Source organism: Lolium rigidum, chromosome 3, assembly GCF_022539505.1.
Source record: "Lolium rigidum isolate FL_2022 chromosome 3, APGP_CSIRO_Lrig_0.1, whole genome shotgun sequence".
Taxonomy (NCBI): Eukaryota; Viridiplantae; Streptophyta; class Magnoliopsida; order Poales; family Poaceae; genus Lolium; species Lolium rigidum.
Window position 1 is genome coordinate 24,255,987 of NC_061510.1, and position 144,179 is coordinate 24,400,165.

Here is a 144,179-nt window from a genome sequence, read left to right on the forward strand (position 1 = left end):
TTTTACCCCTAGACCGCGCTGTGGAGGGTATCTGGAGCTTCGAAACTCCGATCGCCTCGATTTCATGCTAGTGTTAACCTAAAACCACCTATTTATACCCTGATATTTTATTTGGGACCGACAAGCGGCAGTGCGAGGATATATACAAAAAACAAAGAGACTGTACTTCGCTGCCAGATGAGAATTAGACGAGGGAACCGCAGCCAGGATCGCCTCTCCTCCGTCACATAGCCTCCTCGTTGTTTTCTAGCATGAACAAGGAGTAGTCCACCCCATGGACTATGGGTTCATGGTAGTAACTTGATCGAATCTCTCCATGTATTATCATTGTTTAGTTTGCATGAGCTGCCCTACATGGTATAGTTCTATAGATGCAATTCCCATGGTGGATCTTTGTTTATGGGATCATAAACTCGTTGTGTTATGTTATGAGATGTTTATAGATGCATGTTGTACTCTCGTTCTATTTGCAAATAGGATTGCACTACGGCTTGTCGGAGTAGATGCGAGTTTGATGAAGATGCCATAATCCTTGACCTGATTCTTTGGATGCATGTTGGAGGGGAACTATGGGGACCTCAAAACTTCATGTGGTGGTTGGCCTTAGTACTATAGGTGTAATTCCCATGGTGCATCTTTATTTATGAGATAACAAACTTGTTGTTATGTTATGAGATGTTTATAGGGAGGTGGCGTTTTGGCTCATAGGAGCAAATGCTTCCATCTATTATATACTAAAAGCACAATACAGAGGTCTAAAATAGAGACACCACGTTAATTCACATCATCAAAAGTATTTTAACTATTAGATCTATAATTTACGGCTATAATTTAACGAGAATTAAAAGTTATGTAAGTTACGTAACATGGGTCATGGGTCGTGTACAGGAGAAGTTATTGTTCACATCCCCTCGTATCTCTTAATCAGATACATGACCGCATCCAGGTATCAAGGTGTGTAGTCTAGGGACTCTTTAAACAAATATGTTCCACATGTAAACCACCTAAAGTCCCAGATCGTTATTCAGATTCAGATTGTTGAATTTCTATCTAAATGTTGAGATTTAAAGGAAGATGGGTCCACCACGGTTGTTCAAAAATCTGCACTAATACGGATAGAATGCATATCCAATAGGCCATGCGAATTCACTTTCAAACGAAGCAGTTTATGTTTAATTGGAGATTGACCAATGTATGTACACTACGACGGCATAGAAAACACACAACATTACAAATATCGATGAGCCCTGTACTATGAATTAGAGAGCAATAGTTCGTCGCATTCTGTTGATAGATCACCTTCACGCCAGTGGCTGGCTGCAAACGTTTGGTTCTCAGTGAAAAAATGACTATGAAACAGTATTTCCATTTATTCAGAAATTTTAAGAATACTTGCCAAAATATCGTCAAAATTGTCAAACCAATTCAGAAATTTGTCCAAAATTCGTTGAAAAGAAAGGAAATGTTGCCAAATTATGTACATACATGTAAATTCCCCCACTAATATTTTTTCTCGATAGTCTCTTGGCCGACGGGATGGCTGCTAGGGTTTTTTGATCTGTGGAGAAAATAACTGCATGCAACAGTATTTTAGGTTTTCGGAAATTTTGAAAATATTTCCCGAAATTTGTCGAAGAAATTTACAGATTAATCGAACATTCCTAAAAAAAATTGAGCAAATTATCTAAATATAGATCAATTTTTACTATAATATTTTCTCGGTTGATTAACCAGAAAAACCAGTTTTCGGCAAGATACTGGAAATACCAGTCGAAAAATCAAATCCCTGTCGGGTGCTCGCGATGCTAGGCTAAGCTTCAAGAGCTATAAAAAAATTAAGCAAATTATCTAACTATAGATTAATTGCTACTATAATATTTTCTCGGTTGGTTAACCAAAAAACCGGTTTCCGGCAAGATACCTGAAATACCAGTCAAAATAACAAATCCCCATCGGGTGCTTGCGATGCTAGGCTAAGCTTCAGGAGCTATGCGGGAAGGCCGACGAGCAGGATAGCCCGGTGGTACAGAAAACATTGTGGGATAGTATGCATATTACGTTCTAAACCTTTAGTAACAACAAATATTTTGAGAAAATAGCGTCCCAAGATCTTAGGCCATTGAGCTAATATCGACGATCTTTAAGGTTATTTGTAACCATTCACTAATGTAACACAACACACAAAATCTACATGCTAGCTCACGACATGGATTTAATCCTATAAAAAGGTATAATATCACCATGTACAAAACTTCGTATGTATTCTAACAAAGTTTATGGTTTTATCCTAACTGGTAAAGTAAAATTTCAACCAGAATTAAGGAATATAAAGAAGTAATTGCAGATGCAAGATATTATTACGGTGATTGTGGATTCAAAATGTTGCCAAATTATGTACATACATGTAAATTCCCCCACTAATAGTTTTTCTCGATGGTCTCTTGGCCGACGGGGCGGCTGCTAGGGTTTTTTGATCTGTGGAGAAAATAATATGCAACGGTATTTCAGGTTTTCGGAAATTTTGAAAATATTTCCTGAAATTTGTCAAAGAAATTTACAGATTAATCGAACATTCCTAAAAAAAAATGAGCAAATTATCTAAATATAGATCAATTTCTACTATAATATTTTCTCGGTTGATTCACCAGAAAAACCGGTTTCCGGCAAGATACCAGAAATACCAGTCGAAAAAACAAATCCCCGTCGGGTGCTCGCGATGCTAGGCTAAGCTTCAAGAGCTATAAAAAATTGAGCAAATTATCTAACTATAGATTAATTTCTACTATAATATTTTCTCAGGTGATTAACCAGAAAAAACGGTTTCCGGCAAATACCGTAAATACCAGTAAAAAAAACAAATTCCCGTCGGGCACTCGCGATGCCAGGCTAAGCTTCAGGAGCTATGTGAGAAGGCCGACGAGCGGGGTAGCCCGGTGGTACAGAAAACATCGTGGAACAGTATGCATATTACACATATTACGTTCTAAACCTTTAGTAACAACAAATATTTTGAGAAAACGGCGTCCCAAGATCTTAGGCCACTGAGCTAATATCGACGATATTTAAGGTTATTTGTAACCATTCACTAATGTAAGACAACACACAAAATCTACATGCTAACTCACGATATGGATTTAATCCTATAAAAAAGGTATAATATCACCATGTACAAAACATCATATGTACTCTAACGATATTTATGGTTTTATCCTAATTGGTAAAGTAAAATTTCAACTAGAATTAATAAATATAAAGAAGTTATTGCAGATGCAAGATATTATTAGGGTGACTGTGGATTCAAAAAAATCAACAATGATAATACATGGTATTATTGTTGATTCCATAATGTGAAATATAATATTCCTATCACTTTCGAGAAAATAAAGATAATGCCCTCGCATTTGCGAGGGCCACCTTGCTAGTTATATAAAATAATTAAAAATTAATTTTAAAAACGTTAAAAAAATTTGACATAAATTTTTTGGTATACATCGTGACATTCTTTGTTCGTACACAAGTTTTCGTGGAAAAACAACATTTTGTGTGGTGTGTACAAAAAAGGCAAAAAAATATGATGTATGTAGTCGTGTTACAACATCAAAATTTGTCTTTTTTACAGGAGCCACAGAATTTTTTTTCGTTTTTTCAAAATTTGTGTACCAACATAAAATGTTTAGATGTACATGTAAAAATTTAGTTTAGAATTTTTTGACACTTCAAAATGTGGATTCACATAATGAGAGCAAATGCTCCTATGAGCCAAAGTGCATTTCCCATGTTTATAGATGCATGTTTGTTAACGCGTGAAGCACACGTCCGTTGGGAACCCCAAGAGGAAGGTGTGATGCGTACAGCAGCAAGTTTTCCCTCAGTATGAAACCAAGGTTATCGAACCAGTAGGAGTCAAGGGCCACGTGAAGGTTGTTGGTGACGGAGTGTAGTGCGGCGCAACACCAGGGATTCCGGCGCCAACGTGAAACCTGCACAACACAATCACAGTACTTTGCCCCAACTTAACAGTGAGGTTGTCAATCTCACCGGCTTGCTGTAAACAAAGGATTAAACGTATGGTGTGGAAAACGATTCTTGTTTGCGAACAACAGTAAAGAACAGAGTTTGCAGTAGATTGTACTTCAGATGTAAAAGAATGGACCGGGGTCCACAGTTCACTAGTGGTGTCTCCAATAAGATAAATAGCATGTTGGGTGAACAAATTACAGTTGGGCAACTGACAAATAGAGAGGGCATAACAATGCACATCATATCACGATGACTACTATGAGATTTAATCAGGGCATTACGACAAAGTACATAGACCGCTATCCGAGCATGCATCTATGCCTAAAAAGTCCACTTTCAGGTTAGCATCCGCACCCCTTCCAGTATTAAGTTGCAAACAACAGATAATTGCATTAAGTATGGTGCGTAATGTAATCAACACAAATATCCTTAGACAAAGCATTGATGTTTTATCCCTAGTGGCAACAGTACATCCACAACCTTAGGGGTTGCTGTCACTCCCCCAGATTTAATGAAGACATGAACCCACTATCGAGCATAAATACCCCCTCTTGGAGTTACAAGTATCAACTTGGCCAGAGCCTCTACTAGCAACGGAGAGCATGCAAGAACATAAACAACACATATATGATAGATTGATAATCAACTTGACATAGTATTCCATATTCATCGGATCCCAACAAACACAACATGTAGCATTACAAATAGACGATCTTGATCATGATAGGCAGCTCACAAGATCTAACATGATAGCACAAGAGGAGAAGACAACCATCTAGCTACTGCTATGGACCCATAGTCCAAAGATGAACTACTCACACATCAGTCCGGAGGCGATCATGGTGATGAAGAGTCCTCCGGGAGATGATTCCCCTCTCCGGCAGGGTGCCGGAGGCGATCTCCTGAATCCCCCGAGATGGGATTGACGGCGGCGGCGTCTCTGGAACTATTTCCGTATCGTGGCTCTCGGTAATAGGGTTTTCGCGACGGAGAGTTTAAGTAGGCGGAAGGGCAGGGTCGGTGGAGGCACGAGGGCCCCACACCATAGGGCGGCGCGGGCCCCACCCTGGCCGCGCGGCCCTGTGGTTTGGGCGCCTCGTCGCCCCACCTCGTATGCTCTTCGGTCTTCTGGAAGCTCCGTGGAAAAATAAGACCCTGGGCGTTGATTTCGTCCAATTCCGAGAATATTTCCTTTGTAGGATTTCTGAAACCAAAAACAGCAGAAAACAACAACTGGCTCTTCGGCATCTCGTCAATAGGTTAGTGCCGGAAAATGCATATAAATGATGTAAAGTATGTATAAAACATGTGAGTATTGTCATAAAAGTAGCATGAAACAAAAGAAATTATGGATACGTTTGAGACGTATCAATGTTGTACTCTCGTTCTATTTGCATATAGATAGTATTGCAGTATGGCTTGTTGAAGTAGATGCGAGTTGGACGAATATGACATGATTCTTTGGATGCATGTTATAGGGGAATTATGGGGATCTCAAAACTTTATGCGGTGGTTGAACAATAGTCTTAATACATACCTTGCTGATGCACGAAAGTGGCCTTGGGATGAATCGTTAGGTGTGTAATTAGTTGTGCACGATTGATGACTGGATCACTAGTAGAAAAACCATTATAGGTAGAAATGGTATCTGTGGCGCACGTAGAAAATATGCTCCACAATTTTTTTTCTGTGGCGCACCAAAAATATGCTCCACAGAAATTTCTAATTTCTGTGGCGCATGTACGAGTGGTGCGCCACAGAACTTTACCTTTCTGTGGCGCATGTGGACGGATGCGCCACATAATCTCCATGGGCCCACACGGGGTCCAGCACTGCATACGGGCGAAGGGAATTCTGTGGCGCATCTACCACATGCGTCACAGAAAGTCAAAATTATGTGGCGCATATGTCCACATGCGCCACCGAATTCTTTCTGTGGCGCATATGGGCATATGTGCCACAGAAGTTCATCTTTCTGTGGCGCACTAGGCATATGCGCCACAGAAAGTTGACGTGATTTTTTCTCCCACGCAACTCCACCCCCCCTTGGATCGCCTTTTTAGCACTGTAAAATAAAAAAGAAATAGATAGAAAATTCAAAAAATCAAATCCTTCGAGGTGCCCATGTATTATGTCATCTAGCACCACTGAAAATTAACAAACATGAATTTTGACTTTTTTTGCAAAATTTTGTTGGAAAATTATCAAACTAGATTTCTGGTTGCATACGAATTCGAAAAAAAAACGCATAATATATCAAAATGTTCCCACGATTCGAAAAGAGTAAAAAGATACGGCAATTTAAAGATGTTTTGCTGCAAAATAGAAAATTCGAAAAAAAAAACTGTGGCGCATCATTTGGACATGCGCCACAGAATTCTTAGCCGAATTTTTGAATTTCCCCGGCGCCAATCTGCTTCTCCACTTCTCCTCCACCAGTTCTCCTCTCACTTATCCATCTCCTCACTTCTCTCTTTCTCCTCCACTTCTCCTCCCATGTCAACACCCGGATTTTTAAGTCCAGATGCCTATTATGCCATACATCGCAATCCCATGAAGATTGTTTTTGCGGGACATAATAAGTTCATATCACAACACATCATTCATTACATCACCATAATAGTCTTACATCAAAAGGATCACATGATCCAGTCTCATTACAACCGTTGATCTAAGGATCAAATACATAACACAATAGCGAGAATACGTAGTAGAGATCCATCTGCTCCACAGGCAACTTTTGACGTCAGGAGTAGTCCTAGTTATCGTAGACGTCCTGCTGTCCGTCTTCCTGGTAGTAGTGCTCTTCTTCATAGTCTGGCCATTTGAATAGCCAGGGACATAGCCGTGAGTACTTTAAAGTACTCGCAAACTAATAGTAGTGTAAGTACTAACAGTTTTAGTGAGAGGGTTCTAAGCTCTAGGTTTATTTGCATAAAGCCAGTTTTATTTCATAAACATTTAGTAAACAAAGACTCCTCATTTGCCTAACTTAACTCAAATGGGAACATTAGTGTCATTTCCATAACTCTGTTGTGATTCAAGTCAAAGTCACCTTTCAAGTTCAATTCACAAGTCACCCTTCACATGTCACTTTTTGGAAACGTTCCGATGACGGAACAGTATGGCCTTTCCAAATTTCCATGACCGCGGACGCGGCTATTCGAATAGGTTTACACTCTGCAGAGGTCGTACACTTGTGCCACAATAATTGCAGTAATCCGTCAGGGGTAACTGGCCCTGATTTATCACACTCAGTGCACGGACTACCAATCATAACCTTTCATTTACATACCCTAGTACAGGCACATCTCCCCATGAGCTTGGCCTCCCAGTGAGGGCAAACCGCCAACCTGGGAACTGCACAGGGCTTGGGTCGGACATTCACCTCATTTTACGTCATTTCACTTTCAACGGAGGAAGCCTCGGCATAACCCCCATGACGCTTGTCCAGAGGGAACCCATACTAAGATACATAAGTTTTCAGTTAAGCCTTACCCAGATTCAGGTATTGTGGGGGTACTCAAGAATTGGAATGGTATCGCATCCGAACCCAATTATCAGTTTTTATCAACATCACCATGTCATTCAAGTCACCTTCACCTTAAAAATCTTTCAATAGAATGACTCATCATTCCAAGGTTTTCAAAGTCAAGAATTTCACAAGTTCCCATCTAGAGTAGTCCATTTTAGTTTTAGCACTAGCAACTAGTCATGAGGGGTGCTAACTAGCTTGTAGCTTTTTAGGCTAACTTTGATGTTCTTGTACTACTCCATAACTAGACTCAAGTTAACTATAAAAGTAAACCTTGATAAATAAAGTAAAAGCTTGGTAAGATGAAAACTGGGATTTGGAAAGTAAACAAAGTAGTAAGGTATTGGTTCCTTGCTCAAGTTGAGCTTGCACTTGGGTAACTTTGCAAGAGTATAGCTTGCCTTGATGGGTACAGTTGTCAAAGTGTTCTTCTTCTTCCTCGTAGAAGACCTCCTCCTCCTAGTAGTCTTCGGTACTAGCGTCTATAAACGGATACGAGGTAACAAACACTAAATCAATACTTAAGTAGACTTGTTAGCCCTAATGGCCCACTCTAGATGATCTAGCATCATCCCAAATGTTATTCACATAACACTAGGGTTTTCTTCTTTAGTGTTTGGAAACTAAATTTCTCTTATTGAAATATGGATTAGGGTTTCTATTTATTTCCTTTGGAGAAATAATTTCCTCTCATTGAATCTTATTAAGATTTAATCTCCTCAATTAATAAGTGTGATATTATGTTGACCAAGGTCAACACTTCACAGTTATCATTTTGGAAAATGATTTAAATGAGATACTACACCTCCTGTACTTTAAACACTATTAGGGAAATTTAATATCACCAAGTAAGTCAATATGAGGTTCTCTATTACCAAAGTTATTCGCTCATATTGGATTACTTGAGACAAAGATTTAAATGTGGGGAGACCTCTCATACTATTTAATAACTAAATTTGGATAATTTAAATGGACTAGAAATGGCCACATAGCCATTATTTTGTTCTAGCCCATGATCATGCAAACAACTATGCTATGTTTTTACATAAACAACTAGGGTATTTGAAATGTGAATTATGAGAGGTGGAATCACCTCAAAATTCATTATGGTTGATTTTTAATAATTGTTTGAAATTGAAAAAGGCTCTGTTTTGTTATTTTTACTACAGGAGTTCTACTATGAATCTAAAGTTGAAACCAGTGGGGTTTGATAGAGAATTTTATAGGCTTTCCAACCATATAAAGTTCATTAAATTTGGCTTAGTGAATTTGGTTTTATGCTATTTTGAAATTGGCACCAGTATTGAAATTAACCTAAACTGCTAAATTCAAATTCAAATGGCTGGGCCTGTGCGGGAAAACTAACTGGGCCAGAGGGAGAAAAGCAAACGGGCCAGCCCATCTGCGCGTCTCGCACGCAGCGGGCCGTCTGGCAGTGGGACTCACTGTCAGCGACGTTTAAACCGCGAAACGGTAAGTTTCTATCTGGGACGTAGGATTAGAAGCCGATCCAACGATCCACGTGCATCGTCGTCTCCGGCGAGACACGAGCTCACTGGCGGCGCGGGTAGGGGGTCGGAGAGCTCACCGGTGGCCGGTGATCGCCGGATAGGGTGCGCAGCAACATTGTCGACGGCGGCGGAGCGTCTGGTACTGGTGGCGTCGCCTGAGGTGGCTCCAATCGGCGGCGCCCTTGCTGCGGTACTAGCGGTGCTCCGGCGTGCAATTGGCGAGCTACGGTGGACAATGTGGAGAGGGAGGTGGTCGAGGCGAGTCAGAGAGGAGAGGAGAGGTGAGTGGGGTGAGATTTGGAGGCTGGGGCGCTCTCCTTTTATAGCGGCGAGAGGGTGTTGCGGAGTGGGCTCGGGTTGTCCATGGCGACGTCGTTCTGGACGGTGAAGGGGCAAGGTAAGGGCGTAGGACTGTTCCTGAGGTCAGGGCGGTCAAGACGCGCGTGGTGGCGTTGGAAATGGTGGACGAGGGAGTGCTGGCGACGTCACGTACTGGCACGGGTACCGGCGGAGGTCGTCGATGATGGCGTCGTCTACAGGGCTCGCGTGGGCAGGTGAGCATGTCTGGGAGTCTCCTGGAGTCGTGGTGAAGCTGCTGGCACGAGGAGAGGGCGAGAGGTGGCCGGAGTCAGCGGGGCGACGTCACGCACTGGCACGTCCAGGGCGTGTCCTGGCGCGTTCTGGGCGTCACTAGGCGCGTGCGTTCTGGCCAGTGGCATGCTCTTCTTCGTCGATGGCTAGTGCTAGCATGCTCAGGAGGGTGAGAGGGAGGTCCAGGACATGCTGATGCATGCTGGATGGGAGAGGAGAGGTGAGTGGCATGGTGGAGGGCATGACATGCTCGGCATGGTCATGTCCTTGATGATCTCATGCAATACTGTGTGTCTCCAGGCCTGGCATCGTGCAATGAGTGAGAGAGAGGACTAATGGTGACATAGGGTTGATGGTTAGGGCAAAAATATGCTTGATAATAGAGTGTAGAGAGTTGGCAGCATTGTGCACACCAAGTGCTCGATCAAATGGCCGCAAGAAACATATTTTGGAATTTTGCAAATCTTTTTGGTGAAGTTGATTTAAATAATGTTTAGAACACAATGGTGGTGGTGGTGTGCAAAAACAAGTTGATTTGTGAAAAACCAAAATAGGCATAATCTTAAATCTGTTTTGGTGTTGCTACTTTGCTTGATGATATCTTGAAATCTAGAATGAATTGGCAGGGGTGGTCTTTACCAAAGTTGTTCATCTTGATGAGGTCTTGGATGAGGTGCAAAGAGTTGGGAGGTTTTAGTTTAGAAATCTCTTAATCCAGGGGCTCAAAGAGGGTAAGATGTTAAAATAGTCACATGTGACCATTATCACATGTCACTTGAATTTGATTTTTCTTTTAATTTGATTTGGGTTTCTTGATTCAAAAGTGATTCTTATTAGTTTGGTAACACTTCCAAACCACTGACACAATTCAAAATGGCCTAGGTTAAAGATTTGCAAATATGGCCATAGCCTCATATGAGGTGATATTCTTATTTTCTTTTTCTTCTATTTTGTTTCACTTGATTCTCTTAGGCATGGCTTATGGTCCATTTAGGGTTAGATTGGGTTTAGTAATGGTTTCAAACCATTTAGCTAAAGTATAATGGCATAGGTCAAGATTTGCCATTATGGCTATATGCCACATATGTCTTTTTCTTTTATTTTCCTTTCTTTTTTATTTGTTCCTCTTTGGTTTTGAGAAGGGTAGGGTTTAGGGTTTAGAGAGATGTTCACACTTCAAACAAACTAACATGGCAAGGACCACTACCTACTTGTATGAGCACTATGCACATCAAGTGTTTTAAATAAAGTTTTTGTTGGCTCCAAAATTTGAAATAAGTGAAAGTCATTTTCTTCTTTGTTTTAAAATTTGGGATGTTACAAATCCTTCCCCCTTAAACAAAATCTCGTCCCGAGATTTAAGAAAAGTTAGGAACCTAAGAGAGATTGGGCAATTGGGTTAACAGGAAGACATACTCGGCATGGCCTGGGGTGCTTCCTGGGCTTCTGTGGCACTCATGTGGTAGAGACGGCCGTTGCGGTTATTCGGGTTCCTTCTAGCTGCGAAGCGGCGTTGTTGCTGGGCAGGTGCAGCGGTATTGGGGCCAGTCTTGGCAAGCTTCTTGGGGCACTCATTGGAGTAGTGGCCCACAGTTCCACATTCATAACAAGTCACAGTTGACTTGTCCTTTGGGGTGACGGGGACGGCATTGCTTCCAGTCCTGGGTGCAGTGTTGGTGTTGTTGTTGTTGCCTCCGGGCTTCGGGGGTCCTCCATTATTGTGGGTGTAGTTTGGGCGGTACGTCTGAGCAGGTGGCTTGTTGTGTCTTGGGGCAAATCCTCTAGATGAATTGTTGCGGTACTTCTGTGCATTGTTGGGTCCATTCTGATGCATCATTCTTCGCTTGTGGTTCTCGTTGGCTTGGTGCAGCTTCCCTCCATCTGGATGGCAGAGTCCACAAGGGCTTCAAGGTCAGCAAACGGGATGTTCACTAACATAGTCTGCATCTCATCATGCAGTCCGTTCAGAAATCTCTCATTCCGCTTCTCGTTGGTGTCGGTTTCATCGGGGGCGTACCTTGACAGAGTGAGGAATCTGTCGCGGTATTCCACCACGGACATCCTTCCTTATTTGAGTTCGCGGAACTCGTCTCTCATCTTCGTGATCAGTCCCTGGGGCACATGGTACTTGCTGAACTTGAGTTTGAAGTCCTCCCAAGTCATCATTTGTCCCGCATTCATTGCACAGGCACTTGTCCACCAGGCTCTGGCAGGTCCTGACAGGTAGTGGGTGGCGAACAGTACTTTCTCTACGGCTTCTACTCCCGCAACTTCCAAGTTATTCTCCATTGTCTGGAGCCAGTCATCAGCATCTAGTGGCTCTTCGGTCTTGCTAAACATGGGTGGATTTGTGTTTTGAAAATTCTTCAGCTTGGATCCAGGGTGATCATGGTTTCCATGGCCTTGATTGTTCTGGGCTAGCTGTTGCAGTACGACAAGTTTGGCTTGTCTTTCAGCTCGTTCTACTTCTCGATTTGCCATCATCATCTGCAGCATTTGCTGCATTGCATCCTGGTTGGCGCTGCGGGTTGGAGGGGCCATCTGAACATTGAGGTAGATGATAAGATAAGAGGGAAATTTCTATGGTTTGTTTGGTTCAAAGTTCAAAAAGTTTCAAAACTTGAGTAGTGTTGAGGGGGTAAAAACCAACAACACTTTTTCATTCATTCCAAACAACACACATTACAAACTAACACACTAATGGTTTTAAGAACCATTTCCTCGTTCTATGAATACAAAGGGGATAGATACAAACTCATACCTACGAGAGTGCTCTAGTGATACTACTCTTCATCCGGAATGGTAGATTCTTCGTCTTCATGGGTAATGTGCTTGGCGAAAGGTGCGGGCGTTGTCCAACTCCTTGCGGGTCTTGTACAGCATGAAGTCCAGGTAGGCAACATAATGGTTCATCTCCGGGTGAGGTGGCATGGTTATTGGCCTTCCCATGGGATCATGTCTTGGGTAGGAAATGAAGCGAGTGTTCTTGAGCTTGATCACATTCTGTCCACACAGACGGGCAATTGCTTCTTGCATGGCTTTGGCTATTCCTTCCTTCCAAGTGTTTCCCCTTACAGAAAACCAGATGGTTTCCCAAATTGGGGCTCCTAGCTTTCCTCTCAGATCTGCAGTAACTTTCCACTGAGGTTGTCTTCTCGACTGATTATTGAGGGGCACTCCAAAGAACTCGGGATACGGGCGTCCTAAATATTCCACTAATTGCTTCAAATCCTTCTCGAACATTAGGTTTCCTCCGTGGCCAAGCTGATAGGACTCATAGTGGTACTCCATATGTGAGCAATTTGGATGAGTAAGTTAGAGAAGTGGTCAAGTGTGCAAAATTTTATGTAGGATTACAAGGAAGAGTAGAGCATGGATTTCTCATTTTGAAAAAATCTCAAAAGTACGAGTGAGAATAGGTTTTCATAAATATTCACTTCATTGGTTTTGAAACTAAGTTTTTCAGATGTCCATTCTAACTAGGGTCTCCTAAGGTCAAACAATGGCTCTGATACCAACTTGTCAACACCCGGATTTTTAAGTCCAGATGCCTATTATGCCATACATTGCAATCCCAGGAAGATTGTTTTTGTGAGACATAATAAGTTCATATCACAGCACATCATTCATTACATCACCATAATAGTCTTACATCAAAAGGATCACATGATCCAGTCTCATTACAACCGTTGATCTAAGGATCAAATACATAACACCATAGCGGGAATACGTAGTAGAGGTCCATCTGCTCCACATGCAACTTTTGACGTCAGGAGTAGTCCTAGTTATCGTAGACGTCCTGTTGTCCGTCTTCCTGGTAGTAGTGCTCTTCTTCATAGTCTGGCCATTTGAATAGCCAGGGACACAGCCGTGAGTACCTTAAAGTACTCGCAAACTAATACGAGTGTAAGTACTAACAGTTTTAGTGAGAGGGTTCTAAGCTCTAGGTTTATTTGCATAAAGCCAGTTTTATTTCATAAACATTTAGTAAACAAAGACTCCTCATTTGCCTAACTTAACTCAAATGGGAACATTAGCGTCATTTCCACAACTCTGTTGTGATTCAAGTCAAAGTCACCTTTCAAGTTCAATTCACAAGTCACCCTTCACATGTCACTTTTTGGAAACGTTCTGATGACGGAACAGTATGGCCTTTCCAACTGTCCATGACCGCGAACGCGGCTATTCGAATAGGTTTACACTCTGCAGAGGTCGTACACTTGTGCCACAATAATTGCAGTAATCCGTCAGGGGTAACTGGCCCTGATTTGTCACACTCAGTGCACGGACTACCAATCATAACCTTTCATTTACATACCCTAGTACATGCACCTCTCCCCATGAGCTTGGCCTCCCAGTGAGGGAAAACTGCCAACCTAGGAACTGCACAGGGCTTGGGTCGGACATTCACCTCATTTCACGTCATCTCACTTTCAACGGAGGCAGCCTCGGCATAACCCCTATGACGCTTGTTCAGAGGGAACCCATACTAAGATACATAAGTTTTCAGTTAAGCCTTACCCAGATTCAGGTATTGTGGGGGTACTCAAGAATTGGAATGGTATCGCATCCGAACCCAATCATCAGTTTTTATCAACATCACCATGTCATTCAAGTCACCTTCACCTTAAAAATCTTTCTATAGAATGACTCATCATTCCAAGGTTTTCAATGTCAAGAATTTCACAAGTTCCCATCTAGAGTAGTCAATTTTAGTTTTAGCACTACCAACTAGTCATGAGAGGTGCTAACTAGCTTGTAGCTTTCTAGGCTAACTTTGATGTTCTTGTACTACTCCATAACTAGACTCAAGTTAACTATAAAAGTAAACTTTGATAAATAAAGTAAAAGCTTGGTAAGATGAAAACTAGGATTTGGAAAGTAAACAAAGTAGTAAGGTATTGGTGCCTTGCTCAAGTTGAGCTTGCACTTGGGTAACTTTGCAAGAGTATAGCTTGCCTTGATTGGTACAGTTGTCAAAGTGTTCTTCTTCTTCCTCGTAGAAGACCTCCTCCTCCTGGTAGTCTTCGGTACTAGCGTCTATAAACGGATACGAGGTAACAAACACCAAATCAATACTTAAGTAGACTAGTTAGCCCTAATGGCCCACTCTAGATGATCTAGCATCATCCCAAATGTTATTCACATAACACTAGGATTTTCTTCTTTAGTGTTTGGAAACTAAATTCCTCTTATTGAAATATGGATTAGGGTTTCTATTTATTTCCTTTGGAGAAATAATTTCCCCTCATTGAATCTTATTAAGATTTAATCTCCTCAATTAATAAGTGTGAGATTATGTTGACCAAGGTCAACACTTCACATTTATCATTTGGGAAAATGATTTAAATGAGATACTACATCTCCTGTAATTTAAACACTATTAGGTAAATTTAATATCACCAAGTAAGTCAATATGAGGTTCTCTATTACCAAAGTTATTCCCTCATATTGGATTACTTGAGACAAAGATTTAAATGAGGGGAGACCTCTCATACTATTTAATAACTAAATTTGGATAATTTAAATGGACTAGAAATGGCCACATAGCCATTATTTTGTTCTAGCCCATGATCATGCAAACAACTATGCTATGTTTTTACATAAACAACTAGGGTAATTGAAATGTGAATTATGAGAGGTGGAATCACCTCAAAATTCATTATGGTTGATTTTTAATAATTGTTTGAAATTGAAAAAGGCTATGTTTGTTATTTTTACTACATGCGTTCTGCAATGAATCTGAAGTTGAAACCAGTGGGGTTTGATAGATAATTTTATAGGCTTTCCAACCATATAAAGTTCATCAAATTTGGCTCAGTGGATTTGGTTTTATGCTATTTTGAAATTGGCACCAGTATTGAAATTAACCTAAACTGCTAAATTCAAATTCAAATGGCTGGGCCTGCGCGGGAAAACTAACTGGGCCAGAGGGAGAAAAGCAAACGGGCCAGCCCATCTGCGCCTCTCGCACGCAGCGGGCCGCCTGACAGTGGGACCCACTGTTAGCGACGTTTAAACCGCGAAACGGTAAGTTTCTATCTGGGACGTAGGATTAGAAGCCGATCCAACGATCCACGTGCATCGTCGTCTCCGGCGAGACACGAGCTCACTGGCGGCGTGGGTAGTGGGTCGGAGAGATCACCGGTGGCCGGCGATCGTCGAATAGGGTGCGCAGCAACGTTGTCGACGGCGGCGGAGCGTCTGGTACTGGTGGCGTCGCCTGAGGTGGCTCCAATCGGCGGCGCCCTTGCTGCGGTACTGGCGGTGCTCCGGCATGCAATTGGCGAGCTACAGTGGACAATGTGGAGAGGGAGGTGGTCGAGGCGAGTCAGAGAGGAGAGGAGAGGTGAGTGGGTTGAGATTTGGAGGCTGGGGCGCTCTCCTTTTATAGCGGCGAGAGGGTGTTGCGGAGCGGGCTCGGGTTGTCCATGGCGACATCGTTCTGGACGGTGAAGGGGCAAGGTAGGGGCGCAGGACTGTTCCTGAGGTCAGGGCGGTCATGACGCGCGTGATGGCGTTGGAAATGGTGGACGAGGGAGTGCTGGCGACGTCACGTACCGGTGCGGGTACCGGCGGAGGTCGTCGACGATGGCGTCGTCTACAGGGCTCGCGTGGGTAGGTGAGCGTGTCTGGGAGTCTCCTGGAGTCGTGGCGAAGCTGCTGGCGCGAGGAGAGGGCGAGAGGTGGCCGGAGTCAGCGGGGCGACGTCACGCACTGGCGCGTCCAAGGCGTGTCCTGGCGCGTTCTGGGCGTCACTGGGCGCGTGCGTTATGGCCAGTGGCGTGCTCTTCTTCGTCGATGGCTAGTGCTAGCATGCTCAGGAGGGTGAGAGGGAGGTCCAGGACATGCTGATGCATGCTGGATGGGAGAGGAGAGGTGAGTGGCATGGTGGAGGGCATGACATGCTCGGCATGGTCATGCCCTTGATGATCTCATGCAATACTGTGTGTCTCCAGGCCTGGCATCGTGCAATGAGTGAGAGAGAGGACTAATGGTGACATAGGGTTGATGGTTACGGCAAAAATATGCTGGATAATAGAGTGTAGAGAGTTGGCAGGATTGTGCACGCCAAGTGCTCGACCAAATGGCCGCAAGAAACATATTTTGGAGTTTTGCAAATCTTTTTGGTGGAGTTGATTTAAATAATGTTTAGAACACAATGGTGGTGGTGGTGTGCAAAAAGAAGTTGATTTGTGAAAAACCAAAATAGGCATAATCTTAAATCTGTTTTGGTGTTGCTACTTTGCTTGATGATATCTTGAAATCTAGAAAGAATTTGCAGGGGGTGGTCTTTACCAAAGTTGTTCATATTGATGAGGTCTTGGATTAGGTGCAAAGAGTTGGGAGGTTTTAGTTTAGAAATCTCGTAATCCAGGGGCTCAAAGAGGGTAAGATGTTAAAATAGTCATATGTGACCATTATCACATGTCACTTGAATTTGATTTTTCTTGTAATTTTATTTGGGTTTTCTTGATTCAAAAGTAATTCTTATTAGTTTGGTAACACTTCCAAACCATTGACACAATTCAAAATGGCCTAGGTTAAAGATTTGCATATATGGCCATAGCCTCATATGAGGTGATATTCTTATTTCCTTTTTCTTCTATTTTGTTTCACTTGATTCTCTTAGGCATGGCTTAGGGTCCATTTAGGGTTCGATTGGGTTTAGTAATGGTTTCAAACCATTTAGCTAAAGTATAATGGCATAGGTCAAAATTTGCCATTATGGCTATATGCCACATATGTCTTTTTCTTTTCTTTTCTTTTCCTTTCTTTTTTATTTGTTCCTCTTTGGTTTTGAGAAGGGTAGGGTTTAGGGTTTAGAGAGATGTTCACACTTCAAACAAACTAACATGGCAAGGATCACTACCTACTTGTATGAGCACTATGCACATCAAGTGTTTTAAATAAAGTTTTTGTTGGCTCCAAAATTTGGGGAGTGGTGTTTTGGAACATGGGAGCATATGCTCCCGATATTTTAAAATGCATCACACATATTTTAAATTTCAAAAAAATTTAAACAAAAAATTCGCACGTACATCTTCATGTGCTACGCGCTCACAAAGTCGTTTCATAAAAAATGAACTTGTCATGTGAAGTGTGTAAAAAGACAAAATTCAGTGCTAAAAACAATGCTTTTCATAGGATAAGTTTTATCTTTTTTACATAGGCCACAAAAAATATTATTTTTTCCTGAAACTTGACGCACACACATATATTATGGATATGTACATGTAGAATTTTTTGTCAAATTTTTTTCACACTTTAAAATATGTTTTGTTGGTAGAGGGAGCATACGCACCCAGGAGCCGAATTGAATTTCCCCCAAAATTTGAAATAAGTGAAAGTCATTTTCTTCTTTGTTTTAAAATTTGGGATGTTACATCCCACCACCACCATCTCCTCCCTTCTTCTCCACCACCATGATGCGTGTAGTTGACACGTCCGTTGGGAACCCCAAGAAGAAGGTGTGATGCGCACAGCGGCAAGTTTCCCTCAGTAAGAAACCAAGGTTTAATCGAACCAGTAGGAGTCAAGAAGCACGTTGAAGGTTGATGGCGGCGGGATGTAGTGCGGCGCAACACCGAGATTCCGGCGCCAACGTGGAACCCGCACAACACAACCAAAGTACTTTGCCCCAACGAAACAAGTGAGGTTGTCAATCTCACCGGCTTGCTCGTAACAAAGGATTAACCGTATTGTGTGGAAGATGATTGTTTGCGAGAGAAAACAAGTAAAACAAGTATTGCAACTGATTTGTATTTCAGTATTAAAAGAATGGACCGGGGTCCACAGTTCACTAGAGGTGTCTCTCCCATAAGATAAAAGCATGTTGGGTGAATAAATTACAGTCGGGCAATTGACAAATAGAGAGGGCATAACAATGCACATACATGACATGATAAGTATAGTGAGATTTAATTGGGCATTACGACAAAGTACATAGACCGCCATCCAACCGCATCTATGCCTAAAAAGTCCACCTTCGAGGTTATCGTCCGAACCCCTTCCAGTATTAAGTTGCAAAGCAACGAGACAATTGCATTAAGTATGGTGCGTAATGTAATCAACAACTACATCCTCGGACATAGCGCCAATGTTTTATCCCTAGTGGCAACAGCACAACACAACCTTAGAACTTTTCATCACCGTCCCGAGTGTCAATGCGGGCATGAACCCACTATCGAGCATAAATACTCCCTCTTGGAGTTAAAAGCAAAAACTTGGCCGGAGCCTCTACTAGTAACGGAGAGCATGCAAGATCATAAACAACACATATGTAATAACTTGATAATTAACATAACATGGTATTCTCTATCCATCGGATCCCGACAAACACAACATAGAGTATTACGGATAGATGATCTTGATCATGTTAGGCAGCTCACAAGATCCAACAATGAAGCACAATGAGGAGAAGACAACCATCTAGCTACTGCTATGGACCCATAGTCCAGGGGTGAACTACTCACTCATCACTCCGGAGGCGACCATGGCGGTGTAGAGTCCTCCGGGAGATGAATCCCCTCTCCGGCAGGGTGCCGGAGGAGATCTCCGAGAATCCCCGAGATGGGATCGGCGGCGGCGGCGTCTCAGTAAGGTTTTCCGTATCGTGGTTTTTCGCCTCAGGGGTTTCGCGACGGAGCCTTTAAGTAGGCGGAAGGGCAGAGTCGGGGGGCTGACGAGGGGCCCAGACCACAGGGCGGCGCGGGCCCCCCCTTGGCCGCGCCGCCATGTGGTTTGGCCACCTCGTGGCCCCACTTCGTATGCTCTTCGGTCTTCTGGAAGGTTCGTGGCGAAATAGGCCCCTGGGTCTTTGTTTCGTCCAATTCCGAGAATATTTCGTTACTAGGATTTCGAAACCAAAAACAGCAGAAAACGAGAACCGGCACTTCGGCATCTTGTTAATAGGTTAGTTCCAGAAAATGCACGAATATGACATAAAGTGTGCATAAAACATGTAGGTATCATCAATAATATGGCATAGAACATAAGAAATTATCGATACGTCGGAGACGTATCAAGCATCCCCAAGCTTAGTTCTGCTCGTCCCGAGCAGGTAAAACGATAACAAAGATAATTTCTGAAGTGATATGCCATCATAACTTTGATCATACTATTTGTAAACATATGTAGTGGATGCAGCGATCAAAACAATGGTAATGTCATGAGTAAACAAGTGAATCATAAAGCAAAGACTTTTCATGAATAGTACTTCAAGACAAGTATTAATAAGTCTTGCATAAGAGTTAACTCATAATGCAATAAATCAAAGTAAAGGTATTGAAGCAACACAAAGGAAGATTAAGTTTCAGCGGTTGCTTTCAACTTGTAACATGTATATCTCATGGATAATTGTCAACATAGAGTAATATAACAAGTACAATATGCAAATATGTAGGAATCAATGCACAGTTCACACAAGTGTTTGCTTCTTGAGGTGGAGAGAAATAGGTGAACTGACTCAACATAAAAGTAAAAAGAATGGTCCTTCAAAGAGGAAAGCATCGATTGCTATATTTGTGCTAGAGCTTTTATTTTGAAAACATGAAACAATTTTATCAACGGTAGTAATAAAGCATATGAGTTATGTACATTATATCTTACAAGTTGCAAGTCTCATGCATAGTATACTAATAGTGCCCGCACCTTGTCCTAATTAGCTTGGACTACCGGATCTTTGCAATGCACATGTTTTAACCAAGTGTCACAATGGGGTACCTCCATGCCGCCTGTACAAAGGTCTAAGGAGAAAGCTCGCATTTTGGATTTCTCGCTTTTGATTATTCTCAACTTAGACATCCATACCGGGACAACATGGAAAACAGATAATGGACTCCTCTTTAATGCATAAGCATGTGGCAACAATTATTATTCTCATATGAGATTGAGGATATGTGTCCAAAACTGAAACTTTCACCATGAATCATGGCTTTAGTTAGCGGCCCAATGTTCTTCTCTAACAATATGCATGCTCCAACCATAAAGGTGGTAGATCTCTCTTACTTCAAACAAGACGGACATGCATAGCAACTCACATGACATTCAACAAAGAGTAGTTGATGGCGTCCCCAGAAGCATGGTTATCGCACAACAAGCAACTTAATAAGAGATAAAGTGCATAAGTACATATTCAATACCACAATAGTTTTTAAGCTATTTGTCCCATGAGCTATATATTGCAAAGGTGAATGATGGAATTTTAAAGGTAGCACTCAAGCAATTTACTTTGGAATGGCGGATAAATACCATGTAGTAGGTAGGTATGGTGGACACAAATGGCATAGTGGTTGGCTCAAGTATTTTGGATGCATGAGAAGTATTCCCTCTCGATACAAGGTTTAGGCTAGCAAGGTTGTTTGAAACAAACACAAGGATGAACGGTGCAGCAAAACTCACATAAAAGACATATTGTAAACATTATAAGATTCTACACCGTCTTCCTTGTTGTTCAAAACTCAATACTAGATGTTATCTAGACTCTAGAGAAACCAAATATGCAAACCAAATTAGCAAGCTCTAAGTATTTCTTCATTAATGGGTGCAAAGTATATGATGCAAGAGCTTAATCATGAGCACAACAATTGCCAAGTATCAAATTATCCAAGACATTTTAGAATTACTACATGTAGTATTTTCCAATTCCAACCATATAACAATTTAACGAAGAAGAAACTTCGCCATGAATACTATGAGTAGAGCCTAAGGACATATTTGTCCATATGCTACAGCGGAGCGTGTCTCTCTCCCATAAAGTGAATGCTAGGATCCATTTTATTCAAACAAAACAAAAAACAAAAACAAACCGACGCTCCAAGCAAAGTGCATAAGATGTGACGGAATAAAAATATAGTTTCAGGGGAGGAACCTGATAATGTTGTCGATGAAGAAGGGGATGCCTTGGGCATCCCCAAGCTTAGACGCTTGAGTCTTCGTAGAATATGCAGGGGTGAACCACCGGGGCATCCCCAAGCTTAGAGCTTTCACTCTCCTTGATCATATTGCATCATACTCCTCTCTTGATCCTTGAAAACTTCCTCCACACCAAACTCGAAACAACTCATTAGAGGGTTAGTGCATAATAAAAATTCACATGTTCGGAGGTGACACAATCATTCTTAACACTTCGGACATTGCATAAAGCTACTGGACATTAATGGATCAAAGAAATTCATCCAACATAGCGAAAGAGGCAATGCGAAATAAAAGGCAGAATCTGTCAAAACAGAACAGTCCGTAAAGATGGATTTTATTAAGCCACCAGACTTGCTCAAATGAAAACGTAAATTGGCTTAATTTTCTGAGCTACCTACAGGGAGGTAGACCCAGATTCGTGACAGCAAAGAAATCTGGAACTGCGCAGTAATCCAAATCTAGTACTTACTTTACTATCAAAGACTTTACTTGGCACAACAAAACTCAAAACTAAGATAAGGAGAGGTTGCTACAGTAGTAAACAACTTCCAAGACACAAATATAAAACAAAAATACTGTAGTAAAAACATGGGTTGTCTCCCATAAGCGCTTTTCTTTAACGCCTTTCAGCTAGGCGCGAAAGTGTAACTCAAGTGTTATCAAAGGGTGGTGCACCTACAGCGGGGTTTGGAGTTTTCTCAACCATGCATAGTATATTGGATACATAAGTTTCAGCGTCTCCCTTTTCATTAGTCTTGGGCTTGCTACTCTCATCATACAAATTTTCAGGAACAAGCCAAGCATAGTTATTTTCTAGTGCATCATTCATAGCTAGGAGTTTACATGGTATTGGTGCTTTGATCTCCCCACCATCATTAGCGTTATTAGTGTACCTTATCCTATCCATGTCCATTTTTTCAAGGAGACTAACAAAATTAGTATGAGAACCAAGCATATTAAATTTAGCGAAGACCTTTCTAGCCTCTCTTGCTAGACCACCAAATTCTCTAAGAAGGGTTTCTAAAACAAAATCTTTCTTTTCCCCTCTTCCAAATCACCAAGTGTAAGAAACATGTGTTGGATTATAGGATTGAGATTAACAAATTTAGTTTCCAACAAGCGAACTAAAGCAGACAGCAGCAATTTCATAAGTAGGAGCAAGTTCTACCAAGTGTCTATCTTCAAAATCTTCAACGGTACTAACATGGGTGAAAAATTCTTCTATATTGTTCCTCCCAATTATAGACCCTTGTCCTACCGGTATGTTCTTTGCGGTAAAATTAAAAGGAAACATGATGAAATAAGTAAAGTAAATGCAAGTAACTAAATTTTTTTGTGTTTTTGATATAGAGTGCAAGACAGTAAATAAAGTAAAACTAGCAACTAATTTTTTTGTGTTTTGATATAATGCAGCAAACAAAGTAGTAAATAAAATAAAGCAAGACAAAAACAAAGTAAAGAGATTGAGAAGTGGAGACTCCCCTTGCAGGCGTGTCTTGATCTCCCCGGCAACGGCGCCGGAAATTTGCTTGATGCGTGTAGTTGACACGTCCGTTGGGAACCCCAAGAGGAAGGTGTGATGCGCACAGCGGCAAGTTTCCCTCGATAAGAAACCAAGGTTTAATCGAACCGAGTAGAAGTCAAGAAGCACGTTGAAGGTTGATGGCGGCGGGATGTAGTGCGGCGCAACACCGGAGATTCCGGCGCCAACGTGGAACCTGCACAACACAACCAAAGTACTTTGCCCCAACGAAACAGTGAGGTTGTCAATCTCACCGGCTTGCTGTAACAAAGGATTAACCGTATTGTGTGGAAGATGATTGTTTGCAGAGAAAACAGTAAAACAAGTATTGCAGCAGATTTGTATTTCAGTATTAAAAGAATGGACCGGGGTCCACAGTTCACTAGAGGTGTCTCTCCCATAAGATAAAAGCATGTTGGGTGAACAAATTACAGTCGGGCAATTGACAAATAGAGAGGGCATAACAATGCACATACATGACATGATAAGTATAGTGAGATTTAATTGGGCATTACGACAAAGTACATAGACCGCCATCCAACTGCATCTATGCTTAAAAGTCCACCTTCGAGGTTATCGTCCGAACCCCTTCCAGTATTAAGTTGCAAAGCAACAGACAATTGCATTAAGTATGGTGCGTAATGTAATCAACAACTACATCCTCGGACATAGCGCCAATGTTTTATCCCTAGTGGCAACAACACAACACAACCTTAGAACTTTTTGTCACTGGTCCCGAGTGTCAATGCAGGCATGAACCCACTATCAAGCATAAATACTCCCTCTTGGAGTTAAAAGCAAAAACTTGGCCAAAGCCTCTACTAGTAACGGAGAGCATGCAAGATCATAAACAACACATATGTAATAACTTGATAATTAACATAACATGGTATTCTCTATCCATCGGATCCCGACAAACACAACATAGAGTATTACGGATAGATGATCTTGATCATGTTAGGCAGCTCACAAGATCCAACAATGAAGCACAATGAGGAGAAGACAACCATCTAGCTACTGCTATGGACCCATAGTCCGGGGGTGAACTACTCACTCATCACTCCGGAGGCGACCATGGCGGTGTAGAGTCCTCCGGGAGATGAATCCCCTCTCCGGCGGGGTGCGCGGAGGAGATCTCCGAGAATCCCCGAGATGGGATCGGCGGCGGCGGCGTCTCGGTGAGGTTTTCCGTATCGTGGTTTTTCGCCTCGGGGGTTTCGCGACGGAGGCTTTAAGTAGGCGAAGGGCAGAGTCGGGGGCCGACGAGGGGCCCACACCACGGGCGGCGCGGGCCCCCCTTGGCCGCGCCGCCATGTGGTTTGGCCACCTCGTGGCCCCACTTCGTATGCTCTTCGGTCTTCCGGAAGGTTCGTGGCGAAATAGGCCCCTGGGTCTTTGTTTCGTCCAATTCCGAGAATATTTCGTTACTAGGATTCCGAAACCAAAAACGAGCAGAAAACGAGAAGCGGCACTTCGGCATCTTGTTAATAGGTTAGTTCCAGAAAATGCACGAATATGACATAAAGTGTGCATAAAACATGTAGGTATCATCAATAATATGGCATAGAACATAAGAAATTATCGATACGTCGGAGACGTATCACACCACCACCTCCTCCTCCCTTCTTCTCCGGCGAACACCACCACCACCTTCTCCTCCTCCTCCGGCGACCACCACCACCACCTTCTCCTCCTCCTCCGGCGACCACCGCCACCACCTCCTCCGGCAACCAACACCACCACCTCCTCCTCCTCCTCCGGCCACCACCACCACAACCACCTCCTCCTCCTCCTCCTCCTCCACCACCACCACCACCTCCTCCTCCTCCTCCTCCTCCTCCACCACCACCACCACTTCCTCCTCCGCCCAGCCTCCTCCTCCTCCTCCACCCACCCACCCTACCCCACCCCACCCCACCCACCCCACCCAACCACTCACCTTCCGGCGTTATTCCAAAATAAACCGGTGAAATTCCGGCGGCCACTTTTTAAAAAAATTCAAAAGAACAATTCTTTGGCGCATATTGGCATGGTGCGCCACAGAAGTTTTCAAGAAAATTCTGTGGCGCATATTGACCTAGTGCGCCACAGAAGTTTCAAAAATTCTGTGGCGCATGTACATATGCACCACAGAATTTAAATACTAGTCGCGTGGCAACTGTGGCGACCTGGATATGCGCCACAGAATTGAAATTTGGTGCGCCACAGATAGCCTATTTTTCACTAGTGGATTTTATATAGTGTTTGAACCATACTGGTTGATTATAAAATCACTAATCTCATGCTATATCAGTCAATTATTATGTCTATAATGCATGATTACTTGTTTCCATTCATTTTCACGTGGGTGTTCCACAACAAGTACTATTTATTAGGATCTTCCTTGTCTTTGATGTGTCTATAGGTATTCTACACATTTATAAATAAAGCATGGTGAAAGGAGGTAGGAGGAGGCTTATTCAAATGGAGGGTAGAAAAGTGATATTTTCCAGCATCATATAATGAAGATCCAAGATGATTGTTTTGTATCCCTTCGTTCGTATGAATCTAAAGAGCCGAAGAACATCCCAATTGGAGTTCATTTGAAAATGAAGTTGAAAATCTGGAAGGCATCTCTGCACTTAACGGACAACCGTATGACCGGGAGGGTCGTAATGCACTCTCGTACCATCCTCCATTGACTCCGTAGCGTCAAACTGAAGCTCCTTTGTGAAGGGAGTGCGGGCGGATCTAGCCAGAACTCCCCAGGTCTGCTGAATCAACTTCTAGGAGGCGGGTATTTAAGAAGGGAACCCTAGCTGCATCCACCGTGGAGCCTGGGTGCCACACCGCTTTCATCACCACCATCTTCAACAACATGGAGGCCACGGCATCAATGCCATCAAAATCTACGCGCTCGTCATCAATCCATACATTCATCTTGTTATAATCGAAAACCAATTGTAGATTTTCACTTGTATTCATTCCATCATATATCTCGCCCCTTTATATTGTTGCTATCATGATGTCTTGTACTTCCATGTATGATTAGTCTCTTTAGTTCTTGGGTAGATGGAGAAACCCTAGCATGCATATGAATTGAATGATGATTATGATTTCTTTTCTCTTATATGAGTGTTTAGTAACTTTATCCAATGGGGTTGTGTGAAGTAGACCACACAATACTTCGCCTATGAGACATTGGGCGAAGTTACCGTTGTGCGTGGTAACTTAATCCGCTGCCTCCGATGCCTTGTACTAACATGGGATAAATGGGATATCCATAGAGGGGATGTCAATAACCACAGGGAGATCCTTAATCACTAGAGTCTTCGTCAACTTGCTTAGATAGAAGGCCTAGTGGTGATTATGTGGGGTGTGTTGCATATACTATATGATCACACCCTTGTATGGACCCCTACATGTTACATATTGTTACATATTGTTTACATTTTATGGATGCTAGTGGTGAATCTACAACTCCGCATGAGCGCCTTAAATCCCATTGCAGTTCTCTCCAACATTATTCGCATGCCTTATTTACTTTCATCATTTAATTTACTTTATTTTACTATTGTTGTTAGTTCAGTATTACTTAAAATCTCCGGTTGGATATAGTAAATCCATAGCCACTTATAGAATAGGCTATTTCCAAGATTTGGGTACAGACGTGGCTCCGTTGACAACGTACTTGCGGCTGTCTGTAGTTCCAAAACGCAGAACTGTTATGGATATACTTTAGGGATATATTTGTTGTTGTTTGTACAACAATTATCCTACTTGTTAGTGCAGAAAATCGAGTCATCAGGGGTTGCACCTATTTAAAGCTCCACCCGATATTTAGTAGTTGTAATTCATTTATGTTAAGTGCAGAAGAATGGTGAGTATGTCATGTGTTTGTTGTTGTAGTATTAGGAAAAGTAGCCAAGTGACATAAATGGCAACTCTAAGTGACATGAATAACACTCACGCATTTTGGTATACGTGTATCTAGGGATAAAGAGGGAACAAAATACTTGCGTCTAGTGACATAAGTGCACATTAAGGGTATTATCGCTCTCAACCTCATGTTTTGGGACATGTTTCCCATGAGTTTTTGGCATGACAGTTGTGTACGATTCATTTCCGACAAGTACGCCACTGCCGGTGATTGGAGAGATAGATAGAGATAGAGAGATCAGCTGAACTCATGAGCTCAAGAATAAACCTTCAACATATCATCTTGTAGTCTAGATGATTTGATCATCTCTCGGTTTCTTCACATTTACTACTTTGTTGCATTATACTTTCAAGTATCAAGTTAATAAATATCATTGTATCTTTAGTTTTATTTCATAGATAACTAGAATTATGATAAAGAGAGAGTCTATCTTGCTTGGTTAGGGAAGTGGATGCCACCTAGGTTCCATCCTCACAAACACAAATTTGGGTTCTTATTATTTCAAAAATAAATTGATATAGGAGCTTTCTATATCGCATTCCTTTAATGAAAACTAGAATTGTGACTATAGTTTGAGAGAATAAATAGCTTTAGCTTTTTGCTAGTGTGGTTTGATACCTTATACTTCCATATTGAGATATTCTAAAACTATCCCCTTCACTTGGGGTTATCAAAATATCCATGTCAAAGCACTGTGCACAACGACTATGAGCCTGGTGATCGATCTTTTAGTAGTGTTCTTGGCAAGTGGGGGTGGCAACACACGATGGCGTTGTTTCCTAGTGGTGCTCTTCAAGTAGCGAGTCTTGATTTATGGGGTGAATACCCTACGTTCGACCATCGTTGGTTGTATCCAACAGTAACGGGCTTGTAGTCGCTACTTGTGCAAAGCATTGTCTACAGAATGCTTGGACTCGCTTCAGGGTAAAAGTCATGACCTGAATAAAGCTTGTACATCTTTCCTTCCTAGAGGCATCGTTGTTGGATATACTCTTTTAGTGTCGCGTTCTCAGTTGTTTCAGTTGCTTTATGCCACGGCGAACTGCAAGCCACTTTGGTTGAGGTTTTTCTCTGCTTGCCCTTTGTTTTTATCCTTTTGGTTCTGTGTCATTGATGGCTCGACTAGTTTGTCATATTATTTTGCTCCAAAGGTAAGATATAATTGATATCTTATTAATATTAATGTATCCTTTTTTCAAAAAAAAAATGGCGATCTCTTCTATTTGCACAAAAATGTGCCACATTGGAGACGACATTGATATAATTGTTTGCCCTTTTTAGAGTTCATAATATTAGTTGTTTGTTGGTTAACATGTTGATAGTGAGGTGCAATATACATTCATATCCTCTACCAGATTTTAATTAGATGGATGTCGTAAATTAATTCTTCAAAATTGAGAATAGACATACTTCTGTCTTTCATTTGAGGAATTATGTACTCCATCCGATCCATAATAAATCTCATGGGTTTAGTTTAAATTTGAAACTAAACCCCAGTACTTCTTATGGATATTAGTGGAAGTATAAAAAAATACCGTGAATTTAAAATGTTTAAGATGTGTACTCTTTGTAGCCAAACCATTGCATATTTTTCATATTTGATACTGGACTTCTATTTGCAATCACACCAATGTATCTTTAGTAACTGGAATTGTTTAATTCCGAAAAATAAAAAATGCAGGGCGTGGTGAAACACCAAACCGGCTTATGTATAAACAGACTCATCGCATGCGTAAATAATGTGTACTACGGTGAAACCACATGACAACATTTCAGTACTTGTGCACCACAATCATTATACCATCTAGATGACTGCACATAACTGAACATTCGTCTCATGCAAATCGCCTTTCAGATAAATGAAGAAAATAAAAAATAAGATCCCAAATAATAATAATCATCCATAGGTGCATCTGGTGGGCTCCTTATGGGGGTTATGAAGGATATATTCGAAGTTAATGTTTGTATTTTTTGTATTTTTTCACATGAATGATTTAGTGGGAAGGAAACAAAGTTTAAGTGGTAACTTGTTAATGTGTATGGTGCATCTTGTTCTAAAGATAAACCGGAATTCTAGAAGATGTTTTAGGTGGTCAATTAATCGAAGAGATTCTATTTTTATCCAGTTAGACAGAGTTATGATACCTTTGAGTGGGAGTTGCAATATTCTCTTATCACGGCCAGAACACTAGTTAGAAGTGTCTCTGATCACGTGGCTCTTTTATTAGACACGAGAGTATGTTTGGTTACATAATCATAAGGGCAAAAGTAATTTAGATAGATTTCATAACGGTTTTGCTAAACTTCTTACGTACTTAAAAGATGAAATCTAAATATTGAGGGGGAATTTATAAGAGAGAGAGATGCGATTTCCATGCAGCTTGATTATCTTGATGAGCAAAGTGAGTTAGCAGGTTTATCTATTGCTGACTTTCACTGTAGATGCTATTTATAGAATAAATTAAATCATATTCTCCGAGAAGAAGAAACTAAGTGGTTACAAAGAGCAAAAGAAAGAGATTTATGTGAAGGGGATATAAATACTAGATACTTTATGATCAAAGCTAGTGGTCTTAAATCGTAAGTGTATTTTTTTAGATTATGCCAGGAGGATGGTACGACCGAAGGTGATCGAAATATACTAGCTTATGCAACATAGTTTGCAAAAATCTTTTTGGTCCGGTGGATTTACTACCTGTATAGTTGGATATCCCTCGAGAGTGGACAAATGAAGACCGAGCTACATGTAGCACTTTATTTTTAAAAATTTAGAAATCATAGTTATAAATTTCAAAAAATTCTGAAAAAATCCTGGATGTAGCCAATGATGGTATCTACGAACATGTAAAATCTCAATGTGAAATTATTATAAGTTTAGGATACACAAAAATGATAAATGTGTGGATATGAGAATTGTGAATAGTGCACATTTCAAAACTATAAAACCTGTCAGATTTTGTCATTTTTGTATAGTCTACAATACAAATAATTTCACATTGAGATTTTGCATGTTTGTAGATTTCATCATTGTCTACATCCAGGATTTATTTTCAGATTTTTTTTAACTTGAAAGTATGATTTTCGAATTTTTGAAAATAAAGGGTTACATGTAGCTCGGCCTCTGTTTACAGTTTTCGGATCTTGATGATGTAGATAAAGAGATTTGTAATAAACCTTTTAACTTGGAGGAAATAAAAATAGTAGTTTTTTATATGAAGCACAACAGGGCTCCTGATCGGGTTTCCCATAGAGTTTTCCCAAAAGTTTTGGGATCTAATTAAGTTGGATCTTTTATCTTTGTTCATGGATTTCTACAAGGGTAATTTGGATATCCAACGCTTTAACTATGTCATTGTTATTTGGCTAGCTAAAGGTCTTACTTAATGTAATCTTCAATTTTTTTACTAAAGTTCTAAACAATAGAGCTATTTGTATGGCTGATAAACTCATCTCTACTATCCAATCTTATGAAAGGTCGTTTTATTCTGGATAGTGTAACCATTTTACATGAAACTTTACATTATATGCATAGGAAAAAGAAATCTAGAGTGTTTTAAGGTAGATTTCGAGAAATCTTATGATAAAATAAATTGGGACTTTATGTTCTCGATTCTACATATGAAAGGTTTCCAGATACAGTTTGTAAACTTGACCAAAGCAGTAATTAACAATGTCAAGGTTTGTATCATGGTTAATGATATTTTAGGACTTTACTTTCAAACTAGAAAGGGTCCAAGGCAAGGGGACCCTTTCTCTCCTCTCTTGTTTAATACTGTCGTTGAAGTCTTGACTGTGTTAATGAAAAGATCTCAATAAAGTTATTTAATTACTGGGCAAGCAACTGAGTTGATGGATGATGGAGTAGCTATTGTACAGTATGTGGACGACACGATTTTCATGTTTGGGGATAATTTAGAGAGTGCTAGGAATTTTAAAATTATTTTGTGTATCTTTGAGCAGCTTACTAGTCTAAAAATTATTTTTTTCATAAAAGTGATGTCTCGTTTTTTTGATAATGCAATAGATACACAAAATATGTATTGACATATCTTTACTTGTAAGAAAGGAGATTTCTCATTTAGATATTTTGGGGTCCCGAAGATAAAATATAGAAGAAAAGTTCTAGCTGGAAAGGTAATCTTACTTCGATAGGGACTAGGCTTATTTGTTCCGGTTACATGATCTCATTTTTTTCTTATGAGAAAAGTGGTCTTGAAAAGATGTGACTTATTTAAGGCCCATATGCCTTGGCAAGAAAAGAAAAATGTGCACATTTAACATTTAGTGAAATGGGTTGATGTTTACCGACCAAAGTTGGGGGGGGGGGGGGCTTGGGGTGACAAATTTACACCTCAAGAATGTTAGCCTTCTTTGTAAATGGATTTGTAGGTTACACAATGAAGAGAGTCCGTGGCAAGATTTTGTTAGAGCAAAATACCTAAAAAGGATACTTTTACTCAAAGTAGACCAAGTCCTGCACACTATCATTTTTGGTCAGGTTTAGTGTGTATTAAGGATACTTTCTATAGTTATTGCAAAAGAGTTATTGGCGATGGCAGGAAAACTCGTTTCTGGGAGGACAGTTGGATCGGTCACAAGCCTCCCTGTCAAAGTTTCCCCCGCTTATATAATCTTTGTTATAGCCATAATGTCACAGTGAATACTGTGTTAACTAGAGGTCTTTCTTTCTTAAAATTTAGGAGGTTTCTAAGGGAAGAAACCAAAGACATGTGGAACAATTTAGTGGCGATTTGCAGTCAAGTTAGTTTGACTGATGAACCAGACAGAGTTTCTTGGTTGTTAACTAAATCGGGTGTTTTCTTCGTAGAATCTATGTATTCCTTCCTAATAGCTAAAAACACGAACTTTCCTCATAAAGCTTTGTGGACCCACAAAATGCCTTTGAGGATCAAAGTTTTTTGCTGGCTGGTGATCAGAAATGGGATTCTGACCAAAGAAAATTTACTAAAAAAGAGGGTGGAAGAAATTAGAACTATGCGAGTTTTGCGATGGACGTGAGACTCAAGAACATTTGTTCTTTTTGTGCCATCTGTAAATTATATTTGGAATGTGGTTAGTGTGGCGTTGGGTATCAATTCCATGCCTTCTGGTTTCGGGGATCTTTACCGTGATTGGTTCAATGTTTATTCTGGTAGAGATGTTATGATAGGATCTGGGCTATTTGGAAAACGAGAACTAAATCTTGCTTTCAAAGAATACGGTCTGGGGATCCTAATAATGTTATTCTTTTTGCTTATAATCTTGTTAACAAATGGGCAAAACTGCAGAAAAATGGACTATGTAAGTGTCTACTACAGGGAGCTACGAGAATGGCACAAATAGCACGAGAGATTGTCGGATAGCTGCGTGATGTCCTAGGTCCTCTCCCGATGAAAAGTTAAAAATTGCATCTCCTGGAAGTCTACTGTAGTAGATTGTAACCTGTGTATGTATTGTCATCCTGTGTCTTTATAGTGATTTGTATGAGCCTTAAGATTGTCTAGTTACCTGGTTCTGTTTTTCAGAATTTTAGTAAGGTTTCAAAGTCAGTTTATGGAAGTAGCAGAGGTTGTTCTGCTTCTTTGCAAAGGATCGTTCGTTTTTATTTTTGTATAATAACTGACACCCTTGTTTCTTCAGTGAAACTGGGAGCCCGTTGGGGCTTCTGTTCTCTAAAAAAAATCCCAAATAACAGCCCGTGCTACTCCAAGACGGATCGACGTCTAATAGCACACCACTGTGAGAAGAAAGGCCAAAAGTGTGATTTACATCCGGCAAATGGAAATCAGTTCCAGTCCGAACTCTGCAAGGGTCAAAGGATCGATACACCGGGGGAGGCTGCTGCTAATTACATTCGCCTTCCTGAACCTTTACCCTGGTCTGTGATCATTCAGGCGCTTGCAACAGTCAGCAAATGCTTACTTACTTACTTACTCGCGGACCTTCGTCCCTCCACTCAGAGTCATCTCTGTTACACAGAGGATCAGGGACGGATGGACGGCTAAACAAAACAAAATCAGGAAGATTCGAGAAATAACAAGGGAGAAATGCTTCTATACATCGTTCATTTCAGGCGGTTGATCTGCTTCGTGTAAGTGTGGCATTTGGCGATGCATCTTGGGCTGCGGAGCAGAAGCAACACCAAGCAAGTGGAGTAAGTGTGGCATTGGCATGGTTACTGATGCATCTTCGCCTGGGGAGCCGGGTAGCCAACAGGCATGACGTAGGGCGAGTGCCCCGGCGGGAACATCACCGGCGTTCCCACGGCGGCGGCGGGGACCATGTGGTGACCAGCGACGGGGTGGCCCATGGGCGCCCCGCCGTACATGCCCATCCCGGCTGCGGGGTGCTTCGTGGCCTGGCCTTGCTGCGGGACGCCCTCGCCGGCGTTGATGCTGGTGATGTCGTGGATGCTGGAGCGGCGCCTGTCCCGGTTCATGGAGTTGAGGCGGATGAAGTACTTCTGCGCGTGGCTCGCCACCTGCGTGGGCGTCCGGGAGATGACGAAGTTGCGCGAGATGCTCCGCCAGTCACCCTTGCCAAACTTGTCCAGCCCCAGCAAAAACAATCTGCACACATATACGCCATGATTGTCCCCTTAAAAAACCCACCATCAATGCGAACGATCGACCACATGATTGTTCTGTCTCAGTTATGAATTATGATTGCATCCTGTGTCAATTGCATGCTTAAACAAAAACTTCCCAATTACACCAAGAAGAATCTAAAACTTGACATGGCAGATGCAATCCTTGATATGGTCGTGGAAATTCGAGACATGCATGTGTACCTGTGCTCTTCCTCTGTCCATGGGATGCCCTTGCGCCTCTCCTGCTCCGCCTTGGAGCAGTTCTTCCCCGACTCGTAGTTCTTCCGATCCTCACGCCGGTGCGCGCTACCGTCATCCTTGGGAGCGGCGCCGGCACCGTCGGACTCCTCCCCGGCGTAGCGCGGGAGCGGGACGCGTCCTGCGTCGATGGCGCCGACGTCCTCTACCAGCGCCTCGTAGTGTAGCCGCACCTCCTCCGTCGACCGCGCCGGCACGCTCGCCGCGAGCGCAACGAACCAGTCGTCCTCCGGCAGGCCTTCCAGCGGCGGTGGTGCGGCAGCTGCTAGCGCGTTCTCGAACGCCTTGTCCTCTTCCCTGGTCCACGTTGCTTGCGTGGTCATCGGGGAGGTCGGCCGGCGGCCGGCGGCCGGTGAGATGGCTGTGGTGGTGGTGTTACGGCGCAGGTTAGCCACGGCCGGAGTACGATAAGTAGTAATTAACAACCCAATGGCGGGACAGAGCCTTATCTCCACGAGCGATGGTTGGTCGTTTGTGGCTTGGCTTGGGTTGCTAGTCCTCCATCATGCCAAGCCAAGAGGCTTGTTTCTCAAAACATGCATATCTTTATTTTTTTGTTAGGAAAAAAATACCAGTTTGGTTGTAGCATCATATTGCACCGTCACACAGTTGTAGAATTGGCCAGAGTTAACTTATCCACTAAATTCTCTTAATTTTTACAACAATCCAGTAAACTTTCTTAAAAGAGGCCAACTCATAATTAAATTCACAGTGAAACAAACAAGCCAGTGAAACAACTAACGGTAACTTTGCTTTTGAATCAGAGCCAGAAGTCCACAACACAAAACTGGCTCCTAACGATAAGTACATCCAGAAAAGGGATAACTGAAGCACTACAAATCAACATCAGAAAAGTTACCTTGAAAAGGATATCCATGCAAGGCTCCGAATTAATGTTATATCACTCGACAATGAAAGAAAAAAAAAGAACTTGCTTTAGGGATCAATCATTATTGTCTGAGCACGAAGCAAACTATTTCTGTAAATGAAGCTCCTCCGACAATTACACTACATGCGGGGCTTACAAATAATTGTATTCCATAACATAACTCTCTAATTTACAATATTGACATTGAGAGATATTCGACGATTATGCTTCAATATTAATGGTGCGAAGCAACTATGTCTTCTAATAACAATGCAAACATTGTTTTAATATTGCCGCAGTGTCGCATGGTGGGTGCACGGGCAAACATTGGTTATTCTCCATTTCACATTTCCCTAACATGTAATCTCCAACTACAAGCTCCACATATGATTGGCTCCACAACCACTCTCTCTTTTGGACCCTTGGTTGGATCGGTGCTAGACGCCGACACCCATTGGTGCGAGACACAACCAACATAATATACTAGCTTTTGTATTATCCGACTAACATAGAAATAACTACTCATTTGGCAGATCCTTGTTGAATAAAATTTAATAAAAGTTGTATGCATCGGTTTGATGCAAAGGTTGGGGCTTCACCTCCATTTAAAAAAACTACTCATTTCCTGTTCTCCTCATTTGATTTATCCTGACATGCTTCATATAGCTTTCATAATATTATGTTGCCTCACTGCACATTAATTAAAGTTCACTCCTAGATAGGACCGGTATGAGGCAGGTTTAAAACAAACGATTCTCACATATTTATAATATTTTTTACTTCTTTATAATTCACTATCATGGCATATAATGTTGGCCTGTACATTTTTATGTTTCAAAATCTGCAGGAGTTAAGTACCATGCACAAACCTCTAAATATTAGGATATTTTACTTTATTATAAAATTCTAGCTATACTACGTTGCAAATACTCTCGCATTAGATCTTGAATTACATTTTGCGTGGAAGTGATGGTGTTTGTTTCATTTTCGAGGAATTGTTCCTTATAAACTTTGGTTAATCCAACATAATAACAAATCAATTGGGTGCATATTTGGTTCACTCCGATTAGTTAAGTGTATACTTTTGTATGTGTTCATTTTTTTATTCTTTGATATCCTAGGAGAGAGCTTTGCGGTTTTGCAAATACCTTGATAGAGGTTTCAGGGGTACATGACTGTAAATTTTAAATATGAAATAAGTGGAAAAGTGTATAGTATAATATGATATGTATAATTTGTGAACAAGATAAGTTAATTTATATTTGCTGATGAAATGTTCAATACTAGACTCGTTTGGAGTATAATGCATTTTCCATCCAACTTAGATAACGTACCTAATATTTTTCATTCTCTCTTTCAAGTTGGCCATCGTGGTTTAGGGAAACAATAGAAATATCTCGTGACAGTTTAAAATATTGTTGTTTTTGGGCACAATAAAAATGTTGTATTTTAAATGAAGGTTTGTTTGGGAACAAAGGCGCATTTGGCCCCTTTGTGATTTAGCCACATGAAAACTATTTGGACTACCGTTCATCCTCTTATTACCGCCTTTGTGAAAGCTTATAGAATGATTAGCACAATTTCACTATGTGGGAGGGTCTCCGCTAGGCCTTCTTGTTCAAGAGTATGTGCCGACATTGTCTAGAGGTTCTCATTGAGGTAGCCGCGACGTCTACTTTTGTCTTAAGAATAGTCGTGTAGATAGGAGAGTTTTGAAGGGAGTATGCCATAGGGGCAATAATTTTGTTATTATATATATTTCCAAGTTCTTAACTAATTTTTATTTCTTTATGTTATAGATGTTGTGTTTCTCGAATATGAGATTTGAAGAAAAACTCACAAGCACGTGTAGAGATATAAATAACAAGTTTTTCCTAATCCCACCTCTAAAACTAGCTCATATGTTGCATGATGATCGTGTTTTCCTGCTCATGGGTATTGTTATTGTAACAAGAATACCAACAACTCTGAGAGTACATTTTTGCAAGAACAAATGGTACTGAATTGATCTAAAGTCTTTGTTACACTACAAGATAGTATCGTCGGCGTCGAGATACACTCTAGGCCCACTCGGTATTATGGTATCATCATATCGTGAGCGTGGAAGTCCATGATATGGATCACGTGGATACTAGAATACATATAAGGGTAACGGGAACGATGCTGAAACAAGTATGGAGGGAATAGTGATCAAAGGATTTGCATCACGAGGATACCAAAGTCTTGCCATACGTAATCATATATATATCTAAGGTGATATGGATTAACATATGAACAAACACAAGGTTTGCCCGAAATCATTCGTGTGTACATGGGAGCCAATATAGATAACCATGGTCCAGATGTTGGTTATTGGTCCGAAAGGATTCCAGAGCCATGTCCACGTATTACCGAACCTGCTGGGTCACACTCTTATGGAGAATCAATCTGGTAGTGAGAGTAATTTTATTTAAGGTAAGTGGTAGAGTGATCATCCGGAATAGTTTCACCGACATCAAAATAGTTTCCGTGAAGTATCGAATCATTCTGGTGTCATAGAAATAGTTTCAAAAGTACACTGGAATTGATCCAAGACTAAATATGGTTGAGAAATAATATATGGAAATGTCTCTATCTCTTTAAAAAGGTTTTGAAGTGATTGCAATAGTGTCGGTGATTTTGCGAAATTGTTTCGGAAATTTATTTGAGATAAATTAAGTGTTTCGAACATCGAGAGAGGTGTCAAAATCATGCCGGAGAAAGAGAGGGGATGTTGAAAGGCCTCATGCCTTCAAGGCTAGCTGCATGGCCCCTTAGTGCCCCCCAAGGTACTACACCATGACAACCCAAGAAAGGGGGCAGCTAGAGTTTATCGGGGGGGGGGGGATACACCTAGCTACAGAATATTCATCGAGGCTTCCGCATCTTGCTCAGTGAGTAACCCAAATCCTCTCTTGTAGATTGCATCTTCATAGATAGATCTTGGTGGTACGTGTAGGGAATTTTTTGTTTTCCATGCATGAGCCCTAACACATCCCAACATGCAGTCCTCTCGATCTCTTGGCTTCCCTCTCTCCCGGAGGCTCTCTCTCAACCCCTCCCCTCGCATCTATGCCTTCTTTGTCTATGCAGGAACATTGCAGCACCATCCTTCTCCGGATGGATTCAACAATATCTGGCGCACCTACATATAAATCTATGGCATCCGGAATAGGTTCGTTGTTGCTTGTCTTGTGTTTTTCTCTTCTGGTTTTATACAATGTTGGGTGCATTTTGCAGTCTTAGGTTATTTCGGTGACACAAATCGAACTAGTGCTCCCTCATTAGCTTCTATACTGGGCTCATTTGCTTCTATACTAGGCTATGCATTAGGTTGTTTCTATACTAGGCTATACATTGAGTTAGTGTTGTAGTTGGTTATATTGTTTATATACATTTTTATCAAAGCTTATGAAGTTTAACTGTAAATAAAACTAATATGCATTCTAATTTACAAAGGGGGGGAGTAGGAAGGTAGGACGTGCGCCCGTTCTAACACAGACCTTGCCGCAAGCCGGCACGACTTGCGCCCATGCTTCCCTCCTACTCCCCCTTTCTAAATTAGAATGCATATTAGTTTTAGTCAAAGTTAAATAGAATGCATACCTCTTTTCTAGTTATCAACCTATATTCTAAGTAATTGGATCACCATCCAATTTGTTTATAAGGAAATGTATTAACTTTTTAATTAGATGTATCATCCTTTCATTGAGAGATGACTTAATTATTACTACAAAAAAATAATTTATAATTTCTAGAGACTGGAAAATAAATTACTGGAAAACACACCTCCGATGAGATTACCGAATCGTTCGATGAGCTTTATACTCATATAGCAAAATTTGATCCGGTGGATATTAAACTATGTCTTTGTATTGTTAACAATGTTTCTATGTTATGATATCAGCAATAAGCGTGCGACATCATATATTGTGATTTTTAAAAAAGAAATGTGGCAGGTGAAGCCCCTACAACTATTTTGTTTTTAAAGTAACAAGCTAGAATCCAAATCTGCCGTCATGAGGCCTTAAACAAGCCCCTACAACTAATTAAGTGAGCTTGGCTCACTTCATTATATTTTGATATTTTATTTTCAACAGTTTTCTTCTAAGGAGTACAAAAATCACACTCATTTAGGTGAGCATCGAGAAAAAAAACATTGTCTTCTTCGTTCCCTCGTGTCAAAATCCTCCCTCGGAGCAAGCATTTTCATATCTTTTGGTGTCTTGGACGTAGTCCACGTGTTGCACGGTAGTTTAGGTTAGTGGAGTCCTGAAGTGGGTTCCGATAATCTTCATGCGTTGTGGGCTGGATGGGTTACAAATTCGTATACCCCACAATTACGAGAAGGCCCCCATACACTCGACAGGTTGTAACTCGAATTTTCCAAGTTGCACATGTGTTGAGACTGGAAAAAATAATTCACGCATTAAAAACTGATTGTTCACGTTGTAAAAAGAGTTATTCACGTAATACAAAATAGTGGGATGACGACTGAGAAAGTAGGCTGAGCCCTCGATTGGTTTTGGCTTTGCAATGGATGCTTAATTTAGACTTTATGAACACAAATATGGTTGCATGCATCTCCGTGGAAGTCTGGAGTTGATTAACTAAATATAGTATCATGTAACTATCCTCCAACATTCGTTGTTTCTTCACCATTGACCGATGGAACGGGTACAAGATCCTGAAATGAGAATGAGTGGGTGGAGTACTACAATGGGAATAAGTGGCTGCAGTTATTCCACAAATAAATCATCGGTTACACACCTGCTCATAGGCAGTTCCATTTGCTCCACCAAGTTTTGTGTAAGGCAATTATTTCATTATACTCAGCTTCCAATTCCTATCGTCCTTGGTCTATTTCGCGCCGCATGCCTAGAAAATCACAACGAAGAGAAGACATTTGTTTGCAAGGTGGGAGAGGTAAAGCTGTTGCTACATTCTTTGATAGTTCATAATGTTCTTTCATACAATTCACAAACATTCTTGTCTGCTTTATTATTGGGGCAATATTGATTCACCTCATTCGGGTCATACTAAGATTGTTTTTTTACTTCAATAAAGGTTGCTTTTATTAACTTCAAAACATTACATTAAGACCATACAAAGATAATGAGATTAATCTCCGAGAGGGACGAGAAACGACTAGGAACTGGAGAATTGGAGGCGACTTCTATGAAATGCTTCGGGTGAATGTGGTAAGCCTAGCTCCGTGATCATCTGGCTGTCGTGAATTTTAATGTAAATTTGACGCTCTTTGCATGTACAGGTTTGGGACTGGCAAAGCAAGATCTTGGCAAATCCCTGTGAACCTTGACACCACATAATTGCCCATCAACAGGAAGATGACAATAGTGGATAGATGAGCATGGATGCCCATGTCAATGCTGCATCCAAGGATGTCGAGGGGAAGGAAGCAGCGTGCTCGTCCTCATCATCGGAGCACATCGACGAGGACGATGATTTCTTCCAAATCGAGGGTCCGATTCTCAGTAGCCAATTCTCCCTGGACGCAGATAAGTCAGCACCAATGTCTAGGGACGAGTGCCCGGACCCGAAAAGAATCCCCTCATCAGTTTTCGAGAGATCCAAGTCCGGAACACCGACAGACTGGAGTGTCACATCAAACGAGTCTCTCTTCAGCATCAGCGTTGGGAATACGAGCTTTTCCAAGGACCATAAGTTCTTGTACGGGAAGTCAGGTGAGATGGGAAACCCCAACGACCCGTTGCCGCCATTGCCACCATTGCCAAAGCAGAGCCCGGTGTCCAGCTCCAGCCTCATTCAACGGGAGGTTCTACCCACGACAACTGGGGAAGCTAGTTCGATAGTGAAGCAGAATGCTCCCACGGAGAAGGGAGGAGCAGACACGGATTGCATAAATACCTCCTCGCACCGATCGGATGGAAGCACGACGAGCTTTGCGTTTCCGATGTACGGACTCTCTACCACCCTGTTACATTTCTAAGTATATTCAGTATGAAGTTCTTTTTTAAAAGTTTTGAATTCACCTGAAATTCTTGATGAAGATATCACCGTACATAATCACACTTTGCTCGTTAAATAGCTACTCCCTCCGTTTCATAATTCTTGTCGTGGTTTTAGTTCAATTTTAAACCAAGATCACGACAAGTATTATGGAATGGATAGAGTACTTGCACGTAAAATCATAGCACAGTGAAGGACAGCTATCCAGTGGGATTTCCTGGAATCGCGATCTGATTTACAGTTTCTTTAGATTGACAGGCGACGAGAGATCCAATGAGAACTTGAAGGACAACGATCCTGAGCTTGCTCGACAAAGCACAGCGCAACTGAGTCATCCAGTAGAGCCGCATGATGAGAAGAATGAAACTCCGAAAGCTGCAATGGAGGCGCCTAATCCTGAAGAGGCTCCCGTACCAGTATCAGTATCGGCACCGACAGAGCCACCACCACCGCCAGCGACGACAAAGATGTTTCCCTGGTGTTCTTGTTGTCCATTCTGTTGCTAAGGAATGTGCAAATCGTCATCCATATGCATCACCTTGGTTCTTTCCATAGTAGTAGAAGGTTATGTCAATAATTCATAGATGCTCAAATCAGTAGAAGGCGTAATACTATTGTACACACGAAAATTGTAAACAATAATATCAGATCAGGAATTAGGGATGAGATTGATTATCATTTACTTGCTCTGTGCAAGGTATATTATCATAGATAATCCCTTTGTTTCATATTTTTTGTCGTGATTTCAATTCTAATCTAAAACCACGACAATAATTATGAAATGGTGGGAGTACATACACTATTCTGTTTTGTTTTTACTAAAAGATATGTTGAATCATTAGAAATAGGTTAGAGAAATTAAAAATATTTGGAAGTCAACACTTAAGATTCGTAGCAATTCTCCGGAGTTCTATCTCCTCTCTGTTCCTCTATTCCTTCTATCTGTTAGGCTCTGCCTTTTCACATTTTGTACCATTCATTATACATAGTCTACATATGAGGAGACACACACACATACACTTCTACACTCCCCTCAAGATGGGAAATTTAACCATACAATCACATCTTGCAATAGAGGTTAACAAAAGGTTTGTCAGATAACCCTTTGGTTACAATGTTAGCCACTTGGTCAGCAGTGCTTACATATGGCATATAAATCACTCCTTGGTCCAGTTTCTCCTTAACGAAGTGCCTATCGATTTCAATGTTCTTTGATCTACTATGGTGTACTGGGTTATGGACAATACCGAGAGCGGCCTTCTTATCACAATACAACATTACAGGTTTTGATAGAAATAAACTTGCTCTACCAATAAAATCTTTAGCCACAATATCTCACATACTGCATGTGCCATTTCCCTTAATTCGGCTTCAACGGCGGATCTTGCTACAACATTTTTTTATTGCTCCGCCATGTAATTAAATTACCCCAAATGACAATATCCAGGAGTTGATCTTCTATCATCTAATGAACCTACCCAATTTGCATCAGTGTAGCATTCCACTTGTTAATTACCATTTGATTGATATAACAATCCTTAACCATGACATCCATTAAGGTAGCGGTGATTCACATCACTGCATCCGTATTGTGACTCCGAGGTTCATGCATAAATTTCCTAACAATACTAACATCAAATGCAATATCAAGCCGAGTGTGTGATAAATATATTAACCGCCCAACAAGTCTTTGGTATTGCTCTACATTTACAGGAGACCCACATCCTTTAACAAGACGTAGGTTTGGATCAACTAGTGTAGGGGCTAAACAACATTCAGTCATCCTAGTTTCACCTAGCATGTCTAATACATATTTCCTTTGAGAAAAATACCTTTGGCACTCCTAGAGACTTCAATTCCCATAAAGTACCTAAGTTGTACAAGGTCATTGACCTCAAATACTTGTGCTAGATGTAGCTTCAATGTCTTTATTTCTTCATCATCATCACCTGTGATAACAATGTCACCAACATAGATAACTAGAATGGACAATTTGTCAACCTTCTGTCTATAGAACAATGTATGACCATCATACTCTTATTATAGCCTCTTACCATTACATCCCGACGAAACGATCAGACCAAGCCTTAGGAGATTGTTTTAACCTATATAAAGTACCATGGAGTTTTAGCACGTTGCCCTCAGTTTGAGCATGTAGATTTCTTCTTGCATCTCCATGTAGAAGTGATTTTTTTACATATAGTTGGTATAGGTTCCAAGTAAGGTCAGATGCACATGATATTATGGCCCTTATAGTATTCTTCTTGGCCACCGGAGCAAAAGTTTCCTCATAGTTGACCCCATAAGTCTATGTATATCCATCAGCAACTAAACGAGGCTTATATCGTTCTACTTTACCTTCCGAGTTGTGTTTGAAATTATATACCCACTTGCATCCAACCAGATTCTTTTCAGTGGAAATTCTACCAACTCCCATGTCTTGTTCTTCTCCAAAGGCATTCTTTTCTTCTAGCATAGCTCTCTTGCATTTAGGATCTTTCATTGCATCTTCCTAGTTTTATAGTATCGACGAGGACTCAATAGATGCAATAAATCCTTTGAACAATGGGCTACATTTATGATAAGTGATAAACTTGGCAATATCAGGTTTATAGCCCACACAACCCTTAAGACATGCTAGAACATCAGTATGTCTAATAGGCTTTTGTAATGCAATAGGGCAATAAACCTCTGAATTAAAACATTTCACAGGGATTTCAGTACCTTCTATTGAAGCAATGCTGGACTCTCTAGGTGAAGAGTCATGTGATGTTGAAGCATTATCTTCTTCATCCATGTTATTGTGTACTGATTCACTAGGTGATGCACTGGAACATGCACGAAATTGCATCAGATATACCCGGTTATTTTAATTCATGGGGTAAAAGAGTACCACATATCTCATGTACATTAGATCCATTGTCACTCTTCCAAATCTTTATTTCCCTCATCCTCATTTCCATCTTCTGAATGTGCTGAATTGATGACATGAATTAACACAAAGTTTTCATGAGCAGATCCAAAATATCCACTGGTGGATCAAGCTTCTTTACTGAATCTCTGTAATCATGAACAAAGCAAGTGAAACAAAAAAACTTTGGGAGGTAGAACAAAGGAATTAGTACCATTCAAACATTCGATAGGTCTTTTGTAATTTTGAACTCGTGATGTCATAAGATTTATTAAGTATGTGATACGTTGCAAACGTATCTATAATTTTTGATGCTCCATGCTTGTTTTACACCAATTGCTATATGTTTTGTTTACACTTCGTGGCATTTTTATGCATTTTCTGGAACTAACCTATTAGCAAGATGCCACAGTGCTAGTCCAGTTTTCTGCTATTTTTGTATTTCACAAAAGTTGTTCTAGAAATATTCTCGGAATTGGACAAAACAAAAGACGAAGTTCCCATGTTTCTGTCACGAAGACGGAGTCCAAAGGGGAGACAGAGAAGAGCCGGGAGACGGCCACACCACCCCTAGGCACAGCCCCCCTGGCCGTGCCTAGGCATGGTGTGGGCCCACCGGGTGCCCACCGACATCGCCCTTTCGCCTATATATTGCTCCCGACGCGAAAATCCTAAATGAATCAGCCTCCATCCACGAAAAGTTTCGTAGCTCCGCCGGCATCGAAGACAAGTTTCGGGGGACATAAATCTTTGTTCCGGCACCCTGCCGGGACGAGGAATTTCCCCCGGAGCCATCTTCATCGACTCCACCGCCATCTTCATCGCTGTTACTGACTCCCATGATGAGGAGAGAGTAGTTCTCCCCCGAGGCTGAGTGCTTTATCGGTAGCTATGTGGTTTATCTCTCTCTCCCATGGTGTGATCTTTATGTGAGCATGAGCTTTGTAATCTAGTTGAATAAGTAGATGTTACTCTTTATCTATTATGCTACTCAGGTGGTTTTATTAATGTGATCTCCAGAGATACCTTGTCCCACGGTGTGAAGGTGACAGTGTGCGCACCGTGTGTAGCTCTTAGGCTAAAGATTACATAAATACTTATCATGAGTTATAATTTATGTTGGATGTCTCTATAAAATTGTGGTGTTTGTTAGTACTATCTTTGGATGCTCAAAGTGACAGAGTGGGGTGTCCCTAGTTTTTGAACGCGAACTTTAAGGTGTGCTTTTGCAGCCCTACACGGTGAATTGGTGTTCGTTATTCAACCGGAGAGTGGTTCAGAGTAGCATAGTGAAAAGATGATATTTATGTATTCAATTATGATATCATTGCTGAGAGTGCTCACTAGTGAAATTAAGATCCCTAGGCCTTGTTTCTAAGCATTGAAACACCGTTTATAACCAGTTCTGCTACATGTTTGCTTGCTGCCATTTTTATTCCAGATTGCAATTACCACTTATAATCATCCATATTACTTGTATTTCACTATATCTTCACCGAACTGGTGTACCTATATACATGAAAAGTGTATTGGGTGTGTTGGGGACACAAGAGACTCCTTGTATCTTAATTGCATGGTTGCTTGAGAGGGATATCTTTGACCTCTACCTCACTGAGTTCGATAAACCTTGGGTGGTTCACTTAAGGGAAACTTGCTACTGTTCTACAAACATCTGCACTTGGAGGCTCAACACTGTCTATAAGAATAGAAGCTTGCGTAGACATCAGTATGGCGTTGTCTTAACAGCTTCTCCGCACAACAATTTTGATACATTGATCATAAACACAAGAGAACGTGCAACTTCTAGCAAGTGCCTATTCTTTCGCTCGTCAACTCCATTCTTCTCAGCAGTGTTGACACATGTAGTTTTATGTATAATACCATGAGATGACATGAAGTCATTAAAATCTTTGTTGACATACTGAATTCTATTATCTGATCTAAATATTTTGACACTTGCGCTATATTTGATACACACCATGCTAAAAATTTGGAAAGGCATATAGTACTTCATATTTATGCTTAAGAGGATATAACCAATTACATCTATTGAACCCATCAATCAAGGGAACATACCAGTGCTCCCCGGGTACGGAGGTTACATCTCAAGGACCCCAAATATCTGAATGCACCACCTCAAAAGACATTTGTCTTCTCTCACAACTACTTGAAAAAAGAACAGAGAAATTAAAGATATTTGGAAGTCCACACTTCAGATTTGTAGCAATTCTAGGGTCTCAGTTCCTCTATTCCTTTCATTTGTTAGGCTTGCCTTTTCACATTTTATACCATTCACTTTACATAATGTACATATGAGGAGACACACATACACTTCTACAAGATGTAAAAGATGTAGGTTTACTCCATCATTAGGGAGGAGAGTGGTCTTGCCCATAGCCAAATAACTCGACATAAAGGGTAGCCTCGTCTAGGGCTCACCTAAGAAAAACAATTCTCTTCTGTGGAATTTTATTTTAAAACCCCAGAGTTGTTAAAAAATTGCTAATATTAGTTTAAGCCCAGTAAAGAGAATAGCATCCTCATCGTATTGAAAGACTGACAATCCTACACCCACTATGTGTGGAACTAATCCTTCAATTTGGCCATCATTTTGAACGCGCTCTATGATTATGGCTAACATATCAACCACTATATTAAATAGCAAGGTGATAATGGATCGAATTGTTGTTTTTTCATCTGAAAGTATCTGCCAGTGACATACTTGACATTGATGGTCACACTTCCTCCAAAAATAAAATTATGTATTAGAGTACGCCATTCATCAGAAAAATCTTTTATTATGTGTGTGTGTGTGTTGAAGGAAAGCCACTTAATTTTATTATAAGCCTTTTCGAATATAATCATTAATATGACCCCATTCAATTTTTTTTCTATGTAGTTCATGTACTATTTCATGCAGAGTTACTACCCCCTCTGGGATATGTATTCCTCACATAAAAGCAGTCTGAGTGGATCATGCAACATTATCAGCCACCGAATTAAGCCTAATAGTTGTTGAGGCCTATATTGTTGAATACTTTCTGTTTCATTAACTTTAGGCAACAAAATTATCACATCGACATTTAGGTGAAATAGTTCTAGTTGTCCAGTATGGAGGGCGTTGAATAGCTCAAGCATGTCTGCTATGGCGATTTTTTTAATAATGCTTTTTTCCCCTTAATTCTACAAATAATACTTGATTTTAATTTTTTTACAAAAAAATAATACACCATCGGGTTAGGGGAACCCGATTAGTACTAATCAGGTTAGAGAACCCCGATTAGTACTAGTCGGGGTAGAGGAACCCGACTACCCCCTAGGCTACATGTGCATGCATTCATGCGCTTGATGCTAATCGGGTTAGTGTTCCCCGATTAGCACTAATCGGGGAACACTAACCCGACGGTGTATATTTTTGAATTTTTTTAAAATATAGTATTATTTGTAAAATTAACGGAAAAAAATATTATTAAAAAAATTCGCTCTGCTTTGATTGTCTGCCTAAAGTTCTTATAGAATGTGCTCCATTTGGAAAACCAATTTTTTTTACTTCCACCTCCGTATAAGGTGTAGTAAGATGTGCACTTTTCTCATCGGAAACTTGGAAAATGTAATCAGTTCGGAATTTATCCATTGAGAAGTTTCCTTCTTCACATTCCCCAAATAGATTTTTACAATAGTTTGTTATGTATGATTTGATTTACTCATATCCTTTGGTTGTGCCCTCATCTTGTACTAGGGAATGCATGAGTTTCTTACGATATCTGCCATTTGTGACACCATGAAAGTATCCTATATTTGAGTCTCATTCGAAAATGAATTGGGCTTTCGAATGTTGGTACCATTTGAGTTCATTTTCTCGCGAAACACAATCTATATGTGCATTGGATTGACTTTTTAATTTAGTCTCCTGCGTAGATAAAGGTCATACCTTTGCAAGAGCTTCAAGCTCACCAATAATGCCCATCCTCAAAGGTATTGGCCCGTTGCGTCTAATTTATTATTCCACTTTTGGATAGGATTCTGGCAAGCCATAGGTTTCTTTCACACTTTTCTAACTATTTCAAAAAATCCCTCAGGATGTAACCATCAAAGTTTGAATTCGAATGAGCATTTACAATGTGATCTGGGTGTTCCCGTGGTAAATAGAATAGGAAAACGATCGGACAATGCTTCTATACATGGTAGAGCATGTACCATGACATGTGGAAATTTAAATTCCTATTTTGTGTCCACAAGTACATGATTCAGTTTCTTGTATGTCAGTTTGGAGAGGCTATTCGGCAAGGTAAACTACCTTCCAATCGCTGAAACTTCTCTTAAATCTAGGTTATCAATGACAGCGTTGAATAAGAAATGCTAATGATTGTCGATTCTACCTTTACCCTTATCACGAGGGATTCTTAGCAAATCAAAATCCCCACATGTAAGAATAGGGCATGGATTATCTTTTACCATGTTAACCAGCTCTCGAAGGAAGGGAGCTTTGTATTCTTCCTGGGCTGCCCCATATGCAACGACAAGACTCCATATGAAGTCTATACCGCGAGATATACAGCTTAAGAGACTCGCGGAGAAATTCTGTCTACCATTTTCAGAAATAGCGACAAAATCAAAATTGTGTTCCCGGACGCAGTAAGCAATATGTACGTAGATTCTTAGCCACCTCCGCTATTTGTAGACATACCATTCATTAGGAAATAATTGTGGTTTTTCACAGTTTTGCTTTTTATCAGGCTGTTGACTCTTTTTTAGGACGAATAATAGTGTATCATCCTATCGATGGTTCCAAATTAAGAACCTGGATAGATATTAGGATAGGGCACACAAATCATGAAACCAGCACCACGAAAATATCAAGGAAAACATTAGGCCCACGCACGGTGCTCGCTGCCGGGACTCACAGCCTCACCAACAAGCAGCACGAGAACTCGAGGAAAAGAGAAGCAGTACGTGACACCACACACCGGATATCGCCTACGCCTAGCCGAACGGGTGGCTGCGGCGCATGCAATCGCCTTATCCGCCGGCCTTCTCAACACCACAGGCCCAAGCAGTGATCACGGCACCTCCCGGATCGCGCTCGACGGACGGACGGACATAGATAAATATACCGGCGCACCACCATTTACAGTTTGCCTAGCAGCAGCAGCAGATCAGCAATGGCCGCCCATGCAGCTCTCGCCGCCACCCGCATCCCCACCAGTGCCCGGCTGCACAGCAGGGCCGCCTCCAAGCAGGTATGTGCTAGCTGCTACTCTCTCTTGTGCAGACCTCACGATCGACTTCGCCGTATCTGACGGCTGAATAATGTGTGTATGTGTGTTTGCAGAGGGTGGACTTCGCCGACTTCTCTGGGCTGAGGCCGGGATCGTGCTCCGTGAGCGCCGCAGCGAGGGAGACGTCCTTCTCCGATGTCCTCGGCGCTCAGCTCGTAGCCAGGGTACCTTAACTTGCAAGAATTCAGAGCTCGTGCACGCTACACATGTATGTATGTATCCTGATCTTGGTTAACTCGTGTCAGGCTTCCGGGGAGAACGCTGTGAGGGCTCCGGCAGAGGCGAAGCTGAAGGTGGCGATCAACGGGTTCGGCCGCATCGGCCGCAACTTCCTCCGGTGCTGGCACGGCCGCGAGAACTCCCCGCTTGAGGTCGTCGTCATCAACGACAGCGGCGGCGTCAGGAATGTAAGTACCAACGAACACCCATAATTCCAGGGATTCAGAGTCGTCTGATGATCAACGAATTAATTAACTGGGGAAAAACCGTTGTCGAGTTCAGGCGTCCCACCTGCTCAAGTACGACTCCATGCTCGGCACCTTCAAGGCCGACGTGAAGATCGTCGACAACGAGACCATCAGCGTCGACGGCAAGAACATCCAGGTCGTCTCCAACAGGGACCCGCTCAAGCTGCCATGGGCCGAGCTCGGCATCGACATCGTCATCGAGGTAACTACTATAGTTCCCTACCGTGGATCTCTTACGGGCAAAAGAAAATTAAACTGAACATGGCGTGTGGTCTCGTGAAGGGTACTGGAGTGTTCGTCGACGGCCCCGGCGCCGGGAAGCACATCCAGGCCGGCGCCAAGAAGGTCATCATCACCGCTCCGGCCAAGGGCGCCGACATCCCGACCTATGTGATGGGTGTCAACGAGGGAGGTTACGACCATGACGTGGCCAACATCGTCAGGTAACACACCATCTGTACTAATATTCTGCAGCAAAACTAGCTAGTATAGTATGTTTATGTTGCAAGTCTGTAACACGCATGGATCCAACTCTGTTCATTGCAGCAATGCTTCCTGCACAACCAACTGCCTTGCCCCATTCGCCAAGGTCTTGGACGAGGAATTCGGTAAGCCCCCTTTCTTCTTTGTCTTAGAACTCTGAATAGTATGGAGTGTGCGTGCAGTAGAGAGAGACACCAGGTTGAGAAGAAACTGAAATTCTGACTTTGGTGCACGCAGGAATCGTGAAGGGAACCATGACCACCACGCATTCCTACACCGGCGACCAGAGGCTGCTCGACGCGTCCCACCGTGACCTGCGGAGGGCCAGGGCCGCCGCGCTGAACATCGTGCCGACGAGCACCGGCGCCGCCAAGGCCGTCTCCCTGGTGCTGCCCCAGCTGAAGGGCAAGCTCAACGGCATCGCGCTCCGCGTGCCCACCCCCAACGTCTCCGTGGTGGACCTCGTCATCAACACCGTCAAGAAGGGCATCACCGCAGACGACGTGAACGCGGCGTTCCGCAAGGCCGCCGACGGGCCCATGAACGGCATCCTCGGCGTCTGCGACGAGCCGCTCGTGTCAGTCGACTTCAGGTGCTCCGACGTGTCCACCACCATTGACGCCTCGCTCACCATGGTCATGGGCGACGACATGGTCAAGGTCGTCGCCTGGTACGACAACGAGTGGGGTTATAGGTGAGCGAGATCGATCGGCTGCATATATCACATCCATACACCTGCAAGATAGCCATGCCACAATGTTTCGACTTAACCTGTAAATGTTTTGTGTGTGCACAGCCAGCGTGTGGTCGATTTGGCGCACCTGGTGGCGAGCAAGTGGCCGGGTGCGGAGACGACGGGCAGCGGCGACCCGCTGGAGGACTACTGCAAGACCGACCCGGCCGCCGAGGAGTGCAAGGTGTTCGACTGAGCTCAGCTCAGTGTCATGTCTTGGCGTACGTAAGGAGGTCTCACCGAGGCTGTTCAGAAGATGCAACGAAGCACGTACAAACTATTATCCTCTATATATATCAGGAATCGGGCAGGATAGACGATTCTACCGTTCTTGGATTCGCTGCCCGTGTTTTGTTCATAGAGAAAATAATATTGTTGGCGGAATGAGCCATTTCTATGAGGTGTACTGAACTTAATTGAAACATATGTGTCACCGTTTCTCTCGAGACTTTGAATGTTCGTGTGCCGCCGGTTTGTTTGGTCTGAACTCTCGATTTTATTTTTAAAAAAACGAAGATAAAATCTTTGCTCTAATCTATTAAATTTTTTTCAATAAAAATATATATATTAATATCCGGAGATACCAAATACATACAGCCTCTGCAACATCGCAATACTCTAATGGCAGCACGGATATACGCAGCCAAAAAAATAAAAAAACTAAGAAATAAAAGTCCCGCCACAACATTCCAGCCCTAGCAACAATAATACAACCACCACCAAGACAACACATGAACTTCAGACTCTTCAAACGCGACGCCTCCAAGAATGAAACGGTACAACAACGTCGTCGTCTCCCAATCAAAGATCTTAGGTTTTCACCCTAAAAATAGTCTGCACTTTCAAAACAATGCCTTAAACAAGGTTATTGCCATGCACAACCATGGCCAGACCTTGGATTTTCATCTTGAAGGGCAAGATTCTGAATTTCACATCTACTGCCGCCCCCACTTTCATACTGTTGTTGTGAAGTTCAGAACATCAAGCAAGTCCCTCAACATCACATAGACTTAGACCTCCATTGCTAGTACTCCAATTCGTCCATCATGATATTCTCTGCCTCTGAGTTCACCATGGACCAAACTGTCTCTAGATGGAAAGAAAGAACATAGCTTCGCGCCGCTCCCTCCAAAACCAAATGGTTGGAATAAAAGCATGGGTGCGCACGACCGAATACCACCCGATGCAGCAAACTCCGGGAAATATGTGCACTGTTACATTCGCCGGCGGTGCCTTCCGGAACTCAACACTCTGGCCAGATCAGGAAGGATAGGCATCCGGAAGGTCTTCATCTCGGCACAAGAGCAACCCTAAGACCGCCACCTTTATTCAGGTCGGGGTCCAACACCGCCGACCATCCCAGGTCAGCCGAGGCAACGCGGAGACACTAGGTGTAGATCGCCCACTCCTGGGCAACGCCCTGCAGTCAGCCGGCCCTCCACTGGCGACAGATGGGATCACGGAAAGGGCAAGGAGAAGCAACCTAGGTTTTCACCCAATCGGTGTCCCACCCTGCACCTCTGCCACCAGCATAACCGGCCGTTGGAGGAAACCACCACCGCCACCATCAGGAAGCTCTTCCACGGACAAGCCCTAGCCCACTCGAACCCATAGGCCCGGTCGATCCCATCTGAGATGGGTCGACCAGAGCCATGGACGAGTTGCCGCCGGCGCACGTTGCGGCCATCACGGGAAGCCGCACCGGACCAGATCCACCCAAGGTGCCCCACCGACATGGAGGAAGAAGGGCCCCGACCCATCCTCTGTGACGCGGGTGAGGAAGAACCGCCGGCGACGCTCGGGCTTCGCCCGACGACCCCTGTCGGCGCGGCAGAGGGAGAGGAGCGGAGGAGGGTTGTGGCGACCGGCAGCAGGAGCGCCCCGTCGCCCTCGGAGGGAGGGTTATGACGTTGCTCTCCAATCTATTCAATTTATAGTTGTCTAGATTATTTTCTTAAATAGTCTCCTCCGGTTGCATCAATAGTCTCCTATGTCGGTGTCGTTGCTTGAGGAAGATTGCTGAGTGCGGAGCGAGATACAAAGCAAGGCCCGGAGATGGTGGGCCACAGTAGTGAGGTGATGCTCTCGTTTATCGTCAATTCGTTGGGACTCCAAGCGTACACTATCGTATCAAGCATAGTTTTTTTCCCACAAGGGTGACTCGAGGGTTTATATCGAACTCTCGGGGAATTGGCTTAGAGTTATCTTCTCTTTCTCCTCTTCCAATAATCATGTAAAGCAAAGTTTTGCCTTGTGTCCCCAACTCCACCGTGTTGTTGTCAAGCACAAGGTTTCGTATTAGTAATTGTAGAAAAGGAGAATCTAAAAGTAAAGTAAGGTAAATAAACTAAGTAAACTAGATAAAAAAATAGTAGAGGGATAATTGTTTTTGGGTTTTATGTGTGTTTAAGTAAAGAAAGTATTTTTTATTTTCGGATTAAATAATTGCAGCAAATATAAACTATGATAAAAGTGTTGGAAATGTGTTTCTTCTTACTAAAACTAGACAAGGGTTCATGGATTCACTTGTCTACTATCTTTTTAAGTTTTAGTGGAAGTTCAATATGTGTTTGATAAGCATTCATATGGGCATCACGTCCTAACATAGAGATGATGAAACAGATCTCTCTTATAGTCCACAAGAAAGAGAAAACTCCAAGCAATCATGTGTTAATAATTAACAGAGCATAGCCTCAAGTATTTTGACATGATGTTTGAATATAAAATATGCTACCTTGAGCAAACAAGATTATCACAATTGTCACATGATAAACATAGTACATGCATTCACTTTATCCCTAGTGAGGCAGCAAAGGAAAATGTAAAAAACTATGATAAATCATGAATTTGTTGTCACTATTCAATCACTACAAGTCTACAACCATGCTACTCCATCTACTACACATCCCCACACATGTTCTTGCATATAAGTTGGATCAGAACAATCACTTAAGAACGGGGTACATCATATGCATGTATCAATAAATCTTACACATAATAGATTCCATTCTCATATATTAATATCATAGAATAAAGATCCACCATACAAGAATTGCATATATGACCATAATCATGTTGGGCAGCTCATATGGTACATAGATCTATGAAGAACAAGAGAGAAATATATCAAGCTACTGCCACAAACCCATAGTCCTGAGGTGTACTACCCCCCTTCATCATGGTGATGATGTAGAAAACGTTGGAGAAGGTGGAGATCCCTCAGGCAGCAGCTCCGGTGGAGTTTTCCCCCTCCAATCTCTGTTGGTTTAGCCTCTGTTTTGTTGTTTTGGTGTTTCTATGGCGCTCTCCTCGAGGAAACCCTGGAGGTCGTATATATAGGATTTTTTAGGTCAAACAAAGTCGGTGGGCGAAAGAATCAGACGAAACGGATGGCCCAGGAGCAAAAGATCTAGGTGGCACGCCCACCCTTACTGGGCGCGCCACCTGCCCTCTTTTGGCATCCCCGGCCCTTCTTGTGAGGTCCAAGCGCTGCAGGTGCTTCTCCTGATGAAATATTGAGGTCTCCAAAATTCTAGCTCAATTTGACTCTGTTTAGATCACTGAAAGTAAAAAAACAAATACACAAAAAAAGGTTTTCCTATTTTGTAGAGTTATAACCCAAATAAATAGGACCATTGGTAAATCCCAAAAAATCAATATAAACATGTATATAACATTATATATGTTGCAAATATGTGGAAATATGTGTCAATAAATTACAAAGTTCATGTATGCATTTTACATGCATCAAGTAGTCAATAAGAAAGTCCTAACTAGTCAGCAGGGTCTGATTGACCTTTCTCATGCGTGTGACCCACAAATAATGATGGTTTTAATGGACGGTGTAATAATTAATGCCTCCTTCCGCGTAGTACGACACAAAAGAGTGCCGCTCTTGTATGACACCTACCACGACACAATTTTGTGCCGGTATCGACTAGATCACGATGCAAAAGTGGGCATTGGCCTTGATTTTTTTTCGAAATGGGGTGAGCCCCGGCCTCTGCATCGGTTGATGCACACAACATTTTATTAATAAACTGAATATTCAAAGTTTACAATTCAGGGATCAACGAGGGTCGATACAAAAATCAACCACCAAAAAAAGAGAAAATTGCTAAGCAAACTAGGCATCATGTAATCTCTTAATAGGCCGCCAAGTAGCCTGGTAGAAAATATCCTGGGCAACCATTCAAAGGCGGTTGCATCCAGAAACCATGCACTCCCACTGGTCCTCCGGGAGCAAGAGACACCAAAGCTGGATCCAGTGAACCATAGTGTGGATAACATGCAAGAAATTAGTAGAGTCCTTTCTATTAAAAACAATATCATTTCTGCAATTCCAAATTGACCAACATAAAGCCGAAACACCAATGCGAATCCTAGCTTTATCAGTTTTATTAGTTCCATTAAGCCAATTCCCAAACATATTTGTGACATTGGATGGAGGTGGAATATTATATGCAGCAAAAACCACCCGCCAAATAAGCCTAGCAAAGGGACAGGAAATAAACAAATGTTTAACTGATTCCTCAGCATCACAGAAAGAGCATTTCGTATTTCCATTCCAATTCTTTTTGCTAGATTATCGCGGGTCAAGAGGACTTTCTTACTGAGGAACCACATATTTTTTATTTTTTAGTGGGATTTTTATTTTCCAAAGATATTTACGAAGATATGTTGTATGCCCATTTAACATGTCACCATACATAGATTTAACAGTGAATTTCCCTGAAGATGTTAGGTCCTGATGTCTACACACGCTTCTATTCTTGTAGACAGTGTTGGGCCTCCAAGAGCAGAGGTTTGTAGAACAGCAGCAAGTTTCCCTTCAGTGGATCACCCAAGGTTTATCGAACTCAGGGAGGTAGAGGTCAGAGATATCCCTCTCAACCAACCCTGCAATTAAGATACAAGAAGTCTCTTGTGTCCCCAACACACCTAATACACTTGTCAGATGTATAGGTGCACTAGTTCGGCGAAGAGATATTAAAACGCAGGTGGTATAGATGGTGGTAAACGGTAATTGCGATCTGAAGTAAATATTGCAGGAAGTAAAGATGCGAGTAAAACAGTAAATAAGCGATGTTTGCAGTATTTGGAAACAAGGCCTAGGGATCCTACTTTCACTAGTGGACACTCTCAACATTGCAATCATAATTGAATATAAATATAAGCACTTCATCATACTACTCTCCTGTTGGATAAAGAACTCAAATTCATTGGGCAAGTGTGCAAAAGCACACCTCAAAGGCGTATTCCCAAGTACTAATAAACACCCCACACTCGTCACCGTGAGCATTCATAGGAGGTACTAACACACCACAATTCATAAGGGAGTTACACACGGCGCACACACTCGTCACCATTACACCGAGGTCACGAGTAACTCCAAAGTTCGGATAATAAAACACTTGAATAGCATATGACATCTAGATTGCAAAGCCTATGATCACATAGATGAACAAATAAGTACTACTCTCAAACACTCTCTTGTTGGATAACAAACACCATTCATTGTGTAGGGCTACAAGAGCTCCCTCAAGCCGGAGTAAACAAGCTCCACAACATCCGGAGTTCATATTAAAGTAACCTCTAGAGTGCATAATAGACAAGAGTAACATCTACATATTCACAAAGATCACACCATGGGAGAGAGAGATGAACCACATAGCTACCGGTAGAGCCCTCAGCCTCGGGGGAGAACTACTCCCTCCTCATCATGGGAGACAGCAACGGCGATGAAGATGGCGGTGGTGTCGATGGAGATGACTCCGGGGGCAATTCCCCGTCCCGGTGGCGTGCCGGAACAGAGACTTCTGTCCCCCGAAACTTGTCTTCGCGATGGCGGCGGCTACGGAACTCTTCGTGGAATATCGTCGGGCGTTTTAGGGTTTTCACATCTGGGAGCATATATAGGCGAAGGGGCGATGTCGGTGGAGTCCCGAGGTGGGGTCCCCACCGGCGGCGCGGCCAAGGGGTGGCCCGCGCCCCCTAGGGTGTGGGCTCCTCGCGGCCCCCTTCGTCTCTCCTTCGGACTCCGTGAAGCCCCTGGAAAAATAGGAACGTGGCCTTTTGTTTCGTCCAATTCCGAGAATATTTCCTGTGTAGGATTTCTGAAACCAAAAACAGCAGAAAACATGAACTGGCGCTTCGGCATCTTGTTAATAGGTTAGTTCCGGAAAATGCACCAAAACAATATAAAGTATGAATAGAACATGTAGGTATTGTCATAAAACTAGCATGGAACATAAGAAATTATAGATACGTTGGAGACGTATCAGGTCCCAAACAAACTTATCTTGATCATCATTTAAATTTATATCCATTAATCTTTGGCATAGGTGTACCCATTGATCCCATTTATCACCAATCAGCCTTCTCCGAAAACCAATATTTAACAGAGTTGAAGTCATAACATTTGCCACCGTATCATACTTACGATTGACTATGTTATATAGCTGGGGATACTGAGATGCAAGGGTCTGATCACCTAACCATCTATCTTCCCAAAAACGCACTCCTTCTCCGGAGCCTACCTCAAATTTTCCTCTACTAAAAAAACCTCCTTTAACTTTCATTAGTCCTTTCCAGAAGGATGAATCAATAGGCTTACTTTCAACTTCAGCCAAGGTTTTCTGCGAAAGGTACTTGTTTTTTAATAGTTGTTGCCATAACACTTCTTCAGAAAGAAGTTTAAATAACCATTTACTAAGTAGGCAAGAATTTTTAATTTATAGGACTTCAATTCCAAGACCACCTTGGTCCTTAGGTCTACAAATCAGGTTCCACTTAATTAACCTATTTTTTTTATTTTCCTCACATTTCCAAAAGAAACGTGATCAGAAAAAATCTAATCTCTTCCTTACCCCTCTAGGTAAATCAAAGAAGAATAGCATAAACATCGGTAAACTAGTAAGAACACAGTTAATCAATACAAGGCGATCCCCGTATGATAACAATTTTCTAGCCCAACACCCTAGTTTTCTCTCAAATCTACCTTCCACATGATTCCATTCAGAGTTTTTTAACTTTCTATAATGGACCGGGATACCCAAATATCTGAAAGGCAAAGAACCAGATTCACAACCAAATAGTTATTTATACTGCTCCTCTTCCTCTTTGGCCTTACCAAAACAGAAAATCTCACTCTTGTGAAAGTTAATTTTCAATCCTGACAATTCTTCAAAGAAACGCAATATTAGTTTCATATTTACAGCCTTCTCAAAATTCCGCCGACAAAAAAACCTTTGCATGTATGTTTTGGTTGTGTCGTCCAAAATTCCGCCGGGTAAGGGGTGTTTTTTCGTAGTGTTAGTATTGTACTTAACATCAGCAATTTTCTTCCCATGGCTGCCCTCTGCATTAATTAATGATATCTCATAACCCAAGACAACAACGGAGAGTTATGAGCGATCAAGTCACTCTTGTGATAAATAATTCCCATTCATGACAGTTTCTCAAAGTAAGTCAGAATTTATTTTAAATAAATGGAAACTCTATTTTTTTCTCTAGGAACAACAAAGTACCATCTACATACCGCAGACTAATCACCCCAGTTGGGATAAACTCGAAACACAAAGCTCTAATTAGGCTAGTATCAGAACCTCTAATAAGCATTCTAGAGAACACATCAACAACTACATTAAAGAGAAAAGATGCAAAATGTTCACATTGTCCCAGGCCCTTGATAGTTAGAAAAAACATCTCCCTCTATATCGTTAACTTTCACAACAATAGAATCTCCTACGATAATCTGTTTGAACAAGGCAATTATTTTCGGCCCAAATCCCCTAATTTTTAGAACTTCAAATAGGAAATATAATTGAATTTTATCATATGCCATCTCATAGTATGTTTTTGAAACTAAACCTTCATATTTCCTTTTATGAATTCCATGAATGATCTCATGTGTTGTAACAACACTTCCCAAATGAATCTTCCCCTAATAATGGCATATTGGTAGTAACCAATCAACATGTCAATTATTATAGCAAACCTATTAGTAAGAACTTTGGAGAATATTTAAAACTAAAGTTAATCAAACTAATGGGTGTAAATTTTCTTATATACCAAGCATCATGTTCTTTAGGAATAGTGGTGGTCATGAAAAAATTGATCCTATATAGATCTAAATTACACCAAAACACTATCAAACATTTCAAACAAATATTTTTTAACAACATCCTTGAAATGTTGGTAAAACATGAAGGAAAGTCCATCACACCCTGGTACACCATCATCATAGAACCCAAAGACGGACTCCCTAATTTCTCCTTTAGTAAATCTACTCTTTAACATAGCATTTTTTCTTAGTAACTTTTTTCACTTGGAGCAAAACAAAATCTACTAATCTGACATCAGGTCTAGCCTCCCATCTAAAAATGTCTTTTTGGAAATTAGTAACAATTTTATGCATGTAATTGGTGTTAGTTGCAGACTCATCTAACACATGAATTAGCTTTTTTCCCCTTCTCATCTGGTTGGCCACAACATGAAACTATGTTGTGTTTCTATCCCCCTCTACTAGATCTCTATCTTTGTTTAGCTTTTTTTATCACCACTATTATCCAAATAGTATTACTGTTTTCCTCTATACATCAGAAAGAGAAAGATTTTCAGATTTAACATCTAAGACATCATATTCTTCCATGAGGTATTTTTTATGCTTTCTAATGTTTGCTTCTAGATTGGCACTCCAACCCTTACCACGTTTTCTAAAATATCTGAGCTACCTTTTCTACCAGTCCAAAACATTGTCATCATTTCTTCGTAAGGACTAAGCTTTTGCAACAAATATCTTTAAATTCTAGTATAGTTAACCACCATTTTTCAAACTTAAAACTACACTTTTGGGGAGCTTTCCCAACCCTAGAGTCAGATAATGGTTGTGTGGTCATTGCCCACACTAGGTAAAGCCCAAGCACTAGCTAAAGGAAATAAGGACTAAAGTTTTCTAGAACAGAAAATTATATCTATCTTACTCATAATACTATTAGCCTAGTTGTTAGTCCAAGTAGACACTCTACATACAAGCCCAGTCACAATCAAGGACCACATTTGCATCTAAGCATTAAACCTACATACTCTTCTAAAATCTACCATACCATTACTCTTATCACTTTGAGATCTAAGTGAGATAAAATCTCACCCAATAATGGACGGACCATCCCAATCAAGGAAAAGTTCATGTAATTCTGAAATCAAGGCTTGGTTGCCTTACTCATAAGGAGATCCATACTTAGTAGTAATTCTAAGGATGACATCTAGAACTTTATTCCTAACAACAACACTAACAAAAAAAAATCCCGAATAATAATATAAAAAAGATCAAAAATCACTCCTACTAGCTAGGATCCCTCCTGCTATGCCAACTGCAGGGAGGAAACACCACACAAAATTCCTACTACCCAATAAGTTTTTAAGGAAAGAATTAGGAAAAATCTTTGTTTCTTGGAACCCTACATAGTTAGAGAGCATAAGAATGATTGAATCATTGATACATTAATGCCTCCTAGAGGCACTAATGCTTCTGTTATTCCAGAAGACACACTTCATCTAAACATCTTACTGAGATACTCCCTCGAGATCATCCACATTATGAGATCTATCTAGGGACTAGGGAGAAACTAATTCTACTTCTACAGGAGGAACAAAATGCACACTGACAACTACAGTATCGGAATCCACTCTAGTAACAGAACCAACTTAAGATAAACAGCTATTGTCAAGTCTAACACGCACATCTTTAGACATATCATCTGAATCAATAATATTTAAAACATGGAAGGTATTAGAATGCATTACATATATATATCATGTTTTTATGGCTGGAATCTCGAGGTTAGACTTCTTCTTATATTCCTTAGCCTTCTGAATAATATTCACGGACGTGTCAATTCTGCCACTATGCCTAATTGGTTGCACATAACCCCAAGTTTTCTTTGTTTCTTCAGAGCAAGTTGTGATTTGTTTTTGCTAGTCTCATCACATTCAACATGTTGTCAAAAGGAAGGAGCAAATCCTCAGGCAGTTGTACCACTTGCGATTGTTCCTAGGCCATTTTGCATCTTTTGGATAAAATTGTAACATCCCAAATTTCAATAAAAGGAAGAAGAAGAATTCCAGAGATCCAAATTTGAGAACCAACAAAAACTTTTAAATTGCATATAGTGCCCTGCATAGGACTTGTGCATTTTGAGTGATATACCATGATGATTGTTTTATTGTTTATGTGATGAACTCTAAAACCCTAAAGTGATCAAGTGAAGATCACCAATCAAATAAATCAAAAAGAGAAAGAAATCAAATAGGAATAAAACCCTAAAAACCCTAACATATGGCCTATGCCCTTTTTTGCAAATTTTGACCCTAGACCTATTTGATCCTCACCATTATTTGTAATATGATATTAAAAAGTTATTACAACTTTGGGAATCAAAGAAACACCATTTAAATCAAATCCAAAAATCAAATTATGATCACATGGAATAATGGTCACTTTTGACAATTACATTCTGGTCACCACTTTGAGCCTCTCTATTTCAAGAATTCTAAACTAAACAAATTCAAATCTTTGCATGTCATCCAAGTATACAACAAGGTGAACAACTTTTGTAAAGATCACCATACCAAATTCATCTTGGATCAAAAGCTAGAAGCAAGCAAAGAGAGGACTTTGAAACATATGCAAGATTCCCAATTTTCAAAATGTGATCAAACCAGGCCACCAATTGCTCACCACTTGACCTAGCCTTGACCCCTGGACCCCACCCTACCTATCCCATGCAAGAACTCGCCATGGACACGACCAGAACATGGCTGGCCATGGCCATGCCGGTCCCGTTCCACCTCGACACACCACCCCTCTCTCCCTGCCTCTCCAACCCTCACCACCTTGCCAAACGCGTCGCCCACGATCTCCTGGATTCGCCCGTACTCGCCGTTGAACGGGAGGACGACGCCATGACCCGCAACGGCCGCGCCCAGTACGCCCCAGGTACGACGCGAGCGGCATGGCGATGTCACCGTGCACGGACGCGCGCGACACGGCCACGTGGCGTTCGCCGTACCCCGACCACCTCCGCGCGCCCTGGTACCCTCCTCGCCACGCGGAACTCGCCGGACAAGCTGCCGTCATGCCTTAGCGCCCACGGTCGCCGGAGAGGACACGCCCGCCCGCCGCGGCCGCGTCAGTACACGCGCGCGCGACCAACGTACACCCTACCCTACCGCGTCGTTGACGGTCACCGAGTCGCCGTGACGTGGTGAACACCACCGCGTCGTCGCCTAGCCCTCTAGCCCACCGGAGCGGCCGCGCCCTTGTCGACTTGCCGCAGCACCCACGGCACCCCCACGCGCCTATAAAAGGAGGCCTCCCTCGACGATCGGAGCACACCACCATGACCACCTCTCACCACCGCTTCTCAACGCACCGTTAGCCACCTCGATTGACTGCGGAGCAAGCCCAATTGGACGATCGGAGCCGCCGGTACACGGAGGTCGCCGCCGTCGATTGGAGCCGCCCACGGAGCCGCCGCCGGTACCGGGAGCATCACCGTCGTCGACATCTTCCTCGCGCCCACTGCCAACCCTAGGCTCGGAGCCACGGTGAGCCCTCCGACCCCCTACCCGAGTCGCCGGCGAGCTTCTCTCTCGCCGTCGACGATGACGAACGAGCACGGGTTGATCTGCGTTCTAATCCAACGCCCCACGTTAGCTCATACCGCTTCGGGCGTTATGAGCGGCGACGGGTGGAGCCCCTGTCAGGCAGCCCACGCGTGCGTGGATGCGTGGTGGGCTGGCCTTGGGCCGTTTTAATCCAATTAGGCCCAACTGTGTTTCCCGCCGGCCTTTTTAGTTCAAATCTCGTTTAATAAATTCCATTCAAATTCAATACTGGACCCCAACTTTGAAAATTCATAGAATCTGTTTGGCTTGGCCAAATTTGACAAACTTTATATTATTGGAAAGCTATTAAAAAGATCTACAACATGCCACTGGTCTCACCTCGAGATCTGTTGTGGAAATAAAATGATAAAAAGAAGAAGGCAGGGACTTTTTCATATTCAAATAATTATTAAAAATCAACCAAAATAGATATTTAATTAATTCCAACTCCTATAGCTCACAATTGACTTACACTAATTGTTTCTGCAAGAAAATAGTGTGGTCACTTTGCATGATCATGCCCTAGTTTAATTAATGGACAATATGGCTAGTTTAGTTAAGGAATATTGTCCAAAACTATTAATTAAATCATACGAAGTATTTTACTTCATTTAAATCTTGTCCCAAGTGAATTCATGTGATGTTTGGACCCCTGGTTCAAACACTCTTAGATGAAATACTTGGAGATTTAAATCATTTGTGGAATTATTAAATGGTATGAGGTGATTTATCTCATTTAAATCATTTTCTCAAATGATGATAATGAATGGTTGACTTAGGTCAATATGAATTCATGTATGATTATTTGAGAAATTAAATCTTAAGAAGATTTAATGAGAGGAAATTATTTTCCTCAAGAACTAAATGGAAATTATTAATTACACATTTGATGAGAGGAAATTACTTTTCTTTAATAAATAAAATCAATGCACCTAATTATGTTATGTGTGAGCTTAGCATAGTTTGTGTGAAGTAATGATGTGTTTAGTATAGCTCTTGAGCTTGTTGAGTGATTATACCTCGTATTCAAATTTAGACGCTAGCCTCGGAGAATACCAAGAGGAAGAAGGATTCTACCAAGAGGAGGAAGAAGAGAACCTTGAGAACTACCAAGGCAAGCTAATACTCTTGCAAAGTGCAAAGCCTCTTTGGGGTAAGGCACCATGATTCTTATCTTTCTTAACACAAGCCTATCCTAAGTTTATACCATACAAGTTTTACTTGTTGATTTCAAAGAGTTGACTTAACTTGGTCTAGGTGAATAAGATTACTAGAGTAGCAAAGGTAGTCTCAAAGATAGCAAAGCAATGTAGCACCCCTCATGATTAGTGCTAGTGCTAAAATACTAAAACTTGACTACTCTAGATGGGAACATATGACTTGTTGAATTTGAAACCTTGGAATGATGAAACATTCCATTGAATGATTTGAAGTTGAATGTGAACAAGAGAAGATAGTGATTTTTGATATAAACCTGATATTGGTTTGAATGCGATACCTTTCCAATTTTGAGTACCCCCACAATACCTGATTATGGGTAGGGCTTAGCTGGAAGTTTATACATTTTAGTATGGGTTCCCTCCGAACACACATCATAGGGGTTATGCCTGAGGCTGCCTCCATGGTTGAGAAATGATGTGAATTGAGGTGAATTGTACGGCCAAGCCCTGTGCGGTTCCCGGGTTAACGGTTGGTTTTCCTTTGGGAGGCCAAGCTCATGGGGAGAGGTGCTCATACTAGAGTTTGTAAGTGAAAGGTTATGGTTGATGATCCGCGTACTGTGTTACGATGATTCGGGGTAACCCCGACGGATGAAATCAAATGTTGTGGCACAAGTGTGCAACCTCTGCAGAGTGTAAATCTATTCGAATAGCCATGTCCACGGTTACGGACGGTTGGAAAGGCCATACAGTTTCCAGTGTCAGATTTTTGAAAACTTTGATGAAATGAATGGTGACTTGGTGACTTGTTGAATTACAACAAAGGTTGTGGGAATGACACTAATGTTCCCACTTGAGTTAGTTAGCACATGATCAAATACTTGTGAACTAAAATGTGGCTTATGCAAATTAAACTAGAGCTTAGCACCCTTACTCAAATAGTTAGCACTTACTTTAGTGTTAGTTTGCAAGTACTTAAAGTACTTACGGCTTTGTCCCTCGCTATTCAAATGGCCAGAGTATGAAGATGAACAGAACTACCAAGGAGATGATCGGCGGGACGCCTACGACAACTAGGAGTTTTACGACGTCAAGCGTTGGCCTGTGGACTAGAGAGTCCCTTTATCTTTACGCTTCCGCTATGAATTTATGTTTGTTCGTTGATCGATAGATCAACTATTTGTGTAATATGGATCATGTGATTCAAGTTGTAAGACAATATGGTTTGTAATAAATGATGACTATGATATTCGACTATTATGCCTCGCAACAACATTATCCTGGGATTGCGATGAATGACATAATAGGCATCCGGACTTAAAAATCCGGGTGTTGACAAGTTGGTATCAGAGCCATTGTTTGATCTTAGAAAACCTTAGTTAGAATGGGCGTTCATAAAACCTAACTTTGAAATCAAAATGAAGAGAATATTTAAGAAAAGTTACTCATACTCTTGTCTTGGAAGCTTTTTCGAAATTTGATGAATCATGCTCTTTCTTATTGTATCTACTTAAAATTTTGCCACACTTGTTCACTCTCTAACTTACTCTCCCAATTCGCTTTCAGATGGAGCCGAATGCACCCATCAACGCCAAGTTTTATCAACTTGGTAACGGAGGGAGTTTGATCTTCGAGCACGACCTCACCGCTGTCTCGAACTTTACGGGACGCCTCCACCCGAGTTTCACGGGATCCAGGTGAATGATCAGCCCGGCGGCGAGTTGCAGTGGATCATCACCGCAGATCTGAGGGGAAACATGGAGTCTCCCACCTCGGAGAGAATCCTTTTCTCCTTCCGTGAGAGCAACTGGCTCGATGGACTCGCACATGGCCTTCAGGAGGCACTTGCGCGCCTCTGTGGATAGAACGCGGTGCGCCTACTTGCGTCTCGCTTCGTTCACCTTGTGAAGCGTGATGCCGCAGGAGTGCCCATGGCTCTGCAGTCTCACCCTGAGTTGAGGCACCACGCTGAGCACCTGGATTTCATGCTGTATCACACTCGGCGGGGATGCGGACAACGCCCGTGCGTACGCGAACCAGACTCACCTTGCACTGGCCACTCATGGCGATGCTATCAAGATGCTGTCCAAGGACCGCAACAAGCTTCGCCTACAGCGTGCCAAGAGGGATGCTACTATTGTGCGCCTTCGCGCCCAGATAGCATCACTAGAGGCCACTGTCAAGGCCCAGGAGGATCAGCTGAGAGAGATGGAGGAAGAAGAGGCCGGTATCGATATTCAGGGAGGAGACGCCTTCCTGAGTGACGATGACGACTTTGAGGAGGACGAGTTCACCGAGGAGGAAGACTACGCGTTCCTGGAGCCAGGACCTGACGACGTCGTTCCTATCGACGTTGAGGATGAGGGTAGTTGCACTTGATCACTGATGTAGGTGTGAGTTTTATCACCGTCCCTTGTATCGTAGCATGAGAATGGTTCTTAAAACCATGGGAAGTGTTGGTATGTTAGTTGTAATATGTTATGTTGAATGAAGGAATGAATGTTTGTGTTTGTCATCAAAAGCATTCAAGTTTTACAAGTTTTGAACTCACTCAAAATAAACCATAGAAATTTCCCTCTTATCTTATAATCTTCTGTATATTCAGATGGCCCCTCCCAATCGCAACAACAATGACACCATGATACAACTGCTGCAAACCTTGCTAGCTGATAAGGAGACTGAAAGAGCTGAACGTCAAGCCAACATCGCCGCACTGCAAAACCTTGCTAACCAAGGCCATGGGAATCATGATCACCCCGAATCAAAGCTCAAGAACTTCCAGAACACCAACCCTCCAGTGTTTAGCAAGACTGAAGAACCCCTTGATGCCGACAACTGGATCCAGACTATGGAGAACAACTTGGAAGTCGCCGGAGTAGAAGCCAATGAGAAGGTCCTGTTTGCAACCCACTACCTTGCCGGACCAGCCCGAGCCTGGTGGACTAGCACCCGTGCCATGAACGGAGGTCAAGTCATGACTTGGGCAGATTTCAAGCTCAAGTTCAGCAAGTACCATGTGCCCCCGGGTCTTATCAAGAAGATGCGGGATGAGTTCCGCGAACTCAAGCAAGGAAGGATGACGGTGGTAGAATACCGCGATAGGTTTCTTACACTGTCAAGGTATGCCCCTGACGAGACCGACACTACTGAGAAGAGGCAGGAGAGATTCCTGAACGGACTGCATGATGAGATGCAGACTGTCCTCGTCAACATCCCCTTCGCTGACCTTGAAGCCTTAGTGGACTCCGCCATTCAGATGGAAGGCAAGTTGAACCAAGCCAATGAGAACCGCAAACGCCGCATGATACACCAGAGTGGGCCCAGCAATACTCCAAAGTATCGTCCCAGCTCAAGCGGAGGTTTTGCCCCCAGAAACAACAAGCCACAGATGCAGACTTCACGCCCCGGTTTTCAGAATCGGAGTGGAGGAAACCCCAGGCCAGGAGGCCATCCCAACAACAACCACAACTACCAGAACAACACCAACAACTTCAACCGCGCCCCAATGCGAGCCCCCAACCCCAACAACAACAACACCAACACCGCCCCAAGGACTGGGAGCAACGCCATCCCCGCCGCAACCAAGGACAAGACCACCATCACTTGCTATGAGTGTGGTGTAGTGGGACACTACTCCAACGAGTGCCCCAAGAAACTCGCCAAGCTCGCCGGCAACACTGCTGCACCTGCTCAGCAGCAACGCCGCGTCTCCACCGGCAAGAAGTTTGCCCCCAACAACCCCAATAACCGCAACGGCCGTCTCTTCCACATGAACGCCGAAGAAGCCCAGGAAGCACCAGATGTTGTGCTTGGGTATGTTTCCTGTCAACTCGGTACACGCCGAGTGTTGTTTGATTCCGGAGCATCTCATTCTTTTGTCACCGAAGACTTTGCATCAACAAGTAAAATTCAACCTATCAGTTTGAAACATGTTATGATAGTTCAAATCCCCGGATCAACCACTAAAGCCAGAAAATTTTGGAAAAATGTACCCATTAGAATACATGAAGTAGATTTCTATGCCAATCTGATAATTCTGGGAACCAAAGGTTTGGAAATAGTGCTGGGAATGGATTGGATGGCCAAACATCATGGAATGATTGACTGTGCCAAGAAAGCCATCACCATGACCAGTAGCACCGGTATCATAGTAGAACATGTATCGGAAAGACTGCCCGGAAAGTTTACTCGCAACCGGAGTGTAGCCAAGCCAACCTTGGATCGGATCGGGGTTGTCTGTCGATACCCTGATGTGTTTCCTGATGGTCTACCCGGTATGCCCCCGGATCGGGATATCGAGTTTATCATCGAGTTAATCCCTGGAACCGGACCTATAGCCCAGAGAGCCTATAGCATGAACCCAGCAGAGCTAGTGGAACTAAAGAAGCAACTGGATGAACTGTTAGCCAAAGGTCTGATTCGACCAAGTGCATCGCCTTGGAGATCCCCCGTTTTGTTTGTAGACAAGAAAGACGGTGCCAGTCATTTATGTACGGACTATCGTAAGCTTAACGATGTCACCATCAAGAACAAATACCCATTGCCGAAGATAGAAGACCTGTTTGATCAGCTGACCGGTGCCATAGTATTCTCGAAGATTGATCTCAGGACTGGATACCATCAACTGAAGTTTCGTGCATCGGATATTCCCAAAACTGCCTTTACCACCAGATATGGATTGTACGAGTACAATGTCATGTCATTTGGATTGACCAATGCCCCCGCTTATTTCATGAACCTCATGAATAAGATCTTCATGAACTTTCTGGATAAGTTTGTTGTCGTTTTCATCGATGACATCCTAATCTACTCCAAGTCCGAAGAAGAACATGAGCAACACCTAGAAGTTGTCTTGGGTACCCTTAGAGAACATCAGCTGTATGCTAAGTTCAGCAAATGTGAGTTTTGGCTGAAGGAAGTAGGATTCCTGGGACATATCCTGTCTGCAGGAGGAATTGCCGTAGATCCCGCCAAGATCAAGACTGTTGCAGAATGGAAAGCCCCAACAACCCAGACCGAGGTCCGCGCTTTTCTTGGATTAGCCGGATATTACCGCAGATTTGTAGAAGGCTTTTCGAGCATCGCTCGACCAATGACCCAATTGCTAAAGAAGGACAAGAAGTTCGAATGGACTGACAAATGTGAAGAGAGTTTCCAACAACTCAAGCTTAGACTGACCTCAGCCCCAATTCTGATCATGCCGGACATCACCAAACCCTTTGACGTTTACTGTGATGCATCCAAGATTGGTCTCGGATGTGTGCTGATGCAAGAAGGCAAAGTGATATCTTATCTGTCCCGGCAACTGAAGCAGCATGAGCAGAATTAACCAACTCATGACCTCGAGCTCGCAGCCGTAGTTTTAGCACTGAAGGTGTGGCGTCATTATCTCATGGGTAATCGCTGCGAGATCTATTCGGATCACAAGAGCCTGAAGTATATCTTCACCCAGAAGGAGCTAAATATGAGGCAAAGAAGATGGTTAGAATTGATCAAGGATTAGGATATGGAGATTCACTATCACCCCGGCAAGGCCAATGTGGTAGTGGATGCACTGAGTAGACTGCCATGTCAGTTGAACTCAATGATAGCCGAAGAACAACCCAGCCTATACCAGGAGTTTGAGCAGTTTAGAATGGAGCTAGTTAGTGAAGGATTCCTAGCCAGCCTAGAGCTACAACCCACCTTGATTGGTCAGATCAAGGAAGCTCAGAAGGGAAATGCCAACATTGATGGAATCAAGACCCAGATAGCCGCAGGAAAGGCACCAGGATTCACCGTAGATGAAGAAGGAGTTCTTTGGTACAACGGACGCCTGTGTGTACCGTCAGACTCAGAGTTGAAACAAGTTATTCTGAAGGAAGCCCATGACACCTTATACTCTATTCATCCCGGAGGTACCAAGATGTATCAAGACTTGAAGGAACAATTCTGGTGGCATGGAATGAAGAGGGAGATCGGAAGCTACATCGCCAAGTGTGATATCTGTCAGCGAGTCAAGGCAGAACATCAGCGACCCGCAGGACTGCTGCAACCACTACAGATTCTAGAATGGAAGTGGGACTCTGTAGGAATGGACTTTATCACAGGTTTGCCCAAATCCAGCAAAGGCAATGATTCCATATGGGTAGTTGTTGATAGATTGACCAAGGTAGCCCATTTCATCGCTGTCAAGACCACCTACCAAGGCCCAAAGTTAGCTGAACTGTACCTCTCCAGAATAGTCGCCCTGCATGGAACCCCGAAGTCGATAGTGTCAGATAGAGGATAACAATTCACCTCAAGATTCTGGCAGAAGGTGCATGAAGGACTAGGGACCCGTCTAAATTTCAGCACCGCCTATCACCCGCAGACCGATGGACAGACCGAAAGAGTCAACCAGATATTGGAGGACATGCTGAGAGCATGTGTACTGGAATATGGATCCAAGTGGGAAGACTGTCTGCCTTATGCAGAATTCTCTTACAATAACAGTTACCAAGCCAGTTTACAGATGGCCCCCTTTGAAGCCCTGTACGGAAGGAAGTGACGTACCCCTTTGAATTGGTCGGAAGTCGGAGAGAGTCAAGTCTTTGGACCTGATGTTCTTCGTGAAGCTGAAGAGAAGGTGCACAAGATCCGCGAATACCTCAAGACGGTGCAATCAAGGCAGAAGAGTTACGCCGACAAGAGACGCCGAGAGATGACCTTTGAGATCGGAGATTTTGTCTATCTCAAAGTATCCCCCTGAAAGGAATGCAGAGATTTCAGCTGAAAGGAAAGCTTGCACCCCGATATGTCGGACCCTTCAAAGTTCTGAGTCGCCGAGGCGAAGTATCTTATCAACTGGAGTTACCTGAAGAAATGTCGGCTGTGCACGACGTGTTTCACATCTCACTTCTCCGGAAATGCCTTGAAGTCCCTGAGAAGACCGAGGTGTTCAAAAACATCGATCACCGTTCGGTGGATATCAATCAAGATCTGACATACCGTGAAGTGCCGATTCGCATCTTGGAAGAAGCATACAGAACCACCCGCACTCGAAGCATCAAGTTTCTGAAGATACAGTGGAGCAATCATACCGAAGACGAAGCCACTTGGGAGCGAGAGGAAGACATGAAGAAAGAATACCCAGATCTCTTTAGTACCTAATATTTCTTTAAGATCTCGGGACGAGATCTTTTGTAAGGGGGAAGGGTTTGTAACATCCCAAATTTCAATAAAAGGAAGAAGAAGAATTCCAGAGATCCAAATTTGAGAACCAACAAAAACTTTTAAATTGCATATAGTGCCCTGCATAGGACTTGTGCATTTTGAGTGATATGCCATGATGATTGTTTTATTGTTTATGTGATGAACTCTAAAACCCTAAAGTGATCAAGTGAAGATCACCAATCAAATAAATCAAAAAGAGAAAGAAATCAAATAGGAATAAAACCCTAAAAACCCTAACATATGGCCTATGCCCTTTTTTTGCAAATTTTGACCCTAGACCTATTTGATCCTCACCATTATTTGTAATATGATATTAAAAAGTTATTACAACTTTGGGAATCAAAGAAACACCATTTAAATCAAATCCAAAAATCAAATTATGATCACATGGAATAATGGTCACTTTTGACAATTACATTCTGGTCACCACTTTGAGCCTCCCTATTTCAAGATTTCTAAACTAAACAAATTCAAATCTTTGCATGTCATCCAAGTATACAACAAGGTGAACAACTTTTGTAAAGATCACCATACCAAATTCATCTTGGATCAAAAGCTAGAAGCAAGCAAAGAGAGGACTTTGAAACATATGCAAGATTCCCAATTTTCAAAATGTGATCAAACCAGGCCACCAATTGCTCACCACTTGACCTAGCCTTGACCCCTGGACCCCACCCTACCTATCCCATGCAAGAACTCGCCATGGACACACCAGAACATGGCTGGCCATGGCCATGCCGGTCCCATTCCACCTCGACACACCACCCCTCTCTCCCTGCCTCTCCAACCCTCACCACCTTGCCAAACGCGTCGCCCACGATCTCCTGGATTCGCCCGTACTCGCCGTTGAACGGGAGGATGACGCCACGACCCGCAACGGCCGCGCCCAGTACGCCCCAGGTACGACGCGAGCGGCATGGCGACGTCACCGTGCACGGACGCGCGCGACACGGCCACGCGGCGTTCGCCGTACCTCGCCGTACCCCGACCACCTCCGCGCGCCCTGGTACCCTCCTCGCCACGCGGAACTCGCCGGACAAGCTGCCGTCATGCCTTAGCGCCCACGGTCGCCGGAGAGGACACGCCCGCCCGCCGCGGCCGCGTCAGTACACGCGCGCGCGCGACCAACGTACACCCTACCCTACCGCGTCGTTGACGGTCACCGAGTCGCCGTGACGTGGTGAACACCACCGCGTCGTCCCCTAGCCCTCTAGCCCACCGGAGCGGCCGCGCCCTTGTCGACTTGCCGCAGCACCCACGGCACCCCCACGCGCCTATAAAAGGAGGCCTCCCCTCGACGATCTGAGCACACCACCATGACCACCTCTCACCACCGCTTCTCAACGCACCGTTAGCCACCTCGATTGACTCCGGAGCAAGCCCAATTGGACGATCGGAGCCGCCAGTACACGGAGGTCGCCGCCGTCGATTGGAGCCGCCCCTGGAGCCGCCGCCGGTACCAGGAGCATCGCCGTCGTCGACATCTTCCTCGCGCCCACTGCCAACCCTAGCTGGAGCCACGGTGAGCCCTCCGACCCCCTACCCGAGCCGCCGGCGAGCTTCTCTCTCGCCGTCGACGACGACGAACGAGCACCGTTGATCTGCGTTCTAATCCAACGCCCCACGTTAGCTCATACCGCTTCGGGCGTTATGAGCGACTGACGGGTGGAGCCCCCTGTCAGGCAGCCCACGCGTGCGTGGATGCGTGGTGGGCTGGCCTTGGGCCGTTTTAATCCAATTAGGCCCAACTGTGTTTCCCGCCGGCCTTTTTAGTTCAAATCTCGTTTAATAAATTCCATTCAAATTCAATACTGGACCCCAAATTTGAAAATTCATAGAATCTGTTTGGCTTGGCCAAATTTGACAAACTTTATATTATTGGAAAGCTATTAAAAAGATCTACAACATGCCACTGGTCTCACCTCGAGATCTGTTGTGGAAATAAAATGATAAAAAGAAGAAGGCAGGGACTTTTTCATATTCAAATAATTATTAAAAATCAACCAAAATAGATATTTAATTAATTCCAACTCCTATAGCTCACAATTGGCTTACAATAATTGTTTCTGCAAGAAAATGGTGTGGTCACTTTGCATGATCATGCCCTAGTTTAATTAATGGACAATATGGCTAGTTTAGTTAAGGAATATTGTCCAAAACTATTAAGTAAATCATACGAAGTATTTTACTTCATTTAAATCTTGTCCCAAGTGAATTCATGTGATGTTTGGACCCCTGGTTCAAACACTCTTAGATGAAATACTTGGAGATTTAAATCATTTGTGGAATTATTAAATGGTATGAGGTGATTTATCTCATTTAAATCATTTTCTCAAATGATGATAATGAATGGTTGACTTAGGTCAATATGAATTCATGTATGATTATTTGAGAAGTTAAATCTTAAGAAGATTTAATGAGAGGAAATTATTTTCCTCAAGAACTAAATGGAAATTATTAATTACACATTTGATGAGAGGAAATTACTTTTCTTTAATAAAGAAAATCAATGCACCTAATTATGTTATGTGTGAGCTTAGCATAGTTTGTGTGAAGTAATGATGTGTTTAGTATAGCTCTTGAGCTTGTTGAGTGATTATACCTCGTATTCAAATTTAGACGCTAGCCTCGGAGAATACCAAGAGGAAGAAGGATTCTACCAAGAGGAGGAAGAAGAGAACCTTGAGAACTACCAAGGCAAGCTAATACTCTTGCAAAGTGCAAAGCCTCTTTGGGGCAAGGCACCATGATTCTTATCTTTCTTAACACAAGCCTATCCTAAGTTTATACCATACAAGTTTTACTTGTTGATTTCAAAGAGTTGACTTAACTTGGTCTAGGTGAATAAGATTACTAGAGTAGCAAAGGTAGTCTCAAAGATAGCAAAGCAATGTAGCACCCCTCATGATTAGTGCTAGTGCTAAAATACTAAAACTTGACTACTCTAGATGGGAACATATGACTTGTTGAATTTGAAACCTTGGAATGATGAAACATTCCATTGAATGATTTGAAGTTGAATGTGAACAAGAGAAGATAGTGATTTTTGATATAAACCTGATATTGGTTTGAATGCGATACCTTTCCAATTTTGAGTACCCCCACAATACCTGATTATGGGTAGGGCTTAACTGGAAGTTTATACATTTTAGTATGGGTTCCCTCTGAACACACATCATAGGGGTTATGCCGAGGCTGCCTCCGTGGTTGAGAAATGATGTGAATTGAGGTGAATTGTACGGCCAAGCCCTGTGCAGTTCCCAGGTTAACAGTTGGTTTTCACTGGGAGGCCAAGCTCATGGGAAGAGGTGCTCATACTAGAGTTTGTAAGTGAAAGGTTATGGTTGATGATCCGCGTACTGTGTTACGATGATTCGGGGTAACCCCGACGGATGAAATCAAATGTTGTGGCACAAGTGTGCAACCTCTGCAGAGTGTAAATCTATTCGAATAGCCGTGTCCACGGTTACGGACGGTTGGAAAGGCCATACAGTTTCCAGTGTCAGATTTTTGAAAACTTTGATGAAATGAATGGTGACTTGGTGACTTGTTGAATTACAACAAAGGTTGTGGGAATGACAACTAATGTTCCCACTTGAGTTAGTTAGCACATGATCAAATACTTGTGAACTAAAATGTGACTTATGCAAATTAAACTAGAGCTTAGCACCCTTACTCAAATAGTTAGCACTTACTTTAGTGTTAGTTTGCAAGTACTTAAAGTACTTACGGCTTTGTCCCTGGCTATTCAAATGGCCAGAGTATGAAGATGAACAGAACTACCAAGGAGATGATCAGCAGGACGCCTACGACAACTAGGAGTTTTCTTACGTCAAGCGTTGGCCTGTGGACTAGAGAGTCCCTTTATCTTTACGCTTCCGCTATGAATTTATGTTTGTTCGTTGATCGATAGATCAACTATTTGTGTAATATGGATCATGTGATTCAAGTTGTAAGACAATATGGTTTGTAATAAATGATGACTATGATATTCGACTATTATGCCTCGCAACAACATTATCCTGGGATTGCGATGAATGACATAATAGGCATCCGGACTTAAAAATCCGGGTGTTGACAAAAATTCTCCTCATTTTCTTTTCAAAAAGCAGCTGCCTCCATCTCAACTTAATTGTCTTGATTGGAATCCCATTTGAAGTGGCCATCAGATCCTAGTGCACCCCTTTCTATACCAACAGATTATACATCTCTTCCCATAAACCAGTTCTTCATTTGGACCAGCATCACATGACACGTCCTCTTATTATGAACCATATTATGGGTGAGAGTTGAGCCAGATTGTGATCAAGAGCTATTGGAAGGATTTTTGGATCTCTTATCATTATCCATCCCATCTAAAGGCCCATCCCCATCCCCAGCCACCACTACCATCAACACCATCATTATTTTCACTGCTTGGCGGGTAGAATTTCCATGTATATTGGTCCAACAACCCCTTCCACCATGAGTTGTTGTTGGAACAACTTTCAATGGAAGTTTAAAAGACTCCTAGTACGGATCCTAGAAGGATCTCTGCAGGTGTTTTTAACCCTAACTATCTCAACATAATTTTTGAACAAACTGCTCCAATCAACCTCTTTAAGTAGTTCCACCACTTAAATAGCCTAATCTATGACATTCCATTCACACCATGGGGGAGTAAACTCCTAACATGCATCCAGATTTCTTGGAGGATTTCAATAGGTTCAGGATCATTCCCCCATGGGCCACTTCCTTCTCTTGACAGAACAAATCTGCATTTCTATTCTTCTCCATGTCAATTGACATACATATGAGAGGTAGATTAAGTACATAAAATGGACACCATCATTTTTTCTCGAGAAACACCAAGTACAACATAGAATCACCTGACGTGTTCAGAACCCGGTGAAGTCTGAAGCCGTAGAGCTTCTACGTCGACGAGATCACCATAGGTGCTTTACTATCTATGGGTAGACATCTACCACACAAATAATTCTTCTTGGCGAAACACACATAATTTCAAACATAGAGTTTGATCATTGGTGAAATGGGTGTTTAACTACCATCATTACACTACTAGGGAATAGCCTATAACCCTTACCATCGGCACGCTAAATTTTGTGTACATTGGCGCTATTTACCACCGGCGTATCACTTCCTCGGTGTGTCAGTGCTGCTCAAATACCGCCGGTGTACCCAAAATTTGGCGCGCCACCGACGATATGTGTAGGTCTCGATCTGGAGCGGCCACGGACCAGGGACGGGTCAACACCCAGATCCCGTTGGTATACCATGGTGGCGGTCCGACGGTAGCACGTTACCGCCGGCGTGTTACCGCTGGCGCCCGTTGATGCGCATATGGTAGCCAATTTTGGTCCACTGGCGGTAGGGTATTCCCTAGTAGTGCTAGTCACCCAGCATGTGGTTGCATACAACAAGGCGGTGTATCTTTTTTTCCTTTCTCCAACCAATTATAGAACCCGGATTTTCAACGGTGTATGGTATGTATCGTGCATGTTTCATCCGTTTAATGGTGCTTAAAGATTAATGGCAAAATATTTCAAAAGGTTTCTTCGTGTTTTAGAAAATTGCATGAATCGACACACGACGAAACACGGTAGAACCCATGCACGGCACATAAAAAGTCAGATTTCTCACAAATTATGTCATTGATTAGTGCATCAATGGACATGCTAGCTAGGTTTTCTACGAGACACTCAAGCCAATATATTAAATTAAACTACACGCATAGATTACTGACTGATACGCGCGGGCCAATCAACTACACGAAGGAGGAAAGATAACAGGCGAATGGGTCACTGAAAGTGAAGCCTGTGGACTGGAATAGCCGGCCGTCGCCGTTGGCGCATCGTTCCCACGCGCTGCTGCAGTACAAGTTGTACAAGTGTACCACTCGAACTCCCGGGACTAGTACACTCCGAAAAGCCTTGAGGAGCCTGAAGTACAAGCCACGTCCTTGACCGTTCCCCTGTGTACTGCAACCAGCCGAACCTGTACTGCTTCGTCCTCCCCGCGCGCCCGAGCCGGGGTACAAATAGGCATATGACGTTCGGCAATGAAGGCAGCACCACCGCAGCAAGCAGCTGCCGTTCTACCAATGCGGGAGTTCTGGCCGGAGCAGCAGTGGTGGAAGGGGCATGCAGAGGAGCAGCCATGGGGGGTTTGGCTCGGTTTAGTCGCCTGAGCTTTGCTCCCCTCCCACTCTCCTGTGCCTGCCTCCTCCATTCCTGCTGCTAATGGCCGTGTCTGTGTATGTTGGATGGCCAGGGGGTTGTGCTCGGCGGCCATGGAAGAAAGAATAAACGGCGTACAAAGAGGAAAGCCTCACAACACTGCATAAGCTCTCTCTCTCTCTCTCTCTCTCTCTCTCTCTCTCTCTCTCTCTCTGTAATTTTAGCTCAACCTCTTATGATCCCTGCTCTTCTTTTTTCTGTCTGGCTCATTCCAGTGGACCTTGCCAAGTGGTGCTGAAAATGTCTGAATTTCTGGTGCTGAACATGATTCCTGCTATCTAGCAATCAGGGGTGGTAGGGACTGACGGAAGGAGCGCTAACATACTGGGTGGACATGGATGATGGATCTGTTCCACCCATGAATCCCGGCCTTCAACGTCTTCGAGAGTTGCGTCCGGGTTTGGATTGGCTGTATATGCACAGTATTTGAACTTGTGATGCCTTCAAGCATCATTTCTGTGTAACGGGGCCTGCAAAAGTTTGTCTTTCTGCCTCACAGCAATGCTTCGTTAGCATCCAGACCAGACTGGTTTTGGAGAACAATTTGTGACGTAGTAGTACATTGTTTGAGAAGGTTAGTGCTAGAATTGTCTACCTCAAAGCGCGCAAGATACGTGGTCTCTTTTAATTAACCTCTTAGCTACTGAAGTCTTATTGTTGATCTTGAACTACCAGTTTCAGTAATGCAAATGCGATATGATATTTCAAATTCCAATTATTACATGTTTTAGATTTCTTCAGCGTTAAAACATTACATTTCTACCCGCAAAAAAAAAAACATTACATTTCTAAATATCCTAAACTTTCAGCTGCCGCAGTACGAGTGTACAACCGAAACTCCTGAATAATACATATGAGGACTTTGCGAGGCTGAAGTACAAGTCACCATGAGAACTTTCCCTATGTACTACTGCAAACAACCTGTACTACTGCGGTGGTGGGGTACAAACGGCTTATAGCATCCATTAAGGGAAGCCCAAACAACCTGTACTACTGGTTAGGATGTTTTAGGCATTTTTAAAGTAGACTGTATACAAATTAAAAGAAGTGAACCTCCAAAAAACCTTAAACATCTTACAAAACCAAACGGAGGGAGTAATAGAAATGTGGGTTCGAGTTAGGAATTTGGGAATCAGAGTTGGTAGCTCCCTGGCTGGAGCAGCAGCGGTGGAGGAGAAACAGGGGTTTGGCCGGGAGCCGGCTTACACTTTGCTCTCTCTCCTGTGCCTGCCTCTTCCATTCCTGCTGTTAATGCTGTGTTTGTATAGGATTAGGATGCGTGTTTGTTATGCCCATGTCAGAATCGGCACAGGAAGAATGTGCCCTGTCTACTGAACTGAACACCTTTCTGCAATTTCATTGCTCGAGCTCCCTTGATTCCTTATCTGTCTCTGCTTTGTGCTCATTTAAGCGAAATCACGCTGAAGCTGTCTGAATTTTTTTTCACGCTTATTTTCACCGGAAGTTTGCAAGTCACGGCTCCTGTTCTCAGGTGTCAAAATGGAAAAACAGAAGCGATGCGCCCCTCTATGTTTGTACACATAATTTCTGTGCTAGTGTGCTGTAACTCAATTTTTGTAGTGAATATCATTTCGTCTAAATTCTATGGAGTCCTCCTAAGTACATATTTTTTTTCAACGTGAACCCACCAAGTGGGATCGATTTCCATTATAAAGACATAACGGAGAGACCTACTACAAGCATCCAAGTGCAAAACAGGAGAGAAAACCGCCGCCTACTGCTAGCGTCCAGGGGGGAACCAGGCTCAAGCGAGTTCTGGAACAAAAAGACAAGGTTAGAGGTTTCCATGAGCAAGTTAAGCAGAAGAACAGCCCCTGATTAAACAAGGTGGGAGACTGCGTCCAGAGATAGGAGCAACTATCAAACATTAACAGCAAAAAGGAGCTTCCGTTTTCAGCTGTCATCAACGGCCACCATCCAGGCAAGGCTTCAAACATTGTTACCACTCCCCCGATTCTGATCATCATCGGTGTTAGAGTTAGGTGCATCGTCACCAATCAAGTTGGATCCTGAAGAGTTCGTCCCCCGAGCAGCAAGAGACATAGCCACCAAACTGCCAGCGCCCATTCGAAGCATATCTTGATCTGCAGAGTTATGTAAATCTGTCCAATATTTCATAAACACAGCAGAGTAACACATCTCTGAATTTGATCAGTTTTCTATTAAAATAGGCTTTGTTGCGCAGTTCCCAAATTTCCTAGCAGATTGCCACTATGCTTGCAATCTGGACGTTGCGACTAGCAGAAAGGAAGCGAGAAAACCACCAAAAAAAACTGAGAAAAAGAGACAGGTCTGTTAGCAGCACCAATGGATATAGCAACACAGCTCCAAACATATTTTTCTGCTGCACATGTAAAGAAAAGATGATGAATGTTCTCCTCCTCATCAGAGAGCTGGCATTTTGCGTTCCCCTTCCACTTTCTTCTCTTCATATTGTCTGTAGTGGCTATGGCATTGTGCCAAATTAACCATAGCTAGATCTTAATTTTCAGGGGAATCTTAGCTTTCTAGAGGTGCTTGAAAGATCTGTCTATCCCATTGATGAGTGTACACAGATTTGACAGAAAAGAGGCCATTTTGGACCACTTTCACACAGGAGTATCAGGAAGAGAGGAAAGAATAACAGTACAAAGAATCCTTTGTAAACCCCTCATTTGATCCTGAAGATCAATTGGTAACCATCTCCTGACGGAGAAGTTCCAGTTGTTACTAGCAGCTGTTTCCACTGTCCAATCTTGCTCATTACAGATCTCAAAGAGATCTGGGAATTTTCTTTTAAAGAAGTAAAACCACACCAGGTATCTGCCCACAAGTGGGTTCTCTTCCTATTACCCACAACCATCTTCTTGCCACTAAGATAGATATCTCTGACTGAAAGCATATCAATCCACGGAGCAGAATCTTTTTGTTTATGAGAGGCAGAGAAGGAGCAAGAATTATGGACGTATTTATTCCACATGAAATCTTGCCAAGGGCCACTTTCTTTTTCAAGCTTCCACCATCACTTACACATCAAGCTAATGTTAAATTTTGTTAGGTTTTTAATGCCTAAACCTCCTTTCTTTTTTGGTGTGCAGACATGTTTCTAGTGTACAAGGTGGTATTTCCTTTTTTCCATTGTTGTCAGCCCACAAGAAATCTCTGATTGGTTTTTCCATCCCTTCTATATATTACTTTTGTGCAGCAATCTTAGGGTCATTTGGTAAACAACACTCTTTGAAAGGCATGCATCAATTTTTGTCACCCTTCCTCCAATGGACATAGAACTGCCCATCCAGCCTTCCATTCCACAATTTATCTTATCTTCAACAAATTTCATCTTTGTATCTGTAGTTCTTCTGGCACATAACATGTGTCCAAGATACCTGATTGGCCACCAGCTTGTCAATTGAAAAGATCAGCATACATCAGGAGTTTGGTAGCATCTGGCTGAATCAGAAGTACTTCACTTTTTTCAAAATTGATTTTCAAACCAGATATTGATTCAAAAACATACAACAACAGTTTCAAATTCATGGCACTATCCAAATTATCTTGAGTGAACAGAATAGTGTCATCAGCATACTGAAGAATGGAGATTCCTCCTAAGTATATGTACACCTTATTCAGTAACTAAGCGAGATGGGTGAGGAAAAAAACAATTTTATGGGATAATATTAGTCGCAATGCAGGTGTTTGAGGAGCTTAATTTCTTTCATAAGAGCTCTGTAACTCACACGCCTAATACCAGATGAATCATACATTTGTGATCTTATTCCATGAAACTAATATTTCAATAGATTAAGTAGTTTTGTTTTGGCCAAAAGAAGAAATCAAGAGTCAAACAGAACAAAAGAGATGGAAATCATTTCGATTAGCACTTGATTTTGTAAAATCCAGGCGGATTACATTTTTTTGGTTTCAAGAGTCTATTCAATTTCTTTTTCATCTTCCTAACTTACAGGAAGGAATTTGGATAACTGGGAAAATTCCCGGTGACAGTCAGCAGCGCCACTAGGCTCCATCTCTGTATATATAAGCTACGGTACAAACAAGCACAAATGCTATCAAACGCATCTTTACACATCTCCATGTCTCCTCTTCACCCCATTGCCTTGACATCTTCTAACAAATGATCACCTGTCCTACTACTCCACTTTATTCAAACTGCGAAGTTACCAGAACATATCAAATTAATCATCTCTGCAAAGCATCATTCATAATAGTGGTACCCTAACAATCTGATTCAGAAACGTACCTGCAGTTCTGAGGCACGCTCCATGAAACGGAGTGTTTGTCCTTGTCTCGCAGCGACATGAACCTCCTCCAGTCGTGGAGCATGACGTTGAGGTCGTTGATCTTGCGGCGGAGGCCGACGCAGCAGTTAGCGTGCATGGTGCAGACGGTGCTGAGGTTCCGGCTGGGCTCGCAGAGGCCCCCAAAGAACTCGGTGCTGAGGAACCTGATGCTGACACCGATCTCGTCGAGGTAGGGGTCGCGCTTGATCATGTTGAGCACGTCCTGGTCGTGCCGCCCCGGGTGGCGCTCCCTCGCCGCGTACCAGTACTTGTAGAACTCCACCGTCTCGGAGTTGGCTCTGACGTAGGTGAACCCGCCGTTGGGCATGTTGCCCAGGTCGTCCGGGTCGCCGGTGAAGTGGTCGCAGGCGATCTGGAAGTCGCCCTCAGCATAGAGGTGCAGCAGCGGGCTCCGGAACCACACGATGTCCGTGTCCGTGAAGATGAAGCTGAACCCCTTCTCGAGGACGAGACGGAGGAAGTCGATCCGGCGCCACATCATCCGGAGGTACCCGTCGGACATGAAGTTCTTCTGGCCGGAGAAGTCGACGCCCTCCGTGGCCACCGCGAGGCAGTGCGTGTGGATCTGCTTGCACCGCCGGTGCGCGGTGGCGTCGAGCGAGACGATGACGAGGTGGTCCAGCAGCTCCCGTGTGTGCTCGCCGATCCGGAAGCTCTCCAGGAACACGTCCACCACGGAGCCCGGCTCTGACCACGCCGAGTTCAGCGTCGTAAGGATCACGGTGTCGTTCGCCATCGCCGCCGCTCGTAGGACACGCTCCAGCCTCGCGTCCTCGCTGTCGCTCTCCTGCACGCGTACGTGGACGCAGGTCAATCAACTGTAAGCAGAACGTAGTATACTTTGTTCTTCAGAATTAACAGTCTCAGTTTCTGAAGAGGATGGAATGGTTAAGGTAGCTAGGTTGTTTGATTTGCAGGCGATTCGCATGTTAACGTGCCATGGTTGCAAAATTATGGTTGCAATGTGTGAAGGATGTGAGCAAGCTACTGTAGTAACAATAGTAGCTGGACAATTGGCGTGAGCAGCCAGTTTTTAACCAACACGCCATGTGAAAATTGTGTGGCCTACCTAAACAATACTCCTAGCAGGGAAAATTGTGCTAAATTGCCACACTACCAAATTAAGTGGGTACCTGCATCAAAACGTACGCTGAGCATGATAAATTTGGCAAAAAATCAAATCATCCCACCAAGGGCGACAGACTGTCAGTTTAATTTGTATACTTCAAATTATCTTCTCGATATGGTCAATAATTTGGTATTGTTGGAAATATTCATCAGCTGATTACCCTTTAATTTTCTATAAAAGTGTTTCGTCCATATCTTAGAATTCATCATCATTAACCAGTACAGCTCATCGATTCACTGAAACTATTGCGTCCATTAATTATCCATCTTATACTCCCCGTCCATATCTTATAGGCGTTGAACATTAATTTACTACCATTGCAGCAGAGCAATTACGGGCAAGACGAATTCTAAGCGACGAGAAACCTCAAAACGCACTCCCTGCTTTTCTGCCGATCATGCGCAGGAAAACCAAGAAATAAATTATTTCCTTAAAGAGAGAAACCTACAGTATTGACCAAGAACTCTGGTGGATTCTTTCCATGGCGCGCGTCGCCGTGGAGGCGCTCGTCCGTACGCGCACAACAGACTAATCCTTGGAAGGATGAGGGATCATTTGTGCGTACCAGGTTGACTTCGTCGTCGTCGTGCGGCGGCCCGGCGGCCTGCATCCACGGCAGCATGGCGGCGGGCGGGACGAGCACCCCGGCGGGCGCGACGGCGTGGTAGAGCACGAGGCACGGCAGCGCGACGGCCGCCAGGAACAGCAGCGCCGTGGCCACCCGCCTCACACCTTGCTCCGGCGAGGGCGCGGCGCCGGTCGTCAGCGGCGCGGCCATGAACCCCGCGGGTTTAGGGCCTGATTATTGGAACGTTGCCGGTTCGGGGAATCGGTACAACCAGAGTCGGGGTTTATACCCTCTCTGGTGCGCCGACCACGTGACGCGGTGTTAGCAGATGAGTCCTTCATGTTTCAGAATAATACAATGTGCTTCTAAATCAGGCCTTGTCCATTTTTTGATAACAAGGGCTTTATTACACAAAAGAAGAATTAACTCACCCTCTGCATAGTTAGGATGCACACAACCATATAGATCAGTTATTACAAACCAACTAAAGAAGAGAGATATCAACGACTGGCATACTGTCGTTCTAAACTAAACGAAATTACAGGAGATGCTCGAGTTCAATGTGCAAACTTTTTCTCTCTCCTAGGACTATGGCGATCCAAATGGCGATTGTCTAGAACTAGGGTTTGAAACCAATTCTGGGTCGCGCTCGTGTGGCGTGATCTCTTTCTCGTGCCCTTCTCTCTCTCATGTGTGCCTTACGAATCTTCCTCGCGATCTCACGCGGACTCGGAGCGATCAAGGGGCTCTCCTAGATTGTCGCCCGCTCTTGGTTTTGCTGAGTGACCGACGGAGGGTGTCGATGACGGGCTCACCGGTGGGGAGTGGCAGCGGCAAGTCGGTGGTGGAAGCCTGCCGGGTGGAGGTTCCTGGAATCTCGAGGGATGCCTCATCCATCCCTCAAACGGCGGCGGCGGTCGGATCTGACGACGGGGTCGCGGAGATGATGGGTCGGCTGCGTCTCACGCCGGCGGAGGCTGCTGCGGTCGTGCTGGAGGACGACGCTGACGAGATCTCAGTCCACTCCAAGTGGGCACTTGTTGGCAAGGTCCTGTCGCCCACGACTCTCCACATCAGCACGATCTCCGCCGCTCTTCGCCCTGCGTGGGGCAATCCGCGCGGGCTGCTGCTGAACTCTGGTGGCGACAATGTCTTCGTCGCGGAATTCGCCACAGAGAGGGACATGGATCGGGTGTTGGACGGCTCTCCCTGGGTTGTGGGTAAGAACGCGGTTCTTTTGCAAGATTTCAACGTCTATCTCAAGCCAAGGGATATGGTTTTCAACAGATTGAAGTTGTGGGTCAGAATCCTAAACCTGCCTTTCGGCTACATGCAAAAGAAGTCAGGTACAGTGATTGCCAGCTCTATTGGAGTGGAAGGAAATGTCCCAGTTGTGGACTGTGATGCTTTGGGGAAATGTTGGGGGAATTTCATGCGTGTTCGTGTGGAGATTGATGTGGACAAACCGCTTCAGCGGGGAGTCACTGTTTTTTCGCAAAGGCGTAATGTGACTGAATGGTTCGAAGTCCAATATGAGAACCTTCCCCGTTATTGTTTCTCTTTTTCTTTGAGAACACAGTACAACGCAGACGCTCACAAACACGCACGTACAAACACCCCTATGAACGCACGCACGCACACCCTACCTCTATGAGCACCTCCGAGGGACTGAGCCGGCATATCTTGAAGTTGACGAAGTCACCACTGGCGCCTCGCTGTTGACGGGCACGTCACCTACCACTGAAAGCGTAGCGCCGGTTAAATCCTGGAATAAATCCAGGTAAATGCAAACACCCATGTCAAGTCTAGTACTTGAACCTGGGTGGGCTGGTTCCACCACAAGGGACCTAACCACCAGAGCCAAGCTCTGTTTGCTTCCCCGTTATTGTTTCTCTTGCGGCAAGATCGGTCATTCCTCAATTGAATGTCTGAATCCTGGGGAGAGAGATGCTGAAGGGAAACTGCCGTACTCGGCAGACAGACTGTGTGCTGCTGATGAGAAAAAGAAGAAGTATCAAGGGACTCAGTCGTCGAGTGGGTCAGTGTCGGCTGGCAAGGGCCGTTCGTCTTCACCGGCGAAGGAAAAGGCAAACCAGACGGGCAATACTAGTGGAGCAGTGGGTCAGGATCAGTCTGTTCCTCAAGCCGAGGCCTCGTCCACGGTTAAGAATGGACAGTTGCACCCTCGTGCTAGAACAAATATGCAGGGCAAAGGGAAGGCTCATGCAAAAAATGCTGCTCACGATGGAAAGATGGTCTCTGGAAAGAAAAGGAAAAACGTACAGGAATATCGGCCGAGGGACACTACTATGCTGACAGCTGAACCGGTGAACCCACTAGCTATGGTGGTGTGTGATATGGGGTCAGATCCCGTTGTTGGCGACGAACTGGCTAATGACGCAGCGGGTAATGACTCCAATAAGAAAAGAAGAAGTGTGACCAATGGATCGGCGGATCAGGCGGGAGCTGTTGAGCAGCCCCGCCAAACGCAATGAGGATCTTATGTTGGAACTGTCGCGGTTTGGGGTCGGACGCGACAGTTGGCGAGCTCCGATGGTTGGTGAGAGTTCATCGGCCCTCCCTCCTCTTTCTTTCTGAAACAAAGATGGGGGATGCCCGAGTTAAAAGATTCATGTGGTCGTTGGGTTATTCTGGTTGTTATGCTATGAGTAGTTCTGGCCTAAGCGGTGGCTTGGTCCTGTTTTGGTTATCTTCTGTTTTTGTTTCTGTTATGCCTTGTAATTCACGGTGTATTGATGTTCATATCACACCGGAGAACGGAATAAAATGGAGAGCAACCTTTGTCTATGGTGAACCTCGTCGAGAACGTCGGCACGGGTTCTGGGAGTTTCTCCGGTTTATGCGAGCTCAGTGGAATGGTCCTTGGTTATGTTGTGGGGACTTTAACAAGGTGTTGAGCCAAGATGAATATCTAGGGCCTCGGAATAGGACCGAATCACAGATTAATGCTTTCCGTGACTGCCTTCAAGATTGCGAGTTGATGGACTTGGGTTTTGAGGGCCCAAAATTCACATGGAGCAATCGACAGGGTATTGATAGTAATGTGAAGGCTAGGCTTGACAGGGCTGTCGCAAATGGGAGTTTTTCGGGTATGTTTGAGGCCTGCTCGGTGGAGAATATTATTACTACATCCTCAGATCACTATGCGATTCTCATCTCATTGATGAGGAGTTCGCGAAGTGAGGTGCGTCACCCGGTGCAGCATGGTTTCAGGTTCGAGGCGATGTGGCTGAGAGCTCCTGACTATAAAGACGTCCTCGAGAAATCATGGGCGGAGAAGAGAAGTGGGGCTGCGCCTCTGCAGGCCACGTGGTCAACTCTAAACCATGTTGCGTCGTCTCTAAAAGACTAGAGCCGTGCCACTTTTGGTTCGGTCAGAAAGAAGATCAGGCAGCTCGAGGGGAAGTTACGTGATATCCGTGAACGTGAGCTGACTGAGCAAAATTCTGTGGAAGAAAAGGAGGCGGAGCATGAGCTTTGCGAGCTTTTTGAATGGGAGGAAATTATGGCTCGCCAAAGATCCCGTGTTGATTGGCTCAAAGAGGGTGACCGCAATACTTCCTTCTTCCATGCGAGGGCTACGACACGCCGTAAAGCGAATAAAATTGATATGCTTTTACGTGCGGATGGCTCAAAATGTGAGGTGCAAGCAGAGATTAAAGGTATGGTTCACAATTTTTATGAGGGCCTTTTCTCTTCACAGACTTGTACTTCAGTGGATGCAGTGTTGGATGCTATTCCAAATAAAGTGACGGCTGATATGAACGAGGAGCTTTGCAAACAATATACTGATGATGAGATTGGAGCCGCTTTATTTCAAATGGGTCCAACTAAAGCGCCCGGGCCTGATGGATTTTCTGCGTTGTTCTATCAGACTCATTAGGACTTTTTTAAGGAAGAAATCTGTAATGCTGTTAGGGCCTTCATCCAGGGAGGTGAAGTTCCGGAGGGGTTTTGTGATTCGATCATTGTTCTCATCCCAAAGATTACAAAACCGAAACACCTGAAGAACTTCCGACCAATCAGTTTATGCAACGTAATTTATAAGATTGCTTCCAAAGTGTTGGTGAATCGGTTGAAGTTGATTCTGCCCTTTATTATTTCTGAACAGCAGAGCGCTTTTGTTCCTGGAAGACTTATTACGGACAATGCTCTTATTGCTTTCGAATGTTTGCATACTATTCGACATCAACGATGCAAGAGCCCATACTTTGCTCTTAAGATTGACATGATGAAGGCTTATGATAGAGTGGAGTGGGACTATTTACAGGGATGTCTTAGTAAGCTTGTTTTTGCACCTTCGTGGATTCAATCAGTCATGAGGTGTGTGACTTGTGTTCGCTATGCTGTCCGTGTTAACGGCGAGCTGACTGAAACGGTGGTGCCATCTAGGGGCATTCGCCAGGGGGACCCCATTAGTCCCTATCTTTTTCTTTTATGCACTGAAGGATTGTCATGTTTACTGCAACAAAAGGAGGACCGTGGTGAGCTCTATGGAATAAAAAATGGTAGACTCGGTCCCCCTATATCACATTTACTGTTTGCAGATGACAATATTTTCTTTGCTCGGAGTGATGATAGGAGTGTGGAGGCCCTTAAGGTTACATTGAAGACATACTGCATGGATCTGGACAAAAAGTAAATTTGGACAAATCGTCGGTTTTCTTCGGTAACCGGTGTAATGATGTGGTCAAGAATAGAGTGAAGGACAGCCTGGGTGTTCGGAGCGAGATACTCAATGAAAGATATTTGGGTATGCCAACTTCAGTTGGGCGCTCCCCGACAGCCACGTTTAATTTTCTTTATGAAATGATCTGGAAGCGTATCAATGGTGTGGCGGATCGGCCTTTGTCTAGAGCTGTGAAAGAAACTTTTTTGAAGGCTGTTGTCCAAGCTATTCCTACATATGTTATGACTTGTTTCCAAATCCCTATCTCAACATGTGTTAAGATGCGATCCACCGTGGCAACTCAGTGGTGGGGTATTGAGGATGGGAAAAGGAAACCTCACTTGAGATCTTGGGAGTGTTTCTCTGCGCCTAAAACTCTCGGCGGTATGGGCTTCCGAGATATGGTCTTGTTCAATCAGGCTATGCTTGGTAGACAGGGCTGGAGACTACTCACCGAGCCTTCCTCGTTGTGTGCCAGGGTCTTAAAAGGAAGGTACTTCCCCTACACAGATTTTTGGCATGCTTCAAAGCCTCGGTCATCCTCGTATACATGGCGAAGCATTTTGTTTGGTCGTGATCTACTGCAGCGAGGTATGCAATGGGGCATTGGGGATGGACGATCTGTGAAGATCACCTCAGATAATTGGATTCCAGTTCGGCCTCCTTACATGCTCCGACCTGTCAAAACTATCCCTGATGTTGCAACTGTGCACTGTTTGATTGATGATCAGACTAGATCGTGGATTCCTGAGACTGTATATGCTTTCTTTGATGAGGAAACGGCTGACCAAATCATGCAGATTCAGATTTGCAAGGAAGGGGGAGATTTTGTTCGCTGGCCTTATACTAAGAACTGTATTTATTCAGTAAAGTCAGCCTACAACTTCGCTAGATCAGACAAGTTCTTTGTCTCACGTAGCAGGCAGGGCGGGGGTGATACGTCTAAAACATATCTACTTTCCCGAACACTTTTGCTATTGTTTTGCCTCTAATTTGTGTATTTTGGATACAACTAACACGGACTAACGCTGTTTTCAGCAGAATTGCTCTGGTGTCTCATTTTTGTGCAGAAATTCAACTTTCAGGAAAATCCTCAGAATTTATGTCGAAGGGCTTATTTTTTCAGAAGAATCACGGAGCCAGAAGGGCAGGCCTGGGGGAGGCCCAGGGCCCCCAGACACTAGGCCGGCGCGGCCTGTAAGGGGGGCGCATCGCCCTAGCGTGTGGCCCCCTCGGCCAGCCTCTGACGCCCCCCTCTGGACTACTTAAGGGTTTCGATCTAAAAACGCGAGACGAGAAGTCGAAGTCGCCAGAAACCATCCAGTACGCCGTCACCGTCACGAAACTCCGTCTCGGGACCAGAAACTCCGTTCTGGCACTCCGCCGGGACGGGGAATTGGAGGAGATCATCGCCATCATCACCACCGACGCCTCTCCATCGACCAGCCATGTTTCTCCCATCCATGTGTGAGTAATTCCCCCGTTGTAGGCTGAAGGGGATGGTAGGGATTGGATGCGATTGGTCATGTAATAGCATAAGATTGTTAGGGCATAGTGCCTAGTATCCGTAGTTGTTACTTTTATGATATTGTTGCAACTTGTTATGCTTAATGCTTGTCACTAGGGCCCGAATGCCATGATCTCAGATCTGAACATGTTATTGTTTCATGATGATATGCATCGTTTTATGATCTTACCTGCAAGTTGTATACACGTATTGTTGTCCGGAACCCGAGGCCCCAAAGTGACAGAAATTGGGACAACCGAAGGGGAAGGCGGTGATATGAGGATCACATGTGTTCACGGAGTGTTAATGCTTTGCTCCGGTGCTCTATTAAAAGGAGTACCTTTATTTCCAGTAGATTCCCTAGAGGTCCGGCTGCCACCGGCTGGTAGGACAAAAGATGTTGTGCAAGTTTCTCATTGCGAGCACATACGACTATATATGGAACACATGCCTATTGATTGATTAGTACTTGGATACCGCTTTATTACTATCTGCAAATGCCCTGCTTTGATTGTTACATGAGTTTCTCTCATCCATGCAATGCCCGTCGTCCATCCCTATGCCTACAGTATTTTAATCCTGCTGTTTACTATAATCACTACTGCTGTCTTTGTTACTCTGCTGCTGTTATTTCACTACTGCTACTGCTATAAAACTGTTACTACTGATAAACTCTTGCGAGCAAGTCTGTTTCCAGTGCAGCTGAATTGACAACTCCGCTGTTAAGGCTTTCAAGTATTCTTTGTCTCCCCTTGTGTCGAATCAATAAATTGGGTTTTACTTCCCGCGAAGACTGTTGCGATCCCCTATACTTGTGGGTTATCAGGGGGTTCTTCATCCTCGGCTGCTAATGAGGACAAAAACTGGAAGATGATCTGGAAAATTAACGCACCGGGCAAGATGAAAATTCAACTTTGGAGATTTGCTCATGATTGTTTGCCTAGTGGTGTTCAGCTAGTACGATGCCATATCCCTGCGAGTGATGCTTGTATATTTTGCGGAAGGGAGGAAGATGTGGAGCATGCCTTTCTTCAGTGTCAATTCGCGAGGGAAGTTTGGCGTTGGTTCAAGAATTCTTTCAGTTTTCAGCTGGCACGCAGTGACTTTGTGTCACCGAAATTGTGGTTGTTCAATTTTCTTATGCGAGCTTCTGAGTTGGAGGCAACGATTTTGGCTGTGGGGTGTTGGTATATATGGGAAGCAAGGAATGATGCAAGGAATAACAAACAAACCCCTGATCCAAAACAAACTAGTACGAAGATCACTACGTATGTTGACATGATTGTTCTGCACTGTTTTAAAACCAAACCAGTTTCCAGGTGTGAGTCCAGCAAAGTTCTGAAATGGACACCGCCACCAACTGGAGAGGTAATGGTGAATGTCGATGCCGCATTGTTTCCGGTGCAACCTCGGATGGCTGTAGGTGCAGTTTTCAGAGATCATACAGGTCTTTGCGTTTTGGCGGTCAGTGAGCCTCTCCGAGGTTTCACTTCTCCAGAGTTGGCTGAAGCTTTGGCGTTGCTTCGGGCGGTGACTGTCGCCAAAGAGCATAGATACACGAAGGTGATTTTTGCTTCTGACTGTTTGTCCCTCATCCAGCGCATTCATTCTTGCAAACCAGATCGTTCTATGGTGGGAGCTGTGGTTTCGGACATCAAGCTTTTGGTGGCGGGTTTTGACTCGGCCACCTTTCGACATGTCAATCGTTCTTTGAATGAAGCAGCACATATTCTGGCTAGGTCCTGCGATGTAACTAGTCCAGGTTTTATATCGTTTTCTGCTCCGGTGTCGATCCGGAAGACTCTTTGTATTGATGTTATGTGATTAATAAAGTGCTGTGTTCTGTCAAAAAAAAAACTAAAGAAGAGACTCTCGAGCACAAGTTCAACAACGTAAATAAAACACGCCTAAGACGAAGGAGGGCCAATCAGCGGACCACGCGCCATCCATGTTGGCGAAAAATATCTCTCGTCGTATCCTTCAACCGTGTAGATGATACGCCCCCGACGTATCCATAATTTCTGTTGTTCCATGCTTGTTTTATGACAATACTTACATGTTTTGCTTGCACTTTATAATGTTTTTATGCATTTTCCGGAACTAACCTATTAACAAGATGCCACGAGTGCCAGTTCTGTTTTCTGCCGTTTTTGGTTCCGAGAAAGGCTGTTCGGGCAATATTCTCGGAATTGGACGAAATCAACGCCAAACCTCCTATTTTCTCCGGAAGGCTCCAGAACACCGAAGAAGAGTCGGAGAGGGGCCCGGGGGCCACCACACCACCCGGCGGCGCGGGCCAGGCCTAGGCCGCGCCGGCCTAGGGTGTGGCGCCCCGAGTGCCCCCTGCGCCGCCTCTTCGCCTATAAAATCCCTTTCGACCTAAAAACGCAGTACCAATTGGCGAAACTCCGAGAAAGACTCCGTGGGCGCCGCCACCGTCGCGAAACTCCAATTCGGGGGACAGAACTCTGTCCCGGCACCCTGCCGGGACGGGGAAGTGCCCCCGGAAGCCATCTCCATCAACGCCACCGCCTCCGCCATGCTCCGTGAGTAGTTCCCCCCATGGACTACGGGTTCTAGCAGTAGCTATGTCGGTATACTCTCCCCCATGTACTTCAATACAATGGTCTCATGAGTTGTCTTACATGATTGAGATTCATCTGATGTAATCGGTGTTGTGTTTGTTGGGATCCGATGGATGATACATTATGATTAGTCTATCTATAAAGTTTGTGAAGTTATTGTTGCTGCAATCTTGTTATGCTTAATGCTTGTCACTAGGGCCCGAGTGCCATGATCTTAGATTTGAGCTCTATATTGTTGCTTAGATTGTATCTACAAGTTGTATGCACATGTCACTGTCCGGAACCAATGGCCCCGAAGTGACAGAAATCGGGACAACCGGAGGGGATGGCGGTGATGTGAGGATCACATGTTTTCACGGAGTGTTAATGCTTTGCTCCGGTACTTTATTAAAAGGAGTACCTTAATATCCAGTAGTTTCCCTTGAGGCCCGGCTGCCCCCGGCTGGTAGGACAAAAGATGTTGTGCAAGTTTCTCATTGCGAGCACGTACGACTATATACGGAAAACATGCCTACATAATTAATAAGCCTGATGTTCTTTCTTAATGCTTTATCAATCCTATCAATTGCCCAACTGTAATTTGTTCACCCAACACTTGTCACTTGTTATTGGAGAGTTACCACTAGTGTAGATCGCTGGGAACCCCGGTCCATCTTTCATCATCATATACTTGTTCTACATGTCATTGGAAGTAGTATCAACTATCTTCTGGTGCCATTGCTCTCATATTGCTATTACTGCTGTCGTGTTACTAGTTACTACTCGCTCTCATATTACTGCTACTTTCACATCACCCCTATTGCTAGTGCTTTTCCGAGTGCAGCTGAATTGACAACTCGGTTGTTAAGGCTTATAAGTATTCTTTACCTCCCCTTGTGTCGAATCAATAAATTTGGGTTATACTACCCTCGAAGACTATCGCGATCCCCTATACTTGTGGATTATCAAGACTGTTTTCTGGCGCCGTTGCCGGGGAGGCATAGCTCTACTCATAAGTTCACCTGGGGAGTACACTCTACCTCTCTCTCTGTTTTATTTTATTTTGTTTTGCTTAGTTTACTTTTTCGTAATTTACTTGTGCTTAGTTTATTTCTGTCTAGTATTACTTTGCTTAGTTTACTTTTGTCTAGTTTATTTCAGTTTTGTTTTATTTTCCTCATATACCCAAAAATCCATAAAAATTTGAAAAACCAAAAAATTAAAAACTTCTGTTATGGGAGAACCAACAACCTACTTGGAGCTTATAGAATGTTATAATTGTTATAGAGAATCAAGAACTGGTAAAATAATGAGTGCTATGATAGAAAAATTGAATACAATTGCTAAAATCTTGCTTGAACGCCATGATATAAACTGTTGCTCTCAACAGGATACTAAACATCTTAAATTTCAATGTGGCTTTAGTGAGGAATTTTTAATTAAGAACTATAATCGGAATTGCTATATTCATTATGGGTTCGAAGAGGTAGAACAATTTGTCTTATTTATGGGAGCCTCCGAGATAGAATCCTTCATGGTTGAGAATTATGAAACTTGTGTTGTTTGTAAGGGCCTTAAAGATTATGTCTCTACTATCCTTAATTCTTGCATAGAATGCTACGAGTAGGAATCCTTATATCCTTGATTATAAAGAGAGACACATTAATGCACAAGAATGCACTCACAATTTGCGGGAACCGGTGGAAGAAGAAATTGATGAACCCGAAAGCTCATTGGATGAAAAAGAGGAGGAAATTGATGAACTTGAAAGCTCATTGGATGAAAAAGAAGAGGAGAGCGACGAACAAAAGGAGGAAGAATGGATTAGCTACCCATGCCAACCTTCTAATGAGAGTAACTCTTTATCTCTTACATTATTTGATTGTCCTCCATGCTTACCGGAAGAGGTTGAATGTTATGTTCCTGTGGATTCTCTTGAAATATTCCCTATGAGTAAAACTTGTGAGAATAATTATGCTACTGTTATATATGATAATCCATGCTACTTTGATAAATCTTATGATAATGCTTTGTTTGTGCCTGATGTCGAAATGCATGGTACTAAAGAATTGTGCTTAGCAAATGTCTATGATAAAGCTCTAGATGATGGTCCTATGTTACTTCATAATATTAATTGTACTACTAATGAAAATGGGATTGGAGAGTTCTTGACTTATTCTATGTGTCCCATATCTCTTGAGATTGATCAACTACCTTGTTATATTATTAATAAAAGTAAGTTTGAAAGTTTTAATTCCACTATTCTTGAACTTGATAAAAATTATGTGTTTGGAAATCGTGAAAAGTATGCTGCATGTGATAGTTATATTGTTGAGTTTGTTCATGAAGCTACTGAAAATTATTATGAGAGAGGAAAATATGGTTGTAGAAATTTGCATGGTACTAAAACGCCTCTCTATGTGCTTAAAATTTTGAAGCTACACTTGTTTTATCTTAGTATGCTTGTCACTTTGTTCTTCATGAATTTATTTGTGTACAAGTTTCCTTTGCATAGGAAGCATGTTAGGCTTAAATGTGTTTTAAATTTGCCTCTTGATGCTCTCTTTTGCTTCAAATACTATTTCTTGCGAGTGCATCATTAAAACTGCTGAGCCCATCTTAATGGCTATAAAGAAAGCAACTTCTTGGGAGATAACCCATGTGTTATTTTGCTACAGTATTTTGTTTTATATTTGTGTCTTGGAAGTTGTTTACTACTGTAGCAACCTCTCCTTATCTTAGTTTTGTGTTTTGTTGTGCCAAGTGAAGCCTCTAATCGAAGGTTGATACTAGATTTGGATTTCTGCGCAGAAACAGATTTCTTTGCTGTCACAAATCTGGGCAAAATTCTCTGTAGGTAACTCAGAAAATTATGCCAATTTACGTGAGTGATCCTCAGATATGTACGCAACTTTCATTAGTTTTGAGTTTTCTGATTTGAGCAACGGAAGTATTTTATTAAAATTCGTCTTTACTGGCTGTTCTGTTTTGGCAGATTCTGTCTCTTTTTTTTTTGCATTGTCTCTTGTGGACTTTAAGCGAGCTTTTCTAGACGTAGAGAGCTGTAGCTAATGTTTTATTGAGTTCTTGCAATGTGCCACTACAGGACCAAGGTGGATTCAAATTTTTTGAGTACTAACCCCTCTAATGAAGTTTATGAGAAGTTTGTTGTGAAGGAAGTTTTCAAGGGTCAAGAGAGGAGGATGATATATGATCAAGAAGAGTGAAAAGTCTAAGCTTGGGGATGCCCCCGTGGTTCATCCCTGCATATTTCAAGAGGACTCAAGCGTCTAAGCTTGGGGATGCCCAAGGCATCCCCTTCTTCATCAACTTATCAGGTTCCTCCCCTGAAACTATATTTTTATTCAGTCACATCATATGTGCTTTACTTGGAGCGTCCGTGTGTTTATTTTCGTTTTGTTTGTGTTTGAATAAGATCGGATCCTAGCAATCCTTGATTGGGAGAGATACACGCTCCGCTTTTTCATATGAACACTTGTTCTTCGTTTTACTTTTAATGTTCAATGATAAAAGTTGGAAGCTACAATACTTATCTTTATTTGGTTGGAAAAGGAAAATACCTCATATGTCTTGGATAATTTGACACTTGGGCAATTGTTTTGAGCTCTCAAGTGGATCATAAGTTTTTGCATGTAGTTTAAACCTATTAGTGGAGAACTACCGTAAAGCTTGTTAAAATTGGTTTGCATAATTGATCTCTCTTAAGGTCTAGATATTTTCTGGTAAAAGTGTTTGAGCAACAAGGAAGACAGTGTAGAGCATTATAATGCTTGCGATATGTTCTTATGTAAGTTTTGCTGTACCGGTTCATACTTGTGGTTGCTTCAAACAACCTTGCTAGCCTAAGCCTTGTATCGAGAGGGAATACTTCTCATGCATCCAAAATACTTGAGCCAACCACTATGCCATTTGTGTCCACCATACCTACCTACTATGTGGTATTTTCTGCCACTCCAAAGTAAATTGCTTGAGTGCTACCTTTAAACAATTCAAAATTTATTACCTCTGATTTGTGTCAATGTTTTATAGCTCATGAGGAAGTATGTGGTGTTTAGCTTTCAACCTTGTCATTTACTTTTGACGGACTCTCATATGGACTAGTGGCACATCCGCTTATCCAATAACTTTGCAAAAAGAGCTGGCAATGGGATTCCCAGTCCCAAATTAATTAAACTAAATAGACACTCCTCCATGGTATGTGATTGTTGGAAGGCACCCGAAGGATTCGGTTAGCCATGGCTTGTGTAAGCAAAGGTTGGGAGGAGTGTCATCATCATAATAAAACTAAAATAAAAAGGCACTCCTTCACGGTATGAGATTGTTGGCAGGCACCCGAGGATTCGGTTAGCCATGGTTTGTGAAAGAAAGGTTGGAAGGAGTGCCACCCAAAAATAAAAATTCATGGGAGCCGCTCTTGGAAGTCCGGTTGGCGAGGTAGTTAGTGTACCCATTACCATTCGTTGACAACAACAAACACCTCTCAAAACTTTACTTTTGTGCTCTCTTTATGTTTTCAAAACCAAAGCTCTAGCACAAATATAGCAATCGATGCTTTCCTCTTTGAAGGACCATTCTTTTACTTTATGTTGAGTCAGTTTACCTACTTCCTTCCATCTTAGAAGCAAACACTTGTGTCAACTGTGCATTGATTCTTACATACTTGCATATTTGCATTCATCATATTACTTTGTGTTGACAATATCCATGAGATATACATGTTACAAGTGAAAGCAACCGCTGAAACTTATATCTTCCTTTGTGTTGCTTCGATACCTTTACTTTGAATTTATTGCTTTATGAGTTAACTCTTATGCAAGAATTTTGATGCTTGTCTTGAAAGTATTATTCATGAAAAGTTTTGCTATATGTTATCTATTCGTTAGCAACTATAGATCATTGCCTTGAGTCACTTCATTCATTTCATATGCTTTGTAATAGTATGATCAAGGTTATGTAAGTAGCATGTCACTACAGAAATTATTCTTTTTATCGTTTACCTGCTCGGGACGAGCAGGAACTAAGCTTGGGGATGCTGATACGCCCCCGACGTATCCATAATTTCTGTTGTTCCATGCTTGTTTTATGACAATACTTACATGTTTTGCTTGCACTTTATAATGTTTTTATGCATTTTCCGGAACTAACCTATTAACAAGATGCCACAGTGCCAGTTCTCGTTTTCTGCTGTTTTTGGTTCCGTAAAGGCTGTTCGGGCAATATTCTCGAATTGGACGAAATCAACGCCAAACCTCCTATTTTCTCCGGAAGGCTCCGAACGCCGAAGAAGAGTCGGAGAGGGGCCGGGGGCCACCACACCACCCGGCGGCGCGGGCCAGGCCTAGGCCGCGCCGGCCTAGGGTGTGGCGCCCCTGTGTGCCCCTCGCGCCGCCTCTTCGCCTATAAAATCCCTTTCGACCTAAAAACGCAGTACCAATTGACGAAACTCCGGAAAGACTCTGTGGGCGCCGCCACCGTCGCGAAACTCCAACTCGGGGGACAGAACTCGTCCCGCACCCTGCCGGGACGGGGAAGTGCCCCGGAAGCCATCTCCATCAACGCCACCGCCTCCGCCATGCTCCGTGAGTAGTTCCCCCCATGGACTACGGGTTCTAGCAGTAGCTATGTCGGTATACTCTCCCCCATGTACTTCAATACAATGGTCTCATGAGCTGTCTTACATGATTGAGATTCATCTGATGTAATCGGTGTTGTGTTTGTTGGGATCCGATGGATGATACATTATGATTAGTCTATCTATAAAGTTTGTGAAGTTATTGTTGCTGCAATCTTGTTATGCTTAATGCTTGTCACTAGGGCCCGAGTGCCATGATCTTAGATTTGAGCTCTATATTGTTGCTTAGATTGTATCTACAAGTTGTATGCACATGTCACTGTCCGGAACCAATGGCCCCGAAGTGACAGAAATCGGGACAACCGGAGGGGATGGCGGTGATGTGAGGATCACATGTTTTCACGGAGTGTTAATGCTTTGCTCCGGTACTTTATTAAAAGGAGTACCTTAATATCCAGTAGTTTCCCTTGAGGCCCGGCTGCCACCGGCTGGTAGGACAAAAGATGTTGTGCAAGTTTCTCATTGCGAGCACGTACGACTATATACGGAAAACATGCCTACATAATTAATAAGCCCGATGTTCTTTCTTAATGCTTTATCAATCCTATCAATTGCCCAACCGTAATTTGTTCACCCAACACTTGTCACTTGTTATTGGAGAGTTACCACTAGTGTAGATCGCTGGGAACCCCGGTCCATCTTTCATCATCATATACTTGTTCTACATGTCATTGGAAGTAGTATCAACTATCTTCTCGTGCCATTGCTCTCATATTGCTATTACTGCTGCTGTGTTACTGTTACTACTGCTCTCATATTACTGCTACTTTCACATCACCCCTATTGCTAGTGCTTTTCCAGGTGCAGCTGAATTGACAACTCAGTTGTTAAGGCTTATAAGTATTCTTTACCTCCCCTTGTGTCGAATCAATAAATTTGGGTTATACTACCCTCGAAGACTATCGCGATCCCCTATACTTGTGGGTTATCAGTAGACACCTTCATAATGAGATCTCGATGCTCCACGCGCTGTAGAGGCGACCACAAACGGAGTGTAGTTGTTCATCGGTATATGACCTATAAAAGAGAAAAAAAAATTATTAAAAATCTTGTCATTTCTACATAACTATTGTGATCAGAGAACGGCAGTCACTCCCACCCTAATAAGTAAGTTAAACCTAGAATCCGCACCATTGAGTCAAAATATTCGCAACACTATGAGGTGGATATAAGGTAGAACTTATTTGGATGGCTGACCATATAGATCTAGCAAATAAATATTATAAGAAGATGTTTTATAGTCTCATCCTGATGACAAAAAACACATATTTTGCTTCCTTGCTAATTGCAACTTGCAAGATTATCTTTGATGAGAATCACCCACGAGGAGAAGTAATCACAGAATTCCAAAAACATAGGGAAAGCAAAATCACAAAGAAATGGGGAAAAAGAAAAATTTATAAACCTGTGTGACTATTCATGGGATTAGATGAGTAATTGCATAGTTCCGGTGCGTCACATTGAATTTGGCTCGTGTCCGTCTAATGGTTGAAGGAGATGCTGCTGCTGGATGGAATGCTTCCGGGGCACCATGATCCTTCTATCAGGAATAATCGAGGGCACTGACTGACTGCATCAATAATCCAGTGAGCTATTAATTGCAGTGAATAACGCTTCGCTTGCATGCAAGGCGGCTAATAAAAGCGTCGGGTAGACGCGCAGAGATGCATTTTGAGTACTGGTTGTACTAGACAAGCTCTAGGGGAATAATCTCTTTCTTATTTCTTTCTTATTTCTTTCCCATGACGACTAGGAACGGGCAAATCAAGAATTTCACTTCGAATTCCGGACCTCAACATCCTGCTGCTCATGGTGTTTCACGATCAGTATTGGAAATGAACGGAGAAGTGGTGGAACGTGCGGAACCACATATTGGATCACTCCAGTGCGGCACAAAGCCACTGACGCTAAGTAGGCTCCTATGCCGCTAGCACGGTGGAGGTTCCGTAGTGCGTCATGAGCACCGGGCAAAGGGACGGTTGAGCAACTCAAGCGAACCGCCCTCCCTACCTTGGTGTGTCATCATAGAGTTTATTTTTATGCAAACGTTGCACTGCATGTATCCTAACAATTTGTCAATTGTGATCGTCATGGTAGAAGTTATATTTCTCTTTGTTTGTCTTGTGTGTTCACATGATCAAATCCAAAGTGTATCATTGGAACATTTATTTTTTTATTACACAAACGTATGGTTTTGCAGAAAAAAAAAAGATTTCACAATTCTCACAAGCATCTACAGATTCGTGGGTCATAAGATCAATTCGAGTCTCATTATTCTAGTTCTCGTTCTGGTTCTTTCTAACCAGCATTTGCGCTTGGCCAAGCAAAATTATAACTGAAACAATGGCGGAAAAGAATATGTCAACGGCTCAACTCTGAAGCTATCGTCTTGTTCTTTTATTAGCAAATGTTGAAACTGTTTAGGAAGTTATAAATACCTTGGCCCTAGCATAAAATAAGATATATGGGCATGACCTTTTTTTATACGAACTGATTCTAGGCTGGAACGATTAGTTGACGAATCGTCGAATCTTAACATATGATGACTATATCTCAGCTTTCTGAAACAATGCTCCTGCGTAAGCAAGACCCACTTACTGCTGCACTCCACACACACAAAAACGCTGAAAAGTTATTCAGAAAGATTCAACAACTGGACAGAGTTGTAATTTCAGAAGCCACCGAACTTTTCATACTACTTCTTTTCACGGGCCATCAAAATCATCATCACATTATCAAAAACATCACAGCCCATCAAGAAACAAATTATTTTCCTAAAAAACAGTAGTCTTGACCAAGAACTCTGGACCCTTTACATGGCGTCGAGATACTATAACTTTTGATAGCACTTTGTTTATCTAATTCTCGTCGCTTTTATAGTTCTTTTGCTTTGAATAATCTTTCTTTTGTAATCAAACAAATGATTATAACATACAATCAAAAATTCTTCTCAAATCCTGTTGGTACTATTAGTGTGGATACCCGTTGTGTAGGCAACGGGACAACACCATCCTTGGTCGCTTGCTGGAGGGGGCACGCCGTCTTCCCGCAGCGTGCAGGAGCTGACCGACGCCCTCCGTCTTCGGTGCCGCGCTTCCGCTTTTGCTTCACGTCTTGCGTCGGCTTATTTGGGCTTATGTGTGATGTGGCCCCAACGGACTTTTTATTTTTTCTTTGAGATGTTGTCTCGTACTATGTATGGATGGTTGGTTGCTTTATTTATAAAGCGGGTTAAAAGCATGTTTCGAGGATGTACTATTAGTGTAGAAGACCCTAAAATCATCGCAAAGTACAAGTAAAATAGCACTCATCATAATTCATACATCTAATACAATAATCATAAAATCGAGAATACTCCAAATATACTAATGGCGCAAGAATTCATTGGATATAAATATTTCCTTCCTCCAAGGGGGCTAAATATGCGTCTAATGCAAACATGTGGAATTTAAAAACCAATATGTTTGCAAGAAAGCAAACATGATAAAACTTCAAGATAGATTACAAGGTGTTATATATCTCACCAAGCTTGGAATCAAGCTAAGTGGGATCAAATAACCCCTTACGATTATTTGATATTGCGGTGCTCTCTCTAAGGTGGAGGGATGGCGTTCGACACGGTTGTACAAAGCTTCATGTTAGTCTCCTCCAAAGCTGATATGTGGCAGAGAGACTTCTCCAAGTCAGTGTGTGTAGTGCATCCACAAAACCTCCCTAGCATAGTATTGAGATCCTTTTGAGTTCAGGAGAGGCCGACACACCGATACGTCTCCGACGTATCGATAATTTCTTGTGTTCAATGCCACATTATTGATGATATCTACATGTTTTATGCACACTTTATGTCATATTCGTGCATTTTCTGGAACTAGCCTATTAACAAGATGCCGAAGAGCCGCTTCGTTGTTTCTCGCTGTTTTTGGTTTCAGAAATCCTAGTAACGAAATATTATCGGAATTGGACGAAATCAACGCCCGTGGTCCTATTTTGCCACGAAGCTTCCGGAAGACCGAAGGAGAGTCGAAGTGGGGCCACGAGGCGCCGCCACACTAGGGCGGCGCGGCCTAGGTCTTGGCCGCGCCAGCCTGGCGTGTGGGGCCCTCGTGCCGCCTCTTTACCTGCCCTTCCGCCTACAAATAGCCTCCGTCGCGAAACCCCCAGTACCGAGAGCCACGATACGGAAAACCTTACTGAGACGCCGCCGCCGCCAATCCCATCTCGGGGGATTCTGGAGATCTCCTCCGGCACCCCGCCGGAGAGGGGATTCATCTCCCGGAGGACTCTTCACCGCCATGGTCGCCTCCGGAGTGATGAGTGAGTAGTTCACCCCTGGACTATGGGTCCATAGCAGTAGCTAGATGGTTGTCTTCTCCTCATTGTGCTTCATTGTCGGATCTTGTGAGCTGCCTAACATGATCAAGATCATCTATCTGTAATACTATATGTTGTGTTTGTCGGGATCCGATGGATAGAGAATACTATGTTATGTTAATTATCAAGTTATTACCTATGTGTTGTTTATGACCTTGCATGCTCTCCGTTATTAGTAGAGGCTCTGGCCAAGTTTTTGCTCTTAACTCCAAGAGGGAGTATTTATGCTCGATAGTGGGTTCATGCCTCCATTGAATCTGGGACAAAGTGACGTAAAGTTCTAAGGTTGTGGATGTGCTGTTGCCACTAGGGATAAAACATTGATGCTATGTCTAAGGATGTAGTTATTGATTACATTACGCACCATACTTAATGCAATTGTCTGTTGTTTTGCAACTTAATACTCGGAAGGGGTTCGGATGATAATCTGAAGGTGGACTTTTTAGGCATAGATGCATGCCGGATAGCGGTCTATGTACTTTGTCGTAATGCCCAATTAAATCTCACTATATTTATCATGTCATGTATGTGCATTGTTATGCCCTCTCTATTTGTCAATTGCCCGACTGTAATTTGTTCACCCAACATGCTTTTATCTTATGGGAGAGACACCTCTAGTGAACTCGTGGACCCCGGTCCATTCTTTTATACTCGAAATACAAATCTGTCTGCAACACTTGTTCTTTACTCGTTTTCTCGCAAACAATCATCTTCCACACAATACGGTTAATCCTTTGTTACAGCAAGCCGGTGAGATTGACAACCTCACTGTTTCGTTGGGGCAAAGTACTTTGGTTGTGTTGTGCAGATTCCACGTTGGTGCCGGAATCCCTGGTGTTGCGCCGCATTACATTCCGCCACCATCAACCTTCAACGTGCTTCTTGACTCCTACTCGGTTCGATTAAACCTTGGTTTCTTACCGAGGGAAAACTTACTGCCGTGCGCATCGCACCTTCCTCTTGGGGTTCCCAACGAACGTGTCAATTATACGCGCATCAAGACTCATTTTCGGCGCCGTTGCCGGGGACCTGAAGAAAAGTTACACCACAAAGATTTCTATCTCCCACGTCAACTGCACGCCAGCAATCGTTTTCTGGCGCCGTTGCCGGGGAGATCAAGACACGCTGCAAGGGGAGTCTCCACTTTCCAATCTCTTTACTTTGTTTTTGTCTTGCCTTATTTTATTTAGTACTTTGTTTGCTGCATTATATCAAAACACAAAAAAATTAGTTGCTAGCTTTACTTTATTTACTGTCTTGTTTGCATTCTCTATATTAAAAACACAAAAAAATTAGTTACTTGTTTTACTTTACTTAATTCCATGCATGTTTTTATTTCACTAGTTAGGCTTAATGGAAAACAACAAAAAAATTAGAGATCTTTATGAACTTTATATTGAATTAGGACATGATGTGTTTGAAGAGAAAATTAAAAAACCTATGGAACTTATGCATGCTAATGGTAATGTTATTAGTATGAATGCTTTGAACACCATTATTTCTAATGCTATGGAAGAATTTAAGCTTGGGGAAGCTGGTTTTGATGAGCATGATATTTTTAGTCCCCCAAGCATGGAGGAGAAAATTTACTTTGATGATACTATACCTCCTATATATGATGATTACAATGATGACTATCATCCACCTACTATTGAGGAGAAAATTAATTATGATTATAATATGCCTCCTATATTTGATGATTATGGTGATAATGATAGCTACTTCATTGAATTTGCTCCCACTACAATTAATAAGAATGACTATGCTTATGTTGGGAGTAGTAATAATTTTATGCATGAGACTCATGATAAGAATGCTTTATGTGATAGTTATATTGTTGAGTTTGCTCATGTTGCTACTGAAAGTTATTATGAGAGAGAAAAATATGGTTGTAGAAATTTTCATGTTACTAAAACACCTCTCTATGTGCTGAAATTTTTGAAGCTACACTTGTTCTATCTTCCTATGCTTGTTACTTTGCTCTTCATGAACTTGTTTATTTACAAGATTCCTATGCATAGGAAGCATGTTAGACTTAAATGTGTTTTGAATTTGCCTCTTGATGCTCTCTTTTGCTTCAACTACTACTTCTTGCGAGTGCATCATTAAAACTGTTGAGCCCATCTTAATGGCTATAAAGAAAGAACTTCTTGGGAGATAACCCATGTTTTTTTTATTTTGCTACAGTACTTTTATTTTGTATTTGTGTCTTGGAAGTTGTTACTACTGTAGAAACCTCTCCTTATCTTAGTTTTGTGCATTGTTGTGCCAAGTAAAGTCTTTGATAGTAAAGTTCATACTAGATTTGGATTACTGCGCAGTTTCAGATTTCTTTGTTGTCACGAATTTCGACCTGCCTCTCTGTAGGTAATTCAGAAAATTATGCCAATTTACGTGAGTGATCCTCAGATATGTACGCAACTTTCATTCAATTTGGGAATTTTCATTTGAGCAAGTCTGGTGCCTCAATAAAATCCATCTTTATGGACTGTTCTGTTTTGACAGATTCTGCCTTTTATTTCGCAATGCTTCTTTTGCTATGTTGGATGAATTTCTTTGATCCATTAATGTCCAGTAGCTTTATGCAATGTCCAGAAGTGTTAAGAATGATTGTGTCACCTCTGAACATGTTAATTTTTATTGTGCACTAACCCTCTATGAGTTGTTTCAAGTTTGGTGTGGAGGAAGTTTTCAAGGATCAAGAGAGGAGTATGATGCAATATGATCAAGGAGAGTGAAAGCTCTAAGCTTGGGGATGCCCCGGTGGTTCACCCCTGCATATTCTAAGAAGACTCAAGCGTCTAAGCTTGGGGATGCCCAAGGCATCCCCTTGTTCATCGACAACATTATCAGGTTGCTCCCCTGAAACTATATTTTTATTCCGTCACATCTTATGTGCTTTGCTTGGAGCTTCGGTTTGTTTTTTGTTTTTTTGTTTTTGTTTGAATAAAATGGATCCTAGCATTCATTGTGTGGGAGAGAGACACGCTCCGCTGTTGCATATGGACAAGTATGTCCTTAGGCTTTACTCATAGTATTCATGGCGAAGTTTCTTCTTCGTTAAATTGTTATATGGTTGGAATTGGGAAATGCTACATGTAGTAATTCTAAAATGTCTTGAATAATTTGATACTTGGCAATTGTTGTGCTCATGTTTAAGCTCTTGCATCATATACTTTGCACCCATTAATGAAGAAACACCTAGAACTTGCTAATTTGGTTTGCATATTTGGTCTCTCTAAAGTCTAGATAATATCTAGTATTGAGTTTTGAACAACAAGGAAGACGGTGTAGATTCTTATAATGTTTACAATATGTCTGTTATGTGAGTTTTGCTGCACCGTTCATCCTTGTGTTTGTTTCAAATTACCTTGCTAGCCTAAACCTTGTATCGAGAGGGAATGCTTCTCATGCATCCAAAATCCTTGAGCCAACCACTATGCCATTTGTGTCCACCATATCTACCTACTACATGGTATTTCTCCGCCATTCCAAAGTAAATTGCTTGAGTGCTACCTTTAAATTACCATCATTCGCCTTTACAATATATAGCTCATGGGACAAATAGCTTAAAAACTATTGTGGTATTGAATATGTACTTATGCACTTTATCTCTTATTAAGTTGCTTGTTGTGCGATAACCATGTTTCGGGGACGCCATCAACTATTCTTTGTTGAATATCATGTGAGTTGCTATGCATGTCCGTCTTGTCTGAAGTAAGAGAGATCTACCACCTTAATGGTTGGAGCATACATATTGTTAGAGAAGAACATTGGGCCGCTAACTAAAGCCATGATTCATGGTGGAAGTTTCAGTTTTGGACATATATCCTCAATCTCATATGAGAATAATAATTGTTGCCACATGCTTATGCATTAAAGAGGAGTCCATTATCTGTTGTCCATGTTGTCCCGGTATGGATGTCTAAGTTGAGAATAATCAAAAGCGAGAAATCCAAAATGCGAGCTTTCTCCTTAGACCTTTGTACAGAGCGGCATGGAGGTACCCCATTATGACACTTGGTTAAAACATGTGTATTGCGATGATCCGGTAGTCCAAGCTAATTAGGACAAGGTGCGGGCACTATTAGTATACTATGCATGAGGCTTGCAACTTGTAAGATATAATTTACATAACTCATATGCTTTATTACTACCGTTGACAAAATTGTTTCATGTTTTCAAAATAAAAGCTCTAGCACAAATATAGCAATCGATGCTTTCCTCTTTGAAGGACCATTCTTTTTACTTTTAATGTTGAGTTAGTTCACCTATTTCTCTCCACCTCAAGAAGCAAACACTTGTGTGAACTGTGCATTGATTCCTACATACTTGCATATTGCACTTATTATATTACTCTATGTTGACGATTATCCATGAGATATACATGTTATAAGTTGAAAGCAACCGCTGAAACTTAATCTTCCTTTGTGTTGCTTCAATACCTTTACTTTGATTTATTGCTTTATGAGTTAACTCTTATGCAAGACTTATTGATGTTTGTCTTGAAGTGCTATTCATGAAAAGTCTTTGCTTTATGATTCAGTTGTTTACTCATGTCATTACCATTGTTTTGATCGCTGCATTCATTACATATGTTTACAAATAGTATGATCAAGGTTATGATGGCATGTCACTCCGGAAATTATCTTTGTTATCGTTTTACCTGCTCGGGACGAGCAGAACTAAGCTTGGGGATGCTGATACGTCTCCGACGTATCGATAATTTCTTGTGTTTCATGCCACATTATTGATGATATCTACATATTTTATGCACACTTTATGTCATATTTGTGCATTTTCTGGAACTAACCTATTAACAAGATGCCGAAGAGCCGATTCGTTGTTTTCAGCTGTTTTTGGTTTCGAAATCCTAGTAACGAAATATTCTCGGAATTGGACGAAATCAACGCCCGGGGTCCTATTTTGCCACGAAGCTTCCGGAAGACCGAAGGAGAGTCGAAGTGGGGCCACGAGGCGCCGCCACACTAGGGCGGCGCGGCCTAGGTCTTGGCCGCGCAAGCCCGGCGTGTGGGGCCCTCGTGCCGCCTCTTACCTCGCCCTTCCGCCTACAAATAGCCTCCGTCGCGAAACCCCCGGCACCGAGAGCCACGATACGGAAAACCTTACCGAGACACCGCCGCCGCCAATCCCATCTCGGGGGATTCTCGGAGATCTCCTCCGGCACCCTGCCGGAGAGGGGATTCATCTCCCGGAGGACTCTTCACCGCCATGGTCGCCTCCGGAGTGATGAGTGAGTAGTTCACCCCTGGACTATGGGTCCATAGCAGTAGCTAGATGGTTGTCTTCTCCTCATTGTGCTTCATTGTCGGATCTTGTGAGCTGCCTAACATGATCAAGATCATCTATCCGTAATACTATATGTTGTGTTTGTCGGGATCCGATGGATAGAGAATACTATGTTATGTTAATTATCAAGTTATTACCTATGTGTTGTTTATGATCTTGCATGCTCTCCGTTATTAGTAGAGGCTCTGGCCAAGTTTTTGCTCTTAACTCCAAGAGGGAGTATTTATGCTCGATAGTGGGTTCATGCCTCCATTGAATGCGGGACGATGACGAGAAAGTTCTAAGGTTGTGGATGTGCTTGTTGCCACTAGGGATAAAACATTGATGCTATGTCTAAGGATGTAGTTATTGATTACATTACGCACCATACTTAATGCAATTGTCTGTTGTTTTGCAACTTAATACTGGAAGGGGTTCGGATGATAACCTCAAGGTGGACTTTTTAGGCATAGATGCATGCTGGATAGTGGTCTATGTACTTTGTCGTAATGCCCAATTAAATCTCACTATATTTATCATGTCATGTATGTGCATTGTTATGCCCTCTCTATTTGTCAATTGCCCGACTGTAATTTGTTCACCCAACATGCTTTTATCTTATGGGAGAGACACCTCTAGTGAACTGTGGACCCCGGTCCATTCTTTTATACTGAAATACAAACCTGTCTGCAATACTTGTTCTTTACTGTTTTCTCGCAAACAATCATCTTCCACACAATACGGTTAATCCTTTGTTACAGCAAGTCGGTGAGATTGACAACCTCACTGTTTCGTTGGGGCAAAGTACTTTGGTTGTGTTGTGCAGGTTCCACGTTGGTGCCGGAATCCCTGGTGTTGCGCCGCATTACATTCCGCCCTCATCAACCTTCAACGTGCTTCTTGACTCCTACTGGTTCGATTAAACCTTAGTTTCTTACTGAGGGAAAACTTACTGCTGTGCGCATCGCACCTTCCTCTTGGGGTTCCCAACGAACGTGTCAATTATACGCGCATCACACACCACCTCCCGATGAATCAGTTCTTCCTTCTGGTATGCTTCTAGAGCACAAAAGGCGCTGCTTAGTCTTCGAGGCCGGCTTCTCTGGGACAAAAGGCGCATCACGGAAGTAGAATCCCTAGTCGTCTTGTAGCTTCACACTCATACGAGGGTTCCTAGTGAGCTTCTTTGTTGTGGAAGTGTGTGTAGTAGTCTCCTCGTATGTACCTGCATCAACTCGTGGAGATCTCTTGCGTTTTCATACAAGATAGTTGGTGATGATGATCTTGAGCTGTCTCCACGCGCCCTTCCTGTGCGACTTCTTTGCTTCTTCTTCATCTTTAGGCCCCACCAAGCGAGCAGATCTGGTTGTTGCCAACCATTTATGGCTTTGTTGATGAGGACATCATAGTTGAAATCATCATCAGGATCATATGAGTCTTCATCATCTGCATCATGCGAGTCGTAGGAGTGCTCTTGGTTCTTAGGGTTAAGGCCTTGCACGTCACAGTCGTTGGCCTTGATGGACAAGGTCTGAAACTATCCCACGAAGGAGCCATGAGACTGAGAGTCTTGCCTCTACATGGAATTGGGTAGGTCATCTCGTAGATTATATCTGAATATATATATAAGAAGAAGAACCTTTGGGAGAGTTTCTTGAGGGGTTAGTTGAGGGGTTAGGAACAGGAAAATCTCGCAATATTGGTGAAGGAATCGCACAAGAAGAAAATCCCAACAAAATAGGGAAAAAGCATAAATAGAAAATCTTTGGGAAAAGAAGTGGTTCCACATATGGGGGTCTTTCCCTCGGTGGCTCCATTGGCGGATCAACTATTTCTTGCTCTGTAATAGACTGAAGAATTTGCAAAATAATAGCATCAAGATGGAACTCATCAGTTGTCTCTTTTACTTTACCAGTTTCTTTATAAGCATTGAGACAATCATAATCCACTTGTATTCCACCTTCGCCCCCTAAATCGAAACCACGAGTTTATGTATTACGGAGAATTCTTTCTAGAAGTGCCTAAAGCCTTTGTTATAGTGGATTCCATAAAAGCTCCGTCCGGAGCTAAATCAATTTTATTTTTATTATCTTGGTTAAGTCCTCCATAGAAAATATGTAAAACATACCATGGAAAAAGATCGTGATGGGACATTTATTAATCATACCTCTGAACTTTGTGTAGGCTCTTACCAAACTTTCACCTTGGCGCTTCTTGAAATTTTTAATTGCTCATGTCGCTCCAGATGATTTTACTTTGGGATAAAAGCGAGATATGAATTCTCCTTTTAGTTTATCCCATGTACTTAATGATTCTGCAGGACAAACTCTATACCAAGCAAGAGCAGTGTTAGTTAAAGACATGCTAAATAATTTAAGTTTCAATTCATCATTAGAATAACCTTTCAATTTAAGTGTCCCATATATCTTAGTAAAGTGATTTAAATGAGCATAATGATCTTCATCAAGATCATCTCCTGCAGAACTTTTTGATACAAAATAACAATTAACGAGGATTAACCTTGCAATCATGGTGTTTACCTGAAACTAGTAAACAACTTTAGTATAACAATTAATAAATTAGCAACTAAAAACATATACCAAAAGCGCTTGACTCTCCGGCAACGGAGCCAGAAATAGCTTATTGACTGCAAGTGCATAGGTATATTCTAGCTGGTTTCAAAAGTAAGAGTATTGAACCACGGAGATCTATTTGGTTAAGGTATTTATGCTCCTTGTCACTATCTATCAAAGGATACTTGTAAGATGCCCTTGATCTCAAATATGAGTGTTATAAAGAGAGTTATTTTGTGTGTAAAGTAATAACTGAAAGTAAAAGTAAACAGAGAGACAAATGCAATGTAAATGATAATGAAACTGCACTAAGGCGAAGTGTTCGCCGGGAATGTAGGATCTAGATCTAGCATGGGTATTACATTTGATTATGATAAGTCTATGTATTTATTCATAACATGTATGGGGAGACCTCCATAAAAATATGATCACAGACAAGCCATCTCATGTTTCATCCCGAATAACCATTGCAATGATCATAAGCAAGCCACTCCGATCCCTCGCAATTAAGGGTTTCCCCACATATGTTGATATGAGCTTTGTGAAAATCTCCTTATCCCCTTAACCATATGAATAGCTCACCGACACGTTATCTCATTTAGCACCATACGTACTACCACATGTCCAACGATAATTCCCTCTCTTGTCCAGAAGGAAACTATTACATGGTCGACTTCACATAATATCTAGAGATAAAACTAGCACATAATCATGAACCAAAGTTATAGACCATCTTGGTTTCATATCATAATATTGCTAGGGTTTCTCCATCTCCCCAAGAACAAGGTATCACTCATAGAAGCAATCAACGACATCATCATAGGCATATGAAATTAATATGAGTGTATAGATGAATATAAGTGAAAATCCACAATAGAAATCGGAAATACAACAAGATGAAGGTAGATGATATGGGAATGGTGATGGTGATGGAGATGCAGCCGTTGATGACGGGGGTGGTGAAACTATTTGAATGTTGGATGTAAGATCCGTCTTTGGGAGGTGAAACTACTTTTTGAGGCAAGGCAGTTACCACATGGTACGAGGCGAGGCGTTACGGGCGGGGTTCGCCCGTACCAACGGTCATTAACACTTCTGGAGCTTCCTTGATTTTCCCTTTCACCCAGGTGCGTGAAAAATCATTTAGATAAATTTAATCACTTCAAATATCATATTTATATCCAATTTGACACCTCCAAATGATATGTTCATCAGTACCTTCATATGTTGGGATCTTGTGGAAACAAGCATAAAAGGTGCGCGCAAGCGGCATAAAATAACAAAATCCTATCGTTACAAATGCAAAAACATAAGGTAAACATGCTTCAAAAATGCACTCATCATGTGTATTTCTCTAGTTGTTTTACTCATATGGTAATAATAAGACAAGAAATCTTGTGATAAAATTTTCCAGTTGTGTTTAAATTAAGTGGATAAAGCCTTATACCAAGCTAGTGCCTTACTTGAAAGTGTTTCACTAAATAATCAGTTTCATCTCATCATAATAAAAGGCTCTCAACTTAAAGGTTTCATATATATCATTAAAGTAATCAAGGTGTGCATATGGGTCTTCTGAATCATCTTCTCCTGCAAATATTTTTCTAGTATGTAGAATTTGGAGTAGATACGGGTTAACCTCATATTCATTAGTTTTTAGCTTAGGATGTAGGTTTGATAGAGCGGCATTAAATTATTCTCCAAAGTCCTTTAGAGTTTTGGTTTTGGATTGATTTCCAAAAACTTCCATGGTGTGTACTTCAAACCTACAAACAACTAAGTACAAATAGTATAATTAAATAACTCAAAAAAAATTAAGCTCCGCGACAGCAGCGCTAGAAAACAGCTTGATATCTGTAAGGTCAAAGATCGTGTGTAGCTAGTTTTTTTAAAATAAGAGTATTGAATCCACGGTAGAGCTTGATTGTCAATGTTTGAATCGCCTGGTGTTACCTTCACTTAGATGCACCTACAAGTTGCCCTTAAATCCAATGCAAAGTAATAATGGTTCTTTTTGAGAGTTCACGAATAAAGTAAATGAACGACTAAAGTAAACAAGACTACGTGGTTGCTAATAAACTAACTGAAACTCAATAAGGGTACAGCATTCTTGTGGAGTCGTGGATCCACCACTAGCCTAGGTATGATGATTGTGAATATCATTTTTTCTATTTATATATGTTTGTGTGTGGCAAGGTATCTCATATGGATGTTTCCAGGAAGCACCATTTTCACATCCCTCCTAGTCACTACCTTTCCAATTCGCATGTTGTGCTAGGTCTGGTAATTAAGGGTCTTCCCATGGTCATGGCCATAGGTTATGGTCATTGTTATCCTCATATACACATGATTGACATAGGTGGTGGATTGATGTCACATGTACGCCCACGTACCGCCAACCACAAACAATGATGTTTATTACCAAAGTCCCGTGGGCAATATTGTGTGGTTGACAACACACAACATCGTTGATAAGAACCATCGCACTTCATAACTATTAGACAATCAACAAACTTTACTTCATTTCATAATTTGGCTAGAGTTTCTCCATCTCCCCGAGAACAAATGGATCTACTCACACATGGAGGCAAATAGCATCATCATGAATCTATCAATTGAAAATGAAAGATCAAAGGGGTTCAAGTACAAATCCAACTCAAAGTCAAGAATTACAACGAGATGCCCAATGATGATGGTGATGGTGATGATGAAGATGACGATGATGGTGATGAAGATCGATGGCTTGGCCTCCAGTGATCCTAGCAGCGTTGATGATGGATCCCTTCTTGCAAGTTTCCCCTCTGGATCCCTCCTGAAGGTTAGGTATTGTGGTTTTCTGGTGGATCTTTGTCTTGCTTTTCAGATCAAACTTCATGAGCGGATTATATTTGATGAGGCGGTGCTAATGACGAGTGGTATGGGCAGGCCAAACCATACCACTGGTCATTAAAACAGTTGGAATCATCTCGTCATGACTTTTTTCCTTGGCTTTGTTTGGTTAATTGTTGGTAGTGTTTTCATTGCTTGAAATCATCATTACTTCGCCCAGATTTGCCCCCTTTTGCATTGGTTGCGAATCATCCTCTTTATTTTTAAGATTAGATGAAACAAATAGAATTGGTGCACGCCAACGCGGTAAAATACTAAAATCCTAACACTACTCATGCATTTAGGTGATGTAAAACATATTGCTTTTTTGTGCTCAACATGGCCCACGATGGTAACCCACTCTATGTGATAAGAGATCCCGTGAATTAGAGATGAGAGACAAGTTGTTGGTCACCTAGGAGGAGAGTATCTCTAAATTAAATTTAACACTTTGTGAATATGTAATACTCTCCTAATCTGCATGGCATGTTGATATCAATATTAATGTGTTCTAAGTGACTTTATTTAAGCAAATATGTTGTACTTCAAAACATATTTTGAAGAACCACACCTATATGAGTCTGGCTGTGAAACGTCTCAGCCCATGAGAGTTGGGTGCACTCTAATAAACTCATAAAAGGCCATGGAGTATAACGTATAAGTTCCACACCGCGGGGAAGCCTTGCGGCGGCCCAGTATCGGTCTAGGCTTTGTGTGAAGCAAGTTCTCAGAAAACTTGTGGTTCAAGGCATAGTCTACTATTAAAGTTGCAAACTAGTTCGATACAAAGTTCTTAGTAGAAGATCAACTTAACACTTCACCACGCACCGGTATATAAACAATGTTCTGGAAATTAATTTGCCTCTGAGACTTTAATTTGTGGGGGATTTGTGGAAGTTGTTGTTTGGCCTTAGGCTCATGTGGGATACAAATTCTGAAATTCTCATTGGCTCATATGCATGGCTGCACTAGGTAGGACTAAAATTTATTTCCACATTACTAGTTGGGAGAGAGTTGGAGAGGTTTATAAGGTGAGCCAATCTACTCCCACTAAGGTGTGAAAAGAGAAGAGGCATTTCACCCTCCTCCTCCTCCTCCGCAGGCACCCGCTCATCTCGTCACGCCGCACCGCGTCGTGGGTTGCGGGATTGAGCCGAGCTGAGCTCCTATCTATGCATCTTCTTTATATTTTTGCTCTACGGGAAATTAATATGTATTAATTTTCGAGTCATTAACAGACGCGGTACTTAGTTGTTTCCACTTTCTCTTGATCATGGGTTGTTGTGTGTTGACTCGGACATGGGATGCATCCCAGGACCTACCCAACGTGCACTATATAATCTGAGACGTACACCCTAGATGATATACAACAAGACATGGGACTACCTCCTTCTAGAACCTTATGACACCCCCATCGTCTTCCTCGTCTCGTCTTCCGGCGTGCACCAAAGAACAGGACAGTAGGCTTCCGGAACCCCACCTCTCTTAGACATGTACGAGTGAGGGCGATCAGGTTTTTGGGCAATGCTTACACACGACTACTGGCAACGCGACGTCATCCGACGACAAGTTCTCTAACGATGATTTCTTTCTGGACGTCAACGACCTCTTCGGCAACATCAACATGGGAGAGAACACCGTCATTGTTTCCACTGCTCAATACGCATCGTATGTGTTTGTGTCATCTCTCTCTCTGTCAGATCATCCTAGAGTTTCTAGGTCTAGCGTTTCGAGTAGATGTGATCGGTCTAGGTATAATCAGTTCATCTATTTTGTCCATTTGCATGATTAGTTTAATTACTGTTTTTATGATCATACTATGTCTATTGTTATTCGATAATAGATCATATGCATAGTTTAAAGTAGCCGGCTATCTCATCTAGCCTCGATTTTCTTGGAGGCTATAAAAGGCTATAGGCGGGTTATAGTGGGCTATTCAATTTAGCCTTTTTAACTATGACTCAAACACGATTCGTGATACAACTTATTCAACTATTCAAGGCAAACACGTATTCAATCATTCAACTTACAAGTTTTATCTAATTATATTAAACGCAAATTCAGAAAACAAGAAATAAAACGAAAATAGAAGAGAAATTCAAAATACATGAGGTTTAGCGGCTAAATTAAAGGCTAAATAGGAGCTAAATAGATCTATAGCCGGCTATTAGCGGATTTTTCGCATTTAGCCTATAAATGTCATAGCCGTAGCGGCAGGTCTCACGAAAGGCTATTTAAAACTTTGATCATATGGTAATTTTCTTATATATTCAATGAGGTCGTGGTTCGCTACACCTTTGAGGCCACAAGGCCATCGGAAATGGGGTAAACCCGCGACATCGCCGATGAGGAGGGACGACGCTTCACGGTCGCTCTCCTGTATAGTATCGGTTCGATCAATGTTTTCTCGTTATGCTTTCGATTAGCATTGGCATGGACATATTGAGCATTCTCCATCTCACACTAACTATTGCTACATTATTTGGTTTTAGGAGGGAGTGACGTGACGCTCTGCTATCCATTTCCATCATGGGACATATCTTTTTTGTTCCATGGTGAAGATAAAAGCCGAGATCCAATAACTAGTAATGGTAGGTTCAGTCTTTCCGGCGATAAGCAACTTTCTTGGTGGTTCGGGATGCGTAGCAACGTTATGGAAGTGGGAGTGATAATATAGGAGAAGTTCAAAGTCCTACCTTTTAAGTTGAAAATTCAAACCCCATCTCCTTAATTGGTTGTGCTTAGCAATGTTCTTGTTCAAGGTATTGTTTTGAGAATGGGGATTTTCTCCAGGATATAAACCTAAGTTTCTTGATTGGACGACGATAGCGCTTGCGCACTCTTTCCTTCTTAGAGGCGTCGCTTTTGGAGAACTGGGACTTCATATGTGTTGTTTCTTTGTGATGTATGTGTAGCTGCTACAAGATACTATAACAGGATTTTTATCTTCTATCGATAAAGGGAATATATTAATATCAGCAGATACCAATTATCAGCCTCTGCAACAACGTAACACCCTAATGGCGGTACGGATGCACACAGCCAAAAAGAGAAAACAAAACTAAGAAACAAAAGTCCCGCTACAGTATCTCAGGCCTAACAACAGCAATACATCCACCACCAAGACAACACCTGAAATATAGACTCTCCAAAAGCAATGCCTCCAAGAAGGGGACAGTGCTCCAGCACTGTCGTCGCCCAACCAATGATCTTAGGTTTTCACCCTGGAGATAGTCCCCCGCTCTCAAAACAATGCCTCCAACAAGGTCATTGCTAGGCACAACAGTTAAGGCCAGACCTTAGGTTTTCACCCTGAAAGGTAGGACTCTGAACTTCACTTGTGCTGTCGCCCCCACTTTCATACCACTGTTGTGAAGCCCGGAACCCCAAGCAAGTCTCTCAACATCGCTGAGACATGAACCTCCTTAGCTAGTCCTTCCATCCGGCCTTCATGATATTCTCTTCTTCTGACTTTTACCATGGATCCAATGTCACTTGGTATCAACAAAGAAAAGAGCTTCGCGCTGTTCCCTCCAGAACCAAGCGGTTGGAATAATTATGGAGCACCTAGACTCAGATTCAATGTGGTTACGGTGGATCTTGGTGGTAGGGGATCTTTGGTCTGGGGTAACTTGGTTACTAAACCAAGTCACTAAACTCAAGCCTAGAAAATGTGCTCCCATGCTATCAATGCTGAGAGAACAATTCGATTCGTCCGACAGAAGCTCTGACCTCCCCATCCTAGATGTGTTCATAAACACCGTTGACCCGGTGGATGAGCCTATGCTCTACACCATGAACTCCATCTTGTCAATCCTTGCCACAGATTACCCGGCCGAGAAGTATGCCACATACTTCTCGGATGACAATATCTACACGATATTTATATATTCCCTTAATTAAACTATGCCTTCACGTTTCATCCTAGAGATCGGCAATGTGAACACGAGGGCATGACAGGTGGGCTAACCTTGGCAATTCCAGAGCTTAATTGGGGTAAACTATGCCAATTAATTTCTTTAAGTTGGCCAACGGTGACAAAGTTCTTAAACCGAAAGAGATAATGGGGATACTGGCTTTCAGAATGCCATCTCTGGGGTTACATTCTTTTTTTGGGGGGGGGGGGGGGGGGGTTACATTCTAATATTGGGATTTCCCGATGGACATGATTGAATCATACAACCATATCTCCGGTGCATTCATTCGGCCCTGCAGAGGTGCAGAGTCGAATATGGAGATGAACTTGATTACGGTATATAGATATAGTAGTGAGGCAGCAGTAGCGTGTGCGCTGCCGCAATTGGCAGCCTAGACCTGCAACCGCAACATTGTCGTCACTACCAATGCAGAAGCAACAGCTAAAAAGAAACTGCAATCTAGGAACGAGGGCGGTTACGAATTACCGGCAACTTTGCGATCACAAGTAGCGTGAGCTAACTAACCTAGGATGACATGGTTATATGTACTGTGTACATGCACATAGCCGCGTGTTTCGTTCGCCCCCCTTCCACAATCTTGTGCTTCAGATTGTTCATAATTTTTGCAGCAAACGAGATTGTTCACAATTTTTGAAGTAAACGGGAGTATTTGCAGCCAATGAGAGTACTCACCAAGTTGCTTACAGTTATGAGAAATCTCGTGCTTAAGTTTTTTCACGACATCGGTTTCAGTTCATCAGTTTTATAACTTTTCTGTTTTTTTTCCATGTTTGCAGCACATCTTCACATATAAATTAAGCATGCGTTACTGGCAGGAGATAGAGAAGCAGAATCGAAATTGCAAACATGTATGATGCATGCGTCAGCTATGTTTTTTTTCTTTTAGAACTTAGGTGTCTGATATTCTTAATTCATGCACAAAAATATAAAGGTGCATACCACTCTTTTATTTTTACTGCAAGACTCTTCATAGCAATTCCACGCAGTGAACATTTTATGTTTTCAGCGTTAGTAACATTTCACATTTTATAAAAGTGATCAACTTTGGGTCCAGCATTGTTATCTGAGCTTGCCATGATAAGCTATAAAGAAAGTAGCAGATGCTGATATTTCACGCATTGGCAGGTTGCTGGACCCAAAGTCGAACCCGAACTAGGCGAAATCAGTCACACCAAGCCCATGAAGGCCCATCCTGGTTGTTCCTACGAGTCAAGCGTGGAGAGCGACAGATCGAGGCTGATCACGCTCCCAGACGACGCTGTCGACGATGAGAGCATGCTGCCCTCGCCGCCGCCGCCGCTTCCAGCAGGATCCAACGCCAGTGCTAGCGACAACGATAGTGAGCAACCGCCGCCTCCTTCGCCGGCCACGGACGGTAGCTTCGCGAATCCGGCCGTCCAGGCGTCGGCTCCGGCGGCATTGCCCGGCTGTTCGAGTCGGTGGAAACCGCCGGTGCAGGCTGAGCCCGCCGTGTATGGAACAGGACTGACGGGAATCCTTCTGGCCTGCACGCCGAACACGTCAGTCGTTAGAAGATATTTAGATCTTCTTTACATTGCGTGACACGATGGTAAATTAATCTTGGCGGAGAGTAGGCATACCTCGAATGGATTGCCATCGCAGCGGGCGGCACCGGCAGGAGGATGATGAGGCGGCACCGGAGCCACTAGGAAGCCCAGGAATTCGAGCCTGGAGACGGCGGCGAGTTCGCCATCCTCGCCGAGCAATCGTGCTGGCATCCACGGTTCTGCTCGTCGCTGCTGCATTATTCCCGGCGGCAAAGCACCGGGCTCCACCAGGCGAGCCATGGGCGCCGCCTGCGCCTGAATCATGTGCCGCACGTAGCTGTAGCATCCACCTGACGCGACGCTGCAGCTCTGCAGTAGGTTCGGCGGCGACGACATGGCGGTACTGTCGCATATTCCTCCTCCTTGGGATCTTGCCAGACTTGTGGGGCTCGCGCTCGCGTCGTCGCAGTTCCCCCGCTCCTCGCGTCTTGTCTCCGTTGCGCTGCTGTTGGGTGCAACTAATCGGTGGTTAAAAACACAAGACAACGCAGGGGAATTACTTGATATATAAACCTGATATCACCAATGAAAATCTACACAAAAGCATGCGCATTGCGAAATCAAATGTATAATTCTATACACGAGAACACACCGTGTGCTCTCTCGTATTTTAAACTTGCAGGTAGATCTAAGTAGCTTGGAATATACTGATGTGACACCTCAAGATGCAAGAACAAAAAGCGAATGCAAAACAGGAATGCCTACAGAGTGGCAGAGAATATAATCTACTCTGTTCAACAGGTAATGAGTAAATACGAAAAAAGGCAGCGACCTTTTCAGTTGGGGGTGAAGCGGCAGCGACTCCTTTCTAGGCTTTGGTGTGTAGCTGCCGGGGACATCGCACTCATCGTCGTGACACTGTTCTCTATCGGTGCAGACTTCCATGGCATTGCCTCCTCCGTGTGTGCGCTTCTCATCCGTCTGCTCCATTTGCATCCCTGATCGATCACACCGTTGGCATAAAGAGAAATATTGATTGTGTGTGGACTGTGGAGTACTGTACTACCATAGTACGTAGATGCGTGCATGCATAAAGGATAAAGTATCAGTATCTACCCATGGATAAGATGCATAAAGCGAGCGAAAAGTATTGACAGTTGGTGACAAGTGAGGATTGATAAGTATTTTTTTTTTCTTCTGATTCCCAGATTGGCAATTCCACATACACCCTCTTTGCCGCAATGCAATGGATATAAGATTTTTTAGAAGTCAAACGGTGTAAAGTTTGAACACGTTTATTGAGAAGATTAGCTATATCTACAATATTAAATGTATACCGTGTGAAAATATTAGCGTATTGATTCGCCCCCCTAGATGTTGATAATTTTTTCTACATATTTACGTCATTTGACTTTTGAAAAATCTTATATGTATGACATTTTAGCAAGGATTGCGATGTAAATGTTATTTCTTGGTCGATATTACTAGCAAAAATGGCATCATCCTTTTGTAGAGGCATGTGCGAGTCTCAACATGTAGATCATATTTTTGTTAGTGTCGACTTAAAACTATTTATTTTCTATGCTTTACTATTGTTTTTGTTATTTACACCAACTAGATTTGTTAGCTATTTTGCCAAGACTCGACGAATCTCATAACTAACTAGGGATGAAAGCGCGGGGGGGGGGGGGGCAGCAGCCTCGACGGCAATAGCACAAAAAAAACAAGGCCACCAGGGAGGACCCCGATGAATTATCATTAAGAAGAAAGGTGAGACACCAGCATTCGTCATGCTGTGATTCGAACCCTTTCGGGTGTGCTTGGGCTACAACTCTGTTCTCAATAGTACAATAAAAGTGTACTGTTATTTTTATTTTTATGGTGACTTAATTATGAACTAATTGATGAGTTTCGTCAGATGAAGCGGGACACGGCTTGCACCCGTACTCATAACCCGACAAATATATATGAATTTACTTCTTTTTTTGCTTTACTGGTGTCTCTGTTATTTTAAAACTAGGAAGCCAGATTAGCTATTTTGCCGAGCCTCGACGTATCTCATGACCCAACAGCTAGAAAAGAATATTTAGTCTTTTTGAAAAGTGGAAAAATGGTAACATACGCAGGGTAAACATGGATGCCTGCTAGTTTTTGTTTCTTATAATCTCAATGCTAAAAAAGAGGGCAATACTACTCGGAGGCAACCAGGATGAAACCTATACAGAAAATGGTGAAAAACAAAATAGGCAAATCCTATACGTGTCTATGAAGTATGCATGTGACATGCAAGTATGCAACAAACATATACCTCGCATTCCGAGATCGTTCGTCATGTTTCTGTACATCTGCATAATTTGAAGAGGCCGGCAACATGAGAAGAGACGATCGAATCAGTTAATTACTAGTGCAGTACTTGTCATCTAGTCTAGAACTCTAGATGCATGGTATTTCGTGAATTTGTTCGAATAGTACGTGTACTTCATGAAAATAAAATCAGCTTGAGAAGCAAACAAACTATGAGCATACATGCATGTATGCATGCATGCTCAAGTGGAAGAGAGATGGAGCGACCTGCAGATGGCTTTTGACATGAGATGGTGAGCCCTCCCACCCCCATCAGCTGCAGAACTCGCTTCGGCGTAGCCCCTGCAACATGTACGCCATTAATCAGAACGTTGTGCATGAGAGCACGGCCGCATCACTCATGGATGCACGAGGAGGACGACGTACTGTGATGGCCTCCGAGGCTGCGGATGGCGTGGACGAAGCAGCGGTGCAGGCCGGACGTCCACCTCAGGCGCGGCACCTTGGACCTGTTGTATTGCCTCACGCCACCGGCGCTGCCGCCGCTTTCGTTCCCCTCCCTGGTTGCTCTCGCCATGGTCATCGAGCTCGAAGCTTCAAAAATCGACAACACCAACCGACACGGCAGCAAAGAGAAGCCGCACCTCTAGCTAGCTATTTCTACTTCTGTATACACCGCTCCAACTCAACACCTCTCACAGTCGATCGGCCAATTTAACGAGAGAACATAGAGGTATGGAGCGGTCGGCAGTGCCAGTGAGTGAGAAGTCGCAGTGTTTAATGTTGCTGCGTAGGAGAGCAGAGGAGGCATCAGATAGGAGAGAGAACACGAAGAGACAAAAGGTAGGAGACAAAGAAGGCGTTCAGATGCGATGCAGGGCATATGCCTGCCTGCCCGCTGCTGCCATGCCATGCCTTAGGGAGCGGATAATTATGAGATGGGGGCAGCGCTGTTGACCCGAGCAAGATGAAGACACGGGGAGCAGGGCGTGCCAAAGCTAGTTTTCCGCCTGTGTTAATTTGCCGCTGACACGCACCTGGCTTGCATGCGACTACCTGTAGACATGAGAGCGACTTAATTGGATTCATTCCCTTGCGTCTTAACCAGTATATATGTTCTTGATGAAAGTAGTTTGGGTATCATCCACCACTTATGGATTATGAAACAAAGTTCGTTTGCTAATACTTTTATTATTATATATGGATCGAAGGGAGTAACTGACATTTACCCAAAAAATAAGTCTGGCATAAATTTCTGAACTGCATCTCTGTCAAGTACTTAGTATGAGTAGCATAATCCCGTGATTAATCTTTCAAAATCTATTTTTTTTCCTACATGAAGAGCTTCAAATAGTTCATTGAGATGTTCTTTCTTGTCTTCCCAGAAAACATGACAAAACTGTATCAGGGCCACCGGGGTTTATTCTGTTTCATTCAAGATAACTTTTTCTCCTCCATAGTGAACAATTTAGTTAACATATCTCTGTAATCGTATGTTATCTAGAAACAATATATTCCATCCAATCTTATAGATGTCACAACAACATGAGCAAAAAGATCCTTGTAAATTGAGTAATGTGTTTTGATCAGACTCATCTCCAATTACTTCAACACTGCCGCAATACAGAGCCGAAATATGATCCTTCTTCTTTCTACCACTAGCACTGATCGATGTAATTCTTTTTAGTATTTGCATTACCTTCCTTTATTTTTTTTGTTACTCTATGTCTCTACTTTAGTTCTCCACCCCAGCAATTTCTTTGCACTAGTATCCAAAACTAGTTTGAGCTCTCTTTCGGTTATAGACATTGAAAAATAATGTGCTATAGCACCCGTTTACCGTCACTATAACGAATCTGAAGAGTCCATGCTATGGTGCTAATCACGAAATAGTGTGCTAAACTAGTGCTAAACCATGCTAAATGGCGTATATAGCATATGTAGGAAGTTGACGCTAAATCTAATAGCACTCTATTTTTCCTTGGTTATAGAGAAGGCCACAATTTATTTTTTTCTTATATAAATAGCCCAACTTAGCTAGAATTTATGTTTGCCCTCTCATGTAAAATCCTTCAAAAAAAATGTGCCATCGTTTGAGAGCTCTCCTCATTTTTCTTGGTTTTTTCTTCCACTTATCTAAGTCAAATTTACATTTGAAAATGGATTTCCAACTTGTCTTCACCATCGCAAGGAATATGATCTAATAAATCCCTATTCATTGATGTGCCACTTTAACTAAAGGAATATGATCTAATAAATGGTAGGCGAGTAAGACAATGAATCTAGAAAGGCGGTTTCTAGTAAAAAAATTATGTTATTTTCATTCAACAAAATGGTAAAAATAATTTCGTACAAAACTTCATATTTTTTTATCCAACACCCCTATCGAGCTGACAGGTCAAATAAACTACTAGGCGCTTACATATTATTTACTAAAAATATTTTTCACTATTTGTAATAAATTTATAGCTTAAAATATCGACTTGAATACTCCATCGTGTACCATCAAATCCAAGAACAAAACTACCATGCATATTTTTTTAAAGTTACTTGAAATCTATTGAGTAAATCAATTTGATTGTATTCTTAGTTCACATTTTTTCCGTTCTCTTTACTGGAGGTTCATGTGAGAATGAAACTAGTCGGAAGATAAGTGACACATGGTTCTTATTATTTCAACCTACTTTATTTTAATTATTATAGTTAAATTCCATCTTAGATAGAAATAATAGTAAATAATATTTGTCCCAATATTTTGGTGTTATTATAAATATGTCATTTGCTCTTTCAAACTTTAGCAGACAACTTGATAGATTAATTTTGACTATTGAATCTAAGTGGAAGGTAAGGTCTTTCGCTTAACACTTGTCTAAATTACAATGTTAAATATTTTAAACTTTGTATTTCTAATTTCATGCACTTGATGTAAAATAAAATAGAAAGAGTGCATATATGTTTTGTGCTAAACTTAATTAATTCACAAATTGTGAGGACATTCATATGAAAAGTGTACTTCTCATTTTGGTTGAGTTTGAAGGTAATATATATTGTTATCTCTATATAATACAAGGCTTTTCTTAGATGTTTTTATTTATATGCTAAAAGTTCCGTGTCTAGATATTACCGAAGTATTTTTGTTTCTAGATATGCCAATGGTTCATCGTTCAACTTTTGCATTGTAGTTGGATCATGTCACATGGAAAGATCTAGTACATTGTAAAAAATATATATTGTATAGTACATTGGAACACAAGTCCTTTTAATATCTCTTGATTTGGGTGGTAGATGACAGGAAATATCAGTAGATAATACAGAGCCATACTAAGGAGAGCCCTTGTCGAACAACGACATACACAAGTCCATGGTTAATAATAAAAGCATGTGGGCCATTAAAACCTGGCAGAATTAGCAGGTTGCCGCTAGGCTAAGAAACATTGGTAACGATCATAAATGGATGACCCTTGCTGTTGTGCGCAGGCAACAACAACCATGGATATTATTGAAAGCGCGTTTTGTACGTGGATTTCTAAGCAAATAGAGGAACACAAATAGCCAAGCGAGCATGATAAAGAGAAGGATTGTGGCTTGAGACGAGCATATAAGTCCGATGAGTGTATGTTACACTCACCATTTCCTTAGTCCAAACTCAATACTCATTATTTTTACTAGAATTATCCATGTAGTTTTTTTTATTAATGAAAAGGTACGCAATTCTCTCTATATGGATTGTTTTTGCAGATTGGGCTAAAAAATATGGAAAATATACCACATGATGTCTCGAGGATGGAAAATTGTTCATCTTCCATATGTGGCGCTTAGATAAATAAGCTTGTAGAGAGAGCATCACTACTTGTACAAACAGGCATACCAAGTGTTACTTCCTCTCGGCCAACAGGGCAGCAATTGTAATAGCATAAGAATTTGATGCACTCTATCTTAGATCAGTTCCACCATAACCATAGCCTTGTATTTCTCCATGCAATTGAGCCATACCAATAAGGCAATAACTAAAGGAACATATGATCTACGGATGTAACTAAAAGAAGCGTCAGATCTGCTGAGAAGAAACTATAATTCTTTTTGATTTTTCATTCATAGGATCAGGTAAATTATTTGCCGATGTATACATCTGACCAAGTAATTTCGTTATATTCTAACCATTACTTTCCATAATTAAATCAAAGATACCACTCCACTTAGGTAATATACGTGACTGCACCTTATTCCGAGGAAGAAGTGCAGAAGGCTATTTTCCAAATGGAATGCAACAAAGCACCGGGTCCTGATGGATTTCCAGCAGAGTTTTATCAAACTTTCTGGGACACTATTAAAGTGGATCATCTAGATTTGTTCCGTGCTCTGCATATGGGACAACTAGAATTATTTCGTCTAAATTTTGGTGAAGTAATCTTGTTACCGAAAGTTAATGAGGCAGAAAGAATTCAACAATATAGACCTATTTGCCTCTTAAACATAAGTTTCAAGATTTTCACGAAAGTGGCCACCATTAGACTTAATATGGTTGCGGATCATGTCATTCAACCATCACAAACCGATTTCATGCAAGGAAGAAATATCCTTGATGTAGTGGCGGTTTTGCATGAGATGGTACATGAGATGCATACTAAGAAATTAAATGGGATTATTTTGAAATTAGATTTTGAAAAGGCTTATGACAAGGTCAAGTGGTCTTTCCTACAACAGACACTCAGGATGAAAGGTTTTTCTCCTGAATGGCGTGCTTTAATAAATGATTTTGTGTATGGAGGTAGTTTGGCAATTCGGGTTAATGATGACACCGGCCATTATTTCCAAACACGAAAAGGGTTACGCCAAGGGGATCCGTTATCACCTATGTTATTTAACATTGTGGCGGATATGCTGGCTATACTCATAGAGCGGGCCAAGTCTGATGGTCAAATTGAAGGGGTGATTCCACATCTGGTTGATGGTGGTTTATCTATTCTTCAATATGCCGATGATACAATTCTATTTATGGATCATGATCTCGAAAAATCTCAAAACCTCAAATTAATCTTGGTGGCTTTTGAGCAGTTGTCGGGATTGAAAATTAATTTCCATAAAAGTGAATTGTTCTGTTTCGGTGACGCCCAAGATGATACAGCTCTATATACAGAGTTGTTCGGTTGTGGGCAAGGCCAATTTCCTATTCGCTATTTGGGTATTCCAATTCACTACCGGAGACTCACGATTGCTGAATGGAAAATTGTAGAAGAAAGATTACAGAAACGCCTTAGTAGTTGGAAAGGCAAATTGCTATCCCTGGGAGGAAGATTGGTACTCATTAATTCGGATGCGACAAATATGGTACTTGTATATGTTATCATTCTTCCTTTTGCCAAAAGGAATTCTGCATAAACTCGATTATTATCGATCCAGATTCTTTTGGCAAGGTGATAGCGAGAAAAAGAAATATCGACTGGTTAAATGGAGTGTAGTTTGTAGTCCCAAAGATCAAGGCGGGCTTGGAGTTCATGACCTGGAAGTCAAGAACTCAGCCCTGCTGGGTAAATGGCTTTTTAAGCTCCTTACCGAGGATGGGATTTGGCAAACTATTCTTCGGAGAAAGTATATCGGCTCCAAGACGTTATCTCAGGTGGTTTGGAAACCTGGAGATTCACACTCCTGGGCTGGTCTAATGGCGAAAAAAATGTCTTTTTTCGTCATGGTACTTTCTCAATTAAGAATGGAGCACAGATACGGTTCTGGGAAGATGCTTGGTTAGACAATGCACCTCTAAGTGAACAGTATCCTGCGTTGTATAGTACCGTTCGTCGCAAAGGAGATACCATTGCGACAGTAATGGCTACCTCTCCACCGAATGTGACGTTCCGACGAGTTTTGCTAGGACAAAGGCTACTGGCATGGAATGATTAATTTCAGAGGTTGGGGGATGTTAACCTGTCGCCTGAACCAGATGAATTTAGGTGGAATTTACATGTAGATGGCTCTTTCTCGGTAAAATTTTATATAGCGCCATACTTCATTCTGATTTACCGGCTGATAACAATAAGAAAATTTGGAAGATGAAGATACCATTAAAAATAAAAATATTTGGATGGTATCTTCGTCGAGGAGTCATCCTCACCAAAGACAATCTTGTTAAGCGGAATTGGCACGGAAGTACTAGATGTGTTTTTTGTCATCATGATGAAACTATTAAACACCTCTTCTTCCGGTGCCGGCTATGCAGATCTATTTGGTCTGTCATCCAAGTAGCGTCTACCTTGTATCCTCCCACTAGTGTAGCCAATGTCTTTGGTAATTGGCTTCATGGAATAGATTCAAGGTTCAAGTTGCTTCTTAGGGTGGGGGCGCTAGCAATTATCTGGGCGCTTTTGCTGAGTAGAAATGACAAGATTTTTAATGACAAAAACTTCTCCTTGTTGCAGGTCATCTACAGATGTACAGGGATTCTTCGTTCATGGTTACCTCTTCAGCGCATGGGGAACCAAGACCTATTTACGGAGGCCTATACACGATTGGAGGCTACGGCGAGGGATACTTTTTCCCTACATGGGTGGCAGCATAGTCTACGGATTGAAGCCCCACCCACACCTTAGGCGTTATATGATTCATCGTTCCGATATGTATTTCGCCTAGATTTTTTTTTAGTTTGGCATCTTTATTGAACTCGAGACTCAAGAAACGGCTGTGTGCATCCTGGTTATGCAGAGGCTGGATGTAATTGCTTTCTCATAAGTAATAAAGCATCATTTATCAAAAAAAAAAGATAATATACGTGACTTATTTGTTCGTATGTCTCTGCATCGATATTAAAATTACCAACTATCATCATGGATCATTCACTTCTATTGAAAACTTCTGCAAATTTAGTAAGGCAATGTTATTTTTCTCCAGGTTGAGAAGACTTATACACAACTATTAGATGCCATGATTTTTTTTTAAATGGTTACCTAGCTCTTTCTGGGGAACATCATGCAAATTCGCGTTGACTCCTAATAGAACACCACCAGATCTTCCAGGTGGACCAGTGTGTTGCTAAGCAAAAAATAATCGTTATCAGCTATTTTCCAGATTCGTGAACCCCGATGAGGGTAATCGCTTTTCATGATCTCTCCAAGACTGATGAAATTAGCACTCTCCTCTCTAATAAATTCTCTAAGGAATATTTGTTTCTCAATGCGTTCACAGTATGACAACTACTTCTGCGTAGAGGGTGGTCTACCACTCTTTTTTTCTATCTCAACTATAAACACAAGGGAGCATAATTGGACAATTTTGTTGCTTGTTTTGCTTGGTACTATTAGGACTTCCATGCAAAACATCAGTTTTTTCTTCATCACTATCTGAAGGAAGATCAACAATCTCTTCAGTCACGACAGTGAACTGATCATGCTTACATCTTTTTTACCTTCCTCAAAGATATTTTTCCTTATCAATTCTAAAGATTTAACAATAGTATCCAAACCATCAGCATCTACTAGCCAACCATCCTATCCTATTGTTGGTTCTCGTGTGACACTTATGTGATCATATTAAGACACTACTAATTTAGCTCTTGGGTCGTTACTTAATAGAAGCGAACAACCCGTGAGAAGTTGGAATTGGATATTGAAACCAGTATGGCTCCGTTGATAACTGGGGCATAGTACTAACAGAATTTGCACTCTATAGATGTGCTTTGTGTTATTGCTCCGTTGAAGTTGGTATTGGTTCTTTTTACCTTCTGAACATTCGGATGAACTTTAATAACTATGGTTGCATGTATCTATCAGTAGACCACTAGTAGAAAAATGGTCTGTAATCCCGGTGCATAAGGGCTTTCAGTCCCGGTTTGGCAACCGGGAATGCACTTTCGGGATTAAAGGCCCTCCCCTTTAGTCCCGGTTCAAATGTACACCGGGCCTAAAGGTTCCTACACGTGGTGCGGCTAGGGGGCTCGTGGTGGAGGACCTTTGGTCGTAATACGAACCGGGATTAAAGTGTCTCTACCGCGGCAGAGAGACTGAGCAGTATTTCTCTGCCGCGGCAGAGTTATTCATTCAATTCCCACCAAAAGAACCGGGATCAATGTCATCCACCGGTCCCGGTTTGCTTTAAAACCAGGACTCACTACGGGAAAAATAGGCGTCTCCGTGCAGCTTTTCTTTGCCGTGAGCTGCTACGGGAAAAAGGGTCTTTGCCGTGTGATCTGTCGCACGGCAACGGCAAGTTTTCCCGTAGTGGCTAAAGCTCTCAGGGGCTTTGGACGAAAAGCATATTTTCTACTAGTGGAGACAGGTGATGTCCCCTGTTCGAAAAAAAATCTGGATTTGAATATGGAATGGGCTTGCTGAAAAATCAAAAGAGGAATAGTTAGTGCTTTTAACTAGCTAGATTAATTATGCAGATGGGATAGGATGTGTCCAGTCGAAATCACCAAGAAAAGCTCAATCTTGTCACCGGCCATCCCAGGATGTGGATAAGATACTATACATGAGTTGTGTGTAGTAGTGCACAGAAGTGCATATGATTTGCATTGCATAGTCGTGGCTAGCTAGCTAGCTAACCACGGGATTTTACACGCCAAGTAAACTAAAGATGCATGGTTGATTTGATTAGTCATGCATAAAAGGTGGTTGTATAGCAAGCATGTCCATGATGTGTGTGTGACTAGAAGGATTTGAGCTCTGAATTTTGACTGAAAGCAGTACTATAGTACCAATTTGATGCAAGAAAAGCTGTTCAAGTTTTTTCCCTCCCTTTTTCATCTTGGGAAAACCGAAAGTTCAGCTATCTCATAGTGCTAGCGATTTTATTATTCAAAAGAAAGATTGGGTGTACGTGTATTGTCCTCATCTATCCAGTAACAATAAAAATCATGTAAGCATGATGGAGATCAGGTTCTCAGGTAGGATCACCGGCACTACGGGAGACTGGGAGTCTGCCGACGGCCGCCAGCCGTTAGCAGTAAGGAAGGCTGTCGATACAGGCAATGTTGACGGTGACCGTCGGCGTCTTCTCGTCTGGCAAGATTTGGTCGGGGACAGCCCAATCACCGTCGGCATAGACTAGCCGTCGGCACAGCGGCATAGTATTTCAAAATTTTCAAATTTATTTTTGAAAAAAAAAATCAAATTATTCTTTTTAAAAAATAAAAAAAAATTATTTTTCTGTGCCGACGGTTTTATCGTCGGCATAGCATTTTTAAAAAATTCAAAAAATTTAAAAAAAATTCACTTTTCTTCATCTTGTTTTTTACTTGTAATCTTTCACAATCACACTTTTAACTCTGAGTACACCTAATCTCAGGTCAAATTGCACTTGTGGTCAAATTCCTAGTTGGTCACCCATCCTCACACTACTCCCGCCCCGGCAAGTTTAACTTCTTGGTTCCCTTCAGATGAGCTTCTAATGACACCTTGTTTTATTAATACTATCATATCAATAATAATAACCCTTTGACCGTGATGCCACACATCTATATTTTTTAATTGACAATTACTTAAGTAAACAAATATGGATATCGCTTAACTTCTTGGTTCCCTTCGGATGAGCTTCCATGAAAGAAATGATATCTTGTTGTTAATACTACCATATCAATCATATTAACCCTTTGACCGTGATGCGACACCTCTATATTTTTGAATTCTAAACAATTGCTTAAGTAAACAACAATGAATGTATATAAATAATAATAATATAGAATTTGAAAAACAATTAAATGATTTTTTGTCTTTTATTTAATATGGAATAATTAATATTACTAAAATGCGAATTGGGCAAATAATATGTTTAAATTGATCAGAAAAATGAGAAGAATACAAATATGACATCCATATCATCTTTTGAATCTACAAAGTTAATTTACCGAGCATTAGATCAAGTACCTCTAGTTTAAATCTCACTGACTTTATCTGAAATGACGTGGGAAACTACCTCGGCATGGCATAGTTTGCCGAAATAAGGTCATATTTGGCACGTATGTGGGCCCTAGGATGGGAAGCAAGACCCCGGACGCGGATTTATAATCCAACCTACGAGCGACCATTTTTTCATTTTTAGCGTGCCCAAACGGGTTTTTTTGTGAAGCAGCTACATGGGGTGCATTTTAGTATGACTCGAAACCTCCGTGCGGTGATAGTAGACCATCTACGCACCACCTACCACATTACATGTGCAAGCGTTAGCTTTTTGGGAACCCGTGCGGCTTTCGGCGGTGTCCCGCCGAATCCGCTGGAAACTGACCGGATTTCAACTAGGGGTCAACTATCCATCGCTCTAGAAATTCTGGAAAAAATATTTTTAGTAGTACAACGCATCATTATATATACTATTTTTTGTTCGTTTAGTTTGTTCGTGAATGGGTGCACCGCACGCCCAGTACGGTGATACCGCATGTCCCAGTGGTCCTGTTTGGTCAGATGGCAATTTGAACGAAGTCAAAAAAATCCACGGAGCCACGTGGCGTCATTTTATATATCATATTAACTATTCTCCTTGTCAAAATTGGGAGACAGCAATTATTTTGAAAAAACATTCACGAAAAGGGCTATCACGTCCGGAGTTCTGTGGATTTTAAGGGAAATGAGGTGGGAAACGGCCTCGGCATGGCATAGTTTGCCGAAATGAGGTCATATTTGACACGTGTCTGGGCCCTAGGATGAGAAGCAACACCCCGGATGCGGATTTCTAATCCGACCCACGTGCAACCATTTTTTCATTTTTAGCGTGCCCAAACGATTTTTTTGTGAAGCAACTACATGGGGCGCATTTTAGTATGACGTGAAACCTCCGTGCGGTGATAGTAGACGACCTACGCACCACCTATCACATGCCATAGGCAGACGTTAGCTTTTTGGGAACCCGTGCTACTCCCGGCGGTGTCTCGCCGAATCCGATGGAACTGACTGGATTTCAACTAGGGGTCAACTATCCGTCACTCCAGAAATTCTGGAAAACATGTTTTTAGTTCTACAACGCATCATTATATGTGCTAATTTTGTCCGTTTAGTTTGTCGAATGAGTGCACCCGCACGCTTGTTACGGCGATACCGCATGCCCAGGGGCCCTGTTTTGTCCACATGGCAATTTGAACGAAGTCAAAAAATCCCACGGAGCCGCGTGGCATCATTTTATATGTCATAATAACTATTCCGTTTGTCAAAATTGGGATACGGCAATTATTTTGAAAAAACCCTTCACAAAAAGGGGTATCACATCCGGACTTCTATGGATTTCAAGGGAAATGAGGTGGGAAACGGCCTCGGCATGGCATAGTTTGCCGAAACGAGATCATATTTTGCACGAGTGTGGGCCCTAGGATGGGAAGCAAGACCCCAGACGCGGATTTCTAATCCGACCCATGTGCGACCATTTTTTCATCTTTAGCGTGCCCAAACTGTTTTTTGTTTGTGAACCAGCTCCATGGGGCGCATTTTATTATGACGCGAAACCTTCGTGCGGTGATAGTAGACCACCTACGCACCACCTACACTCACCATGTGCAGGCGTTAGCTTTTTGGGAACCCGTGCGACTCCCACTGCCGAATCCTGTGGAAACTGACTCGATTTCAACTAGGGGTCATGTTGGAGATATGCCCAAGAGGCAATAATAAAATGGTTATTATAATATATCTTTGTGTTTATGATAATGTTTACATACCATGATATACTTGTATTAACCGAAACATTGATACATGTGTGTTATGTGAACAACAAGGAGTCGCTAGTAAGCCTCTTGTATAACTAGCTTGTTGATTAATAGATGATCATGGTTTCGTGATCATGAATATTGGATGTTATTAATAACAAGGTTATGTCATTATGTGAATGATGTAATGGACACACCCAATTAAGCGTAGCATAAGATCACGTCATTAAGTTCATTTGCTATAAGCTTTCGATACATAGTTGCCTAGTCCTTTGACCATGAGATCATATAAATCACTTATGCCGGAAGGGTACTTTGATTACATCAAACGCCACTGCGTAAATGGGTGATTATAAAGGTGGGATTAGGTATTCGGAAAGTATGAGTTAAGGCATATGGATCAACAGTGGGATTTGTCCATCCCGATGACGGATAGATATACTATGGGCCCTCCCGGTGGAATGTCGTCTAATTAGCTTGCAAGCATATGAATGGTTCATAAGAGATGACATACCACGGTACGAGTAAAGAGTACTTGTCGGAGACGAGGTTGAACGAGGTATAGAGATACCGATGATCAAACCTCGGACAAGTAAAATATTGCGTGACAAAGGGAATCGGTATCGTATGTAAATGGTTCAATCGATCACTAAAGTCATCGTTGAATATGTGGGAGCCATTATGGATCTCCATATCCCGCTATTGGTTATTGGTCGGAGAGAGGTCTCAACCATGTCTGCATAGTTCACGAATCGTAGGGTGACACACTTAAGGTTTGATGTCGTTTAAGTAGATATGGAATATGGAATGGAGTTCGAAGTTTTGTTCGGAGTCTCGGATGGGATCCAGGACATCACGAGGAGGTCCGGAATGGTCCGGAGAATAAGATTCATATATAGGAAGTCACTTTCCAAGTTTGGAAATGTTCCGGTGAAATTATGGAATGTTCTAGAAGGTTCTAGAAAAGTTTGAAAGGAATCACCATGAGGGACTCCACCTAGCATGGCCGGCCAGCCAAAGGGGGAGGAGTCTCAGGTGGACTCCACCAGGTGGACCGGCCACCACAGCAAAGGGAAAGGGAGAGTCCCACCCCAAGTAGGTTTCATCTATTTGGCAGTTTTTGAATTGGGGTCTTATTCGAAGACTTGGGCAACCCTAGATGTGTTCCACCTATATATACATGAGGAGAGGGAGGGGGGCCGGCCACTCCAAGCCATGAGTTGGCCGCACCACCCTTGCCCCCTTGAGGTCGGCGCCCATAGCCCCCTCTCCCCAAACCCTAGCCTCCCCTCCTCCACATACAACTCCCGCAACGCATATGCGAAGCCTTGCCGGAGTTCTCCACCACCACCGCCACCACGCCGTTGTGCTGTCAGGATTCCGAGGAGGATCTACTACTTCCGCTGCCCGCTGGAACGGGGAGGAGGACATCATCTTCATCAACACCGTACGTGTGACCGAGTACGGAGGTACTGCCCGATTGTGGCACCGTCAAGATCTTCTACGCGCTTTTGAAAGCGGCAAGTGATCATCTTCTGCAACAACGAGATCTAATCTCGTAGGCTTTGGAAATCTTCAAGGGTTCACTACTAGGAAAAAGCCTATAGGTGGAGGCAAGTGGTGCCGGCGCACCACCTAGGACGTGCGCCGGTGGAAATAGTTGCCGGCGCACCACTTTGCAGCCACGCCGGCGATGCAGCACTACTCGCCGGCGCAGCACCTGAAAAGACGCGCCGGGGATAAATCCCGGCATGGCCGCGGCCGAGTCGGGCCAGGCCCAAGAATCATTGCCGGCGCACCGGCCCGGGGATGCGCCGGCGGAAAAGCGCTATTGTCGGCGCACCCCTGGGCTTGTGCGCCGGCAATGATTCTTGGGCCCGGCCCGGGGGTGATATAGCGAAAGGGCTATGTTACGCCGAGCGCACCCATGCCCCGGTGCGCCGGCGGTAACCCGGCGGTTATTTCGCTCAACAACCACTCCCCCACTACTACCACTCCACTCCTCCACACAAACCCGAGCCTTCTCCCAACCCAGCTCATTTTTGCCCATTTCTATCCCCAATTTCACCAATTTCACCAAACAAAATCATATTTTTTGAGCAAATCTTCCCTTCCTACATGCATCTCTCACCTATGTAGATCTAGATCTAGAAAGTCGGCTTCCATACGCCGTGGTAGCGGCGCGACGTCTCGATCTCGTTGACGAATATATCAAACAAATAGGTGATTAATGAACAAATTGAGGAATGAAATCGACGTATGTTGGACATTTGAAGCAAAGCTCTCGTGTGTGGCATATATATATGTTGTGCTTGTGCTTGTGTGTGTTGGCGTTGAAAATGAGTTGCCAACGTTGCGCCGAAATGTTGATTCTTTAAGTTTCCGTTTCGGCACATTTCTGGCGCTCCTATGTTCTACCGTGTAGGAAGGTCATGCCGAAATTTTCCGTGAAAACTATCGACGGATGCATGGTTCAAATCAATTATGTAATCTTACCATGCAGGCGATAATGGTTATCGAGATGAGTGAAAGCATCGTGATGAGATATCTGAAACACGCGATCATCGACATGTATGAAAATAACCGCACGGAGGTATTGTGTCCGTGCCGGAGATGCAAACGAGGGAAATGGTTTGACCCGTATTCAGGCAAATTGCAGGGGCACCTGCTCACTAATGGTTTCATGCATGGACACACTCAATGGATGAGTGATGATGGCGCGGAGGTCAATCGGGCGACGGCAGCAGGTGGTAATAATGGCCGGCAAGAAGGAGGGCATCATGATATTGATGACGATGAAGAGCTTGTCGCACAGGACAATAACCTTGACGACGACAATAACCTTGACGATGACGAAGAGGTGCCGCTAGCTTCAGTCGTGCGGGACCCTCATCTTCAAGATCTACTTCTCGAAAAGACGAAAGGCGCCAAGCGGAAATCAAAGCTTGAGCAACTCGAGATAGACTCGAATACTCCGTTGTACGACTCGGGTCGCGGGTTGGGGAGTCTCGCTTGAGAGTAGCTCTCGATGTGCTGCGGATGAAGGCGAAACACGGATGGACGGACACAAGCGTCGACGACATCCTGGAATACGTGAAAGATCTCCTTCCTGCCGGGAACACGTGTCCTGGTAGTCTAGCCGAGGCCAAGAGAATTACGTGCCCTCTCGACTTACCCCACGAAAAGTATCACGCCTGCATCAACGACTGTATCATGTATCGCAATGAGCACATGGACAAGACCAAATGTCCTGTGTGTGAAGCTGAACGGTACAAGAAAGGGAAGAAGAAAGCTCCTCGGAAAGTTGTGTGGTACTTCCCGCTCGCCCCCGGCTTCAACGGTTCTACGCGGACCGCAAGGAAGCAAAGCTCATGCGGCTGGCACGCGAGAAAGAAAGGAGGCGGTGTTGAATGATGAAGAGCGGATTGAGCACCCGATGCTGACGCACCCTTCGGATGCAAGCCGGTGGAAAGCATTAGACAATGAATTCGGAAGTTTTGGGGCAGATCCCGAAACATTAGGTTGGGTGCGAGCACGGACGGATTCAATCCGTTCGGAAACCGAGAGCAGCACACATAGCACATGGCCCGTGTTTGTATGGATCTACAACCTCCCGCCCTGGCTGTGCATGAAGAAGAAGTACATACAGATGAGTATGCTAATTCAAGGGCCGACACAGCCAGGAAACGATATCAACATGTATCTCGAACTATTAAAGGGGGAGCTTGAAACGTTGTGGGCGGAGGAAGGGGTAGATACATGGGATGCCGTCGCGGAAGAATATTTCCCTTTGAGAGCCGCGCTGATCACGACGGTGCAGGACTACCTCGGATACGGTTACATTTCGTGCCAGGTGTGCCATGGACACAAGGCATGTGTCAGGTGCATGGAAGAGATGATGTTTTTGCAGCTTGGTAAGGATCCCGGCTCTTCGAAAACGAGTTTACATGGGGCATCGAAGGTGGCTACGGAAGACCGACCCGTGGAGAAAGCGTGGAGATCTGTTCGATGGAACAAATGAACCCCGAGGACCTCCACGTAAGAAGAGCGGCGAAGAGATCGATACATTAGCGAAAGGTTGGAAGGAGTGCCCTGCGCCGGGAAAGATTCGTCAAAAGCCTGGAGAGATGAAGAAGAAAAAGGAAACGACGCCGCTCATTGGTGTATGGAAAAGGAGGTCCGTGTTTTGGGACTTGCCGTACTGGAAAATTCTCGATACACCTCACTGCCTTGATGTCATGCATATTACAAAGAACGTGTGCGAGAGCTTGCTTGGAACTCTTCTCAACATGCCGGACCGGACCAAGATGGGCCGAAAGCAAGACACGACCTGAAAATTTTGGGCATCAGGGAAGAGCTTCAGATCCCGCCGGCCCAAGAGGGACAGTCGGAGGAGGAGGCGGACGGCGGTCAGAAGCGCAAAAGGATTAAGCAGCCAGACTATTCATCGTCCCCCTCCCGCTTCACTTTTAGTCCGGCCGAGGTCGATCAATTTTTCAATTGCCTTCTAGGAGTCGAGTGCCCTTCGGTTACTCCGGGCTAATAAGCGAGATACATGGACCCCAAGAAATGAAACTTCAGCGGCATGAAGTCTCATGAGCGTCACGTGATGATGACGCAGATTCTTCCGGTTGCAATCCGAGGTATAATGGATGACCATGTCCGTGCAACGCTGATCGGGCTCTGTAACTTCTTCGACGTCATAACTCGGAAGTCGATAAGCGTGAAGAAACTCGCAAGGCTCCGAGGAAGAGATCGTGGTGATCCTATGTGAGATGGAGATGTACTTCCCGCTTGCATTCTTTGATGTGATGGTCCATCTGTTGATCCATATCATGGATGATATCGTCGATCTAGGGCCGGCATTCTTACACAACATGATGCCGTTTGAAAGAATGAATGGGGTCATTAAAGGATACGTTCGTAACAGGTCACATCCGGATGGAAGCATCGTCCAGGGCTGGCTCACCGAAGAGTGCATCTCTTTATGCACGAATTATCTAGACATCGAGGACCCTGTTGGTTTGCCTCAAAACAAGCACCTCTGCAGGTTCGAGGGAGTAGGCCACAAAAATGGAAGGAAGGAACTGCACGTGCACATGTCTGGTCGGACTTCCGACTTTGACAGGGCCAACTTAGTAGCGCTACAACACATTGACTTGATCGATCCTTGGTTGAAAGAGCACAAAACCATGATAGAGAACAGTGGCAAGCCGATGATGACGGAAGCAGAAATATACAGAGAGCACAACTCCTCTTTCGCGCGCTGGTTCAAAGACCACATTGATGCTAATCCCCCACCAATGGATTCGACAAGGATAAACTAGTATTGGCCTTGTCACATGGCCCCGCGCCCAACATCATGACTTACCAAGCGTACGATATCAACGGGTACACATTCTACACGGAAGAAAAAGACAAGAACAGTGTTTACCGGAACTCGGGGGTAACGATGGATTCCTGGACGGGTGACGTAAAGACTAGATACTACGGAAGAATCGAGGAAATTCGGGAGCTCAGCTACGGCCGGGGAGAAAGTGCCGATGTTCCGTATCGGATGGGCTAAGAGCGTCACAAAAGAAGACCGGTATTTCACCACCATGTTTCTACCCGAAGCCAACAAATCAAAGTCCACGAACGCCACCGCGCGGAATGAGCCATGGGTGCGGCGGGAACACGTGCACCAATGCTTCTTCATAACCGACCCATCCAGGCCTAGCCGTGTTATCGTGAGGAGAGGCAAGAGGACCATCGTCGGAATGGATGGAGTCGCCAACGAGGAAGACTTCGAAGGACAAGTCGGAGACCCAATGATGGAAGAATCCGAGGACGAAGACACAACATACACCACAAGAAGAAGCGGGACCACGCTACCGAGGTCGGGTCGACCCTTCAAAACAAGAAGTCACGACACGGGGCTAAATTATTCAACGACGAGCAAGAAAAGCAAGAAGAAAGCGAAACACTCTTCTCAATCGATGATGTAAAACTTTATTTGCAATCTATAACTCATATTTTGTGTAATTCATAACTACTCATATGGTCATGGCCAATATTTTATGTATGACTAATTAATATTATGTTGGTCAATATTTTGTGTATGTATTATTTTGTGAAACACTCTTCATGTTTTTTTACATAACTCATGCATATTTCTTTGTTATTATCTTGAAAAGATAAGAAAAATAAAATAGTATATAATTTTGGGTAAAAGAAAATAAACATACAATAAAGAGAAAAGAAAGAAATAAATAAATAAGTATAGGATTTTGTATAGCATGTATACTGCTACACATGTCCCAGGTTACAGCTGTGCCACGCTTATTGCCGGCGCACCACGTCCGTTGTTCGCCGGGGGTATACGTGTCCCCGGCGAACGAGGGACCTGGTGCGCCGGCAATAAGCGTGGCACAGCTGTAACAATGACTTAACCGTTTTCTCTCTTCCTCTCCCCAGCCAAATCCCCCTCTGCACATCGAGCGCCGCCGTCGTTGGAGAAGAAGGAGCCGCGCGCGCCACCCCAACTCCCCCCTCTCGAGCGCCGCCATTCTGCCCCGCCACCGTCCTCCACCATCCCCTCCACCAGCCCCCACCACCTTCCCTGTACGCTACCGCGGAGGACCCGAGAAGGAGGCCGCCGCATATCGAGGAGGAGGAGGCCGCTGCACCTCGAGGAGGAAGAGGAGAGGCTACCGTCGTCGCTACCGTCACCATCGGTGAGCTTCCCTCTCTCCTTCCCTCCACCTTCCCCCTCCCCTCTTCCCTCCCCTCTCCCCTTCCCTCCACCTTCCCCCCCCCCCGCTAGGGTTCCCGCTAGTTAGGGTTCATTGGAGTTCATAGTCTCTGTTTGCAAATTGAAATGCTTTAGGGTTCCTGCTAGTTAGGGCGAATTCTTCCCTCCCCTGCCATCTCACTCTCTTCATGGTTAAAATTTGATGTGCTCTGGTTTAGTTCACCATGGTTGAATGCTCATGTGTTGATGCTCACTGGTTGCAAATAAAGATTTTGAAATGCTACTGCTCATGCTCATGCTCACTGCCAAAAAAGAAAATGAAAATAATTTTTTTTATCCTTGCAGTACCTAGAGAATTTGATATATATATATATATATATATAATTCATTGGTTGATATATAAAATGAATTGCTGGCAGTGTAGGTGTTGCATGCTCATGGTCATGCAAAAATGCTGAATTCATTTGATGAATACCCTCCCTGGTTTAGATTCATTTGAATACCCTCTGGTTTCATTTGATGCAAAAAATGCTGAATTCATTTGATGTAAAAATGCAAAAATGCTCATGGTCTCTGTAGTATCAGTACAAGGAAAATGCATGAATACCCTCTCTGGTTCAGATTCATTTGATGCTTCCCTAAAAATTGTAAATGCTGGCCAAGTTGGAGGATTCATTCTCTGGTTCATTTAAAAAAAAGATGAAAAATGGTCATGCTACTCCTACTGGTTGATTTAGTTGGTTAATCAAAATGCTTGGTATCTCAAGTTGAGATTTTGCATGCTCTGGTTCATTTTTGCATGCTCATTTTTTTACGTACTAGAATACATGGTGAAAAAAGAAAATGAAATGCTTGTTGGAGAAGAACTAGGCACTAGGCAGTATGTTAGTTTTTCATTTCATTTAAATGAAAATGAATAACCTGTTGGAGAATAACATGTATTTCTAATGCACCTAGTTCATCTACAGAGCCATCTCACAAATGCTTGGTTCATTTAACTTGTTGGTAAATGCTTGCAGTAGGTTCTCCGGCTATTGCTAAAAACCAGAGAACTAGTATACATTTAAATTCTATAGATGTTCATGCTATTCTATAAATTCTATAGATGTTTGCTGGCTGAAATTCTGGTTCAATTCATTCTTTTAAGTGCTGATGTTGATGATGTGCTACCAGTAGCTAGCTAGTGGTTAAATGCTGTAAGTGCTATTTCTAGGATCATTTTCTTGTGGTTTGGCATCATAATAAAATGCTAGCAAGTTATTGATGGTTATGATGAAATGAAAATGAAAATCAAGCTGCTCCCCTACTGTAATATAAGTGATTAAGTTGACTCGGTTGAGAGTTATTTTGTATGATCTTCAAGTGATTTATTTTGACATAAGTTGGTCCCTAGATAAATTTGTGCAAACAAAGTAATGATGTATCACAGAAGACAGCTATGATGTTACATCCTGCGTATGTAACTGGACACACTGTTTTTTGCTCCCTGTACCATTTGGAAGTATGCCTTGTCTTGCTGGCAAGTATTGTGAGTACGTGTTATAAATGTGTAAATTGCTGCCTGAAATGATGCAAAACGCACAAGTGGTCAGCTAAAGATGTTAGAAATCTGAAATGTCTGAACAAATCAATTTGCATGTATTTCTTTCTTATTTGTATTGACTGCCTGACTGGATATCAGTAAATAGGTTGTGTCTTGCGTACAATAACTTCAGTGTGGGAAATAATGGTGCTGTTGCTTGCACTCTTGTGTAGTTATGTGTATCACTGTATCAGTTCTTTATTTGTTTTCTTTGCTTTTTTCCCTATATTCAAGTGCTTCCTTTTTTTTCAATTAATCATATTGATGTAAGGTTGCTTCGCCCTGTTTCTGTAGGGCTTAGGGGACAGACAAATAGGAGGTTAATAACTTTAGAAGAAGTTAAACAGCATACAAACTAAATCACTTATATTATGTCAAAATAAATCACTTGAAGATCATACAAACTAACAAACTGCAATAGTAGTTATTGTTATGTATTATGATGGTTATGGTGAAATGAAAATGAAAATCAAGCTGCTCCCCTACTGTAATGGTCAAGTTATATTGTCTCTCGTTTATGGTGATGGTTATGGTGTTCATGGCTATATATATGTGAATTGCATTTCGTTACACAGGGATTGAGTTGCTATTGAGTGCCGGAATGTCGATTCATTTCCGTTCCGGCAATTCTAGCACTCGGCATGACCAATTTTTAGCAAAGGTCATGCCGAATTTTTCCGTGAATTCTAACTCTTTTTCATCTTCTATTAGTGCAAGCCACCATGTCGTCTCAAGAAGAGTTAGAGGAGCACTACAATAGGCACTTCTTTAGGACGGAGGAGGATGCCGAGGCCGCGCGGTGTTGGCGGCGACGAGGACCATGAGATGGAGGATGCCGCCGGGGGTAGTGCCGACGAGCCGAGCGGCAACGAGGCAAGCGGCGCCACCGGGGGTAGTACCTACGAGCCTAGCGGCGATGAGGCAACCGGCGCCGCCGGGGGTGGCGGCGAGACAAGCGGCGACGATCCTAGCGGCGCCGCCGGGAGTACTGCCACTGGGACAAGTGGAGCCAAGAGGCCGCGGAAGGCAAGGCGCCAAAACACGATCGGCACCGGCAGAGACACAGTCAAAGAGGTGGACCCCGCCAGTGGTTTGCCGGTGGAGCCTAAGGATGTTGCCAAGGGGTACGGCAACCAACTGGCATGTATCCTCCGAGAGGTCATCAATCTCAACGAGACGGATCTCCGAGCTGAGAGCAAAGCGCATTTGCGAGCCCAGCTCATTGCGAGGTTGCACTCACGATACAAGTTCCTAGGCGACTACGCCTCCACTGATGAATCCAAGAACATTGTGAACTCACAAGCCCTTTTGAAGTTCACCAAACACCTCAGCAGCTATAAATACATGGTGCGGAAGATGATTGCTGACGGCAAAGGTTTCGAAGAGGTCCACTCTGCCTTTCCGCATGTCTCCCAGGCGGACTTTGATGCTTTTGTGGCCAATGAAGAGCTACAAGCGACGAAGAATCGCAAGTTGTGGGGGAAGGAAATGCGGGAGCTTAACATCGGCAACCACAACCTTGGGAGCCGTGGGTACGAGGGAAAGGAGCCCTATTGGGCGAAGGAGGACGAGGCGTATGTAAATGCCGGCATGGAGAACCCCTGGCTCAAGTACAAGGACCCGCTTGAAAGAAGATTCATCAGGTCGCGGTACCAGAAGAAGAAACTAACCGGGGAACTTGTCACGGACCCCAAGGTCGTAACCGACATAATTTGGTTCACGAACGACCAGAAGGTCCTGTCGTTGGAGAAAAAACTGGTAAGCAATTTACCGGTTTTATTAGATCAAGTATCGTTCATATAATAGTAGCAACATTTCTAAATGGTTCACGTTTCTTCCGCAGGAAGAAGAAAGACAAAGACTTTCTCAACAAGGTGACGAAGGCTCCTCGTCCCAGGCGTCGACGGGCAGGGTAGCATGGGACAAGCCTCTCGTACGGGCGCTAAACATCGTCAATGAGCATTCACCTACGAGAAGGCCGCATAGAGGCCGTGTGGCTGGCGCCGGTACAGGCCACAAGCATGATCACTACGGCTTGTCGTCTGCGGCCGATAAAAATGCGCGCAATGAGAGGAAGCAGCGGGAGGCGGAGGAAATGAGGGATTCAATCCTAGCCCAAGTCCAAGCTGGTTTGGTACCGCAACTGGTACCGCAACTCAAAGCTACACTCGTACCAGAAGTCAAAGTTGAAGTCGCCGCTTCAGTCCAAGCAGATTTCAACGCTCTACGCGCGTGGTATGAGGGTGGCAAACAAGCCCCCCCCCCGGAAATGCAAGTGGTTAGCTTCGACGGCAGCAACTCGATGGCGCCGCCGTCCGCCGGCAATGACAATGTTATAATGGAGACTCCTTCGGCCGCCGGCAATGACAATGTTATAATGGAGACTCCTCCGGCCGCCGGCAATGTCGGCTCGGTGCTAGGGATTCACCGTCCATGCCGGGTAGCAGCCCCTCCGTCACTTGCACGCCCGCCGCCGCATGTGCTGGCCCGTCGACATTAGCCGAGCTCAACGCCCTCACGGTAATTAACTAATGTGTACATCAAGTTAATATATTAGTTTCGTCATCCTTGCCCTCTCTCTAACGCCATACACATGTTCTCGCAGGCTCTCTCAACGCCATGCACCTTCCTGATGAGAGTAAACGACGAACTCAAAGACGTCGCGAGGGGGTCCATCCTTCGGCCCCTGGATAAGAAGTGGCACACACGAGATATGGCGGATGACGTTTACCGGGTTGAAGTGGATCGGGCGTTACCGGGCTATGAGGATTTGTTTCCTCCTAATCAACCGCATGGTGCCGATGACGATAGCCAGTTGAATCTGGCCTCACTGAAGGGTTGGGTACTGCTATGGCCGAAGACCCTAATTCGGATCAACACCTACTCGGGGTCGACGGCAAGCAAAGACAAGCACCTTGCGGCGCCACATGTCCCGCCCGTGGTCATCGCCCCACCAGAACGGCCAGCTGCGCCAGAGGTCAGCGCCCCACCACAACAGCCAGCTGCGCCAGAGGCCGAGGAATACGAACGTGACAACTTCCAATGGGATATTCCTACGTCTTCACAAGTTTTCCATGAGGATGCGCCGGCCTTGAAATATGTGTGCTCCAAGAAGTTGTTCGATTCTCAAGAAACGGCTGAGGAGGAAAATCCTGAGGAGGTCGCCACCGCCGCCGTCAAAAATATGTTGAGCCCAAACACACTCCGTGCTACGGCCACTACGGCGATGGAGGGTCCATCGAGACAACCCAAGAAGAGGAAGAGGCAAAATAAGAAGGACGCCCAAGACAAGGCGGCGGCGGCCAAATCCAAGGACAAGGTCCCACTCCTTGACAAGTTGCCAAACAATTGGCGACCTCTCGCATCACTTGGGTCAACCGATGCTGCCGGAGCATGTCGTGAAGAAACTCACCCCGGATATGAGGAGCTTGCATGAGACTGTCTTGCATGTGGAGAACCTTCTTCTCAAATCAAAAGATCCTGGTTACCCTCTCTTGGTGGCGAAGGTGCCAACTGGCATGAACTTCGTCGAGAAGTACCCGCGGACTTGTGCTTCATCCGGTTCAACGACATCTTCAGCATCTATCGCATGCAAGCGCTCCACTTTAGTGTGGTTCGCCTAGTTGCTCTTAGCTTGTCCGCCCAGATTGTTAAGGAGGAGACGCCGACCATCGCGATAATGGACCCCTTCTATATGCGGGAGAGCATCATCCGCAACACCGGGGATCGGGCGATTGCCACCCAAAGAGGTCGAGGATTTCATGCTCGGCGAACATTAAAAAGGGCGCCATTCTCATCCCTTACTTCCCCGAGTAAGTAATCACTCGCTAGTCCCCCATTACCATTCTATCCTATATCTCCATTTGCATTTCCAAAGGTTAATCCGTGTGTTTTCCGCAGAGACAAGTTCTGCACCCTCATCGTCGTGCACCCGCAACACTCGCATGCAATCTATCTCGACTCGGGTAGGGACCACAAGAAAGACTACACCCACATCAAGTCCCTTCTCAATGATGCTCTCACCGGCTTCGCCAACAAGGCAGGCCCCCTCAAAGTAGAGAGGAAATCCCGAGGAGGCTTGGTCTTAACCCACAC

At 43.0% G+C, this 144,179-nt stretch overlaps 3 protein-coding genes and 1 pseudogene across 3 annotated transcripts; 2 read left to right on the forward strand and 2 right to left on the reverse strand.

The window, feature by feature from the left end:
• Positions 1 to 33,051: 33,051 nt before the first annotated feature.
• On the reverse strand, positions 33,052 to 34,332 carry LOC124701299 (transcription factor MYBS1). The gene is made up of 2 exons (XM_047233349.1): positions 33,808 to 34,332; positions 33,052 to 33,586 (listed from the first exon to the last, which is right to left on the reverse strand). The coding sequence occupies exons 1-2, from the start codon at positions 34,185 to 34,187 to the stop codon at positions 33,193 to 33,195; spliced, it is 774 nt and encodes a 257-aa protein (XP_047089305.1). The 5' UTR covers positions 34,188 to 34,332; the 3' UTR covers positions 33,052 to 33,192.
• A 5,837-nt stretch (positions 34,333 to 40,169) lies between these two features.
• On the forward strand, positions 40,170 to 41,247 carry LOC124699146. The gene is made up of 2 exons (XM_047231495.1): positions 40,170 to 40,687; positions 40,992 to 41,247. Exons 1-2 carry the CDS (start codon positions 40,284 to 40,286, stop codon positions 41,245 to 41,247), a joined length of 660 nt encoding a protein of 219 aa, XP_047087451.1. The 5' UTR covers positions 40,170 to 40,283.
• Positions 41,248 to 48,735: 7,488 nt separating this feature from the next.
• Positions 48,736 to 51,060, forward strand: LOC124701300 (glyceraldehyde-3-phosphate dehydrogenase GAPB, chloroplastic). The gene is made up of 8 exons (XM_047233350.1): positions 48,736 to 48,892; positions 48,985 to 49,095; positions 49,177 to 49,338; positions 49,433 to 49,600; positions 49,681 to 49,841; positions 49,945 to 50,006; positions 50,119 to 50,575; positions 50,678 to 51,060. The coding sequence occupies exons 1-8, from the start codon at positions 48,815 to 48,817 to the stop codon at positions 50,808 to 50,810; spliced, it is 1,332 nt and encodes a 443-aa protein (XP_047089306.1). The 5' UTR covers positions 48,736 to 48,814; the 3' UTR covers positions 50,811 to 51,060.
• Positions 51,061 to 79,483: 28,423 nt separating this feature from the next.
• LOC124694522 lies at positions 79,484 to 83,100 on the reverse strand (annotated as a pseudogene).
• Between the last annotated feature and the right edge of the window lie 61,079 nt (positions 83,101 to 144,179).

Coding starts and splice junctions, on each gene's coding strand:
- LOC124701299 (XM_047233349.1), bottom strand. CDS start 34,187: ATGACCACGCAAGCAACGTGGACCAGGGAAGAGGACAAGGCGTTCGAG. Junction 33,587..33,807: donor TGGACAGAGGAAGAGCACAG/GTACACATGCAT, acceptor ATATGTGTGCAG/ATTGTTTTTGCTGGGGCTGG.
- LOC124699146 (XM_047231495.1), top strand. CDS start 40,284: ATGTCTAGGGACGAGTGCCCGGACCCGAAAAGAATCCCCTCATCAGTT. Junction 40,688..40,991: donor ACGAGCTTTGCGTTTCCGAT/GTACGGACTCTC, acceptor CAGTTTCTTTAG/ATTGACAGGCGACGAGAGAT.
- LOC124701300 (XM_047233350.1), top strand. CDS start 48,815: ATGGCCGCCCATGCAGCTCTCGCCGCCACCCGCATCCCCACCAGTGCC. Junction 49,601..49,680: donor GCATCGACATCGTCATCGAG/GTAACTACTATA, acceptor GGTCTCGTGAAG/GGTACTGGAGTGTTCGTCGA. Junction 50,007..50,118: donor GGTCTTGGACGAGGAATTCG/GTAAGCCCCCTT, acceptor TGGTGCACGCAG/GAATCGTGAAGGGAACCATG.